Here is a 144,179-nt window from a genome sequence, read left to right on the forward strand (position 1 = left end):
ACTAAAGTTCCCACTGTTTCCTTAAGCTGTCTTAAGATCTACGCCATAATGCTCTGGGAGGAGATTTTTTCATTTTTGAAGATTCTATAGTACCTTTCTTTCCAAACATTCCATATAATGAAGCTTGGAGTTAAAGCCCATGCTGTGCGAAGAATTTCATAATCAAAGAAGTTTCCTCTCCAGTTATTAAGGGTATTGATAATGCTTCCTTTGTCCCTCTCTGTCTGTTAGAAAATTGTGTCAAAAGTATCCCACAACCTGGAGGTGAAAATGCAGTTATTGAGAAGGTGCTCCATCATTTCCTCTTGAGACTCACAAAGCTGGCACCTGAATGGTCCCAGGACACCTCTCTTCCGAATGTTTTCCCAAGTCATAATTTTCTTATGATGTACCAGCCACATGAAAAGTTTGATTTTCATCCATCCTTGATGCCTCCATAGGTTCTGCCAAACCATGTCTGGTACATTAGAATCAAGCTCTAGGATTATGTGCTTTGCCTCCTTAAGATTGAGGTTGCCTTCATTATTGTTGCCCCATCTAAGTTGGTCATGCCCCTCTGATACCATAATTTTCCTTTGGTCCAACATTGTTAGAAGTGCATCAGCTTTTACTTTCAAAGGGCTATCATCCCTATATTCCATATTCTTCCAAGTTTGCCATTTTCCTTCACTATTGGTTTGATCCCAAAAATATTTTACCCTAAGTAACCCTTTAGTATCAGTTTCATTCTTGAGGTCCACAAAGTCCTCTCTTAGCAGTGTAGGTTCTTGTTGCCATTTATCCTCCCAAAACAAAGCAAGATCTCCCTCTCTGATTTCCCAGAAACTATTTCTTTTCACTAAGCCTCTATTCTCCCGGGCTTTATTCCAGATGTAGGAGACTTTTATGATGCCATTCATCCTTATGTGATCATTGTCTTGCCAATTGCTGGCATATTTTTCTTTCCAAATACGAGCCCACTGAGCCTTTGGATCTTTTAGCCAACGCCAACATAATTTTACCCCTAAAACTTTGCTTAGCACTTCCGGATCATCCAGTCCAAGACCTCCGTGATTTTTAGGTTTGCAAATCTTATCCCAAGCTACCAAGGCCCATTTCTTTCTCTCCTCCCCCTTACCCCAAATAAAGTCCCTTTGAATGGTTCTAAATTGTTGCAAGACTCATTTTCGAGTTGGAAGGGTAGAAAGCATGAAGACGGGGATTGATTGAAGTACAGCTTTTGTAAGCACAAACCTGCGTGCCAAATTCAAAGATCTAATAGTCAATTTCCGAGTTTTGTCCTACTTCTTGTTAATCACCGGTTCCCAAATACTCTTGTGCAAAGATTTATCAGTTAGAGGAAATCCCAAGTATTTGGAAGGAAGGATATCCCTTTGAAAGCCCAGAATTTTGGAGATATTCCTCTGAATAGAAATATTAGTGTTAAAGAAGAAAATCTTTGATTTGGAGAGATTTACCTCTGTACCCGTAGCAATGGCAAAGTCACTCAGGATTTGTTTATAAGCAAGCACTTCTTTGACCGTGGGGACGCCCTGCAGCATGGTGTCATCAACAAATTGTTGATGGGTCAAAGCCTGTCCATTCTCAGAGAGTTGGAGACCCTTGATGTTACCCACTTCTTTAGTATGCTTGATAGTTCGACCAAGTCCTTCCATCATGAGGATAAAGAGAAAGGGGGGGAGCGGATCTCCCTGCCTGAGGCCTCTTGTAGGAGTAAAAAACTTGGATGGAAAGCAATTAACCAGAATTGAAAAGCTAGATGAGGTCAACAGGGCCATGACCCGTCTAACCCAGTTATGGTCAAGTCCAAAGGCTAGAAGGACCTTCCTGATATAGGTCCAATTCAACTTGTCATAAGCTTTGGCTAGGTACAATTGCATAATCATTCCCGCCTTCCTATTGCTTATCAATGAATGAACCACCTCATGCGCTTGAATGATGTTATTGAGAATTTGTCTACCCTCCACATATCCTGTTTGTTCCACAGAAACTAGAGTAGGAAGAAGGGGTTTGAGCCTATTGGCAATAACCTTGGATATTATCTTGTACACCACATTGCACAAAGCTATTGGTATGAATCTTTCTGGAGTCTGAGCAATGTCCTGTTTGGCGATCAAAGAGATGAAGGATGTATTGAGCACCTTCAAAATGGTTCTATTCATCCGGGAGTCCTCCACAACATTCAGAATATCTTGCTTGACAATGTTCCAGCAAGCTTTAAAGAAATCGACATTGAAGCCATCAGGGCCTGACGCTTTACCATTCTGCATTTCTTTGATGAACTCACTAGCCTTGTCACACGGAATGAGTCGATATTGCGGACAAGATAGACCTTCCTAGAATCTTACGATATCTAGTGACAAGCAAGCCAATCAAAAACTATCTTTCTCTAAGTATGCAATTATAAACAAAGGCAAACAAGTGTTTTAGGCCTACCTTGGGTCCAATGCAAGTTTGTGGAAGCCTCGCTCCTTTGATCCAAATGAGCTCCCTTGTAGCGAATCTGCAAACACAAACAAGCAAACAAATTAAATAACACCTGAAAAAACCAATATCATAAAGCATACCTATCATGATGATCAAGGAATTCATGAAACAAATGACATAAGACAATTTGTTGAGAAAAATGAATCTGATTGTATTAATTCAAATGAAGAAGAACTTTACAACCTGTGCCTTGATGCTGTATAAGCTCCTCCCAGGGTCCAACAAGAAGTCTCCTCTACTTTGACAAGTTTCACTCTCTTTCCAATGAAGCCAAAAAAGGTATGTGATCTCTCCTCTTAAGCTTAACTAGGAAGTCTCAATTCCACCAGCATTTACCCTCAAAATGTTCAGCTTCTAACCTTCCTAGCAACCAACCCAATGCCTTAATTTATAGTGCAATGGAGGGAAGTTACTAGGTCCTCCTTCAAAGGGATAAAGGCCTCCTTCAAAGGGATAGCTCCTCTCATCAAGGGATTAGCTCCTTCTCTTTTGGGATGCATGAACCACCTAGGAGCGTTCAATCCACGTCAAAATTCCTTCTAGAATCATCTAGAATTAACCCAAAGTGAGTTTTTTAGAATAAACTTGCGCCTTTTTTACTTTCACAAGGGTCCGCACCCACTCCTTTAGAGACAGAGCGGGCAGGTCCACAGGTAACATGAACAAAGGGTGCGGGACCGTAGGTAACAGTGAGAGAAAGTGCAGAACCAGAGCTTTATTGATTTTTAATGTCTTTCTCTCATTTTCAAAGCTTGACTTAAAGAGTTGAGGTCTGAGACTTGCTTAGGAGGACAGTATAAGTGTTGATAGACCCATACTGACTGCAGATAGTCATGGTGACGATATTTTTGTGTAACAGATTGCCCCCTAAAGTGCGAAGTCTGTAGTAGATGAGGATTTCATTTATCATATAGGAAGAGTGAAGTACTTTATCATTTCGAGGATCATCTTGTGGAGAGCCCGGTTGGAACCTATAAAAACATTCAATGCAAAATATATATATGAGATCATATCATCGCTGAGGTAGGCATTCTCATACTCAGATCAAAACTAACTAGAAAACTATCTACTTTTCTGATATAGGAATGATCTTGTAATACATCACAAGTATAGACACATGTAGACACAGTATGGACGCAGCCATCTATTTATGAATAGTCCACAATGTAATGAATACAAAATTCCTCGCAGCCTGGATGGCGGAAACTAGATCCAGGGTCTTCATTTCTACTTCCTGAAATAGTACGATTCTATCCATGTGAATGAATGTGTCGAAGTCGAACATGGTAGAAACCACTTGATTACCAGTCAATTATGTAAACTGTTAACACGTGTGAGAGAAACCACCATTAATGCCAATGGCTCTCAAAGTACTCAGTACAATCCATGAGATGTGAATAGATGTGTTGATGTCGAACATATCACGGAATCCTTTGATCGAAGGTCAATGATGCAACCTGTCGTCGAAGGCGAGAAACCTGCCATTGAGGCATGCAGATCCCAAGGTACTGACGATTTCTAGATCATCTTTCTAGATAATGAGCTGAAGTCAATAGAAAGTGATCCGCCGTAGGCAAGCCCACAACATGAAATCATAGATCAAGCTTGAAGAAATTTAGTTGCAAGGACTGCTCAGGGACGGTCAAGATGGATGACAGATATTTTGTAGATGAATGGCTTATTCGCACAGACCTCTTGAACACATAACGACACAACATATGGTTTGGTGACAATTGAGCCAAAGTTAATACCCAGAAACCGGCTGAAGACTTTCAATGTGGTTTGATCAACTATTAGGCAAAGGATTTCCCAACCCAGGTGAATGAAAGTGTCGTGTTCAAGAGTGGTTACAAAGTATGACAAACAGGCTCATTTTTCTCTCTTTTCCCCCACCATTTTGGCAAGTACCTCTTTATTTTTTACAATCTTGAGGAGGATAACATTTGTTTGATTATAAGCTCATCCTTCGGATGAGTCCAACTTAGTTTAGATTCGAACCCTAAGAAGGAGTGGCCCGTTCCTGTTTTTAATTGAACAGGTCCTTTACTATGAAATTTTAGCGAGTCCAGTATAGGAGAAACTCGGCGTTTTTCAATTTTAGAGAGTCTAAAAAAACTTAAGAAGACTCCAGGGTTGACCTTTTTCGTAAATTTGTGTCTCCCAAGCCCGAAAAAGTATAAAATAATACTTGAGAGACCCACTTGATCATTACGACCAAGGACTACTTTTCGTAATTAGTGCCTCTGATCTGAAAAAGTAAAAAAGCGATCAATGACACGTCATTTTATAACCAATATCGAATTTGAAACGACAAAACTCCGGCAATCTTTTAATGTTTTTACGGTCAGAAAAAGAGCTGTAAGTGGACCGTCTTTTTAGTTCCATTTTAACGAGTTTAAAAAGAAAAACTCAGTGATCTTTTCATGTTTTAGGAGTCAGAAAAGAGCTTAAAGGTGACTCTAATATTTTTTCGTTGAAAATGAAAGATTTCACCTGAAAAATCCATTATCCTGCACAAAAACTCAAACATTACTCATACCTGTTTAAAATGGATAAAAATGCTGCAAAAGTTACCTTTCTAAAGTGAAACATAAACAAATTTACAATTCATTTATTCAAAAAACTTATAAAAAGGACTTTCGTCAATTCATTTTTACCGTTTGAGATTTGGACGAGAAAATAGAGCTTTTGGTCAGAAACTTCCCGTGAAGATTGCGGAAAATCCATCCGTCGGAATCGAGCGTCGTCTCCTCCAGGTAATCCACATCATCCTACTCTTTAATTTTATCCGTTTCAAATTGTTTTTTAGGCTTTAATTTCATTTTTTGGGAGTTTATAGGTTTAGAAACCCGCGCGCAGGGGTCCGCAGGTGTAACACAGGGGACCCGCGGACCTCGACTTTTTCGCAATGGGGAAAAAGTCAGGGGTCCGCACCTGCCGTGAAGGCAAGGTGCGGACCCACGCACTGTCTCTAAAAGAGAGGGTGCGTACCCCGCGCAACGGTTTTTAAAACCTAATAAACTCAAAATTGACCCCAAAAATTTGCTTTTAGATATTCTAACTTGCCTTTTTACTTGATGCAGGGTATACATCATGCTTGATTGGCGTGAAAGGGAGCATGAGGACGTAGATCTTGCCGCGATAAATCACCAACCTTCGATCGATGCATTGAAGGCATGCGGCTTGTACAAATTCTGGGCCATACCTGGCATGAGGGCCCAGGTGGACTTTCTGTAGTGGCTGGTAGACAGGTGGAGCATACAGGACCAGTGCTTCTTCATTGGTGGCCACCAGCTCAAAATAGAGCCCGCAGACATATACTTTTTGACTGGTTTTCCTAAGGGAGGTGAACACTTGACTCTATTCGGGACTAGGCCAGGTGGCCAGTCTGTCGATAGCCTCTGGCTAGAGTTTTGCAACAACCAGACTAGAGACAAAGGGATAGACATCAAAACCATATCCCTTCCTGAACTCATGGTGATAGCGTTTACTATTACCAAACTTTGCCGGAGTGTCGCACTACATGTAACCACTGGATCCCAGATGCGGATGGCAGTTGACTCCTTTCGAGGCACCATCTTCAACTGGTGCGATGCTGTGTTGGCTAATGTAAAAGGCCAACTGACCAGAGCCAAAAATGGACAACTGAAGACTTTTGGATATGGTGCTTTAGTTGTGAATTTTGGTCTGGAGAGGGTCCCAATGTTGGTCTAGCAGCACCTCATTGTTGGAGCTAGACTTCCTTGAGAGCCCAAGCTGATGCGATGGGTAGCAGTTATGGCCCGTCATCCTGATGAGGGGACAGAGGTCGTTCAATTCAAACCTCAGTATTTCCATTGGTTGGAAAACCAGGTTTTTGCTATTCAGGACTTTCCTTATGCTGGGGTAGATTTTCGCGGTGACCCAGACATGGCTCTTCCACCAGGAGAGCAATGGGATGACTCAGGTAAAATCATTTTCAACATTTTGCTAATTTAATTTTTTTTTATTTTTATCTCGTCCCAAAATTGATAGTTAAAGTTTCAAATGTAGATGTGGGCCCACAGCGACCAGCCGCTCTCCGGCCTTACGAGAGGAAACAACCAGCTGCAGCGGCACCAGCCCCACAGGACGAATCAGCAGAGATCTTGGTCGAGTTGGAGAGCCATCTAGAGCGATTGACAAGAGACATTCCCGAGACTGGCATAGATGACATTCCTCGTCGACTTCAACGCTATGTGATTGGGGTCCTAGGACCTTTTAGGAGGTTCCTTTGTAAGGTGGCCCATACAGTGGTTTCTTATCGAGATCATCACCAGTGATAGGATGATCGCCTATTGTAGACACATTTGACATTTTTGCTTTTTGTACTATCATTTTTGCCGATCATAAGGTGTTTTTCAACCTATGATCGAGGACGATGTATATTTTGACACACTCCTATATTATATCACTATTACCGGCTTATCTTGTTAAACATGTTATGAAATGTTTTTAAATTTACATGTATGATTATTGCAAATGTCTACTTAACATTCGAGAAGCAATTGCATCTGCTAATGTATTTAAAGATCTTGGAATATGCTGATATTCAATATAATCAAACTCACGTTCCAAGAGACGCAGTCTCAAAAATAATCTCAATAACACTGGATTCCTAATGGCATATACTCTATTAAGCTGTAATACAACGAGTTCAGAAGCTAACCTCACTATCAAACTCTGAATCCCAAATGAAATAGATTCAGATAATAACTCAATCACTGCACTATACTCGGCAATGTTGTTCGTTGTTTGACCGGGGCTTACCCCATGCATAGATACCAACTCGTCAGAGGGCGAATAAATAACCCAAGTTGCGGAAGAAATGTTCCGTGTATTACGACAAGCACCATCAGCAAATCCAATGTATGTTTGGAGAGGCATTGACATCTACAATATCAAGAGTAAAACCAAGATAAGCAGGAATAATGACGAAAAACACTCTCTAAGCTAAGAACACTTTTTTAAACTAAAACACATCAGCTATAAAGAAAAACTAACCTAACTAAAAATCTCCACACCCAAATTTTAAGCATAATACCTCTTCAAGTAAAGACCATTACTGGGTTTACCTAAAGAGTCCCTGTCAAAGTTTACCAATTCATAGGCCCCTTTTGCTAGCTTTCGCTTGACAAAATAGGGACCATGCCACATAGGAACGAATTTTTCGGCGCCTAATTTATCATTAGCTTGATCGTACAATAACACTACGTCTCCTTCCGAAAATTTTCGAGGGGTCATATTTCGATCATACTGAGCTTTCATACGTTTTGCATGAGTTTCGATCGCTAATGCAGCATCACGTCGATTCTCATCTAATTGAGCCAAGTATAACAAACGTATTTCCTCTTCGGAAGTGGCTGGAAGTAACTCGATGGCCATTTGCAGTGACGGGATTTCGCATTCAATGGGTAACACAGCTTCCAGACCATAAACTAGTTGGAAAGGAGTGAACCATGTTGATGTTTTCACTGAGGTTCGATAGGCCCAAAGTGCTGAAAATAGCATGTTGTGCCAATTCGACCGATGAATCCCAATGATTCGTCGGATCATGACGACTAGAACTTTGTTTATGGACTCAACCAGACCATTAGCTTGTGGATAATAAGGAGTTGAACTATCGTGACGCAAGCCAAGCTGGCCTGTAAGTTCTGTCATCATAACGTTTCGAAAATGGTGCCCATGATCAGTGATAATAATTTGTGGAACACCAAACCTAGCAATTATATGATTGAACAGGAAAATTGCAGCTGTTTTGCCGTCTACCTCAAATGTAGGCATCGCCTCGGCCCACTTGGTAAAATAATCTACCGCAAGGATGATATATGCATGCCCCCCAGCCGAGTGAGGGTTACATGTAATAAAATCGATACCCCATTTTGCAAATGGACCGACGGCAATTATAGGGTGGAGAGGAGCAGGTGGAGCACGCATCTTTCGATCAAAAATCTGGCAGTTGTGGCATTTTCGGACCGCGTTAATACAATCTTTAAACAAAGACAGCCAGAAGTAGCCAGCGCCCAATATCTTTTGGGCTGTGGCATACCCAGACATATGACTGCCACACGCTCCAGAGTGACAGTCATTGAGAACCCTTTCAGCTTCCTCATGAGTTAAGCAACGTCGAAAAACAGAGTCCGCCCCACGACGATAAAGAGTATCTCCAATAATTCTGAATTGTTGGGACTGGAATCGTATTTTTCGACGTGCTGACCTTGAAATTTCTGGCCAAAAGGATTGGGTCTGGAGATAGATGATGATATCCCCATACCACGGATCTAAAGTGCTGATTAGAAACAAGGATTCGTCCGCAATGGGCTCCTCCACCACAGTTTCCGTGTCAACACGCGGGAAGTCACACATTAACTCCGCAAAAACTAAATATTTCTTCGATTTAGACTTCTCAAATTCCAAATCGAACTCTTGCAGGATCACGATCCATTTGGAGTACTTTCCCCCTAGAAATTGCTTAGTCAAAATATAGATCATAGGGTTTCAATCAGAAATTACTGTAGTTTTACGTAGTAAAATGTAGTGACGAAAACGTTGAACAGCTTGAACAGCTGCCAATGCCAATTTCTACACATGTGAGTATTTTAGCTCAGTTGGATTTAAAGTTCGACTAAGGTAATATATCACATGTTCACTTTTGAATTCATCTTCCTGAACTAACACCATTCTGATGGTGGAATGTGAAGCTGCGAGATATAAGAAGTAGTCCTGGTTGTAGTTGGGAGGATGCAATAACGGTGCATGGGTCAACGCGTGTTTTAGTGCATCAAAAGATTTCTCAGCTATCTCATCCCAGAAGAATGGAGTATTCTGTTTCAACAACCGGGTAAAACCCTTAGTGATCTCAGCGTAGTTAGGAATTAATTGACGTAAAAAGTTTGCTTTCCCTTGCAAACTTTGGAGTTGGCAAAGACTCGAAGGAGGAGGCAATTTGAAAATAGCTTCAACCTTCGAGGGATCGACGAGAATGCCGGCTTTCAAAACAATAAACCCTAGTAACCGACCCGTTTCTATACAGAAAACACACTTGTGTGGATTCAACCTAATCCGATAATGCCTACACCTCATAAAGATTGCTCGTAAATGGATGAGATGATCAGCTTGATGTAATGAATGAGCAGGCAAATCATCGAGATAGGGTTGCACAATGTGCTTGATGTCATGAAACGCATAAGACATCGCCCTTTGAAAAGTTGCCCCGGCGTTCTTGAGCCCAAAAGGTAATTTGCAATAAGCAAATGTCCCCCATGGACAAATGAAAGTCGTTTTTGGTTGATCGGCAGGTAGAATATTGATTTGATTGTATCCGGAAAAACCATCCATGAAGGAAAATATTTCGCTACCGGCACAATCATCAATGATTTGATCGATATAGGGAGTTGGGTAATTGTCCTTTGGACAGGCTCGATTAATGTCCCTATAATCGATACATATTCTTATTGTCCCTTGCTTTTTATTAACAGGAACAATATTCGATACCCAATCCGTTAACGGGATCAGATAAATGAAACCTGCTTTGAGTAATTTTTCAACTTCTGCTTTAATGGTAGTAGCTTTTCTCGGTTGAATCTGACGCAAACGTTGCCGGACGGGTTTAGCATCCGGGTAAGTTTTTATTTCATGAACAAAAATTGCGGGGTCAATTCCTGGCATTTCCTCATATGACCAGGCAAACACGTCGCGAAATTCTTGAAATAGGGCCTTGTATATTTGAAATTCATCTTCTGTACAAGAGGCACCTATATGAATGTTCTCAAAAATTCCAGGCTTAACCGAAGTATCAATAGAAATAGTTCGAGAAATGTTTCCCAAATTTAACTATGAATCAGGATTTTTCATTGGATTCTGAGGTTCCTTGACATATTCAGTCGTAAAAATTGATGAAAAATCATTTTCAAAACGATCACTCTCGGGTAAAAACGAAGATCTATGATGGAGATCTTCCCATGGTAAGTCATCGACACATAGGATTTCACGAATTTGCTCATCAGTTTGAACAAGTTCGGAAAACGTCGTTGAATCCGAGTTTGATGTGAAAAGTGATTCCTCATGGACCACATTCATTAAGTCAATTTTGGTTGAAGACAGGTCGGTAAACAACTGCATGGCCTGATACACAATTTCATATGGACTCAAAGGCATAGCATCACCAAATGAGTCTATCTCAGATTCGGAAGGTACGATCCAAGGATCATCATAAACAATGGTGTCTAACGTAATCAAATGAATGGTTGCAGTAGAAGACAGTGCTTTGATAGGAGGAAAAGGAAAAGTTCCCAGTAAACCGGCATCTTTAACTAGTCCTACTCCAACATCCTTATACGGGATAGTCGTTTTGCCGACATGCTGAATGCTTTCAGCAGGGGCTGGGTCGGACGAAAAGTAAGTCAGCTGATCTATTGTTACGATCTTTCCATTATGAGGGAACTTTATAAGCCGAAAGACCGATGAGATGACAGCTGTCATAGCATAAGACCAACTACGACCCAAGAGAAGGTTGTAATCTAGAGGGGCATCAACCACCTCCACATCTAGATTAACAGTTTTTCCTTCAACCCCTATAGGTAGATCCTATAGAATGCCAAAAGGATGAAACCCACGACCATCAAATGCCTTTAGAATCGTCGGGGATTGATTTAGCGAAGGAGAACTGAGCGATCTCCAACATTGTATCGACATAATACACGTTGAGGCTCCCTCATCAATCACAGTCCTATGAACAGGTCTGTTTTTGACTAACACTAGGATTTGGAAAGCCATTTGATGAGGTAAGCGTGGTGTACTATTTTCTAGATCGAAAATTATAAGGTTCGAGTCCTGAATTTCAACATCTCCTATAGCCGACAAAAGTAATTTACGCAGTGTTGGGCATGATTGCAGCACTTCCAAAGTCGACATTGCTGAAGGTGAAACAGCTAAATCTTCAACAATGTTATAGTTCTGAGCCGCTCTCGCATGTGGATTGAAAGTTGACTTTCGAAGTATACCCTTGGCGGGCGGTTTGATTACTAAGTCTGGGTTAGGTTTCTCGATCTGTAGTGGATCGGAACCAGGAGCTGAGGTTGATGGGTTCGAATGAGAAGATTCTGCTTCCTTCCCATCAACAGGACTTTTACTACCATAATCATGCGATCGAGTCGCAATCCTAACATGGGACATCATCATTATGGGTTCCTCAGAGGCATTTGAGGAAGAACCTATCATCTTACTGTCTTGACTTGGAAAAGGATCCTTCAAAACAGCAGGAGTTTGGGAACCTTTGACAATCTTCGCAACCTCTGCACAATGAGGGCAGTCTCTTGTAAAATGCTCTTCATCACAAATGAGACAAGGATAACGAGGTTTGCGTTTCTCATCATTTGATTCCACTTTTTCTGGTTTCTCTTTCGAATTTTTGTCTGTTTTATTTTTCTTCTTCCCTTTCTTCTTACCACCGGATTTTGATTTGGCTGTAGATGACTCTACAACATGAATATCGGCGGAAATTTCTGCGGAAGAATCTCCTGTCAGGGAATCTGGCAAGGTTATGATAGGAGAAGAATTCTTGGAATACTTCTTACTTTTGGTATTAACCGTACCAATCATACCGTCAGCGGCATGAGACCCTGAAGGAGCTGCAGCGATTTAATTTTGCTTGGGAAGATCGGGGATTTTCTCGTGTAACGTACCTGACTGAGTATAAACTAATTCAAGGTACTGTGCTTGAGCAATTACTTGCTCCTCAGTAACGACTCCGGCCTTAGCTACATACTCAGTGATCTTTGGCAATAAATATTTTACAAACCATTCGGCTAAGATCTGATCTGGATATAAACTTTCACTAAACGTCGACGACGTCTCCATTCATGAATGTGATCTGAAATGTAAGTGGACGTCGACAGCTTTAATGAAGTTACTAGTTCCGTGCCATTGTCATATCTGACTGGCAACTGAAAATGAGTTAAAAGTGAAGTAGCTAGCTGACTAAAATTATAAAAAGCGCCTCGCAGTAACTCAACGTACCACTTGGCCGCAAGACCAATTAGAGTGCGCTGGAAAAGCCTTAAACGGATTGAATCATATGAAATGGAATTAGATGCACACCAGAGGTGATAAGTCATCACATGGTTCGATGGGTCCTCTCCTGATTTGCCTTCAAACTTAGGAATATCACTAGGAAACTTATTTGGCATTGGCGGCCAAAACGGAAGATAGTTAATGGGATCGTTCGTAAGGCGCGACAAGTTAGGCAAGTCCAAAGTTGCGATAAATGGTAACTTACGATTAGGGTCCCTGAAACCCTGGGTCATGAGACCAGCCCCAGGAGGAGGATATCCAGGAAAACTAGGAATCGGAATTGCATTTGGGATATTATATCCTCCCGGAAAACCAGGATTAACCGGACCATACTGGGGTTGTTGAGGTTGTTGATATGTATACCCAGGGTACGGTTGATACTGATAGACTGGCTGCTGCACAGCAGGACCGAATTGGTACTGTCCCTGGTATGGTTGATAAGTAAATTGAGGTTGACTAGTGACAACCGTACTTGGACCAGGTTGTCCTACAGGCATCTGAACCGAAGTTTGAATTGTGGGTCCAGACTGAGGTAAAGATGCCTGAGGAGCTGATACAGGAACAGTAGAAACCGGAGCTATCAATACTCCAGAAGTAGGTGTGGTAGATTGAACAGATGCTGCAATAGTTGCAGCCGCCATTTGAGGTGGAGTACGAGGCGTACTAGGCCGAGGCTGAGAAACTACAGAAGGTGCAGAAGTTTGAATAGTAGACTGGATGGGTTGCTGGGGTGAACCAGAAACCAAGGGTTGTCCAGTTTGAGATGACAACTGCACATTCGGTTGCAAGACCTGTTGAGATTGAGATGGATCCCACACTAAGTTCATTCCGGGGTATGGACCCATAGCAGGTTGAGGATATGGAGTACCATAACCGGATTGAGGGTAGGGTTGATAATTCAAAGGTACATTTCCCATTCCTTGAACGAATGACTGACCGGAAGGTGGTTGGTAACCTTAGGTCGAGTACTGACCTTGAGGTTGATAACCTTGAGGCATGCACTGATACTGGGGCTGACCTTGAGGTACATATTGATACTGGGGTTGACCTTGAGATACATATTGAGGCTGGGGTTGACCTTGAGGAACGTACTGACCCGTAGGTATGTACTGTCCTTGAGGTTGCCCCCCAGACGCAATTTGGGTACCTTGTGTTGGCATTATGATTCTGGTATGGCTATATGATACATATGTTGTACTTGATGGCAACCCACTCATCTCAGATGATAAATTATAGTGCAGAAAAGTTCACGCACTTATATGCAGAGAAAAGCTTATTCTATGTAGAGAAAAGTTCACGCACTTATATGCAGAGAAAAGTTTATTTCATGTAGAGAAACGTTCACGCACTTTTATGCAGAGAAAAGTTTATTTCATGTAGAGAAAAGTTTATTTCATGTAGAGAAAAAGTTCACGCACTTTCATGTTGGAGAACTTACCTTTGGTCCATGGTAGTTAGTCCTTGGTATTTGAACCTAAGGTTTTGGACCATGGTACCTCGTCAAAAGTGTGTATATGTTGGAGAACTTACCTTTGGTCCATGGTGGTTAGTCCTTGGTATTATTGAGCCCCATGTTTTTGGGCCCCTTGTATTGGTTATCCATGGTATTGATCCATGATTTTAGGAAGAAGCTTGCCTATATAAAGCAAAGGAGATCACTTGGCTAATTTATTCTTGCAAATCGAATATCTTAAGATCTAAAATATTGGGTTATTGTTTTAAAAGTTTGATCTATGAAAGGGAAGTTGAAAGCGAATCTGTGAAGGGTGATCTCTCGAGCGCTGCAGCTGCGGAAGTGCGGAGGTGCCACAGAAGGCGCAGTGCGGAGGCACCACAGAAGGCGCAGTGCGGAGACGCCACAGAGGCGCCACAGAAGGCGTAGTGCGGAGATGCCACAGAGGCGCCACAGAAGGTGCAGTGCGGAGGCGCCACAGAAGGCGCAGTGCGGAGACGCCACAGAGGCGCCACAGAAGGCGCAGTGTGGAGGCGCCACAGAAGGCGCAGTGCGGAGGCGCCACAGAAGGCGCAGTGCGGAGACGCCACAGAGGCGCCACAGAAGGCACAGTGCGGAGGCGCAGTGCGGAGACGCCACAAAGGCACCACAGAAGGCGCAGTGCGGAGGCGCCACAGAAGGCACAGTGCAGAGGCGCCACAGAAGGCGCAGTGCGGAGGCGCCACAGAAGGCGCAGGTGCGGTGGTCGCGGCGCCACAGAAGGCGCAGGTGCAGAGGGTTTTGGGTGCATAACTGATGTTTGGTTACTGGTATTGAGTTCAGATAACAGCATGATTAATGACTTATATTTATGTACTAGATCTGGTTGATAACTCTCATAATATCATTGTATATGTATGGATCTGGTGATTGGGTGATTCAGAAGGTTGTTTGATTATGAGCTTCAATGTTGTTGTTGGATCCAGTTTGAAAATTTATGAAAAGTGGTCCTTGAAAGAAAAGAAGTAGGGGGTTGTAGCTCCCTTCCAGAAGAGACTGGAAAACGAGAGAGAGTTGTAGCTCTCTACAGGTTGTAGCCTTCGTACTGGTAAAGGACTGCACCAATACAAAATCATTGTAACAGGAGTTTCTAATTTGAAAGAAGATAGAGACATATTGCAGCAGGTGGTTTTCACCCACATTGGGTTTCCACCTTATATCTGGTGTTCTTTGGTGTGACTATCTGTTTTTCTTGCTCATGCTCATTATTTTATGGTACTGATATGCAAAAATAATTCAAAGTGTAAATAAGGAAGATTTGTTAAAAGAACTTGATAATACTGATTCACCCCCCCTCTCAGCATTATTTTCAACAATTGGTATCAGAGCAGGTCCTTCGGAGAAGCTTGATCGCTTGAAGGAAGATCATTCATCATGAGCAACTACGAGAGGGAAGCATCAATCAGGCCACCAATTTTTGATGGGACAAACTTCAATTATTGGAAGGTAAGAGTTACTGCCTATCTTCAATCTCTTGTTACAGAATTTTGGGATATCATAGATACAGGCTACACTTTTCCTTCAACTACTCCTACAGATGCAGCCGAAAAGAAGAAATATGAAACAAATGCTAAAGCAGTCAATACTTTGCTGGGATGCTTATCTCAAACAGAATTTGTAAAGGTTATGCAATATAAATCCACAAAAGAAATATGGGACAAGATTGTCTTGAGCTACGAAGGAGATGAATAGGTAAAGCGTGCTAAACTTCAAACTCTCAGGATTCAGTATGAGAATCTCAGGATGTATAATGATGAAAGTGTGGCTAACTATTTTCTTTGGGTAGATGAGATTGTTAATTGCATGAAAAATTTGGGTGAAGAAATAAAAGAGGCTATTGTGGTTGAAAAGGTTCTAAGATCATTGTCCCCCAAGTTTGAATCTAAAGTGTCTGCAATAGAAGAAAAGGAAAATCTATGAATTCTTACTATGTCTCAGCTACACGGGATTCTAACTGCTTATGAAATGAGAAAGGGAGGTCCATCAGACAGAAGAGAAGCTTCTTTCAAGGCTTCAAGCAAAGGAGACTATTATGAAGCAAGTCACGTGCCAGAAGAAGAAGAAGAAGAATCAAATTTTGTCAGAAATCTTCAAAGGGGTTCTGGAAGGTTCAGAGGTAAGTTACCTTTTAAATGCTTTGCTTGTGGAAGAGTACGTCATTATGCTGCAAAATGTCCTTATAAGGAAAAAGGAAAGGAACCTGCTAGATGGAACAAGAAACAGGGTGAAAATAAGAAAAGCTACTACACTCATGAAGATAGTGATGGTCTATCAAATAGTGATGAAGATGAACAAGGTAATGAATATAAACTATTAATGGCATTTGAAGATGATGATTATATGGATGCTATAGATGTGGATAACCTTTTTGAAGAAATTACTAGACTCAAGAGATGTATAGAAGAAAAGAATATGATCATTGATACTCTACAATTTCAAATTGATGAAAAGGAAAAACATCTTGAAAAATTAGAAGGTGAAATTGTTGCTCTTAGAAAAGAGATTGAGAAAACAAAAGCTATTAATCTTAAGTTTGTCAAAGGATCTGAAACTCTGGATGAGATTATCAATGTACAACGTTCTCCTCTAAACAAGACAGGTCTGGGCTATAATGGAGAAACTTCTCAAGCATCCACTTCAAAAAGTTATCTTGATGCAGCAAAAAGGAATGAGCAAAAGCACAATGGAGACTATCAGGTAAAGCAGGGACGAATTGCAAACAAAGACTATCAGGGGCAATCCGTCTTAAGAGTGAACAAAAGCTACAACCATCCACAGGTAAAATCTTCTCAATTTGGTTCAAGAATGAATGACAATAGAGATTACAATCACTTGGCCGGTAGATTTGATAATCGCAGAAGTTTCTTCAATGGGCAATGTTTCTCTTGTCATAACTTTGGTCACAAAGCAGCTCAATGTGTTGCATATAAAACAATCATGACTAGAGAAGCTCAAAAACAAAGAAGTATGACCGGGATTACAAAAAGGACCTATAACAACTTTTCGGCTCTTGAAAATGAAGTTGAATGTTCTATTTGCAATAACTTTGGTCATGAAGATTCTGAATGCAGGAGCAGGTTTCAGCAGAAAAAGGAACAAGCCTCAAGCACCAAAACATGGAGAATAAAGGAACCACAAACAAAAAGATGTGAGATAGCATTTTATGCAGAGGGACAAGAAAATCTATGGTACGTTGACAGTGGATGTTCGAAGCATATGACAGGTGATAAAGAAAAACTTGAGTCATATTCTGCTTTAGAAAAGGGAAAGAAAGTTTCTTTTGGAAATGATACTCCTGCAACAATAAAAGGAAAAGGCATTGCTCAGTTAAAAGAAAAGGTCAAGGCTGGAAATTTTTTGTATGTTGATGGATTGAAGCATAATCTTCTAAGTGTCAGCCAGATGTGTGATCAAAGAACCGAGGTGATATTCAGATCAAATGGATGTCTTGTTCGTGATCTTGATACAGGTAAAACAGTGATGAAAGGCAAAAGAACTCCAAATAATCTGTACATATTTGAAGAAGGACAACATTGCTATCTGAGCAAGGATGATGAGCACTGGCTATGGCATCGGAGGTTGGGGCATCTAAGCTTTTCACAAATAAGGAAAGCATGCAAATATTAGGCAGTTCGCGATCTTCCAGATATCAAAATTCCAGACAACACCATATGCAAATCATGTCAGTTTGGAAAGCAAACCAGAACTAATTTTCCAGAGAAGGAAGGATCATCTAGCATGCCTCTTGAGCTAGTACATACAGATACATGTGGTCCATTCAGAAAAAGAACACCTTGAGGAGAAGAATACTTGATATTATTCATTGACGATTTCTCCAGGTTTGTCTGGTTAGGACTTATGAAGCACAAAGATGAAGCATTCGAAAAATTCAAATCCTTCAAAGCCTTGGTTGAAAATGAATCAGGTCACAAAATTAAGTGCCTCAGATCCGACAGAGGTGGGGAGTTTACCTCAAATGAATTTTTCGATTTCTGTGAAGAACATGGGATAAGAAGAGAATTCTCTACAGCTAGAACTCCTCAGCAAAATGGAGTTGTGGAAAGAATGAACAGAATAGTCCAACAAATGGCTCGTGCTATGCTTGATGAGTCAGGAACTCCCGCAACTTTCTGGGGTGAAGCTGCACATGCTGCGGTTGTTATTCTCAACAAAAAAAATGTCCGGGTGAACAGCACTCAAACTCCTCATGAGCTTTGGAGTGGTAAGACTCCTTCGGTAAAGCACTTAAAAATCTTTGGGAGCAAATGCTATATTAAGAATACTGATGAGCAGCTTGGCAAACTTGAACCTAGAGCAGATGAAGGCATTCTTCTTGGTTACTCTCCACATAGCAAAGCATACAAGTGCTACAATAAAAGACTTGGCAGAATTGTTGACAGCATTGATGTAGTGGTTGATGAGAAGGGATACATTCCTAGGCAAGTACATCATGAAGACATCGAAGAAGATGAAGGCTACCCTCAAAGACAGAATGATGAAGAAGAAGAACCTCAAGAAGAACCAGAGGAGCAGACAAGAATAGAAGAGAAGACTCCATCCAGATATGTTCAGAAGAATCATCCAGAATCTCAGATTGTGGGGCAGAAAGAAGCAGGTGTACAAATAAGAAGAACAATTGCAGAAGCTTCAAGCTATTTGGAATTACTCTCTTCCACTGAACCACAAAATGTGAAAGAGGCATGCAAAGATGAATGTTGGGTCAAAGCAATGGATGAAGAACTTGAGCAGATCGAAAAGAACAACACTTGGGAGTTGGTTCCTAGACCAAAAGATAAGAATGTTATAGGAACAAAATGGGTCTTCAAAAATAAATTGAATGAAAATGGAGAAGTAATTAGAAACAAGGCCAGACTTGTTTGTAAAGGGTATGCGCAGCAAGAAGGAATAGATTTTGAAGAAACCTTTGCTCCTGTTGCAATACTTGAGGCCATCCGAATGTTCCTTGCTCTCTCAAGCTTTCAAAACTTCAAAGTATTCCAAATGGACGTGAAATCAGCCTTTCTGAATGGAGACTTAGAAGAAGAAGTATATATTGAGCAGCCAGATGGTTTCATTCTTGGAAATGATCCAAATCTTGTATGCAGATTGAAAAAGGCTCTCTATGGTCTCAAACAAGCTCCCAGGGCTTGGTACTATCGTTTGGACAAATATCTTCATCAACAAGGTTTTTCAAAAGGATCAGCAGATAGCAATCTTTATATAAAAGTTGAAAATGAAAAATTTCTAATACTTGTTGTGTATGTAGATGACATTATTTTTGGCAGCAATGAAGAAGCTATGAGTCAAAGCTTTGCCTTGGTCATGCAGAAAGAATTTGAAATGTCCTTGCTGGGAGAACTAACATATTTCCTTGGTTTGCAAATCCAACAAAAAGAAGGAGGAATCTTTTTATCTCAAACAGATTTTGAAGAAATATGGCATGGAAGATGCAAAACCAGTATGTACACCCATGGTCACAGGATGTAGCCTCAGTGAAAATGATGAATCTGCAGCAGTACATCAACCAACCTACAGATCTATGATTGGAAGTCTACTTTATCTGATAGGTACCCGACCGGACATCATGCATGCAATTGGAATAGTTGGAAGATTTCAGGAAAATCCGAAGGAGACTCATCTTCAGGCAGTGAAGAGAATTTTCAAATATCTTCAAGGGACTCAAAATTATGGTTTATGGTATCCTAGAGATACAAATCTCACACTTCATGCTTATACAGATGCCGATTGGGCCGGAAGCGTGGATGACAGGAAGAGCACAAGTGGTGGCGCATTCTTTATGGGTTCCAGACTAGTATCTTGGTTCAACAAGAAACAGAGTTCGATTTCCTTATCTACAGCTGAAGCAGAATATGTTGTTGCTGCATCTTGCTGCACTCAACTCCTTTGGATGATGCATACCTTGCAGGATTTTCAAATCAATTGTACACCACCTATCTCCATCTTATGTGATAACACAAGTGCAATCAGCATCTCAAAGAACCCAGTCATGCATTCAAAAACCAAGCACATACCAATCAAGTATCATTTTCTTCGGGAACAAGTGCTTGAACAGAAGGTCAAGTTGGATTATGTTCCTTCTAAGGAACAAGTTGCTGATATACTCACCAAACCATTGCCCAGGGAGACTTTTGAATACCTCAGGCAAAAGCTGGGGGTTGTTGATGCATCATCTTGTTGTTGAATCTCTTCTGATTGTTGGTTGTACGGGAATATGCGTACATGTGCTGGGTTGCGGATTGGTTGAAGATCAAATAGCACTGGTTCAGGGGGAGCTTATAATGCATTGTTGGCATTATGGAGGATGTACAGAAGGCGATCATGGATGCTGATCTGAATATTACTGCAATATGTCTCTATCTCTTTCATGGTCATTTATGGTGTTTGGTGGATTATGTTTCTTCTTTACAGATCTGGTTCATATTCAGGGGTAGCATGCTCTTAGGGGGAGCATAACCCTTTGCCCTTGATGTCAAAGGGGGAGAATGAGCTGAAGGTTTTGAGGTTGCCATCAAGTCCAAAGGGGGAGATTTTTGGCATTATGATTCTGGTATGGCTTTATGATACATATGTTGTACTTGATGGCAACCCACTCATCTCAGATGATAAATTATAGTGCAGAAAAGTTCACGCACTTACATGCAGAGAAAAGCTTATTCTATGTAGAGAAAAGTTCACGCACTTATATGCAGAGAAAAGTTTATTTCATGTAGAGAAAAGTTCACGCACTTTTATGCAGAGAAAAGTTTATTTCATGTAGAGAAAAGTTTATTTCATGTAGAGAAAAAGTTCACGCACTTTCATGTTGGAGAACTTACCTTTGGTCCATGGTAGTTAGTCCTTGGTATTTGAACCTATGGTTTTGGACCATGGTACCTCGTCAAAAGTGTGTATATGTTGGAGAACTTACCTTTGGTCCATGGTGGTTAGTCCTTGGTATTATTGAGCCCCATGTTTTTGGGCCCCTTGTATTGGTTATCTATGGTATTGATCCATGATTTTAGGAAGAAGCTTGCCTATATAAAGCAAAGGAGATCACTTGGGTAATTTATTCTTGCAAATCGAATATCTTAAGATCTGAAATATTGGGTTATTGTTTTAAAAGTTTGATCTATGAAAGGGAAGTTGAAAGCGAATCTGTGAAGGGTGATCTCTCGAGCGCTGCAGCTGCGGAAGTGCGGAGGCGCCACAGAAGGCGCAGTGCGGAGGCGCCATAGAAGGCACAGTGCGGAGACGCCACAGAAGGCGCAGTGCGGAGACGCCACAGAGGTGCCACAGAAGGCGCAGTGCGGAGGCGCCACAGAAGGCGCAGTGCGGAGGCGCCACAGAAGGCGCAGTGCGGAGACGCCACAGAGGCGCCACAGAAGGCGCAGTGCGGAGGCGCCACAGAAGGCGCAGTGTGGAGGTGCCACAGAAGGCGCAGTGCGGAGACGCCACGGAGGCGCCACAGAAGGCGCAGTGCGGAGGCGCCACAGAAGGTGCAGTGCGGAGACGCCACAGAAGGCGCAGTGCGGAGGCACTACAGAAGGCGCAGTGCAGAGGTGCCACAGAAGGCGCAGTGCGGAGGCGCCACAAAAGGCACAGGTGCGGTGGTCGCGGCGCCACAGAAGGCGCAGGTGCGGAGGGTTTTGGGTGCATAACTGATGTTTGGTTACTGGTATTGAGTTCAGAAAACAGCATGATTAATGACTTATCTTTATGTACTATATCTGGTTGATAACTCTCATAATATCATTGTATATGTATGGATCTGGTGATTGGGTGATTCAGAAGGTTGTTTGATTATGAGCTTCAATGTTGTTGTTGGATCCAGTTTGAAAATTTATGAAAAGTGGTCCTTTAAAGAAAAGAAGTAGGGGGTTGTAGCTCCCTTCCAGGAGAGACTGGAAAACGAGAGAGAGTTGTAGCTCTCTGCAGGTTGCAGCCTGCGTACTGGTAAAGGACTGCACCAATACAAAATCATTGTAAGAGGAGTCTCTAATTTGAAAGAAGATAGAGACATATTGCAGCAAGTGGTTTTCACCCACATTGGGTTTCCACCTTATATCTGGTGTTCTTTGGTGTGACTATCTGTTTTTCTTGTTCATGCTCATTATTTTATGGTACTGATATGCAAAAATAATTCAAAGTGTAAATAAGGAAGATTTGTTAAAATAACTTGATAATACTGATTCACCCCCCCTCTCAGTATTATTTTCAACACCTTGAGGTTGCCCCCCAGGCGATATTTGAGGACCTTGAGGCTGCCCCCAGGCAGGAATTGGCCACCTTGGGGTTGCAGATTGGGAATAGCACCTGACATCATTAGAATATCTTCTACACTCAACGGCTTATTACCATTATTTCCAGTTAATAACCCTTGTTCAATGGGTTGATGAGATGCTCCCGAAAAAGTACCAGTTAATGACTGATACCCGGAGGGAACAGAAGGACAGCCGTACAAAAAGGTTTCTGGAGATTGAGAAAATATGGACGACTGGTTCGACATATTTAATGGATGATAGTAACCTCTAGGTGTTGGGTGAAAAGGAATACGAGGTGGTGAAAAACTTAGTCCTGGGTTTTCCAAAAAATTAGTCAATGAAAGATACCAAGAACTGCTCCTAGGCAGACTGTAAACGATCGATTCACGCTCCCTAAGCTCTATAGCTGGTTGATTCTCAAGGATAGGGATACCTTCTTTCGGAGTAGCAAGTTCTTCAATAGCTATAAGTCTAGAAGGAAGATTTTGGGTAATTACTCTTTCTACTCTTGGTAAACTAGGACCACTAGAAAATGGAGAGGAAAACCCCGATGTTGGAGTAGCAACAAATTCAGTTTCAGGTTCAGATATCTCAGGTTCCTCACCTATATCACTAGTAGATGAAAAACTACCAGTAAGTTCAGAAATTGAAATAGATTGCGGATTATAATCTGTTACTAGAGCTTGATAATCAGGATGTACAACCAATGAAGACTCTCCTTCTTCAGGTGACCCAACTCTACTATCACTAGGAGTGACAAGGGCTCGTAGCCCTTCAGGTCGGCTTGGTGAAAACTCAGGAGGTTCACCCCGAAGTCTACGAGACTTCCTCGGTAATTCAGCCACGATTAAATACTTTAATTACTTCACACGCAAACAAAGTAAAATCTCAATGAAAACCACCTAAAGCCTCTAAAGAACCAAAAAAAATTGAATCACACACCTAAAGAATCTAGGAGATCAAAACACACACAAACAGTAACTTTCTGTACTGAAAACACTAGTTGGTGATGAAATCCAACGTCGCAGAGTTCAATACAGAAATGGCGGTTGGAACAGTTACCCCGGCAACCTGCTTAATGAATAGACTGGCACAAGTTCCTCCACTAAACTGTCTCGAGTGAAGAGAACCCCCAGAAAATCCAAGTGAGTCTAGCCGACGTCTGCTCTAGGTACAGTGGGATCTTCCCACCACTGTCACCTTAGGAAGAATCCTATATAATATGGTCACCATGGTTACCAACAGAAACAAATATACCTGGGGGAATAGTCTACGATCCGATACGCACACAAGGGCAGAGACAAGCTCAATCCCCTTGAAGTCTCCTTGACATAATCCAAGGTTTACCAACAAGTGACCCCAGGCTCCTCGACAATGGTTAATCCGAGGTTTACCATTTTTAATACGTGAATATCTGGCGTCGTTCCTAATGAGGAAGGATTGATTCCCACACTGGTTCGGACACGATCTCGTGCTTCTCCTTTAAGAGGAGCTTTCCCAGAGCATAGATGCAACAATTGGATTTTCTCCTACCACAAGATACAACTACTTGTTTGTTTTACTACCTTGGAGAGTTAATTACTCCCTACTCCAAGACACTAGCCTAAGCTATGTTGGTGTATCAGAGCCCTAGAAATAAAATGATTACTAGATAGATTTTACTTTAAGCGTTATTTTTATTGGTTTTTGTTTAAGTCAAGAGGTGGCGGAGATGAAACTTATGGTGTAAAGACTCGACTCAAATTCACTAAAAAATGCACTTATGATGATTAAGCAATTTTTTCCCTTCAATGAACTTCTAGCTAGGAAAGAGTTTGAGAATGCAAATACTTGTAAACACAAATCTTTCTTAACCAACAAATCAAAAGAAGAGCCTTTTGTCCTTTTCAATGCACTCAAAATGAGACAACTAGTTATTTTCACAAAAACTTCCTTTTTCTTTCAAGCACTCAAATACTACAAAAACAAACTTTTTCCCAAAAGAGAGATTTTTTATATTTTTCATAAAACACTCAAAACTATGAAAATATCTAATCTTGAGATCTACAAACTATAAAACACTATTTGAAGTAAAAGCTTACAAGATGTCTTTTCAAGGATGTTTTACTTAGTTATATGTAAACTAAGGACTAATTTGACCAGAATCACAAATCAGTCAAAAAACATCCAATTTTTGTTTTCTTTTCTAAAAATGAAATCCAAACTTTTAACACAAGCCTTTTCAAAGTTTTGAAAGGAGAAACACAAGATGGATTCTTCAACAAAGGTAGATTTTGCAAATGGTCAGACTCCTAAGAAGGCCAGTAAAAACCAAGGGGATCTGAGGCTTCTACAGCTTCTAAGCTCAGAGCTACTACAAGACCAAAATGAAAATCAAGCCCGACAACCAAAACTTCTAGGAATTTCACCTAAAACCCTAACACCAATGGATTTAACCTAAGGAAAGCTTCTGACAGGTCACATGCAGGTCTAGGTAGTGGAAAACAATATCTAAATAAAAACTAAACTGATTAAAAGAGAAAATCTTAAGTTTTTCAAAATTTTAGCAGGGTCCGCAGGCCCATAGTTCACACAGGTGCGGTACCGCTCTGTGCGAAAAGAAAAAGTGCGGACAGGTCCGTGCTGTGTTGCAAGACTAGGGTGCGGTCCTCTCCCAAAAGTATGAAAAACGAAAAATAAACCGAGATCTACTAAATCCACCCAATTCCACACACAACAAGCCAAAAATAGAAACAAAAAACACAGTTTCTCAGGTCAAAGTAAAACAAAGGAAAAAATCAAGTCCCCAATGGAGTCGCCATTTTGTCACACGGAATGAGTCGATATTGCGGACAAGATAGACCTTCCTAGAATCTTACGATATCTAGTGACAAGAAAGCCAATCAAAAACTCTCTTTCTCTAAGTATGCAATTATAAACAAAGGAAAACAGGTGTGTTAGGCCTACCTTGGGTCCAATGCAAGTTTGTGGAAGCCTCACTCCTTTGATCCAAATGAGCTCCCTTGTAGCGAATCTGCAAACACAAACAAGAAAACAAATTAAATAGCACCTGAAAAAACCAATATCATAAAGCATACCTATCATGATGATCAAGGAATTCATGAAACAAATGACATAAGACAATTGGTTGAGAAAAATGAATCTGATTGTATTAATTCAAATGAAGAAGAACTTTACAACCTGTGCCTTGATGCTGTACAAGCTCCTCCCAGGGTCCAACAAGAAGTCTCCTCTACTTTGACAAGTTTCACTCTCTTCCCAATGAAGCCAAAAAAGGTATGTGATCTCTCCTCTTAAGCTTAACTAGGAAGTCTCAATTCCACCAGCATTTACCCTCAAAATGTTCAGCTTCTAACCTTCCTAGCAACCAGCCCAATGCCTTAATTTATAGTGCAATGGAGGGAAGTTACTAGGTCCTCCTTCAAAGGGATAAAGACCTCCTTCAAAGGGATAGCTCCTCTCATCAAGGGATTAGCTCCTTCTCTTTTGGGATGCATGAACCACCTAGGAGCGTTCAATCCACGTCAAAATTCCTTCTAGAATCATCTAGAATTAATCCAAAGTGAGTTTTTTAGAATAAACTTGCGCATTTTTGACTTTCACAGGGGTCCGAACCCACTCCTTTAGAGACAGATCGGGCAGGTCCGCAGGTAACACGAACAAAGGGTGCGAGACCGCAGGTAAGAGTGAGAGAAAGTGCGGAACCAGAGCTTTATTGATTTTTAATGTCTTTCTCTCATTTTCAAAGCTTGACTTAAAGATCTGAGGTCTGATACTTGCTTAGGAGGATAGTATAAGTGTTGATAGACCCATACTGACTGCAGATAGTCATGGTGACAATATTTTTGTGTAACAAGCCTCCTCTTCAGTCACTGGCCTATTGCGTTTGAAATTGTCCTCTCTTGTTACTAGCTTAGGTATGTGCTTTGTTAAGTCCCTGATAAAATGAACTCTGTCTAAGCTAGTCTCCTCTACGATACTTCGAAAGTGTTGAACCAGCACAGCGTCTATATCTTCATGGGTATTGAGTAGTTGACCTCTGGAGTCCTTGATCGATGAGATCATGTTCTGAGCCCTGTTCGCCATGGTGGATCTGTGGAAAAACCTAGTGTTTCTTTCCCCTTCTTTTAGCCATTGAACTCTCGATTTTTGTCTCCAAAATATCTCCTCTTGTTTACATAAGTTCTCCCAATCTTGATGATGCTTGGTGACTTGATCATTTCTGACTCTATCAAAGCCATCCGTGATAAGGGCTTGATTGAGTTCCTGCATTTTACCTTCAACAGCTTTTTTTACTTCAAAAATATTACCAAATTCATTCTTGTTCCAATCTTTGAGTCTGAGCTTGATGTGTTTCAGTCTTTTGTGTAGAAGAAACATTCTCGTACCTTGAATATGCAGATCTTTTGTCCACCATTTTGCAATGTTGCTGATAAAATCTGGGTGGGTGAGCCAGATATTCTCAAATCTAAAAGGTCTGTTCTTGGGGGTGCCAATGCCCTGAACCTCAAGTTGTACAAGCCAATGGTCCGAGCCTCCAAAGGGGAGAATTCTCACTGTCATTTCCCTGTCTGTGAGCATAAGGTCCTCTGAGATTATGAATCTAACTTAGAGGCTACTTGAGACTCTCCTCCTCTCCTATTGTTCCATGTATAGAGGCCATTACTCATATCAATGTCAACTAGCTTCATGTTATCTATAAAATTCTGAAATACTATAGAGTCTTTGCTTAAAGTTCTGGTCCCACCTTTTTTCTCCAACAGTGATTTGCTCATGTTAAAGTCCCCACCCATAATCCATGGTACCCCTGCATGTCTATCTCTTAGTTCCACAAGGGAATCTAGAAGCCTAAGTTTATCATCTGATCTTTGGGGGCCATAGACATTTGTAATTAAATAAATCTCCCTGTCTCCCACAGGCTGAATAACCACTGATAAATAATTCCTAGATGCCTCAGCATCTATTATGCCAATCTTTTGGGGGTTCCAAAGAGTAAGTATACCTCTTGCTGTTTTATCTACTTTGACTTCTAGAAACTCATATTTATGGAGCCATTTACTGTGTATTTCTCTTATTTTTTGAATGGAACATTTAGTTTCCTGAATAAATATCATATCTGGAGCTTCTTGTTTCATTCTATTGCTAAGCATCCTTTGTTTTATTTTACTTCCTAGACCTCTGATATTCCAAGATGTGAACTTCATTATGAAAGATTTGTAAAGGAGTAGCTAGTTAGTTCTTTCATCTTACCTGAATCTATCATTAGCTTTCCACATTCCATCAATAATTCATTCTGCTTTTTTCTGCCACTTTTCCTTCATGGATTTCTGAGAGTTAATCCTGGTGTGGTTTTCATAGTTTTCACACCTTTGTCGCCCGGATTTTCATTGTTTCTTTTCCTTTCTAGCCCTTTAGCCTGAGTTCTCCATAGAAAAAGTTGTTGTACTCTATTAAACTCTTCTTCAGGTAGTGAGTCTACCCCTCCTATGGTCCCCTGTTTCAAGAACCCTTCCAGATCTAGGTGTTCTCTATCAATAATATCCTGCAGTTTATGATCCTCCATTTCCATCTCACTCTGGGTCATTTCTTGGTCCATTTCCAGTTCCCCATTGCTCGGCGTAGTCTCTTTCTGTTTATTAATATCCTGTGTTTGCCCACTATTTTCTTCCTTCTCCTTCTCCCCTAGGTTGTCTTCCATTACCTGATCTACCTTTTTTGTCTCTTCCTCTTCTTCTAGAACTTGGAACCTATTAAGACTGGCTTGTTGCCCTTCTGTTTGATGTTTCTTTGGCCCCTTTTGCCCCGCTTTCCTATGTCCCACTTTGTGAAAGTTTTTAGTGTCTTTCATTGTGGTAGCTTTACTTTTGTTATCTATTTTACTAAGAGGGCAATCTCTAAATAGGTGCCCATGTTCATGGCACCTATGACATCTAAAAGGAATATGTTCATAATCAACTGTTTGCACCCATTCTTCATAAAAAACTTCCAAGATGACCTCATCCGGTAGAGCTCCAAAGAGATCCATCTCCACACATATTCATGCAAAGGAAATGTATTTTCCCTTCTAGTGGCCTCAGATGATTTAACAAAACGCCCTAATTTATTTCCTATGGTAGATAAAGATTCAGTTTTCCAGTAATCTAGAGGTAGGGAATATAGTCTTACCCAGACCGAGACTGAAGTGAAAGTCTCTCGCTCCAAGACAAAATTCATCATCCAAGTTCGCATGTAGAAGCCTGCAGCAGCATAGAAGTAGGACCCTCATTCAAACACCCTGTCTTTGTCCTCGATATTTGTAAAGACCACAGTGAAGAAACCTTTTGACCCAAGATGTAGGTCTATGCCTCCTTTCGGTTTCCAATGGTATTTAATCCACACTTGTAGCACCTTTTCTGTGGGCCATAATCCCATGAATTTACAAATGATAGCATAGGTCCGCATGTGGTCCCTGTGCGCCTGCAGAGCAGGATCATTTAAAACTACTCTGGGTGTGACCTCAGCCTTAGGTTTACATGGACCCTTTGGCGTTTTGTGTTCTGCTTCCTGTTTCTTGTCTTCTTCCTCATTTTCTTTTGTTCTATTGTCCTCCCTTGTATTGGTCAAATCTTGTTCCTCTTCAATGTTCCTTTTCCCTTCTCCTGAAGGACCTCTGGTAGTTTCTATCGGTTTCTTACCTCGGCTGGCTACTGCCTGACTATAGGAGGGAGTGGAGCTCCCCCCTTTGCACCCCTCCATGGAGTTCAACGCTTGCAGAATCTTGAAACCCTTGCTCTTACCAGTCGTCGTTTACTAATGGAAGTTCTCTCTCTCTCTCTCCAATTTCCTTTCTCTCTTCAAAAAAATATCACAAAACTCAATGAATCTCATTCATCGAATAAATCACAATTTTTTGTACACGAAGATGTATTGTCTTTATGACATGAAGAATCAAGTAGGGACTGAGTACACCTCCTAGGACATTGGGAAAGGCATGTACTACACCAGTAACCTGGTTTGAACCAAACAAACTATTTCCAAGTTTAACTCCCTCTTAAGTCAAGTAAACATTTTATTATTATTACCATTTATGAGATGTAAGTGGAAAAAATATTGAGCAAAACATAACAATATTATATATGTTTTCGACAATATTTCCTCTCACCATGAGGAGTTGAGGCAATATTATGTGAAACATATACACTGTTATATTTGTTTTTCTTAATCTTTCCCCTAGTTTCCGTAAATATTGGGAAAATCATATATAATATTTTATATATGTTTTGCCCAATATGTCTCCCCACCACCAACTTCCCATTAGGGTGTGGGTGGCCAAACATATTGAACAAAAAAATATATAATTTCCCCATCCTCATGTTGTGGTGGGGCTAGGGTGAAATATTGAGCAAAACATATATCTTATGGGTACTCAGAAATATTTGGCAAAACATATATCATATTATATGTGTTTTACACGATATTTCCCCTAATCTCACCACACTAAAACATATATAATTCCCGCCATCTTCATGGCGTGGTGAAGCCGGGGCTAAATATTGGGATAATTATATATAATATTATACATATTTCTAAGCTTTGTCTAATATTCTCCATCCACTTGTGGTGTGAAATATTGAGCAAAACATGTATAATACTAGCAATTGTCCCTAAAGATACAAAGGTACATCGTAGGAATATCAAATTTTGGATCATCTTGAAAAACCAAATCACTAAATATAAGAACTCTTATTTTTAATAGAATAAATATTATAGAAAAATATGAAAAAAAAAATAGAAATATATAAAATCATATGACTGGAGGTACATTTGACAATTCAACTTAATGTAATATGTATTGTATTGAGATAAAGTGGATTAAATGAATGACACATATTTCTAACAAATAATGCTAACCTTATTGCAAGGTAGACTCTAAAGAATCAACTAAGCGTCACATATGTGTAGCTAGCAAAAACTTATGTTATTTGCAATTTTTCCTTTTCAAATATCACTCGTCATAGTTACATTAAACTTAGAGGCTTTGCCATCTCTTTCCAAAAGGAGTTTGGTTGTTGAACTTAATGGAGAGATAGATGCCTTACCTCCGTCTCTAATTAAACGTATAATGTTTTCAAAACATATGTTTAAAATCTTTAAAAGTACTCAAATTACAAGTTTATCTCATGTAATTGTGTTGAATTTGAAATGAATGACATTTTACATCAAATCACTACTAAAACACTTTTTTTCTTAATACTTTAGGTAAAAGAATTGATTGAGTTTTGTTGTGTTTTGTTAACAACAACATTATATATATATAAAAGGGTTGTTCAGTGGGAAAATCCCCTCGTGATAGGTGAAGTACTTAGCGAACAGGAACTCGACCTGAATTATCTCTTGGAACTTTATATATATATATATATATATAGATAGATAGATAGATAGATAGATATATATATATATATATATATATATATATATATATATAAAGCTAAAAAAATGGAAGAAAAAAACAATTCAGCCAAACAAAAAAAAAACTATATTCATTTGTCTTTTTAATTTCCTAACTTACATGCTAAGTTGGAAAACCTCTTTTTGATGGTAAAACCAATTTTTTTTGGTGATATTCAAATCACAAAATAAAATACCATGGTGAGTGAAAATGCTGCCTAAATTACTTCATAGAAGTAGGTTCCAGTTGTGAGTAGATGTGATATCCCCCGTAAATGTGAATTTTCTTTTATTTACTGCATATTAAAACAAACTAGAAAACTTATTTAAAGTTTTGGTTAATGAATAGAATTTCTATTTTGAAATTATCAAAAGAAATGTAGTGCTTGAATTTTGACAAGAAAGTGATTTAATATAATTTCTTGAGAAGACATCTATGAAAAGGTGATGGGTGTAATTCTCAAGAGATAGTTAGGTTGCGCAGTTCTCAACCCTAACTACTCCTAAGAAATGTTTTTATCCCAAAAAGATCAAGAGAATGGGGACTCTGAGATCAGGGAGGGAGAAAACCTATGAAGGAAAGAAAAGAACTGTGTTGTAAGGTTAGGACCGAATAACTATTACATATCAAGATTTAGCTTCTTTAAAGGAAGACCCAAAAAAGGGCAGCTCGGGGGAGACAGAGGCCTTGTGGCACAAGTATCAAGGGTTGGGAGGCAATACGAGTTAACAAAAGGTTGGGAGGCAATACTAGTTAATGATTACATATCAAGATCTAGCTTCTTGAAAGGAAGACCCAAGTTGGGAGGCAATGCGAGTTAACAACTACATATCAAGATCTAGCTTCTTGAAAGGAAGACCCAAAAAAGTGCAGCGACCCAAAAAAGGTCAGCTTGGGGGGAGACAGAGGCGTTATGGCGCAAGTCTCAAGGTTGGGAGGCAATACGAGTTAACAAAAGGTTGGGAAGCAATACGAGTTAACAATTCTGATTGTTCAAGATAACTAGATAAGTACTAATCTGGTACTAATCTGGAAGAATATCTTGTTAAGTTGTTATTAGAATTATATAAGAGAGTAATTTGTTTAGCAGTTGACAAAGTTAATTAAGGCTAAAGACAGAATTTAGTTTAATTACTCTATGTATGTTTAGGTACATGTTTCCAATATATTAATCTTTAAGTACCTATACATCTAAATTCTAACAAAAGGAAGAACTAAGAATAAGAATAACTCTGCTACATTTGAAAACGGTATAGAAACAACCAGAATGTTTATAATATAATAAGCTTTAAAGTACCTGTACATGTAAATTCTAGTGAAAGGAAAATAAATCTGGGAGTAACTCTGTTACGTTTGAAACAGTATAGAAATAACCATTATTGAGTGGAATTAACCATAAAGGGAAAAGTACACAGTTCGGACTCTAAACATAGCAGGTAAATAACTAAGACTTGGTTTTTTAGGTAACAAGTAAAATTCACCATCGAAGGAGTTTGAGACAGAAGTGAAAACCACAAGGTACATTAACGAAATTAAAAAAAAAAAAAAAAAAAAATCACAGAAAGTTTACAATGCTATTTACAAGCCTTAAAGATGTATATGGCTCTCTAAACACGTATCTTTTAAACAAAAAAATAAAAGCACAACTCGACTATACCATAAATAAAGAATAACCACTATTTTAGGAAATCGAAATATTGTCTTCCTGATAATGCATAAGAACTCTCGGTATATCCACTCAATGATATTACAACAATAAACCATGGAAACAATTGTGAATACAGTAGGAAATTTTCCATAAAATACATAGGGAGAAATCTTGCATAATGTATTGTAGCTATAAAAAATATACAACTAGAAATTAACCTTCACCAAAACCCCGACCATCTAATTCTGGAGATGGCCGAACAAGCACAAAAGACCCTAGGATTTAGACTTATTTATAAACAATTAAGATTGGATGAAGACTTTCCAATGCCTAACCCTAGCCAGATTTAACACGGTTGATAGACTCAGAGTCTCATCCAAGAGGGTTTTACATAAAATCAAAGAAAAATCGAGTTCGGCCTCTCCATGAAAATTTGCATAACCAAACAAGTAAAAGTTGAGACCAAGACTCATGTCGAATTCAAAGCTTCAAATCCTGGAGCCGTGTTCATTGTTTCATAACGCCCCTACACCTGCGGTAGTCTTCCAACCGCTTATAGCGAGGTGCGGCACCACCGAACACTTTCTTTTCATCAATACTAATGTTCATGGACTATGTCTAATTCACTTTTCCTTACTTAGTTTGTGTTTGGCAACCAAACAATATTATGTTTATCCTTTATACTAATGAACACCCATACTCATTCATTATCATCAGCAATTATAAAAGAGAACAACAATTGCACAGTATAAAGGGAGAGGCAACTCCCTGAACAATGAGTCTGCCCAATAATATATTAAGAATATCAGTTCACAATACACAAGTATGTCTTGGCAAGACCAAGTCTCATACTTAGCCAATTTTACAATAGAGGAAAACCTGCCTTTTACAACCTTTGTGCACACCTTGCACGATGGGCGGGTGCTCACCTGAGCCGCCAAGACACCCTCGTCAAGTCTTGACACAAATCTGCGCTTTATAACAACCCCGGGCACACCTTGCCCAACCTTCGACCAATTCCAAGAATGCTAGCCAAGTGAGCGACCTCCTATGAGAAGTGCGCATGAGCTATGCGCCTTTCCTTCTCTTTTCTGCGCACTTGTCTTCTCCTTAAACTCTTGCGAAGATGCTTGTCCAATGCGTTGATGCCAAATGAACCTCCAAACGCATCATTATATATGCCTGTTTGGAGTGGGTGGTGGCATGCCCAGCCAACCCCCAAATACAAGTTTACACACCCCTCAAGCGCTTTGCACATGTCGGCCAGCCCTCTAACATGAGTCGACCTCCATCTATTTCACTCACGCTTCATTTGGGTATAAACTTCCAAGTGTCGTAAATTGGTGTTCAGACTTTCGTCACATATAGCTCGCCCAAACATCGCTTTTCCGTGTGTGCGCGCCCGCCCGTGCACCCACGCGCCCGCCCGTTCACCGCGCGCCCGCTCGTGCACTAAGCGCATGCCTGTCCAACCATGTGCCCGCCCGCTTGTGCGCCTGCGCGCCCGCGTGCCCGCGCTTTCACCCATCATGCGACCCGGCTCGCCCGCGCCCAACCGCACCCGCTCGCCCAACCGCGCCCGGCTAAACTCGAGGACCTTACATCCTCCTTCACCTGAAATCATTGTCATCCTCGACAACATACCATCTCGGCAGGCATCGACCAAGATCATCACTATCCATGATGCCAACTCCTCCACATAAGGAAAACATCCCTGCAACATATGTAGAACTCCATCTCCATCATGTCTCTCCTTAGCAACCAGCTGTCACCAAGATAACCATACCAAGGTATACACCTCAACGGTATGTCCTCCATCATCAGATATCATCTCGATCCATGATCATCGACCCCTCTGCCACAATCTCCACTGCAACATCCGTGTCGACCCCATCATGTGTCACCATGTGAACCTCTACCATGATACTCCAACAAAATGCTAACATATCTCTGCAGACTTCGCGACCCCATGTCTGAACTAGTTGGGTAGCTAATCCAACTGTGACGCTCAAACCATGAGAGTGAACATCCTCATGCCATCATCAGTTGTTCCTCAAAACATCCTGCCACATTCTTGACTCATCAAGAATCTATCTCCATAAGTGCAATCCATGCTCAGGTCCATGGAAACTCCATCCATCTCATCTGCAACATGTCATGATGCTTGATGCCAAGCCATCCCTGCACCATCAATCATACCTGCTCAACATGTTTAGGGACTCACTGCCATGAGCAGCTAACAATGAGCCCCATCTTCTCATCCATCTAAGAAGATGTAGAGGGAGTAGAGCCTGAAGGCTCTCCCTCACTAATCAACTCGATCCATCTATCAGGATCCTCAATCTCCATCCTTTGTAGATAAGCAACCCGGTCTTCCTTCTGGACATCCGGCCTCACATACACCTCCTCCTCATCATCATCATCCTCAACCAACTCTAGCCTTCTTGACAAATCCAAGATGTTATCTGAAAGTGACCTGATGACCAATGACTGCTCGGTAAGCTTTGCCTCAACAGTAGACAACCGCTTACTCATGTCTCCCATTCTCTTCTCATCCTCCATTTGCATCACTCCCAATTTACAATCAGGCCTTGTCACTCCAATGGTTGGCACACCAATGGGTACATCTTCCCTTCCATCATAAATATATAGCTTCTTCAAATGTGGAACAATCATAGCATCAAATTGTTTCATGAATTCCATCCCCAATACAACCTCATAGTCATCAATCCGCACTATAGTGAAATCAACCTTCCCTGTCCGTTCACCAAGTGTAGTGTCCACCTTCTTAGCTATACCAAGAATCTCAATAGGAGGAGAATTCATTGTCTTCATTTGTGCCTTTGCCGGTACAAATTTCAACCCAATTCTTCTCGCAGTATCTTCACCTATGAAGTTGTGAGAAGCCCCACTATCCACCATAGTGAGTACATCAGCACCTCCAACCTTCATTCGAACATACTCCAATCTGTTCCTCTCAGGATCCCTCCTAGAGACCACCTCCGTAGTAGCATAAGCACCAAGTATCTGCATCATCCCCATAGAAGCACCTTCATTCTTCGCATCAGATTGTGCAATAGCAGCCACCTTTGGTTTAGAAGGACAATTCTTCACCGTATGTGGTCCAACACATATCCAACACTTCAAGGCTTTCTTCGTCTTCGAACTATCATCTGATTTCAAAGCATCATCCTTCTTCTTATCCTTCGGCTTATCGGACTTCTTCTTCTTATCATCAGAAGTTTCATCATAATGCTCCACCACCCTATCAACAGCAGCAAAAGCTTCCTCAAGTGTCCTAATATTCTGCCTCTTCACTTCATTGCGTGCCCAAGGCTTCAACCCAATAATGAAGTTGAACACCTTGTCCCTCTCCGCCATGTCAGGAAGTTCCAGAGCTGCACTTGCAAACTCCCGCTAATATGCTTGTAGGTTCCCGATCTGTTTTATGTACTTAATCTTTGTCCTTGCTTGTTTCATCCTGAGGACTAAAATGGGCCTGCAAAGCCTTCTTCATGTCATCCCACGAAGTAATGTCATCAGCACTGCCATTGGCAATCTGGTCCATCCTCCTTCGCCACCACATCTTAGCATCCTTTGTTAAGAACTGAGCAGCTACCTTGATCTTTGTCTCATCATCAGATAGACCCAACCGTTCCAAGTATTGCTCCATGTCCCATAGAAAGTTGCCAAGAGTCTTTGCATTCCTTGTGCCATCATAAGATTCTGGTTCCTTGGCTTTCACATGAGGCACTCCTCCACCTAAGTTATGCCTCACGGCCTTCTTCAACACCGCGATCTCATCCTTGGCTTCGTCAAGAGTTTTCTTCAAGTTCACGATCTCTGCAAGACCCTAATCCCTTGCTTCTTCAACCTCCTTGACCCTTATTTCAAGTTGTGTACACATAAGGTCAGTGTACTCATTCTGTGTCCGGAGTTCATCAAACTCTTCCTTCATCTTCGAGTTGGCCTCTTGTTCCCTAGCGAACAAGTCCATCTTCTTCTCCCAGGAAGTTTCCATAACCTCCATCCTCAACAGCATCTTTTCCATAAGTGCTAAAGTAGCATCTTGTCCATGACTAGACCCAGCCTGAGATTCAGCCGCCATCTCTAACAGCTTCTTCTTCTTTTGTAATCTAGTTTCAACCCTCCAACAACTTCACCAAATCACCTGCAACCTGAACCAACCCTTATTCCACTTGTGTGAAACGGCTTCCTTCACCTGCAAGTACCCTTTTCACTGTCACGAGCAACCCTGCTCACCTGCTTCAAACCGAAGCTCTGATACCACCTGTCACGAAGTGCAGGTGTGTATCAGCTTCAACGCTTCAACACCAGCACCAGCTCCTCGGCACTAGCTCCGATACCACCTGTCATGCCCCTACACCTGCGGTAGTCTTCCAACTGCTTATAGCGAGGTGCGGCACCACCGAACACTTTCTTTTCACCAATACTAATGTTCATGGACTACGCCTAATTCACTTTTCCTTACTTAGTTTGTGTTTCGCAACCAAGAAATATTATGTTTATCCTTTATACTAATGAACACCCATACTCATTCATTATCATCAGCAATTATAAAAGAGAACAACAATTGCACAGTATAAAGGGAGGGGCAACTCCCTGAACAATGAGTCTGCCCAATAATATATTAAGAATATCAGTTCACAATACACAAGTATGTCTTGGCAAGACCAAGTCTCATACTTAGCCAATTTTACAATAGAGGCAAACCTGCCTTTTACAACCTTTGTGCACACCTTGCACGATGGGCGGGTGCTCACCTGAGCCACCAAGACACCCTCGTCAAGTCTTGACACAAATCTGCGCTTTAGAACAACCCCGGGCACACCTTGCCCAACCTTCGACCAATTCCAAGAACGCTAGCCAAGTGAGCGACCTCCTATGAGAAGTGCGCATGAGCTATGCGCATTCCCTTCTCTTTTCTGTGCACTTGTCTTCTCCTTGAACTCTTGCGAAGATGCTTGTCCAATGCGTTGATGCCAAATGAACCTCCAAACGCATCAGTATATATGCCTGTTTGGAGTGGGTGGTGGCGTGCCCAGCCGACCCCCAAATACAAGTTTACACACCCCTCAAGTGCTTTGCACATGTCGGCCAGCCCTCTAACATGAGTCGGCCTCCATCTATTTCACCCACGCTTCATTTGGGTATAAACTTCCAAGTGTCGTAAATTGGCGTTCAGACTTTCGTCGCATATAGCTCGCCCAAACGTCGCTTTTCCGTGTGCGCGCGCCCGCCCGTGCACCCGCGCGCCCGCCCGTTCACCGCATGCCCGCCCGTGCACCAAGCGCCCGCCTGTTCAACCGCGCGCCCGCGTGCCCGCGCTTTCGCCCGTTGTGCGGCCCGGCTCGCCCGCACCCCACCGCACCCGCTCGCCCAATCACGCCCGGCTAAACTCGAGGACCTTACAATCTAATTCTGGAGATGGCCGAACAAGCACAGAAGACCCTAGGATTTAGACTTATTTATAAACAATTAAGATTGGATGAAGACTTTCCAATGCTTAACCCTAGCCAGATTTAACACGGTTGATAGACTCAGAGTCTCATCAAAGAGGGTTTTACATAAAATCAATGAAAAATCGAGTTCGGCCTCTCCACGAAAATTTGCATAACCAAACAAGTAAAAGTCGAGACCAAGACTCATGTCGAATTCAAAGCTTCAAATCCTGGAGCCGTGTTCATTGTTTCTCATACCCGGTTAAAGCCGAAGGATAATATTGGAGAGCGACAGCCGGGAGGAAACCACCAGGATCAAAGTCTGTGGATCCTGGCAAAAACAAAAGAAGACAGATGTTAGGATTTCATAAATAATACGAACAGAAAACCAAAATGAAACATAAATCAAAACTATTGTCTCTTACCTGGGCAGATGTCGGGCACCTCGGGCTTGTCGAGAAACTTCCCCAGCACAACCTGTCCAGTTTAGGCCATGGCAGTATCTGTTGGAAAACAACAAACAGTGAGAACGACAAGGCTTCACTAGCATAGACAAACCCTCAGAGATCCAACGGAGATGAAAGAGCTGAGGACACTCACTAAGAAACCCTCTACTAGAAGATGGAGCCAAAACCCTCACTAAGAAACCCTCTGCCAGAAGATGGAGCCGAAACCCTCCACAGCAAAAATGACAACAGTAAACCCCATTCCGCACTTGACACCGGATTAAGGTCCCTCGATTCTTCCTCCACCATTGGATGACTCGCTACAAAGAGAACCGTCAATGGGGCGCGGTCAACCACGCAGAGGACGACCTGCTGTAGCCCTTATCGAAGACTCAAAGGAACGGCCTCGTATCCCTAGGCAGGTGGTCAGACCATCATAAATGACTACCATAAAGGAGATTCTTAAAGGGTTTATGATATAGTTAAACAAAATATCATTGGCAATCAATTATGTAATAACATAGTGAGGCAACCATTGCAATATACACAGCAATCTATGTAGCGTTGGCCTTTATAATGGTAAGGTCAATACAAATACTTATCCGCATGCAATAAAAACTCTAAAGTTAAATCCATCTATGTGTTTCAACAGTAATAATGTCTTTTTAAGAGTAATGATTTAGACCTTGGTAATTTAAATATATATATATATATATATATAATATATATATATATATATATATATATATATATATATATATATATATATGGTTCTTTCTTATGGGTTTGTGATAGTAGACTCTCAAAGCGTACCGTTAAACCTTCGATGAATACTTTTGAAATATCGTGTATATATATATATATATATGAATAACTGAAAAACCGAACCATATTTGAAGCATTCAACAGGTTTGGAACCACATGGCAACTATATAAGAAATTAAGCTATAATAATACTTGTAAGTTCAATAAAATTTGTATGCTTTATTTCAAAATTGAATAGACGGATAAAAGAAACCCTAACCTAACAAGAATAAGACCAGAGTTATGTAAATGTGAGCCCCTGCATATCAAATCCAAGCAAAGGGTTAGCCCTGTAATCTCCTTCCTTTTAATTCAAGATAAATACACAAATTAAATTATATTTTCGGCTTGTCTAAGTCCGGGCAAATCAAAGAGATAGTCTCCGTCCAAATGTTTTGGTTGCAAGATGCGAAGTTGCCAGCAAGTTTGAACTCAATCAAACCATATCAAAGAGATCTTCTCCTTCTTTTAATTACGCCAATCAAATTATATTTTTCAGTAAATGAAAAATTATTTTTTATAAAATTAAAATTAAATTTAATATCTAAATTTTACAAGAGAAATAAATTTAAAAAATGTATTTTTTTTACCATTTTCATTTAATAGGACACGTTTCCAAAGATTTGAAGAGAAATAAATAAATAAAAATATAAATTTTCACAATTTTCACTTAATAAAATATGTTTCTGAAAATTTGAACTTGCCAGTATCAAAAATATAATATGTTTAAGTATTAAGGGGTTTAGGCAGTGCATTATATTAGAGATCATTTTTGGGATTTAACTGGGTTAAGTCAGTGATTCACGTATGACCATTTCCATGAGAGGTAGTCGTAACTAACTAATCTCTCATGATTTTTGAATAGTTTGCTTAGCACTCATTGCATCAAGTGATGCTCAGAGGGGTGAACAAGTGGGATTGAAACTAGTGAAATGAATCACATAGCGTCAATCATCTGGGATGGGTGACCTCCTGGGAAGTCCTGGTTACCAGGTGCAAGCCTCATAAGTGATGATTGACGCTATGTGATTCATTTCACTAGTTTCAGTCCCACTTCTTCACCCCTGTCAGCGTCACCCGATGCAATGAGTGCTAAGTGAACTATTCAAAAATCATTCATTTCACTAGTTGTGAACTATTCAAAAATCATTCATTTCACTAGTTTCAATCCCAGGATGCAATGAATGCTAAGTGAACTATTCAAAAATCATGAGAAATTAGTCATTTACAACTACTTCTCATGGAAATAGTCATAGGTGAATGCCTTACTTAATGGAATTGAATCCCAAAAATGATATCTAAAATATAATATGTTATTCAACAACTTAAACTCAACTCCTTGTTTAATTAAAATAAAATAATATTATTTATATTATATACTTTCTTTTTATCATATGAATTTTTTATATTATTTTAATTAATTTATTAACAAAACTCAAATTTCAAATTTCAAATTAATTATTTTATATTTATAATTTCAAAAAAATTATATACAAAAATTTTAAAAACCCTTTACCAATATTAAATATAAGTATGGGGGATTTACGCAGTGCATTATATTAGATATCATTTTTGGGATTCAACTGCGTTAAGTAAGTCATTCAAAGTATGACCATTTCCATGAGAGGTAGTCGTAAAGTGACTAATATCTCATGATTTTTGAATAGTTCACTTAGCACTCATTGCATCGGGTGATGCTCACAGGGGTGAAGAAGTGGGATTGAAACTAGTGAAATGTGGAGAACGAATCACATAGCATCAATCATCACTTCCGGGGCTTGCACCCGGTAATATTAAATATGTTTTTTTTAGTGGTTTAGATATGATTTTTTTCTTTTATAATTTTTTTTAAACTTTAACGAAAAATAAATAATTTATAATTAAAATAATAATGAAAAGAAAAATAATTAATAACATAAAATTTTGAAAAATAAAAACTATAATCAATGAATAAATATAATATTATAAGATAAAAAATTTATAATATAAAATAAAGATTATAATTTATTTTTTTATAAAAAATTTTAAAAAATAATAATAATGATATGTATAAACAAAACCATAATATATTACCTATAAAATTAGTTTAGGTAAAAGGTATAGATAGGTAAAAGTGTAAGACTCTATCATGAACAACTGTTTTGATATTATAATGATGTTTTTTAATTTTATTTAAAATTTTAGTATACTCTATTTAAATATGGAATATCTAATTTTATGAATACTAATGTAATTAATATACAAATTTTCAAACAAATATGATTTAAAATCAATTAAATATTTCATTCACAATAAAAAATTATTATTATTATAATTATTCCTTATTATAGGAGAGTAAAAAATATTGATCTTGATATTAATTTCAAATTTACCAAAAATTAAATGATTTGATCTAATGTTTATTTTTGAAATTTTTTATTTTTTTTTTTTTAAATCTAATTTGTCGACATTGATTGCTTAGAGTCTTATTCTGTAATGATAATATGTACTTTGACATATTAATAACAGTCTACAGCAACCAACTTAATTAAATTTAATTACTGTGGGAAAAGACACCACAAATAGACTCTAAATCTCGAAAATTTGTCCAGCAAAAATATCAAACCATCTGACTACTATCGGCATTCCTGAAGCGATCTTTGCCGGTATTTTTCATGTCCATATCAAAGCCTTTCGTGGAATGCACAATACCAATATTAAATAGAGCCTTAAGATCTCTGACATTAATAATAACCACAAAAAAGTACACCCCATTTCTGTCCCCTTTTAGGGTATCAAATGGTACCACCCTCAAAGGAATCAAGGGACAACCTATCCCACAAAAATGATTTGGATCAAAAGACAACGCATCTCACAAGGATGGGTTGAAGTGATCAAATTTGAAGGGCTGGTCTTAATTTTATTTGGAAGGGCATATATTTATCTAACCCTTCAAAGATGAAAAGTTATAAAAAAAAATATACTTCTATTAACAAGTGTATATTAAATAAACTCTTTATAAAAAAAATGCCAAAATGAAATGGTGTCCTGAATCTTTAAAATTTAAAAAGTGGCTACATTAAAACACTATAAAATCTTAATAGAATTTAGTAAATAGGCAAACATTTTTCTCAAATTCTATTGAAAAAAGGTAACCATATGTTTCTTCTATTCATTAGATAATCTTCAAAAATATTTGAATTTACATCATTGAAAATATAAATCTATTTGCACAATGGAAAAAGTTTTTTTAGTTTCATTTGTTTCTAATTTATACTATATGTTTTGTTTAGCTTGAAACAATTTAAAGCAAACCAAAAAAATAAATATATACCTTCAACAACCAAGGGAATTGAACTTTTCTCTTAACATTGCTCAATCAAAGAACACTATCAATAGACTTTCATCTCCATTAAAAACTTCAAGCTTTATAGATTCAAAAAATTATGTAATTAAAAGGAAAGTTTTCCACATCTAATAGGGAAATATTGTAATATGTAATACACATCTGCAGTGTTGTTGTTGTATGGCTTGGTTGGTCATTTTTGTTGTTGTTTAAGAATGGTTTTCAAATTTGGTCCTTACAATGAATTCAAGTTTTGTTGATATCTTTATCTAATAATGTAGTTTCTTTTCGTTGATGTCTTTTTCTAATAATATGGTTTCTTTTCATTAACAATGTCATTTAGTTTTTCTATGATTTCAACATCAACTTAAAAACCCTTCATAGCAGCAGCTACATGGACACCCACACACAAAACTTATTTCCTAGATGTCGAATGGAGAAAATGAAGCGGGAGACACAATAGTAGTTGTATCGATAACTATTAGCATTCTATATCTTTTGGGAAGACCAACCTGAAAAAGAAAATTAAGTTGTAGCCGTGTAGGCACCCCAATCTTATGTTGTGTGGTTATTAAATAGCCCTGGAGTTTCATTTTAATACTTCTCCCTGGTTCAAAACTCTACATAATTTTATGGGAAGCACATTTATTATTTCTCAAAAAAATTTTATAGCATTAATTTCTATGTTTTCAAAAACTAGAGAGTTAGTAAAGAAAAAGGATTTTTAAGAAAAGAGAAGAAATACACGGTTTTAAATGAAGTTTGATTTCACAAATGCTAGGATTAATAGTAAGCTTTATTACAGTCAGTTTAAATGGAAGAAATGCTAGGCTTTTGTAAGCATTATAGTTGTCAGTCACGGAATCATCTAAAAAAAAATGGTAGTAGTTATTTACAAGAATATAAAAAAACGTTTGAATCACTAAGTGTAGTTACCACCATCTAATGGGGTAATTTCTTAATTGAACAATCTTGTCTGAGTGGTTGTCAAAATTGAACAATCTTGTCTTAATGGTTGCTTCACAAGAAAGAAAGAAAATGTTGCAAATTAGTAAAGAAAATGAAGATACAATAGAAAATGTGGTTATGATGTAAAAATGTCAATATTATCACTTTAATCTATTTTTAAACACAATAAAATTACATCTTTAACTAATTTATTTCATTTATTACTATAAAATAAAATAAAAATTCATTTATTACTATAAAATGAGAATGTATTCATTTATTACTATAAAATAAGAACTCAAATTAATAAACAGATTACTTTGTCTATATATCGATTTTCGCTAAAAAGAAACTGTAAATAAAGAACCCTATCGGTCTTATTCTGCTATCTCAAGATTTCCTTGTCGAACATCAGAGTTTCAAAGTAATGATGTCTTCATGGAAAGTGTAACGAACCCTATCGGCCTTATTATATTATGTCAAGATATCTATGTGGAACAATAAAGTAATGTCATGAATATGTCCTCATAAAGGTAGGATGGAAGTGGTTTTCATAGCGGTAGGATGATCAGTACTCGAATATATTCAGCATGATCAATACTCGAATATATTTGACATCCTGGAAGATGTAGTAGATGGTAGTAGTTATTTACAAGAAAGAATAAAATTGAACAATCTTGTGTTAATGGTGAGTTGACAAGAAAGAATAAAATTTTACAAATTAAAGAAAACGAAGATACCAAAAAAAATGTAGTATGTGGTTATGACATAAAAATGTCAATACTGTCACTTTAATCTATTTCTAAGCACTAGACAAGTATGAAAAATATCATTTCAAATGTTGAATTGCATACTTGTTGAAGGCCATTGATTGGGACCGTGAAATCGCTTACCTTTATCGACGCTTCAGAAGCTTCATAACTCACCTTCCAATCCCTGGAAAAACGAATATATGAAAAAATATGAAGTGAAATACTTCAATGGATTGATTTTTCAGAGTTGAGCAGAGCAAGATGTAATTACAAGCAGGAGTAAATATAAGGAGATAGAAATCCACATCAAATCTTCGAGTTGAATGGAATGATTAAGAGATTCTTCTTGATACGGAGTATAACCTTGATGGTTCTCATTCTGCAACAATTTCATCTTTTCCTCCTGAGGAAGGTGTTACAGGGAAAAGTGTCTATGCAGAACTGCTAATCCCACTAAGGCTGGTAGCTACCTTAGAAACAAACAAAGTAAAACTACTTTCGTTTTCCTTTATGAAAGATAGATGAGAGAAGAATAAAGGAGACCAACCTCTGTCTTGCGCTTGGTTCCTTGCTCGATTCCTCTCTCTTCTAATAGTCCTTTGCTACTTGCTTTCTCGTATACTCAGCTTCACAGAGTACCTGTAGAATCAAAGCAGCATAACACAATACAAGAACATGGATCTATTATCATAAACAACCTAGGATCATATGTAAATTGACCATACAAATGCATGAAACATAAATTACACAAGAGTATGGAGGAAAACTTGAATAGCTTTATTGATAATCAAGAAAGAGCCAAGAGAGTTACAACCAGTTGTTCTGACCCAGCATCATCCTCTCAGCAAGTAAGCCCTTCTTCACCTCATAGAAAGCTTAGATCACCGAACACTATGATGTTGCCTCAAGAAACCAACAACAATTCCTTACAAGATGCGAAATTCCAGCCTCTGGATCTCTGGGATGAGGGATCCATATATAGATGTCTGTAAGGGAGATGAGTCAGCTTGTGATTTGATTAGTGTCTTCCCTCTGATAGTTCTTGCTTTCACTTGGAGATTGATGATCTCTTACTCATCCCTCGTCAAATTTCAGAGAGGCAAGTGTCACAGGAGAAGTTTCTGGAAGATTCCATGCTTCTCCACCTCACAGATTGACACTGCCATTTGTCTCTTCTCGCCCATCGCACCCCATAGAAGGGATTTTTGAAATGCAACGCACCTACTGTGTGTATTTAGGTGAGATGCAACGCACTTTGCCTATGGAGCAGGTGAAATGATCCAGTTTTGACCAGTTCTTAGTAGTTTTTCATGGAGAACTTCTGGGAGAAGCTGTAATCAGTTGACCTTGTTCTTTTAGGAGTTGGAACAACACTTTTAGGGACTTAGGAGCCCTTGGTTTATGGACATTTTATGCTTGGGGTTGCAGTGCCCAAAAATGTCTATAACAGTTGCCCCCTAAAGCATGAGGTCGTTAATCTTTTTGATGTCGGGTGAAATGCTTTATCATGAGGATCCGAAGTTCTTTCAAGCTGGAAGGAGACCTGTAATAAGATACAATACAATACATTATCTTCATAATATTTTCATGATCTAGCTGAGGCGGGCATTCCCATGCTCAGCTTTATAAATTCATTTTCATGTACATAGGACAGACAATCGTCTGAGTGTAGACTGATGATTCTGGTAGAGCCATCATCCCTTAGATTGGATGATTATCTGTGCAGCAACGATGTACATTTGATGTCTTTATTTCCTGAATATATATCGTAGCCCGGATGGATGAAACTAGATCCGAGGTCTTCAATCTCGTTCGATCTTCACTCAAAGTACAAGTCGATCCATGTGAGAGATGTTCTAGAGTCGAACATGGAAAGACATCGCCTGATTACTAGCCAATTATGTAAGCTGTTAACAGGCGCGAGAGGAATCACCGATAATGATAATGATCCTCAAGGTACTGCAGTACAATTCACGTGGTGTGAATAAGGGACTTGGCGTCGAACACCACGCAAAATCTTTCGGTCGAAGGCCATTGATATAAACCTGTCGCTGGAAGTGAGAAACTTGCCATTGAGGCATGCAAGCTTCAAAGTACTGAAATGGGTGTTCCTAGATCGACTTCTTGGATAATGAGCTGATGTCGACAAGAAGCGATCCGTCATAGAAGGGCCTTAATGAATCCCACATCAATGACACGGAACGGAGCAAATGATTTTAATGGAGGTGAAAACGGTCTGGTGATATAAGGTTCAGGGTGGCGGTCATGAAAGAATGGAGTGTAAATGTATTGCAGCGGGTGAGACACAGGTGAATTCTCTGAGTGACTTCTCTTGAACATATCGGCGACACTGACATGATGGATTGGTAGCATTAACCCCAAATGTGGATGGTGTGATGTGACCATGGTGATGTGACCGGTGAATGAAACAACCCATCCCGACTTGGATGCGGATTGAAAGTTTCCTGTTCAAGAGCGACTTGCTACCAACAAAGTTTCTTCAAGTTTTCTTCCCAATTTTTCCCCAGTCATTGCTGACCAGTACCTCTTTATTTTTGTCAAGCTTGAGGAGGATAACATATGCTTGTTCTATAATTTTCCCTTCAGGCAAACCCATCGCTATGTTTTAACGAGCCTAGCGATAGTGAAACTCGTTCTTGTCATCTATGGACAAGTTTGTCGCTATCAGGTTTTAACAAGTTTAACGACAAAGATAACTCGGTCCTTTTCAATTTTAGAGAGTCTGAAAAGGGACGTAAAGGAAACTCCAAAAATTCTTTTTCGTCATCTAATCCCTTAAGTCCGAAAAAGTATAAAACAATACAGAAGGGATGAATTTTCGATACTTTTAACGAGCCGAACAAAACAAGCGCTTGATCTTTTTGTGTAATAATCCTTCTGGTCCAAAAAGATTAAAATCTAAAGGAGGGATAGCACTTCCGGTCACTTTAACGAGATGGAAAGGCCAATGGCTCGGCAATCTTTTCATATTTTATGAGTCAATTGAAAAGAGCTTAAAGGAGACTCGTCTTTGAGGAACGAGTGATAAATTTGGGTAGCAGCTGATTCCAGGTAAGGTTTGGAATTTCCCAATCATGGCAGTGTTACAAGGATGGCTAACAAGATCACTCTTCGCAACTGTTCCTCAAAAGGGGTAAACAATCAAATGGAGGTGAATGATCGGCTAATACAGAGTGGAGGTGATGATGAGAACACGACCAAGGCTTTAAAGGCTGAACTACTACATTCACGACGGTTATTTACCGGAAATTGGTTCATTTTTTATTGAGCTTAAATGCTGGGGGAAACATTTGCTCATTGCTTATGTTTATTTTTTAACAAGCATGAAGTCCGCGTTAAAACTGCTCGATTAATCCAATCGTATAATAAGAATGTCTCATATATAAAAACGACAAATTTTCAAATCTTTGCCCCACATCCTTTCTTTATGCAAGTTAGGAAACGACCAATCCTACGAGTTTAAAGGGTTAGAGGACCTACAAATTTAAAAAATAAATGGTCGCTCTTCACTTGCACGCCAAAAGGTTTGCATGCCCCCAGGTATAAAATAGAGTTTCAAGGTCACCTCTCAATCTACCGATAAAACATTTGTTTTATCGGGAAAGGTTTACCTCTTTCAGGTTACCAAAGATTGTTTTATCTGCACCACAAACAAAACACTTCTTCGGCGATGCCTACCGAAATAGACAAAGGTGAGTGGCGCAAACGCCTCTACCCACATAACTTTGACAAGGGAATCTTATTCCAGTCTAACCCCCTTTTCCAATCATGGATGGGAGTGTCAGACTAGTCATATATCTCTCGCGGAAACCTACCCTATACCTGAAGTTTTCCTGCCGAAGCAGACCAGGGTGCATGCCCCCTGGGTTTCAGTCATGTCCCCCGAATCACTCGCGCTCATCAGGTGGACGGACTGGGGATTGATGAGACATTCCTTGTGTGAAAAGACCATTCAGGGATGGTATATGACTATTTGCCATGTGTGAACTGGGAAATGAAAGTTGGTCTACGAGCTTGACCACTCTTCCTTCGTGCGGAAAACACATTACTCTAAAGAGTGATGAGACAATGGCTCCCATGCAATAAATATAGTCTCGTCCAAGGAGTACATTATAATCCAGGGGTCCTTGGACTACCGTTACGTTCATTTGAACGGTTTTCCCTCTCAATGTTATGGGCACATTGGGAAGGATCCCTAACGGTCGACTGGTTCCTTTGTCACAGCCTGTTAGATTTCTCATCTCAGGCAAAAGCGATGGAGAACCAAGCGCTTTCCAAGCAGTCGAGGAAAGGATACTCATAGAATCCCCTTCATCTATGATGGTACCGGCCATAACCATTCTATATACTTGAGCAATGATTCGGAATGGTACACTAGCCGATAAACGGGGTCTGCCTAGTAGATTCCAGTCAAAGGAAACAACTAGGTTGCTTGGAGGTGGGACCGAATAGACGGCCGGGTACGACTCTGACGAACTTCCTTCCTGCGGTAAAGGAATGGGTAAATTGCCCCCATGTTCATCGGAGTCTGTGTTTACGAAAAGAATTTGGACGGTGTCATCCTTGTTCTCTTCGGTGACTGTATCATCTGAAGATGGAACCTCTGAAGGCAAGACCGGGTCAACTGCCGCCTCGACCTTTTGACTTTCGTCTGGTATGGGTTCAGATGGTTTATCTTCAATGATAGACGCTTCGGCCGACCACCTGGGTGGGTCAGCCGGATTTTCAACTAGTGATGGACTCGGTAAGAGTTTCTTATATCCAGGAGGAAGTCGTAACGGTGAAACCGGACGATCGTCCAAAACTCTTTTAGCCTCGTCTAAGAAGGGACAATAGTGGATGGCGTGATCGCCTTCACACAGTTTACAAGGAAATTTGCTTTTTCCTTTTTGTCCAGGGGCTTCACTTTCACTAGTCGACGGTGTGTTTTCAACATGATCATCAGAGGTTGACGACACCGGGTTGTGAAAACGAGGAGACCAGTCCCTTAAGATCCGTGGGATGCAAGGACAATCTCTATGATAGTGGTCTCCTTTGCAAATGAAACATGGCGATTTAGGCTTGGTCGGTGCAGTGTGTGGATTTTCGCTAGACGACGCTTGGTTGCCCCTTTTCGCCTTTGGCTCCTTCTTCTTCTTCTCTTTCTTCTTCTTTTCCTTCTTCTTCTCAGGTACTTGATTTTTGGCTTTACCAGCCTCATCAACTGAAGAGGAAGGAGGAGAGGAAGAATTGGACAAAGTAGAGGGTTGTGGGATAACTCTAGAATTGTCTAGTTGCTGACTCGATTGTTCAGGAATTGTGGCGTTCTGAAGGACGGAGGTTGAGAAAAGCCATACGTGTAAGCCGATTGTCAATCCTGGAAGCGACAATGTGGCCATATGGAGTGCACCAACATCTCCCCAAGAGGAGAAGGGACTAGGATTTCCTCCAAGGGGAACTCCTTGGTTGGCGAACTCCATTTTCTCAACCTAAGACCAATGTAGGAAAGGTGATGATTATTCCGTTTAAAATAAATTTTAGACGCTTTGACACAACTTGTTTTTTCAATTTTAAAGAGTCGAGAAAAAACAAAAGATGACTCTAGTCGCCTTCGATTTTTAATGAGCCTGAAGTGATAAGTGCTCAGATGGACCTTTTCCGTTAAGGAGTCTGAAAATGAACAAAAGGGACTGCTCTGGAAATCTAGGCAGAGGGATTACCAAACCAATCGCAAAACTACAGAATACTTTTTACGGTACGGCAGTCAATCTTCCCGAATGATGTGTTCAGTGCATTGCGATCGATAGGGCGGCAGACACAGCTTCCTATGGATAAAGGATTAAGCCTATTGTGGTCTCCCAAAATATACTCGACAGTATGTGGGAGCACAAGTCCGTACTGGAACTTATCGTCTCAAAGTGGAGGAATCACCCAACCAACAGTGAGAACAACAGTTACCAGGCTTTATGACGCCGGAATACGTCTCTAGCCTAGACTTCTAGATGTTGTGCGTTAGGTTCCAAAGCGTTGTTAGATTCATTAAATTTATTTTATAGTTGATCTTGCTTAAGAAATTTGCCTTTCAGGTTCACCGCATGATGTAGATGTACAATTCCTAAAATGCAATCTAAGATGATAAACAGTCGTTTTATCTTCTTTGTGCAATGAAAATCCTAGCTACTAAGGAAAGAGAGATAGTATTCTTTCAACAAAGAGCAAAGAGAACACACTATATGCACCGTCCTAAATCAAACCAATCAAACAGTCTAAATGCAAATGCACATGCATGTATTTGTTTTCAGCCTTCTTAATATGTGAATGATAAAAAGAAAGCTAATATGCAAATCTGAATTATTTTTCAAAGCGACAATTGCTAACAAGTCTCTTTTCAAAATCAAAATGAAGACAGTGACAACACTTTGCGATTTGGAAATGAAAACTTGCTTTCGACACTAGAAAAACTACTAACTCAGATCAAATACAATAGTAACAGGGTAATCGACTATCAAGAACAATCATATTCTCTTCTATGACTGAAAACGACACTTGCGACACTTTCAAATGAAGAAACGACAGTACAATTACGTTACTTTTTTGTAAAGGAGAACTGAAAATGACTCAACAAATACATAAACACATTTACAGTTCTTTGCAAAATGGAGGCGAATAACAGCAAGGAAAGGGGTTTCAAACAGAGGTGTACTGACTACAGGCAACAAAACTCCTGAATAGATCTGAAAAGAGTGAACACAGAAACCAAAATTTAGGAACAATGCCTAGTCTGATCAGCGCACCTGTAACACAGTGAATTTGAAATGCAGCGCACCTACTACACTCGGGAAGTGCGCTGAATTTGAGATTCATAGAATAGACAGTGCGCTAGACCAGGGACGAGACTTTGATTGGGTTCCGGGTCACAGTTTGCAGTTCAGTTCAGGGATTTTGGCCGAGCAAGTGGTAATCAGTAAATCAATCACAGGGGTAGATCTAAGGAGGTTACTAGAGCCACCACAAGGGCAATTAGAAAGCTTGTAAATCAATTGTTTAATTCATAAACAAAACCCGGAGATTGACTGAAGCGGCATTTATCTACTTTGCATTTGCATAGCAAATGCAGTTCAAAGGCTACCTCGCTCGGCTTCAGGCTCCGTCTGTAAGTTTATAAAGTAAACAAATGTAGATAAACAAACAACCTAGTCACTCCCCATTGGAGTCGCCATTTTGTTCGATGTAAAGGTCATTTCTTGACTTTACCGTAAATAGCTTTGTTCCTTCAATGATTGTACTGCATGCTCGATAGCTTCATCAAACTAGTTAGAAATGAACAATATATGTTTGAAAAACGAGTTAAGACACTAATATTTTACTCGAATTACGTAAAAAGTAATTTAAAAGTGCTTTTACCTCTCATTTTACCATTTCATTTGAACTTTGGCTTGTTGGAGCTTTGGAGGTGCTTTCCCCCCTTGATTTTCATCAGCTGATTCCGGGAGATTCTGTGGACGATTTTCGGCGCCGTCTAGACCAAGTAGGAGCTAAACCTAAGCTCTTTCATTTCATCCTTTCCATTTTGCATTCTGAGCCTGATTTCTGGTTTTTCTGAGCCTCTGGGGTTTGAAAAACTCGCCCTGGCTCCATCGCACCCTTTATGCATCGAAAGGTGCGTTGGATGTTAGCCTGTCCACTGGCCAATTGACATGCAACGCACCCAGAACACTACTGTAGGTGCGATGAGCGCAAGGAAGGAAATTTATGCACAGTTTTCAATGGAAATTCTTGCTTGTTTCTCACCAAATGAGGATCTAACTCTTCTCTTGTTTGTTTTCAGAGATTTATTGGAGCAAAATGACCATTACATGGCGAGAACGTGAGCATGAAGAAGATGACATGCTTTCTTTACATGATCCGGTTACAGTAAATGCATTACGGAACTGTGGCCTGTTGAAGTTTTTCCGCATTTCTAGCATGAGACAACAAATCAACTTGCTGCAATATTTGCTTGATGCTTGGGATCCTACCAGCCAGGTGTTCTAGATTAGGGGCAAATCCATCCCCTTGACCGTAGTGGACATTTATTTTTTGACCGGCTTATCGAGGCGGGGTGCCCCCATCTCTTTATCAGGTTCGGCCCGTGGAGGTGAATCTGTGAGAGATTATGTTCACAGGTATTGCAAAGAGGGATCTCAGCTGAGTAAAGACGGCAAGATCATCATCCGAGATGTCACTGACAGGTCTTTGAGGACCATTCTGTTCACTTTTGGTAGTATGGCTGGTGGTGCGGCTCTTCATGTGGCCAACCGATCATATATGCAGTACGCCTTGGAATGTCTCGAACCGAAGGTGTTCAACTGGTGTGACGCAGTACTCCTTGTGATGAAAGAACAGTTGACCAAGGTGAAAGGTGAGAGATTGAAGAACTTTGGATACGGTTCTATTTTGACCGCCTTCGCCTTGGAAAAGATACCGCTGATGCAGCCGCAGTATATTTCACTTGGTTTACCTCCACCGACTGAACCACGTATGCAGAGATGGGTCGACAATATGTCTAGGCATGCTGGTCAGTCTCAGATTTCCTTTTCTGATACCTTCTTCGGGTGGTTCGATCGTCAGGAGATGGCTTATTCCTAGTATCCATATGCTGGTATGGACTTCCGGGGTGACTCGGATTTGGTACTGCCGGCTGGCGAACCGTGGGGTGCCATTGGTAAATTCTTGACCATATTTTTGTTTATCGTTTTTCCTAGCAAATGCAGTTTGAAGGCTACCTGGCTCGGCTTCAGGCTCCATCTGTAAGTTTATAAAGTAAAAAAATGTAGACAAACAAACAACCTAGTCGCTCCCCAACGGAGTCGCCATTTTGTTACAGGGAAAAGTGTCTATGCAGAACTGCTAAACCCACTAAGGCTAGTAGCTACCTTAGAAACAAACAAATTAAAACTACTTTCGTTTTCCTTTATGAAAGATAGATGAGAGAAGAATAAAGGAGACCAACCTCTGTCTTGCGGTTGGTTCCTTGCTCGATTCCTCTCTCTTCTAATAGTCCTTTGCTACTTGCTTTCTCGTATACCCAGCTTCACAGAGTACCTGTAGAATCAAAGCAGCATAACACTATACAAGAACATGGATCTATTATCATAAACAATCTAGGATCAGATGTAAATTGACCATACAAATGCATGAAACATAAATTACACAAGAGTATGGAGGAAAACTTGAATAGATTTATTGATAATCAAGAAAGAGCCAAGAGAGTTATAACCAGTTGTTCTGACCCAGCGTCATCCTCTCAGCAAGTAAGCCCTTGTTCACCTCATAGAAAGCTTAGATCACCCAATACTATGATGTTTCCTGAAGAAACCAACAACAGTTCCTTACAAGATGCGAAATTCCAGCCTCTGGATCTCTGGGATGAGGGATCCATATATAGATGTCTGTAAGGGAGATGAGTCAGCTTGTGATTTGATTAATGTCTTCCCTCTGATAGTTCTTGCTTCCGCTTGGAGATTGATGATCTCTTACTCATCCCTGGTCGAATTTCAGAGAGGCAAGTGTCACAGGAGAAGTTTCTGGAAGATTCCATGCTTCTCCACCTCGCGGATTGACACTGCCATTTGTCTCTTCTCGCCCATCGAACACCATAGAAGGGCTTTTTGAAATGCAACACACCTACTGTGTGTATTTAGGTGAGATGCAACGCACTTTGCCTATGGAGCAGGTGAAATGATCCAATTTTGACTAGTTCTGAGTAGCTTTTCATGGAGAACTTCTGGGAGAAGTTGTAATCAGTTGACCTTGTTCTTTTAGGGGTTGGAACAACACTTTTAGGGACTTAGGAGCCCTTCTTTTATGGACATTTTATGCTTGGGGTTGTAGTGCCCAAAAATGTCTATAACAGAAGGGCAAAAAGCCGTCGACTTTGCTCAAAGACTTAGTCCAAAAAATCTTCATCGATGACATGATGGATGATATAAAAAAAATACAGAATCTACATATGACTATATAAATATAAATCAACCATTCCATACATAATAATTTTAATTGGTTCCACCTAAACCAATGCACTAAATGAAAGTCCAGGGAAATGAAAGTTGAAAATTAAAACTGAGAGTTAAAATACCTTGCAAACTTGTTCTACACATGACTATATAAATATCAATCAACCATTCCATACATAATAATTTTAATCGGTTCTACCTAAATCAATGAACTGAATGAAAGGCCAGGGAAATGAAAGTTGAAAATTATATCTGAGAGTTAAAATACCTTGCGAACTTGTGTTGCACTCACCATAAGGTTGGGATTGGAAAAACCAATGCAGGGAAGATTCGCAGGCTCAGAATAATCTACCTCACTCATCGTTAATTCTGTCTGTTGTCATTTGTTTCTTTTAAATCTCTGATACCTTCAAAATATGCATGTACACGAATACCAATACATAGCTACTTCTCATATGCTATCAATGAATGCGAAAAGAAACCTCTGTTATCAACGAATGCAAACATAAACCTCATATCATGACTGCTAACTCTATCATTGCTGCCATTATGACTATGGCCTGGGAATGGATGAACAACCTCCATTACATCCCATTGCACTTTCTTGAGTGTTGTCAGAACCTCCTGCAGACTTTAGAGTGTCACATCAGTCAGAGAACTAGTATTTTTTGAAATGTTCTATGGACATGCAGCCCTTCATTGGGCATTTTATAATATTATTTTAATTTTTTTTCAAACTTGTAAAAATCAAAATTTAAATTTCTTTTGATTGGTAAATTTTGCTGAACACTTCTTTGACGTGCTAGAAGGCTTTGGAAGGACTATGATGTGTTCAAATTTAAACACTGATGGGTTATCCCTTGATCCTTTGGGGGTGGTACTGTTTAGTACCCTAAAGGAGGACAGAAATGGGGGTGTACTTTAATAATAACCGCACCATAGAATTAGTGCTCCCACACAACACAGAGATTAGTGCTCCGTTGTAAATGTAATTGGACCAACGATTCTAACCGTAGCGAAGAACCAGTGGACGATCTCCATGTATTGGTCAGTTTCGAACCAGAGACCGAGGCTGCCGACCCTGGGAGATGTTTGATGTTTGAGGTCTATTTCCTACGGGATTGCGTGAAACTTGAAAGTACATGGGCATCTTCACAACTGACGCGATTCGATTAGGATACCTCCATAATTTACTGGTAATTACTTTTAGCAAACAAATTTGCGCGATTCGATTAGGTTACCTCTAGAATTTACTAGTAATTACTTTTAGCAAACAAATTTCGGCATTGAGTACATTTTTCTTCCGCCGAACGTATCTTTTCAAGTGGATTCAAGAGAACATCGTTATCAGGAACCTTTAACATTTTTCTCAAAAGGAAGGTTATTGGTTAGATATAATCAAATTTTTTGTTAGTTAATGATAATCAATATACAATAATAACATCATTTTAATTATCAAATTATACAATATTCATGGAATTCTGATGATGCCAAAACGAAAAAATGTTGTTATCAACGTTAATATTAAATTTAAAATTTTGTTTAAATTTTGAAGTAATAGTTTATTATTTTTATAAAAAATATAAAAATCTACGTTTAATTTAAAAATTTGTTCAAATTTCGAATGGATGGTTTATAATTTTTATAAAGAAAATACAAAAATATATTTGCAATAAAATAGGGTTAATTGTTTTATTTTATTCTATTTATATTGATGATGTATTTATTTTGGAATAAGGTTTTCAAATTTTTAATTTAATTATCAAATATTTATTCAATGAATAATAAAAATTTTACTTTTAGATAATATTCTATAATATTTTTATAAATAAACACAGATTGAGATATATTTGTAAAGTAGTTACGTCTTTTTTGTTTTTTTAATTAAATTTATTAATTAAAAAATATATATTATATGAATATGTGTTATGGTTTTTGGGATATGTAATATAAGTAAGCCATGTTATTGGCCCATAATATTATCACATAGTCTATTATAGGTTAAGAATCTCCATGATAAAGTGAGAGTAAATCTCAATGATAAGAATCAAGTTACATTTTTTTTTTGAAAGATATATGTTTAACCTATGTATTGATTCTTTTTATAATTAATAATAAAATTATAATTTAAAATAAAATTATAATTTAGTTGGTTTTAATGATTTCTTTGAATCTTTGTAATGTGATATCTATCATGAGATAAGTGTTTTGATGCCTATCAATATTTACCAATTAACTATTTCATTTATAAAAATCTCCTCATATCAACATTAATACACTTCAATTTCTAAATATTGTAAACTAGCATTTGCACCAAATGTTGCAAAAGAAACACCGTAAGGCATAAATGTAAATGGTCATTGAAAATAAGAATTAATAAAGAAAATTGCATGCAAAGGTAGAAGATAAACACTATATACTAATAACAAAAATCTATTGTCAATGCACTACATTGAATGGTCATATCCTTTGTCTATTTAAAATATTGATGAAACTATTTCACCCGATTCCATGGCCTTGTCCACAAGTAATCTGTTCAATGTTAAGATTGGAAGTGCCTTCCAAAATACGAATACAATCATCTCATGCACAACCAAAGTTAAAGCTATTATCTTTAATACAATAGTTCTCATTTCTCCAACAATTTTAGAATGTTGTTGGAAAATATAATCCACCTGAATGTTGTTGGAAAATATAATCCACCTGAACTTGCACTGCTTTATTATTCTCGAAAACTATTTCACTGGAGAAATGCCCCTCTCATATATATAATCTAAATAGTTAGTAGTAACGCTTGCCAAATATTAACACTTCAGAGTCGATAGCAACATTCTCAGAGGTAGAAGGTCAAGGTATCTGGGGTCTACCTAATGTCAATGTTGTTGATCTAAGCTTCAACATTGTTAGACTCTCTCATAAAACAATAATAAATCCAAAAATAAATAAATTAATTAAATATTCCAAGTTAGGAATTTGTGCCTAACTCTTGGGTTGTTCCTCTAAGATAGGAGTTAGTTTAGGTAACTCCTATATTGGTGTGTGTCTGGTGAGAAATTATCTCAACCAAAGGAGAAATTATCTCAACCAAAAGTGTCTAAGAGTTTAGATTCTATCATAGAACCGTTTGAAGCTTTCAAACAAAGGACTTCCATTTCTGCCATTAATGTGGTATCAGAGCTTGTAGTAGCCTGGTCTAATTTGTGTGCGAGGGGTGTAATGATAGAGATCGATGAAGAATTACGGTGCTTTAATGATTTCCCGTGGGCTTAGTACGTATGGTTCCATCTTATTTTCGTTGGCACAAATGAATAAGTGTGTTCTTCTCTGGTGATCTGCACGAGCTGGAGCATGGGTATTGATCCCATGCCTACCAAATCTCGTTGAAAAAAAAAAACTAAGTTTCAGACATATAAGTGTAGACTCCAGAGTATGACTGTATGTACAAATGGCAGAGTATGATTCAGTGTGTGATACATTACATTGGTGCGATGAAAAGTGGAATTGAAGGTCGTGTTTCATCTGATGCAAAGTCGTCGTGTGCTACCAGACCGAGGGAGAGTAGCAGTTGTCGGACAGCTTTCGGATGCGGTCCAGGCAGAGATCTACAATTTCTTTTCCAACGGTATAATGGCCTCGGGCAAAGTTGTTGGCAGCGTCTTCTTTGCCACTGATAAGCTGCTCGGGATGGAAGAGTTGCCTGTAGATTCCAGTTCTGACTTCGTCGATCACAGTGGGCTCTAAATCCAGAAATATAGCACGAGGGACATGCTTTCTTGCTCCTGTCTCGCTGAAGAACGTGTTGAATGCATCGTCTCCCCCTCCCGCTGATTTGTCACTTGGCATTTGCCCATCAGGCTGGATACCGTGCTCAAGGCAGTAAAATAGACCTTGCTTGATTGCGGATCATCAACAGAGACAGAGGTAACTTTGGCCCAGATTACAACTTTAGTTTTCATCTTAATACATTTCGTAGCATATCTTAAGACAGAAGAATCCTTAAAGCCTACCTCACAGATAGATGGAATAAATACTGTGAGCTTGCCTGTCTCTTCATCAAATTCATAATTTGTAGCATTTTGGGGAAATAGACCTTTAGGTAGATGATACTCCTGTAAGAGATCAGGTAGTGGCTTTTGCATCGATCCTTTCAGTTTGTTGATCAGCCATTTTGTTCCTCCTTCAACACTGTTTGAAAAAGAATTGATATCGTCCCCGAAAGATGAGATCTCCTTGTTAGCACGACGACTAAACCAGAAAGACCCAGCTTTTTCCATAAATGCATCCATTCTGTGCCCTCGATGTGGTCGGATGATCCTCCCTGGTCTGTTTGACAAATATCAAAGCCAATATTGATATTTGTTGTGTTTAAAATGCATTTTGGCGTTGGAGCAGACCGCTTCAATGTTTTGTTTTCGGAGTATTATTTCCAGTTTATAGTCTGAACAGGAGTGTTGGCATAATTTTGTAGAACCTCGTAGTTTGCTGATGTTTGTTTCCAGATCAGAGATGCTTGTTTCCGGATTAAAGTTGCTCACGCTGATCTGGATCACCAATGCGCTGGAGTAAAGCGCCAACAGTGATTGGCCCTACGTTTCTTGTGTGTTGAAGTTGTTGATGAGTCGAAGGCCATGTCTAGCGCGATCTTTGTGAGCTTTCACGCAGGGCAGTCCACAGCCGAAGCCGAAGCCAGCTAAGCCAACCTGCCAGCGGAAGCCAGCCAAGCCAGTCAAAGCCAGTAAAACTAGCGGAAGCCGGCGTGAAAACCAACGACAGTTAGTCAGCAACCCACGTGAAAGTTGCCAGCCTAAAAATTGAATGAAAAAAAGTGAATGAATGTGTTTAAGATTTTCACAAAGTTCTTTTAAATGAATGAGTTTAAAAGCAATTAAAAAAGAAATAAGAAGTGTTTTGATTTGTATTTGGAGCGATAAGGTGCATTACATTTTTGTAAATTTGAAGACTATTTTGTGGAGATATAAGTGATTTTGTTTTTGGAGTGATAAGTGGTGGATAATTTTGGGAGATATAAGGAGTGAATAGGAAAGAGGATTATTGCATAAGGCTGCTTTATTTTTTGAAATCTTTGAAGTGATAGATTTTTCAAAGGAGAGCTCATTGATATCGGAGGTTGAGTCAGGTTTTTGAAAGCAATTTCTTCCAAAATTTGTGAGTGTCAAATTTTCACTGTTTGAGAAAGCTTACATGGCGATGTTGTAAAGATAAAGTACTGATGTGATTAATGCTTAATAAAGACATTTTTTTGTGTTGATTGTGTCCTAGATCCGCCCGAAATTGAATAAGGGGATCTTAGGTACACGAAGAGTGAGTTGATGATGGTGCATGCTTCATGTTTTTTTGCTTATGATTTATGTCTAGTTTTGACACATAAATGATCTCATTTCATGCACACATAAAATACAATGCCAACAAGCACAACACCTATATCGAAATAGTTGCAAGGAAGGATAATTAAGCTCCACACATACAACAACTCATCAAAGTTTTCAACATCGACATTCTACTTCAACAAGCAAATTCAATCAAGTGAATGAATTTGTAAACTTCATTGTTTCAAAGCAAAGTCTACATCAACATTCTTGCAAACAAATTTAAGAACTTGTGAATCAAATTCCAATTGAATTGTACGGGTGCATTGTCGGTTGAAACCGACACCCACGTTTTTATTTGATCATAAGTCAAGCACGTTCATTCCCTTCAACTTAGTCAAATTAAGACAAGTGAATTCATTGTTTTATGTGAGTCATTAAAACCATTGTAAGCTTTTTTGGGTGCATTTTCGACAGTGTTCGACACCCTTCCTTTAAGCAGACTCTATTGAATGCATGAATTTTCATTCTAAAGAAAATAAGAAACAAGTTCACATCTCCTGCAAGCAAGCGTGAATTCCAGAAAGTTCTAGCAAGTGTTCTCAGCAGGTACAATAAGCAACAACTCAAGCGAGCGTGCCATTCAAGTCCCATAGCAAGCGAGCCTGTCATCCAAGTAACAAAATCAAGTGCAACAGTTCAAAGCACGACATCTTCGACAAGAGAGCCTGACTTCAAGTGAGCAAGTTCAGATGGCACAACATATTCAGTTGTTAAACATTCTTCACAGTTTGCTCATCTCCAGTGATGAAGACATGGTGCACATCAGCAAAGAAACTCTTGCTGATATTTCACGTCATCTACAACAAACACATGAAACCATTGAGTTTCTTCAACTTGAGTCCCAACTTCAAAGGAATGAATTGCAAGAAAAGAGTGATACTTTCAAGTCTTTGCACCATCCAGATGATAAGTCATTCATCCCAACAACTTCAAGTGTCAAAGTTGTTCATGATCAAATTCCAATTTCTTCCAAACCCCTCATCGAGCCCTGGGAAGAAATTCAAAATAACAAGAATAGACGAGGCTTAGGATATGTCACTGATGACACCAACTTACATATCCCAGATTATTCCAAGCCAATTAAATTCGTGAGTGCAGGATTTCTTGAACAACACACCTCAGTAGGTTCTGAAAAAGTTGTAGACAAACAGAATTGCACGCAATCTGAAGTTGAAGTCCAACCGAAGTGTTCTCATTGTCAAAGAACCGGTCATATGGAAGATCAGTGTTTTGATCTCCATCCTTGTCACCATTGTGGCAAGCAGAATCATTCCTCAGAAAGATGTCGCAATCAACAAAAATCAGCCAGATTGAAGATACATTATCAATGGATCGACCCTTGGGAATGGTCATCCACAGTCAAACGATTGTCTCAGTTCTACAACCGACTACAATCACACATAGTGCAGCCAGCAGTGAACAGATGATGGTACTCTCATGCAGTTGAATGAGGGAGTACAACAGTGAAACTCTCCTACACCTGAAGGGGGGGAGTTCAAATATATTTTGGAGAAGATTGTCTCTCCTTTCAGCTGACAAAGGGGGGAAAATGTCAATGAAATTGACAAGTGGTTGTCAGACTGAAAGTCTCGACAACATCAGTGAAGCAGCCAGTGGGCATCTTCATCAGCCAGTGGGCATTTGTCATCAGCAGTGAGCATCAGCAAATTCGCCAGTGGGCGATCGACAGCCAAAGCAGCAGTGAGCAGCTTTCATCATAGCAAAAGAAACATTGAGTTGTTTTTCGACATCTTCAGCCAGTGGGCAATCATCATCAGAAAACTCGCCAGTGGGCGTTCATCAAATTGTGTCAGTGGACACCGGATGCTGTTTTCAAACAAAGGACAGTTGAATCCTTTTGCGGCTTGGCATGTGATGGCATTGTCAAGCAAAATTCAGAGATGAATCAAGCATGCAGCTGATTCATGTTCTCTTCAGATTTGAGTTTTTTCCAGCATCCAGTTTTGGCGGTTTTTTCAGGCAATGTTTTTGAGGATCAACATGAGAACTTGGAAGATGGTTCTCATTCTTATTTTTGGATTTATCATTGAGGGGGGCAATGTTAGACTCTCTCATAAAACAATAATAAATCCAAAAATAAATAAATTAATTAAATATTCCAAGTTAGGAATTTGTGCCTAACTCTTGGGTTGTTCCTCTAAGATAGGAGTTAGTTTAGGTAACTCCTATATTGGTGTGTGTCTGGTGAGAAATTATCTCAACCAAAGGAGAAATTATCTCAACCAAAAGTGTCTAAGAGTTTAGATTCTATCATAGAACCGTTTGAAGCTTTCAAACAAAGGACTTCCATTTCTGCCATTAAACATTTTTGTGGGTGAAATCATCAATGAGATCAGAAAACGAATTTGTAATGGTTGGCCACTCAAAACAACCAATTTTCCGACAGCTTGGTGCTAGTGACATAACTTCTTGTTCTAGGAAGAAAATAAGGGACACCAATCATATTACCATTGATTTAATCAAAAGTGCTTAAATTATGTATATTATGTTAACTTGTCTTTAATTATACAATACATTTTCACTTATAAATTAAAAATCTAATATAACATTCTCCCGGATCCGGGTGTCAGACGGTAGTACAGGTACGTGGATTGCTGTTTGGATGGGCGCGTGGTTGATCTACACCACCACTCAGCCTCTCACAGCTCCGGTCATAACTTCCCTTGTGCTCAAGATTAATGATGCTTTAATGCTACCAGTACCTCCTCTTTTTCCAGTTAATTTCTTGATCATGGCGCTATCAACTTGCCACAATCACATTTCTCCATTTCGCTTTGGTCCCTCCTTTGCAGATGCAGCGGTTTGCTCTCGAACATTCTCAGGAATACACTGGGCTCTGGTTCGTTGGATGAAATTCTGGCTATGCCTTCAAGCTACCCTCTGTCTCCCCTGCTTTTTCGCTAGCCACTCGTTTGCTGCTCTCCCTTTCGGCCTTTTGAGCGCTAAAGCCAAGTTTGTTTTCATCCCTATCCGCTTCCATAGTTTATCAAGTAGCCCGGATCACCCTGCTCCTCCAGTTATGCCAAAACTTCGACAGAGGATGAGTTGCAGAAGAGGCAGCTCCCGAGGGCAAATTGGACGCCAGGCCTTCTCTTCCACGTCGGACTCCTCAACTTTTTGCTCAGACTTCCGCATAGATAGGTACCTGTCTACTCGGAGTGGACGAGGTAGGGGCAGAGGATTGCACAATATAGCACCAAGCTCCTTCCAATCCTCAACTAACTCCGCTCGATTACAATTCCCCTGTAGTCGTGGCACTTTCTCCTTTATGGCCATGGTCACCATAGAGCTTAGCGAGCTCAATTCAGGTCAAGAGGTTGGTTCCCTTAGGGCGACTACGGATAGGCCGGTGGAAGACAAACCAGGCTCCATCCAGACAAACTTCGAACAGAGCAAGGCTACAGGCTCTAGCAAAAGCAAGGCTTCTCAAAGCATGAAGAATCAGGCGGGCTCCTCTGATGACAACGATGATTACAAGTATGGATGCCGCATCATCGAGGAGTCGCCTGATCCCTCTCCTAATGTGTAAACAGGTTGGTACTTTTTAGTTTTTTTGGAATTCAGCAAGCTCGAGAAGGTTCACTTATCACCTTCCTAGATATCATGATAAGTGCACTAGCTCAAATTGCCAGTTTCTCATGCGAAAGGGGCATTCTGCTAGCCTTCATTTTTCAGTTTCGGTTGCAGTCACAGCTACTTCTGTATTCAGTATTGGGTTGTCGCTTAGTTGGTCACAACTACTTGGTCTAGTTTTACTGTTTTGGTTGTCGCATAGCCCTGGTTTAATTCTCAGTTCCTTGTACAACTATGGGGTTTTCTGGATTTTTGCTTTAGTCATGATCAGGTTCTCTACAGTTCTTGAGGGCAATACTCAGCTGGGTTTTTGCATGTTGATCTGCTATTCTTGTAATCATGCAGCATCTTTGGGCTACCTTTACGAGGCCATGGCCTCGGTGTAAATTTATTTTGTATTAATATAGAAGTAGCCATATTCAGGAGAAAAAAAAAAAAAAGATATATATATATATATATATATATATTGTTGGAAATCTTATTAATAACCGAAAATAATGATGCAAAAATGCCCCTCATATGTATAATCTAAATAGAATCGATAGCAACATTCTCAAAGGTGGAAGGTCAAGGTATCTGGGGTCTACCTAATGTCAATGTTGTTGATCTAAGCTTCAACATTTTTGTGGGTGAAATCATCATTGAGATCAGAAAAAGAATCTGTAGTGGTTGGCCACTCAAAAGAACCAATTTTCTAACAACATGGTGCTAGTGACATACCTTCTTGTTCCATGAAGAAAATTTTGGTTTATAGGAGTTTGAAACCTCTTAGAGTCAGTGGGAATTCAATTGGATCATCTCCCTCCTTTCTAATATTCCTTAGATGCTCCTAGTCACCTTTTACCTACTAGACAAGAGCTAAACAAGATCATCAGGGAGGACATCTACAAGCAGTTCGTCCAGGTCACCTGGGTCAATCCTCTAGGAGGGTTGCGCCCAAAGATGGCCTTCTACGCTGAGCACTTCTTAGAGTTGAGAGACAGGCTCATTGTTCTACCCCAGTATACGTTTCACCACTGGATGCATGCTCTTCGCATTCCTCTAGGCCAGTTCAGAGTAGGTTCTCATAGACTTCAGGTAGAGATAGACCACCAGGTGGATAGACTAGACAGACTCTGCCAGGTATGGAATTTACAAGAAGTGGAGATCGAGGTGCACTTCATCCTTGGATGCCCTGTCTACTACGAGATCTGAAGAAGGTTTCATTGCTTGTTAAGAGATTCTCTGACCCTCGCCAACCTTTTCAAGTACCCCGATCAGAAATTTTTGGCCCTATATATGCAGGAGGCTCTTAGGTTTCGAGTGCATATTCTTCAACCTCCCATTAGACCATACCCCACACAGAGGATCCAACATTTTTCAGGGTACTACCTTCAGACAGGGGCACCAAGAGATCAATTGATACAAGTACGTATCCAGACTGCAGATCAATGAGGATCTGTGGGACCTCACCCTGCCACACAATATCTCAGCAGAAGTTCTATCTCAGATCCGTTCCTGGGAGACAGACTAGGTCCTCCAACATTCAGCAGCGTGTGAACCCCACCATGATACGATTTAGTGGACAGTCTGCACTTGCCATTGGCTCTTCATCAGGCCAACAGACTTTATTGAGTTTCTTCAGTGTTATTCATTCAGCCTCAGATGTTAGTAGAGATGGGTTTGATCCTAAGACCTATTAGCTCCTAGATCTTCTCCGCTAGGGCGAGATGTTGATTTACTTCATGCATTGTATCTTTGATTTACTTCATGCATTATATCTTTAATAGGAGGCCGTTTGGTTCTCCCACTTTGTATATACATCAGTGTACTCAACAGTCCCTTTGACGTACTTTGTGGTCATTAGTTGGACATAAATATAATTATCTTATCTTATCTTATGTTATCGAGATCCCTATCTAGGTTTTTAGAGCCAATTATAGTCTTTAAGCACTACATGTACAAGTTTATCCACAAATTTATTCATGAGGCCATCCTGTATCATTGAAACAAAGAATATACCGTCACATGAGAAAATTTGATGAGTGGAGCTCGAGCAGATCAATGAGGACTGAAATTTAGTAGCTATCATATGATGTCCAATTTACTTTAAAATTGTTATTACTTTTCTTTATTTAATTATTGCAGCGAGGAATAACATAGTATAATACTAGATAACATTTTATACCACGAAACATAATCTCATTTAACCTGTATTTATATGTTTCTTAAATTTCATGAAACTCATTATAATTTAGTTGTCAAATTAGTAGTGCAGATAGTTATTATTGGCTACTATTGACTAATGCAGGGTGACTCATCATTTTTATTTAAGAAGAACCATGCTACTTGGAATTACTCCTTTGGGTCATGAGCCATTAACATGTTTCCTTAAGTCCAAGGAAAATAAACTTTTAGCAAAACAAAATTAGTTTTAGAGCATATTACAAATCCATAACCCTCAATACTTAAAGTTACAATGTAATTTCTCTTTTTACACAAACACAATTAAATTCCTTAAACCATAATGCAAAGACATTTAGATTATTAAATGATTTTGTAAAAATGATTAAATTTAATTATTTTTAGTTTATATTATTAAAAAAAATGAAAATAAATTATTTAAAATAAAAGAAATATATGCTTTGAAACTTTCAAACATATTTGAAATGATAATTTAAAGTTTCGAATTTATATAACACAATCTCAATTTTTTTTTTTTTTTTTTTTTTATCTTCAATATTCAACAATCTCAAAACTCTCCTTTTTTATCTTCAATATTCAACAATATTTTACATAAAATCGCAGTCATATAAATAGGATGTGTTTTTACGCCTTGTATTTTAATAACAAGTTTGCAATATGATTGCATTATGGATGGAAAGAACACATGTAACCTAAGATGAAAGGATTCTCTAACCTTCCAATTTGGTGGGTAACTAATAAATTCATTATAATGAATCTATGTTAGGAATATTTTAATTGAAAACGAGGGTCGTCTCTTTTTATCCCCGCTAATAGCGATAATCGAAAAACCAAAGAAAGGGTTCTTTGCAAATTGCAATCCTAGTAGTAATAGATAAAACGAACATTTATCTTTGCAATGTCTACATCGAGTGAATAATATGCAATTTTTTTATTTTTATTATTACAGAAATGAATATTTCATAAAATTTAAAAAATAATGTATAAAAAGAGAATGATTTTTTTTTAATTAATTAATTTAATTTTTTTTAGAAATGAATATTTTATATTTTTTAAGGCTTTTAGAGATATAATTATAAATTATTTTTTTTATATTAATCCATAAACATGAATTCATTTTTTTATCAACCTTTCATGGCATTAGTTTAATATAACACAAAATAAATAAGGGAATTTAAAAAGCAACCTTTAACTTTTCAGGCCACTATTTTAGTTTGTATTTATATAATTAAAGCCTTTAAATGAAGAAAAGCACAAGCCATAAAACTGAACATAATTAACACAGTCCAGAGCGAGGGTTGGTTCTCGAACCTTCCTGCCCCACCCTCCAGATGTACCTACGGGCAGCTTGCCACATGGGTTTGCCTCCGCGGTTGATCTACGCCAAGCTTATCTGACGACTCAGGATTGTTGAGGCGTGGTAAGGGTAACGACCCCAAGGGAAGCAAGGAAAACATCGCCATTTGCTTCATGATTCGACTAAGAGAATAGCTCTGCAACCAGTTCACCATTGGGGTTACAGAGGCAGGTTCCCGGATAGTTTTCTACTGTCGCCAAGCACAGTAATACCTCTGCTCATGATTCTGAGTCTTAACATTTTTGTTTCCTCCGTCTTTCAAGCAGTAACCCTGTCATACTTTTTCTATTGTAGCAGCGGGGAAGTTTGCTTTTTCTATTGCAGCAGCGGGGAGGTTTGCTTTTTCTATTGCAGCAACGAGGATTCTTCAGATCTGCAGGGGCTCTGCTATATACAATTGGGTCCGTGACTATTTTCGATCGGACGACCGTTGTTTGATATATTGCATGATTTGGGTAGCCACGTTTTGAAGATAAGTGCTTTTATTTCTTGAGACCCATTTGAATTTTGAGGGATTTAGGATGAATTTGTGATGGCCCTGTGCTTTCATTTGGAAATACTCATAGTTACTTGCATAGAACGTAATGAGTTTGAAACTGCACGAACTGGAAATTCCTGAAATGAAACTCGAGGAGATCCATACGGCAGACGGGTCATCTAGAAACTCCCGAAATGAAACTCGAGGAGATCCATACGGCAGACGGGTCATCTAGAAACTCCCGAAATGAAACGGGAAAAGGGTCAACAAGGATAGGACCTGCGATCGAAATGTTTCGGCCCCGAAAGCTCCTTGCCAGATACAAGTTGCGGACTTCAAATAAGAATGAAATGTGGCCGAATGTCTCAACAAATCGCAGAGTGGAAAGTCCTTTCCTAGAGGAGCTTCGACCTAGAGACGAAGGATGCCTAAATAGACACTGGATGATTCCGACGAAAAACGGACAATTCCGGAGTTTCATGGTATTGATGGTAGACTGGTTCAGCAAGCTAGGTTTATCACGGACATCAGAGAGCAACTTAAATCAGCAAATGAGGATAGGGAGAGTCCAATTGCTAGCGTGTCCAACCGTTCTAGCAGTATTGATGGTAGTCGGGTTTAGCATGAAAGGTCTATGACGGATGCCGATCAACAACTTAAACCATCAAACGAGGATAGGAGGAACCCAATTGCTAGTGTATCTATCAGAAATGCGGGTCTATCCATGACACACGGTGTTCGTCGTCTGGAGGTGACAGGTTCCGCCACCTCGGTCGACTGGGTTGAGACCTCTTTCATGAGGGTTCAGATTCACAAGGGATACTCTGCATTCCTCTGCAGACAGAGGTATGTACCTAGGCTTAGCTTTTCCTCTTAAAGAGTTTGGAAACCCTAATTCAATTTTCTCTTTCCTGTAGGACTTCGGCAACTCACTCTCCAAATGGGTGGTTCGAAAGGGACGCAATGCCTCTGCCATCTTCAAGCATAGGTTGGCATTCTGAGGCTAGATATAACCTCTGTATGTTGGTTAGGAAAAACTTACAGTTCTGGGTATTATTTTGAAACCCTTGCAGGGGTTTTGTTTGAGTTCAGTTTTTACAGCAGAATATGTAATAGACTACTTGTTATGATTTAGCCGTCGAGGCCACAGCTTCTTAGCGTTGCCATTTAATTTTACTTCTAAATTTTAATCTGAATCTAGTGTAATTTAATTATGAATTGTGCATGAATGTATTTTTCTGTCTTGAACATTTAAATCTCAGTTAATCTCCACTAAAAAGGTAGATTTCAACCCTCTTTACCAGCACGTTAATTAACTTTGTTTTCATCATATTATCTATGTTTTCATTTCTATAGTGTATTCGCAATACATACTTCAGCCTGAAGTCGGCCTATATGATTAGTTGTTTCATTGCATAATATTTTCATTTTCAGATCGGTGGCTAGGTAACAGAGGTTTCAGTCCTCATTCTTCTCTCTTTTTTTTTTTGAAATTTTAATCCCTTATGTTAAAGGAATTATGTCTAGTAAAGTCCAGAACAATTTAAGTTTTTAACTGGCCTGTCTCTAAAAACGTTTTCCTTCACTTTGATTGTACCATAGTCTCCAACCGAACAACAGACCTTGGCTCTTTGGTCTGCAGATTTCCCAGGGTTTGGAAGTCTTTCGCTACCTGTTAACAGTACCCTCTTACAGGTTTAAAGTTTCCAGAATGAACAATTAATTGAACAACCTGTGGGTTGCCATGGACCCTTACCCTCGATAAGGGTAGCATTTTTTTTTACAACGGCTTGTTAGATGGGTTCTTAAACAACTATTTCAATAGGCCTGGAACGGTCCAGAACCGCCTTCCAGTTGTACTGCTACTACAACAAGTTTAATGTAAATTCCCTCTACGTTTTCCATTTCAGTTTACAATTAAGACACATTTGTACAATATTATAACTATGTAAGCAATATTCATCAAGGAATTACACATTACTTTTCATAAACAGAATTATTTACATGCGTTGTAATTACCCAAAGGTAACAACTATCTGCTAAGAAATTTAATCTAGTAATATATATCCATACTTATCTACAGAATTTTGTTATACCAATATAAGAGGGTTTAACACATTCCTTTAGCATGAACAAACTTCTCATTATATTTTGCATAAACAAAACTTCTATTAAATTAAGTTCTACATATATTGTTCAACACTACTGTTTAGCAACTAATTGATTCAATAAATATTATACTTATTTGTAGAGGTCTCTGTCAAACCAGAAGAAAGATAGGTCGCCACCGCAGCCCTGGGTGAGTTTGAGCTCCGGGACGACTTCGTCAGCGCTGCCATCAACGCCTCAGCGCCGCCATCAATGCCTCCATCGATGGTGAGATCAATGTTGGGGTTATCATCAAGCTCCTAGAGTGGGATGCTCAAAGATGTGGCCTGCTCAGCAACATTTTCTGCAATTCTGTGCAGTAGGAAAAAAACTGTGCGGAAAAGAACATAAAAAACTAACCTAAACTAACTAACTATTAACCTAAACTAACTATTAGGTTTTTTCTTATCTTAACTATTCATCCAATGGTTGGGAACTTTTCAATCGTCTAACATCTAATCGAACGGTTCAGAAAAGTACACGGTGACAATTGGGGAGTTGATTTCAGAGGGGAACGCCTTACGGCGTAATTATATAAAAATAAACATTTTTTTTAAACTAAAGCACTTGTATTACCAAAATAACTCAAAATTTCATAGTTGTTCACCAGACCACCAAGGAGATTTTTGTTGACTCCTCGCGATACAAGAGGATTCATACTTCTCTACTAATCCTATAATACAAAAGATATCAACTAGCTAATTCGAAAATACAAAAACCTCACATATTAGCCACCCATTACAAAGCGTAACAAAATACCAAATATACTATCAGACATAAACACCATTAAGAAATGGGAGTAGCGAAATTGGCACTCAATCCTCCATGAGCATCAATGTCTGTATCGCAATGTAGTTGTCCTTCCACATCAACCAATCTTGAGTCAAGCTTGTTATTTCCTATTACAACAAATAACGTATTCAAAAAATATTAATGTTCACATTAATTTTAAATTTACCAAAAATTAAATGATATTATCTAATGTTTACTTTTGAAAAAATTTTAATATATTTTTTTATTTTTTAAATCTAATTTTTCTACATTCTAATATGTTAGAATCTTATTCTAATATTCTGTAATGATGATATGTAGATATGTACTTTGATATTCTGTAATGATGATATGTACATATGTACTTTGACATATTAATAACAGTGTACAATAACCAACTTAGTTAAATTTAATTAATGTGAGAAAAGACACCACATTAATTCTTTTTTAAGTTTTTAATATCCAATTTTTTTGGGTTAAGTTTTTAATATCCCTTCATCCGCCCGTCATTACATGCAAAATTACGCTTTATTCATTAAAAGGTTCTAAAATAGACTACCTTATAACTACCATTTCCATCAAATTTAAGGGCGGCCAGCCATGCCTATGTTTACTTCTTTATTTATTTATGTTTGGGTATACGTACGGTAAAGTTTCAATTCAACCACCGAAAAAACCTAAATAGATTTAAGCTCATTTATGAAACAAATTTAACTGCAATATGCTCAACTATTAAACGATTAATAGGGTCACAGTTGCAAGAGGCGAGAGGTGTGTGGAGTCATACTTTGCGGGCAGTTTTCACTTTTTATGGTTATTTTTTAATATTAAATTAATATTTTTTTGAAAATATTTTCAAATAAATTAGAATTATGATAGATGTTCTTATTTAAAACATAAAATTATAGATAAATTAAGCATATTTTAAATTAAATAATATTTTTTTACTTATTATTCCCACCATATTAATGTAATAACATATTCAAAAACATTGAAGTTGACATTCATATTGGATTTGGTGAATTTTATCTATTGTCAAGTAAAAGTTTCCAACTAAAAGTAAAAGTTAAAAGTGCAATGGGCTTAAGTGTCTCCCCAAATTCATGTTAAATATTTTGGAAATTATTTTTTTTAACTGACAATTTTAATATGCCCTATATTTTAGTTTTTGTTGTATTTAATTATTTTGTATCTTTGAATCTTTATTTAATTGTTTTGCATTTTAAATTTTATATTAGATTTCAATTTCTAAAATAATACAATTATAAAATTTTCATATATACTATCAAATAACATATTACATCATATAAAATAACAAATTACATCATATAAAAAATAAATTATCAAATAATAAATAATACATTTCATTTTGAGAAATATAGAAATTATTAAAAAATGTAATAGTTAGTTAAATTATTATTTTACAGTGCTTAGATTACATAACTTTTAATCTATTGGTTCTTGAAATACACCTTGAAATACCCATTTTTCACGGAGAAAGATTTTAATCATATTTATTTTGAAAGTCTTTGATATAATGGTTAGTTAAATTATAATTTTATATTGTTGAAATGTAATGTCAGTTTTGCCAAATACTTTATTCATTTTGAAATGTCATAAGGTAATTAATGCAAATGTAATTTTTTTATATTTTTTACAATAAATTGGAATCTAGTTATGTAAGTCATGGTCAAATTGAAATTATTATGCCTTCAAAAACACATTATATATATATATATATATATATATATATATATATATATATATATCATAATTTTGTTAAAAATTATATCACCTAAAACTAATAAGGTAATTGTGTCTTTATTACATAAAACATTACAAGGTCAATATATTCTTAATTTATTAATTCGTTTATTGTGTTTGATAAAACTCTCTAATTGAGTGTTCAATTCACTTCTGTAGAACATATACTTTTTGTTCATATTTAGTATATTCATATATATTTGTGATGTTTATCTTGAGCATATTCATATGTATTTGAACAAATGTAATATTGTGTAAACATAGAACCTGATAAGAGGTTATATATATGTATATGTGACCAGTTTTAGTTAGCAGATTTCCAGTGCAAGATAACAATATATTTTTTACTACTGTTCGAAGAAACATTTTTGGTTTGGAAGTATGTGTGATGACCCCGGAGAATGTAAATATTTGAGTTTTCACTGTGGTAAAAGACAGAATTAAGTATGACATTGAAAGATTGTTTTAAAATTTAATAGTATTTTTATTTATCAATATGTGCTTTAAAATATATTAAGTAGGAAATACTTCTTGAAATGCTGGCAACTTCTGAGAGGGAAGTTGGAAAAGAAAACAGTTGTTGAAACTGCACTCAAACTACCTTCCCTAACTGGAAAGGCTTCCAGAGAAAAGGGGAAGGGGGAGGCAAAAATCTGCGCTGTAAGGACAGGCAGGAAAAAGAGAGGAAAAGGAATTGGCTAAGTCTGGTAAGGACCAGATAGCCAGGCACAAGTTGCGTGCATCTTGTTGAGGGCTGTGGGCCTACAAAATAGCTAGGGGGGAGATCCCGGTCCTGACGACGGATCTCATGGTTGGGTGGTCAAGAGAAAGCAAAGGTTACAGGTGAAATTCTGTAGCGCAACTACAAACTCAGGCGGACCAGGTAAGTAAAAGCTTCTGGTGAAATCCGTCTCATTAGTTGATATGCGTTCCATAGTATTAATTGTCAACTGAAAAATTACAGTAACCAAAATTACATTAGAGAAACAGTGGATGTTTATTAAGGTTACTCGATCTTCTTATCGTTATTATGCATACTGTGTTGTTAATTGCTTCAAAACAAATATTACAGAGGTGACCAGTAAATGACTGTCAAGGAGGGTTTGGCCCTATCACAGTTCTCTGTGCTTAGAAATTTAGAAACCAAACACCACTATGTAGTATATTAGTGTTTTATTAAATACATATAAAAAAACAAATAAATAAATTTCGATGAAGGATAGGTCTGTTAACCGCAACAGAGGGTTAAGGTAGCAATCATTAGTCTGGTGTTTCCCCAAAACCAGAAGAGAACTCTTCAGGTCTGTTAATCCCTATCGGCCGTAGAATAGATGATCATAAATTAAGAGATAGTGGAACTATCCGGATTCAGAATAAGTATGGGATTATTTTCTGGAAGGCGCAGACAGTAGCATATGAAAAACGCATACAGCTAGACAAAAGTTATCAGGAAGACAGTGAAGGGATGAGCAACCCTGAGTCTTCAGTTGCATTTATAACAAAAGGGAGAAACTTGAAATTCATAGACTAAAACACTAGTTGTGATATCATATAAATCAACGTTGGGGCTGCAAACTGTAAATTATTTTCATAAGTTACAACATGAAAGTGTACGACAGCTGTATTGATACTTTAATTTCTGAGAATTAATAGAAAACAGATGAATAGCCATTTCCTATATCGTAACCAAAATATTTCAAACATTAAGAACTCTAAGAAGTTCAAGAGATGTATAATCGCAAACAGAACAGAATGTTTACATTCCGAAACAATGGGGCAGTTCCGCCATAACAAGTAGGAACAACCAAGTGTAATGAAACATAGTGACAGTAATATAATTAAATACGCAACAACTTGCAGAAAGACGGACTTGCAAAATTCCGTGAAAATGGAGCCAAGGCTCTCAATAGAAAGACTTAACCTGTTAAAAAAAACTTTCCTCATGAACCGAAAACTTACATATACAGAGTTAAATATCAGCATCCAAAGAGTTGCGATTCAAAACAAACAATACCATTATACTGGAAGTAACCAGAGAGGGGCCGTAAAGATCTCGGCCCTATTCCGTGTTAAGTAGTCAATCACTACTTTGAGTTCCAAGACCCCTTACATTAACACAAACAAATAAATTATATTCGAGACACAGAAGGAGGAAAAGAAACCCAGTCTACTTGGGTACTGCTGTGGACATTTCCCGAATCAACAAGAACTGACTACTTTCATTATAATCCAAACGGGACAGGCCGAAGGCATTGAAGCCTGAGGGCATAATGAACCTTGTTAATCTCTGAGAAAATCCCCAAGGACCCTGTCCTGGGCACTCCTGCCAATCCCTTGAATCTGAAAGCAAGCAAAAATATGTATGTATAAACCCTGTAGCGGCAACTGCCAAGCATGAAAACCCTTGACCATCACCCAGAAAACATTCACGCATGGTTTGGAGGCCTACCTGGTGAGCGGCGTGGGATGCCAGAGTGCTGAAGACTTTGCCATTCTCCGTAGCAGAGGGCCCCTCGTCTGTAGCGTCCTCCTTCACACATATGAAAGCAACAAAATACATTAACATTCATGAACTCATCTGTGTGACCCTGTGAGGAAGAGAGTATATATGTTAAAAGAAAATAGCGCAAAATGTCTGCAAATGAATACCATCACCTGCATAAGCAATTTCCGGAAGAACTGGTTGACTAGCTCCTGGACAACGAACAGGTTCTCGGTTGAACAGCTAATGGGTGAACCCCAGTGCGCAGAGAGACGAAGCCAAAATCTGGAAGCGGCGCCAAAACCAAATGGGTAGTATGAGGATTCGGGACGACTTAACATTGTACCCAAAACCCTCCGATAAGTCTCCACCCTCGGATCCAGATCTGATGATCCGCACCGTTGAAGGAGAGCGGGAACCGAGGAGCGCAGAGGACGAGGGTACGATGCCATGCCTGTTCACATGACTGAGCAGAGGGAGTATACGGAGCAAGCCAGGTGTTCTGCGTAGGAGAAAACAACTAGCCAGTAATTTAATGCAGACCAACAACCAGTACGCCGGAATATAACTCCGGTCATCCGAGTATTACATCCAGCGCATGTAACCGGAAAGGTTTACACGCGGGTAAACTCATGATGTGGCATTATGTGGTGCTGAGTAGACACGTATATGGTAAAAATAATAATTTTTTTTTTATATTTCTGTGGTGGAGTCGTGACAAATTAGTGTGAGAGCAGAGGATCAATGTTGTGACCTCTAGGATAACACGAGAAGAAATTTAACAAAATTGAATGAAAATAAACAAGCATTGTGCAGTTACAATCTTATTATATTTGTAAGAAGACAGTTAATATTGCTAACTCCTCTTCTGGTTCCATTTCTTAGGTTGAGACAAAGGAAAACAACAGTGAGACAATAGACAGTGACAGTGAGTATGCAGAGAGCTGGCAGCGCTCCGCACAGATCGATAGCGGGTTAGGGACCTGCAATAAACCCTGGGGATAACCCAGAGCTATGGGTACAACTCGGCGAGGAGACACGTAGCACGAACCTTGCAATATTAGAGATGGTACAGGAGCTAAAGAATGAGATGGCTCGATTACGAGAGGATAATGCACGACTGACGGTGGAGCAAGAAAGGATTTTAAAGAGTTTGTCTGACAGATAGAACCCACCACTAGCTAATCCCAATACAGAACAGTAGAGGATGTCAGAAGAGCAAAACCATCGAATAGAGCCTGAAAGGTCAGAAGAGGGGGAGGACCATTTTGACAATGCATCTGAACAGCAGACTTCAAAACGTCAAAGGGTGGAGTTGCAGGGAGAATTTCGAAAGATTAAACCCCCACACTTTGATGGGGAACAGGAGGAAGCGGCTGAAGCATGGATAATTAACATGAACAAATATTTTCAGTTGTATGAATATGACCATGACCTGAAGGCACGACTGGCCATTTTTTAGTTAGAAGGGAAAGCGACTCTGTGGTGGGAAGAAGTTAAGATCGTCAAGGGGGTAAGTGAACGGACCATAACGTGGGAGAAGTTTCAGAAGTAATTCAAAGAAAGATATCTAACTAAGCGCTTCTACGACGAAAAGGCAAGGGAATTCCATGACTTGCGGTTGGGACAGCAGACTATGGACGAGTTTATAAACCGTTTCACTTCCCTACTTCGCTATGTGCCCTACATTAAAGAAGAAAAAGCTAAGGTGCAAAGATTTGTGAGTAGTTTACCCCTATATATACGAGAAAGGATTGAGTTTGAAAATCCTAGGACAATGGATGAAGCTATCTGCAAAGCCAGAATCTGCTACCAGCAGAATAAACAGAAAGGAGACGCTCCAAATAAAAGATGGAATGAGAAAAGGGGTAGTAAGACAGCTGGGAACAATAAAGGAAGTCGCAGCGGTGGAGGTAAGGGAATTAGCAAGGGACAGAATAGCAGGACTGTACAAAGAGGCCCATTCAGATCCAAGCCAATCAGTGAATCCAGAGTGAGTGAACAGCCTGCCAGATTGGAGGGTGAAGGGGTAGCCAGACCCCCAGTTCAATGTTGGGGTTGTGGAGGACCACACTACGTCAAAAATTGTCCGCAGCGGAAGGGAACCGAACAGATATCCCAAATCCATGAGGCATCGACCGTCAGTGATGTGGGACGTAGCATGCTAAGGATTAATGCAGCCCTAGACAATCGTCAGGCGGAGTACCAGCCGACCATGGTGGATTTCGAAGGTAAAATTTCAGACCTTTCTGTAGCTGTTTTAATTGATCCAGGAGCCACTCTAAGTTATGTTAGCCCAAAGGTAGTAGAGCTTTGTAAGCTACAAGCTGTAAAATTCAAGAATCCATGGCTAGTACAGTTAGCTACGGGGGCCAAGAGACGAGTGCTGGCAAAAAATTAATAACTGCCCTTTAACAATAGCAGGGTAGCCAGTAGTAGCAGATTTAAATGTGCTCCCTCTTGGTTCATATGATGTTCTGATTGGAATGGACTGGCTAGAAAAGCACTGGTCACTAGTGAACTGCAAGACAAAAACCATTTATTACAAAGATGACTTTGGAGAGAAGCAAGAGGTGCAAGGGATTAAGCGACCAGTGCAGGTCTGGCCAATCACTGCATCCCAGTTAGCAAAATGCGTCAAAAAGGGGTGTCAAATTTATGCCATTCAGGTAAGCTATGCAGATTCAAAAGATAAAATAGCCACGTTGGATAACATCCCTGTAATACAAGAATTTGCGGATGTATTTCTAGAGGAGATACTCGTGCTGCCACCTAAAAGGGATATAGACTTTACCATCGAATTGATACCAGGGGCAACACCAGTATCGCGAGCACCTTATAGAATGAGTGTACCTGAGTTAACAGAATTAAAGATGCAGCTAGAAGAACTGTTAGACAAAAATTATATTCGCCCTAGTGTATCTCCGTGGGGAGCCCCAGTGTTATTTGTCAAGAAAAAAGACGGAACTCTTTGAATGTGTATAGATTATCGTCAGCTGAACAAGCTCACAATCAAAAATAAATATCCTTTACCTCGGATCAATGAACTTTTCGATCAAGTGAAGGGTGCAACAGTGTTCTCCAAGATCGATTTGCGATCAGGTTACCACCAGATTAGGATTAAGGAGGAAGACATCAATAAAATAGCTTTCAGAACAAGGTATGGGCATTATGAGTTTGTGGTGCTACCTTTTGGTTTAACCAATTCCCCCGCCACTTTTATGTGTTTAATGAACAACATGTTTCATCAATTTTTGGACAAATTTGTGCTGATATTCATCGATGATATCCTGATATACTCCCGTTCTAGGGAGGAGCACAAGGAGCACCTCAGATTAGTGCTACAAACCCTCCGAGAACACCAGCTGTATGCTAAGTTCAGCAAGTGCGATTTCTTCAAAGAAGAAATACAGTATTTAGGCCATATAATCACAAAAGAAGGGATCGCGGTGGACCCTGAGAAGATAAGGACCATAATGGAATGGTCCGTACCAAAGGATGTGGCAGACATTAGGTCCTTTATGGGGTTAGCCGGATATTACAGACGATTCGTGGAAGGTTTTTCAAGGGTAGCGTACCCTATCACCTCCTTACCGAAAAAAGGAAGGGCATTCAAATGGACTCCAGAGTGTCAGAAAAGCTTTGAGCAACTTAAGCATCTGCTCACCACAGCACCCATCTTGAGTATAACTGATCCTAATAAGGACTACGTGGTGTGTACTGATGCAAGTAAGGAGGGTGTGGGAGGCGTGTTGATGCAAGAAGGAAAAGTGATTACTTAAGAATCAAGAAAGCTAAAAGAGCATGAGTAGAAATATTCTGCTTACGACTTAAAGTTAGCAGCCGTCATACACGCATTGAAGATGTGGCGGCATTATCTCATGGGGAGGAAATTTCTATTACTAACAGACCACCACAGTCTGACAAATTATTTCAGCCAGCCTACCTTAAATGCGAGACAAGCACGCTGGGCAGATTTCCTAAGCAGGTTTGATTTTGATATTAAGCACTTGAAAGGGAGGGAAAACCGAGTGGCCGACGCTTTAAGTCGGAAGGTGCAATGTTTGTATGAAATTTCCTCCAGTAAATGGAAGAATCCCTTAAAGGAAATGATAAAAACAGCAGCAGATCAAGATGCTGAATACCAGCAAATAAAACAGCAGGTACAACAATTTTCCAGCGAGAAAAATCAACAGGGATATGAAATAGATGATGCTGGAATGCTGCATTATAAAAAGAGGTTGTACGTACCTAGTCAAAACAGTCTTAAAAATCTGATTTTGGATGAATTTCACATCAGCCACTATGCTGGACATCCAGGGTACCAAAAAATGATCACCGCACTTCGAAAAGAATACCACTGGCCAGGGATGAAAAAGAATGTAGCTGAGTATTTAGCGCGGTGTTTGGAATGTCAACAGATTAAAGCAGAGCATCAGCACCCAGCAGGGTTATTACAACCCTTACCCATTCCAGAATGGAAATGGGAAACTATTTCTATGGATTTCATAACAGGGCTGCCTCGGACAAAGAAGAACAATGATTCTATTATGGTGGTGGTAGACAAACTGAGTAAGGCGGCACATTTTATACCTGTGCAATCCACCTACAGGGCTGTGAAAATTGCCCACATTTTCATGCAGAATGTGTTTAAACTACATGGACTTCCGAAGACAATAATATCTGACCATGATGTAAAATTCACGTCAACCTTTTGGAGGGAATTATTTACAGAATTGGGAACACAGCTGAATTTCAGTACAGTTTATCATCCCCAGATCGATGGTCAAACAGAGCGAGTGAACCAGGTGGTAGAAGACATGTTACGAGGTTACGTAATGCAGAAACCAACACAGTGGGAGGAGTATTTACACCTGGTTGAATTTGCATATAATAATGGGTATCACACATCATTACAAATGAGCCCCTTTGAGGTCCTATATGGGCGGAAATGCCGCACACCCTCAAGCTGGGGTGGACCTGAAGACAAATTAAGATTGGGCCCGGAGATGCTCAAGGAAATGGAGGATATGGTGAAAAGAGTGCACTAATTTAAAGGCTGCTCAGGATAGACAAAAGAGCTTTGCTGACCGGAAAAGAAGGTTCAAAGAATACCAAGTCGGTGACCATGTTTATGTGAGGATCCAAGCCAAAAAGAGTACCCTGCAATGGAGCGGTTGTGCCAAGTTGGCACCCCGTTATTTTGGACCATTCCAGGTCTTGGCAAGAGTTGGGCCAGTGGCTTACCAGCTCGCCCTGCCAAGCCACATTCGGATCCACAATGTCTTCCATGTCTCTATACTGAAAAAATACATTTACGACCCTAAACATGTGATCAAATGGCAGGACATACAGGTGAGGATAAATTCTGGTAGATCCGATTAAAAGTTTATTTTAGAAGAAACTGATTGGTAATGTTGTTGCTTGCAGGTCGAACCGGAAGGAGAGGTCCTGGTCGAGCCGCTGAGCATCCTCGACCGGAGAGAAGTACAGCTGCGGAAGCGAGCTATTACCCAAGTTAAGGTGCAGTGGCAGCACTATGGGCCTGATGAGGCCACTTGGGAAGATGAAGAGCTCATAAAAAAAGCTTACCCAGAGTTGTTTGTGAACATCAGACATCGGGACGATGTCCAATCTCAGGAGGGGGAGATGTGATGACCCCGGAGAATGTAAATATTTGAGTTTTCACTGTGGTAAAAGACAGAATTAAGTATGACATTGAAAGACTGTTTTAAAATTTAATAGTATTTTTATTTATCAATATGTGCTTTAAAATATATTAAGTAGGAAATACTTCTTGACATGCTGGCAACTTCTGAGAGGGAAGTTGGAAAAGAAAACAATTGTTGAAACTGCACTCAAGCTACCTTCCCTAACTGGAAAGGCTTCCAGAGAAAAGGGGAAGGGAGAGGCAAAAATCTGCGCTGTAAGGACAGGCAGGAAAAAGAGAGGAAAAGGAATTAGCTAAGTCTGGTAAGGACCAGATAGCCAGGCACAAGTTGCGTGCATCTTGTTGAGGGTTGTGGGCCTGCAAGATAGCTAGGGGGGAGATCTCGATCCTGACGACGGATCTCATGGTTGGGTGGTCAAGAGAAAGCAAAGGTTACAGGTGAAATTCTGTAGCGCAACTACAAACTCAGGCGGACCAGGTAAGTAAAAGCTTCTGGTGAAATCCATCTCATTAGTTGATATGTGTTCCATATTATTAATTGTCAACTGAAAAATTACAATAACCGAAATTACAGTAGAGAAACAGTGGATGTTTATTAAGGTTACTCGATCTTCTTATCGTTATTATGCATACTGTGTTGTTAATTGCTTCAAAACAAATATTACAGAGGTGACCAGTAAATGACTGTCAAGGAGGGTTTGGCCCTGTCACAGTTCTCTGTGCTTTGAAATTTAGAAACCAAACACCACTGTGTAGTATATTAGTGTTTTATTAAATACATATAAAAAAACAAATAAATAAATTTCGATGAAGGATAGGTCTGTTAACCGCAATAGAGGGTTAAGGTAGCAATCATTAGTCTGGTGTTTCCCCAAAACCAGAAGAGAACTCTTCAGGTCTGTTAATCCCTACCGGCCGTAGAATAGATGATCATAAATTAAGAGATAGTGGAACTATCCAGATTCAGAATAAGTATGGGATTATTTTATGGAAGGAGCAGACAGTAGCATATGAAAAACACATACAGCTAGACATAAGTTATCAGGAAGACAGTGAAGGGATGAGCAACCCTGAGTCTTCAGTTGCATTATAACAAAAGGGAGAAACTCGAAATTCATAGACTAAAACACTAGTTGTGACATCATATAAATCAACGTTGGGGCTGCAAACTGTAAATTATTTTCATAAATTACAACATGAAAGTGTACGACAGCTGTATTGATACTTTAATTTCTGAGAATTAATAGAAAACAAATGAATAACCATTTCCTATACCGTAACAAAAATATTTCAAACATTAAGAACTCTAAGAAGTTCGAGAGATGTATAATCGCAAACAGAACAGAATGTTTACATTCCGAAACAATGGGGCAGTTCCGCCATAACAAGTAGAAACAACCATAGAGCAACGAACATAGTGACAGTAATATAATTAAATACGCAATAACTTGCAGAAAGACGGACTTGCAAAATTCCGTGAAAATGGAGCCAAGGCTCTCAATAGCAAGACTTAACCTGTTAAAAAAAACTTTCCTCATGAACCGAAAACTTACATATATGGAGTTAAATATCAGCATCCAAAGAGTTGCAATTCAAAACAAACAATACCATTATACTGGAAGTAACCAGAGAGGGGCCGTAAAGATCTCGGCCCTATTCCGTGTTAAGTAGTCAATCACTACTTTGAGTTCCAAGACCCCTTACACTAACACAAACAAATAAATTATATTCGAGACACAGAAGGAGGAAAAGAAACCCAGTCTACTTGGGTACTGCTGTGTACATTTCCCGAATCAACAAGAACTGACTACTTTCATTATAATCCAAACGGGACAGGCCGAAGGCATTGAAGCCTGAGGGCATAATGAAGCTTGTTAATCTCTGAGAAAATCCCCAAGGACCCTGTCTTGGGCACTCCTGCCAATCCCTTGAATCTGAAAGCAAGCAAAAATATGTATGTATAAACCCTGTAGCGGAAACTGCCAAGCACAAAAACCCTTGACCATCACCCAGAAAACATTCACGCATGGTTTGGAGGCCTACCTGGTGAGCGGCGTGGGATGCCAGAGTGCTGAAGACTTTGCCATTCTCCGTAGCAGAGGGCCCCTCGTCTGTAGCATCCTCCTTCACACATATGAAAGCAACAAAATACATTAACATTCATGAACTCATCTGTGTGACCCTGTGAGGAAGAGAGTATATATGTTAAAAGAAAATAGTGCAAATGTCTGCAAACGAATACCATCACCTGCATAAAGCAAATTCCGGAAGAACTGGTTGACTAGCTCCTGGACAGCGAACAGGTTCTCGGTTGAACAGCTAACGGGTGAACCCCAGTGCGCAGAGAGACGAAGCCAAAATATGGAAGCAGCGCCAAAACCAAATGGGTAGTATGAGGATTCGGGACGACTTAACATTGTACCCAAAACCCTCCGATAAGTCTCCGCCCTCGGATGCAGATCTGATGATCCGCACCGTTGAAGGAGAGCGGGGACTGAGGAGCGTAGAGGACGAGGGTACGATGCCATGCCTGTTCACATGACTGAGCAGAGGGAGTATACGGAGCAAGCCAGGTGTTCTGCGTAGGAGAAAACAACTAGCCAGTAATTTAATGTAGACCAACAACCAGTACGCCGGAATATAACTCCGGTCACCTGAGTATTACATCCAGCGCATGTAACCGGAAAGGTTTACACGTGGGTAAACTCATGATGTGGCATTATGTGGTGCTGAGTAGACGCATATATGGTAAAAATAATAATTTTTTTTTTATATTGTTGTGGTGGAGTCGTGACAGTATGGTTCTAGAATTTTGGTTTCAATGTTCATATCAATATATTTTTTACCACTTTTGGTAAAAACATTTTTTTGGAAATACGGTTTTAGATTTATTTTTTTACGACTTTTGGTAGAAACATTTTTTTGTTTGGAAGTATGGTCCTAGAATTTTGGTTTCATTGTTCAAGTACTAAGTCTCAAGTCATTAGCAGTATTTAATGGCTACTAAAAACACTTTATTCATTCATTCATGTATGTCTTATTTGTTTCTTACTCTAATTTAAAGATATCTATATAAGCAAGAATATCTACAAAGTAACTCTTGTTCAAATACAATAGTTAGTTTATACATTTCAAAATTCAATAATTGAACTAAGTGGCAAGGAAACACTAACTATGCGGCCTTGTTATTATTAATTTTATATCTCTATATAATTTTAACAAATTAAAAAAAATACAGAAAAAATATGTTGAGTAATTATACATTTACCTAGTAATTATATTTTTTTTATTACTTCACACGAACTGTGTCACTCGCCCTCAATTAACGTGAAGTGACTCCTTGAGACAACGATTGATTACAAAGTCTAATTAGGATGAATATCTTTTTTTCCAAAGGATACTGAGGGCCAACTTGATGTCTGAGATAATTGGATTTAGTTATGGCCAAATAGCACTAGTTACTATATATTTTACGACTCAATCTCAGATTACTCCACTCGTGAATTTATCCATTCAGTGAAGTAAAGAAGCGATAAATATCTTATCCATATTTTGCTGAATTGTTTGTGGCTGCCATAAGATGAGGACTCTGGCATCTTCAATAGCCTTATGAAGAACATGCAAACAACATCCCCTGCAGCAACTGCTGCAAGAAAATATGGATGTTAATTTCCATAGCTTAAGAAAATACAGCCATGGGGAATGGAATTTTATCTACTTTTCAAATTCAATATAAGGTAATTTCGTTGGTTTATCCCTCCTCAATTTTCTGAATCATATATAAACATCACAATTTTCTATTTCTTATTTCCTAATAGTACGAGAAAAGGTGGTCCCAGCAAAAGGTCACTTGGTCGAGTTCCAGAAGCGTCCGTAGGCTAAAGAATTTTAATTTATTATTATTATTATTTATTTATTTATTATTATTATTATTTTTTTCTTTCAGTACGAAAAAAAGTTTGATTTATATTCATATGAAAGATATTTACATAAGAGAGGATTCTGTAAAGAGCTGTAACATATATATGCAGCTCGAATGTTTTACTGAAGATATTAGCTGTGGACAGGGTCAACATGGAACCATAGAAACAAAATTCTATGGAACAAGATAAAAATCAGAAAGATAAACAGATAGTGAGGAGCCATTCACATTTATATATGCTGGTCCCATCACACATAAAGGTCAGGGGAAAAACAACGTACCATTATGTGAAAGAAGAAGGCGATGATTCAAAGGAAAGCAAAAAAACCAGTTGGAAAACTAGGTACCCAGAAGGGAGAAATCTTCTATCAGATATATTGAATCTTGTATTTGAACCTCCAATTTCCATGAACTAGGTTCTATTGCAAGGCCCCTCTTTGGCAAGATGTCTGCATGAGAATTCAGAGACCTGTCCACATGGCTGATTGTGTAAACCAGATTGCTGATCCATAACATTTTTATCCTATTAATCCATCCAGTTAACATGGGATTCTTGTTTATTAACTTCCCTGAAGCCAGTTCTATTATGTTTTTGGAATCCCCATATATCTGCAGCATTTGTATATTCAGGAAAGAGCTGAACTGAAGAAGGCCCACCAATGCCATTGCCTCGGCCTTATTGTTTGAACCACAACCACCATTCCAATAGATGGAGAAATGAAGATCTTCAGACATCGATATAAAAACACCACATGCACACGTGCCTCTTTGTGCAGCTCTGTCAAAAAAAGCCCTTGGATAACCCATCAAATTCATTTTATGGTTCCCTGGAATTCTAGTTTTTCCTATAGACAACTTTTTGGGAATGGAATAGAACATCGTAGTGATCTGCTCAAGCAAAGGAAATTGTATATCTTTCCCATCTCGGAATATAGCATTGTTCCTTCTCTTCCAAACTGTCCATAAGAGGAAAAGGGGAATTGATCTATGAGAAACATTCTGCGAGCTCCACCAGCTTAAAGCCACTTGAACATCTGTGTGATCCACCAGACAAATACCAAAGAAATCTGCAAGATCCCTCCATAACTGATAAGTATAGCTACAAGTGAGAAAAATATGATTGCTGCTATCTTCCCCATTTTTGCATAATAGGCATATACTAGGACCTGACCAGTTCCTTTTTTGTAGATTTTCCCAGGTTAGGATCTTGTTGTGAAACACGAGCCAGGAGAAATGAATGATTTTGTTTGGCACCCCAGTTTTCCACAATGACATGGGAAAGATGTGCTGAAAAGGGAGCAGGATTGTCTTTGCCAGAACTAAATAGATATCTTTGACTTTTAAATCATCCCACCTCTTTATACCTCTCCATGTAAGATAATCCCTCCCTTCAGATCTGCATATGCCAGAGCCCCTCATAGATATCATAATACTGGCCCACTGCTGGGCATAATCTTCACTAAGGCCCAGAGATTGAAAATTCTTCCATATAGGAATGCCCCCTGCCAATCTTCAATTAGTTGACTCCAGGAAAAAATCCCGGATCTATGCAGAGCCATTATGATAGAATGTGGAATGAAAAAATCCTCCCCCAGTCCAATGATATGATCATAACCTATAAACACATCTTTCCCATTTTGGACATTCCAGAATAAATTCTTAAGGAAGAAGGATTCTATTCTACGAAAGCTTTTCCAGATTGTCGATCCCTGTGATTTTCCAATTGTGCCTTCTCTATACCAGAATATTAGGTCTTTATTCTTCATGTACTTCTTTCTGATAGTGGCGCTCCAAAAACTGTCCCTGTTAATCTTCCTCCAAATGGATTTACATAAAAGGGCTTTACCAAAGTTCCTAATATTCATGATACCCCATCCTCCCAAAACCTTAGGAAGGGAGATTTTCGAAACACTGGTCAGATGAAATTTGCTTTTATGCTTTCCTCCCCCCCATATAAAATTTTCCATAATCCTATTCAGAATAGCAATGATACCAGAGGGAAAATAGAATAAGCGGGCCCAATAAACAGTAATCTGGGCCAGGACAGATTGGGCCAGAACCGCTCTGCCTACTATGGAGAGGCACTTGAACTCCCAACCTTCAATTCTTTTATAAAAATGATTCGATAACCACATCCAGTCAGCATTTTTGTATCCTGCAGGTCTGATATGAAAACCCAAGTATTTGATGCCATCCTTTATAGGCTTAATTCCAATATTAAACAGAGCAGACAGAAAGTCCAATGATTCCCTATCTTCAACATCAGAAAAAAATGAAGATTTTCCTTCATTAATAAAGATTCCTGAAGCTTTTTGAAAATTTCTAAGAATGCCATGAATGCACTGCCAAGAAAGTCTACATATCATACCAAAAATCATGATATCATCAAAAAATAAGTTGTGGGAAATAAAGGATCCACGACATATCTTTATTGGTCTGTGTTTATTTTCTTTGACAGCACAACTGATATGTAGACTTAGTGAATCCATTACAAGGATAAAAAGAAGTGGAGACAAGGAACATCCCTATTGAAGACCCTTGGTAGCTGTAAAAAAGGTTGTAGGTAGACCATTTATAAGGACATCAAAATTGACATTCTCCACACAGGCCATGATCCATCCAATGCATTCATTTTTTAGGCTTATCTTGCAAAGAATGCATCTTAGAAAGTCCCAATCTAGGCTATCATATGCTTTCTTCAAATCCAATTGAAGGATGGCTGCATCAAGCTTTTTGGAATGTAAAGAATGTAAACACTCTTGTGTATTGGCTACAGCCTCAATGATATTCCTATTCTTAAGAAAGCCATGATGTTCTAAAGAAATGTAATTTGACAGGATGCCTCAGATTCTATTAGCAATTATTTTAGAGGAAATTTTGTAGATTGCATTACAAAGGGAAATTGGTCTAAAGTCTGAGAATGCAGTGGCTTTCTTCTTTTTGGGAATGAGGGCAATATAGGTAGACATGATATGGGGATGGAAAGACCCCCTCATCCGCGATTCTTCCACCATTGCCAGGATGTCTTTCTTGAGAAGATCAAAGAAATGGATATAAAATTCAATAGTCCAGCCATCAGGGCCAAGACTTTTATCTCTTTTGAAGGATTTCATTACTTCAAAAAGTTCATTCTCAGATACAGGCTAGAAAAAGGTATTGTTTTGTTCATCCTCAAACATGGTAGGGAAAGGAGCAATTCCCCATAAGATGTCCTCGTTATTACAATTATCATCCCTTTTGTAGAAATTTCCAAAATATGACACTGCTTCCTTTGAAATTTCCTCTTGTGAGTAAAGCTTGATTCCGCTATCAGACTGGATTTCCCAAATAGAGTTGATTTCCCTCCTATTATTCGCGAATCTATGGAAAAACTTTGTGTTCCTGTCACCCTCTTTCAGCCATAACGCCCTACTCTTCAACCTCCAAGTGGCTTCCTCAATTGCAAGTAATTTGTGCCTTTTCTTTTCCAATTCATGTATGCTATTACGGACCGAAAAAGAGATATTTCCTTCTTTCAGTTTTCCAGCTAAAACATCCAAATTCGCTTGAATCTCTTTCAAAGAATCTCTATTAGATTTTAGCTTTTTTCTCTGCCATGCCTTAACCTTCACCTTTAGTTCACGCAGATTGTCCAGGAGGTGTTGGGAAGGAGAAATAATCTCCTTCGAACAGCTAGCAGACCAAATTTTTTTTACAAGGTCATTGAATTCCTCGTCCTCCAGCCAAACTCTGTTGAATTTATATGGAAGACCCTTCTTATAGCATCTTTTACCCCATTGTAAGGATATTGGTCTATGATCAGATATAAAGCTGTTAATAATATTGGATATTGGCCTACCCATACGAACCATCAGATTGTCAGATATCAAAAACTTGTCCAGTCTTTTAGCCAGATAGGAAGCACCAAGTCTTCCGTTGTCCCATGTGGGACCCATTGATTGGGGAGAGATATCTATCATATTGTGTTGAAGAATGGCCTCCTTAATGTAACCAGCTAATGGGTCCACCTTCCTGCCCCCTCCCCAGACTTCGTCACCACACAAAGTGCAGTTTAAGTCACCACCAATAAGAAGATAGTCTAGTTCCAAAAACTCCGAGGACAAAAACCTATTCCAGAAGGGACGTCGATCCTTATATGGGGCATATATATTTAAGACATGTATGGAGCCAGAAAGACCTTGGATGTTTGCAAGCAAAAGAATTCCGGCAAAACATTTGTATGCCTTCGCCGCTATCCATGAAGGATTCCATAGGATAACAAGACCCCCCGATAGACCATTGGCATCAGTAGCCACTATATGCCATTGAGAAAACATACGACGAAAATATCTGATAGAGTCTTCAGCAGAATGCATTGTTTCTTGTATTAGGATGGTTGGTTGAAAGAATCTCCTTTAGGGCAAGGAATTTCTGGTCCGCCCCCAGACCCCTTATATTCATTGAGATAATGTGAGTCATGGCTGACGATCACTGGCCATTCTTGCTCCAAGGGGCCCATTTTCTGAGAGGTCAATTATAGGAATATCTATCAAGGTATGGTCCAAGTTCCTAGAAGAAGCTTCTATTCTATCCCGAAAGTGTCTTGTGCCTCTGTTGTGTTTTCTTCTGAAAATAATGTTCCGAGCAGAATTTGGACTAATATGAGGTGAAGAGACTGATCCGGGTTTATGAATAGTGAGAGGACATAGAGCAAGTGATTTCTTCTTAAGAAGCATGTCCAAATCACTTCCTACAGAATTTGTAGGAGAAGTAATCGGGGAGTTTGGAGGGGTTACAGAAAAGCATGGAAGTTTCCCTTTAGAATTCTGAGGGTTCCCAACAGGACTAATACCCTTCCCAGAAGTAGATGGCGGAGACTTATCAGAACAAATCCCCTTCCCTTTTGTGAGAGAGGAAGATTTTTTAGGGGAGGGGGAGGATGATGGGACATATGTAATATGAGATATAGGTGGCAAATTTGTTTCAGGATGAGGAATTTGTGGAGGCAAAGGAACTTCTCTACAGGGAAAAGGTTCAGGGGGAAAAGATGAAATCGGGGGGTCAGATTCAAAACCATGTGAAGAAAACTTTTTAGGCGAAAAGGATGCAGATCGATGACTCTTCCTAGGGAAAACACATACCTTTGATTGAGGAGATAGAAAGGCAGATAAAGATTTAGCCATACCTCGAGAAGGAGACCTACTATAAGATGAATTCCAACCTCCTGCCGAGTCCCTCTGCTTTAATTCTGGAGATTTATGATGATTACTCCTTTCAAATTTTCTCTCCCTTCGATGAAAGTGACAGTTTTCCTTCAGGTGGCTAGTTCTATGACATGTAGAACATCAGAATGGGACCCCCAAAAATCCAGTCTCTGGCGTAGATTTAATTCCCCCCATAAAAGCTCGATATGATCAGGAAAACCCCCACGGTATTCCTTTTCTATCAGAATCCAAGCAACTCTCTTATCTTTGGCGCCCAAACACTTAGGATCAACATAAACGAATTTCCCGATTGCATTCCCTATATCAGATAAAGTCTCTCGGGTCCATAATTCAATAGGGAGGCCAGGAAGTTTAACCCAGATGAGGTTATTTGAAGGAGTATTTTTTAGCGGGTTATATCCAATGTACCATTTATGAAGAGCTAGAAAGCTCTTCTCATGAACCCATGGGATAGAAAGAATTTTCTTCAAATCTTTCTCATCTAAAAAATGAAAACTGTACCAGTCCTTCATTAATCTCACAATTGTTGGAATATATCCCAGCAAACGATTCCATCGTTTTCCAAGCCATAAACGCATCTGGGAGTCCCCCATGTCCAGGAAATGCCAACGGCCGACCAGTGCTCTCTTCTGAAGGCTTGTAATTCTATCGGCAAGGAAGGCACTGTCGAGATTACATGCGGAGGGTGGTGGAATGGTCTTCAAAGGATGTTGTTTCTTTCTACGTCACGGGAAATCATCCCCGCCACCTTCTATATCACGTGCCGTCATGGAAGATGGAGGTATAATTATATTTGCCACCTCAGATTGCCAATCCTTTTGGTATGACACGCCACCGAAAGCCTTTTCAGCCTCGATAGTGGCCCGCACTAAGGCTGACGAGGCGGACACATCGGAGAGGATCTCCATATGCACCACGAGGAAAATGAATATAGCATCAGCGCAACAACTATACGACAGAATTCCAATAAGGCAAGACTCAATTGGGCGCAAAAAGCAAGGAGCTACAGAGATCTAGTACTTGTTAACAAAGGTAAAAATAGAATGGAGTACGGAAAGGATATATGATATGGGAAATGTAGATAGGATCTGATTCACCTAATGGGAAATTCTTATTGAAAAGAAAAAGTCTTTGGTGCAATACATACGGGCTGATGAGATATCATGCAAAACATTAATATGAGGATAATGTTGTGGGGTAATATTCAAATCATAAAGATATTCAACAGCTTATGGATTTATCCTCTGCGATTCATCCGTTCCATCAACGGTCTTCTAGCACATTCCTCTTCGTAGATCCTCAGAGCAAAGGATCGGAAAAAAAGGAACACGACACCGGAAATACCAGGCCATCCGACCGACCTATAGAGCCAAGACCAAGAACCAGAACCCTAAGGACTATCCATGAAACCATATACAGTCAATGGCTAAAGAAAATCTAGGAAACCATCGACATGATTATGGAAAAAGATAACCGGGGCTACCATAGCATTATAACAGAGAAATTTAAGAAAAATCAGGACAACAACAGATACAACCATAACACTTACACCAACAGTTTCCTAATCTACAGCGAAAATCTACGCAGGGACGGGAGATTATACAAAAATTTGTAAAATTTGTGCACAGATATTTCAAAGAAAAAACCTCCTTAATTAACAGAATAGAACCCTGTAAGAATAAATCTAGTCGAACAAATGACATTTCTTTTCTACCAAGGAAATATGCGTATCAGAAGAAAATAAAGATTCAGAAACAAGCACCCATTGAAAGATTCTGTAACAGAAAAACTGCATACAATTCTAGGCCAGGGGGATAGAGGACTTACCTCAGCGCTCCGCGCGAGGCCCTCATTGAGATTAAGAAGCCTGAACCATCGTTCCTCCAGACATATGCACCTTAACCAATAACCAGTATACTGTCAACATGACTCAGGGAAAGGTTCTATGACATATCATAAAGGATAGTGGCCGAGAGACAAATGTAGAGAGAACAGGGGAAAAATCTGGTAGTTGAAAATAGTCTCAGAGCGAAGACAATGAAAACTACCTTCAGACAACAGAATACACTCAAACTCTCAGACTGCCAAGGATACTCATTACACTCAGATAGAGGATGCTCATACAGAGGACACTCTTACTCTCAGACTACACTCGGAGAAAGCTGAAACAGTAGGAAAGGTTCCTGCCCTCCCTGAAAGGGAGCTCGAGGAAGAAAACCTCATGAAAATGAAAGAAACACAGATTAAAACCGATAAACGACTTCATACAATCTTGACCCGTGCCCCGAAAGGCCAGGACACGTGGAAGAAAAAACAGGTAGCAGAGAGTGGGACAGGTTCATCTGGTTCGAGGTTAAAAACGTGGCTAATCTAAGCAGGATTCTAAAATCGTGTTCTAATCTTAACCATTAGCAAAACTGAGGCGGGGACCATGAACAGTAATACAGCACCATATGTTCATTAATGAGACAAGAACATCTCACCTGCGAAGCTTTTGCTGTAGGCACACGCAGATCAGCATACCATTGGTGGAGGCCACGTGCAAAAACATGGTTCATGGTTGAGGGCCATGCGCAGAGCTCCCAAGCTACAGGGAGCAAACAAAAATTGGGTTGTGATTATTAAAACCTCTCCGTAATTTGACAACCATTCATACATTCATACATCAACACCAGTCTTCATCATAAAGAATATAAAGAAAAAGAAAAAGTGTAGTGTAAAAAATTTACAAATTAGTTTTAAAAATAATGGAAATTTAGTAAGATTATGACAAAAATTGACAAATTTTTTTGAAAATTTGGGTTACAGTTGCCGAACTTCAAGATTTCGGGTGCTCTAGGAATTCTTGATGGTGTTGAATCCATTTCCACCATAAAAAAGGAAAAAAAAAAACTATTAGGCAAACTATTGGGCAAAACATATAAGATATTATACATGTTTTCGCCAATATTTCTTCCCATTCCCAATATATATTCTTCCCAATGTGGTGCAAGAAAATATTAACCAAAATATGTATAATAATATATATATGTTTTCCAATATATCTTCCACCACCATTGTATGGTGAGGGATATACTAATGTGATATGCATATTATGATTTCTTTCTTAAAAAAATGTTTGTAATTTTATTAACGAAAATAAATTACATTATAATATAATATAATAAATTGAATTAAATTGAATATAATATAATATAATATTTATTATTATTATTATTTTATTTATTATTATGGACACTCTATCATTTTTCATGTAATATATTGAGGAGACATTTAAATGTCTAGGTTCATTCATAACCATTAGCTTTAATAAAAATAAAAACATCTGAAATTAAAAATAAATTTCTTGTATTCCAAGAGCTTTAATAAAAATTAAAAATAAAAATATATGAAATTTATATAAATATATTTAATATTATCAGTAAAAAATGGAGATGAATTCATCTGATTTTATTAATTATGAAAATGAACGGAATATTCTGATGCATAAACCTTTCTTCAAATTTTACATTTAAAAAGTGATTTGCATAATATCTCTAAACATTTAATAAATCCAAAATAAACCTATACTAGTTTTAACATTTCACTTTATAAATTTCTAATAAACAATTTCATCTTCAAAATGTTCAACATCATGATCTGTTTTTGGATGAATGGTTGTAACAAAAGTGAAACCAAATCAATACCCAAGACCAATAAATAGATATATTGGTATACTCCAGTAAAACCTAGCTACAATATGGTTGGCAAAGCCATGAACTCTATCCCAAATCAAGACATTCATACTCTGAAATACCTAAAGTAAGGAAATCAAAGGAAGAAAAGGCATATAATATATAACGTCCTGGATACGTAAGCCTGAAAACATGCGATCAAAGTGAACAATGCACAACAAATTCAAGGATTGTTACAGTTGGATTTAAAAAAGAAATGTCGAAGATTTGTAATTTGGACACGGAGCGAAGGGAAAGTAATCTTTTAGTATCCTACGAAAATATTAAAAGTTAGACCAGTTGAAGACACATGGAAGCGATAGGCAATAAATATTGTTGCTGGCCTCATCTTGTTGTTAATGATATATATTCATCTTTATTGGGCAGGCTGAGGTGGTATGTGCTACATTATTTGTGGATTTTTCTCCATTCGGCATTGTCATGGGTGAGGCTTTCACTATGGAGTACTGAGCTTGGGTTGTATTTTATAGGTAGAATACCTTTTTATGTTTCTACTATGTTACTCCTACTTGGCTTCATAAGTTTTAGCTATGGAACACCCTCCTTCTGGTGAAGAAGTGAATTACCTCATAATAATACAAATCTTTGTATTTATTATTATGCCCATTTTTCTGTCCTACACTATGATATCTCTCCTGGCCATATGAACTCTTTCAATTGCAGGGGTTCCATACTATATATACTTCTTTTTTGAAGATTTGGAGTCATGGTTAATTGTTCTAGTTGTTCGTCTGTGTCGACCCCTACCCCCCAAATATATGTTGATACGGAACCGTCTAAACAACTCTTTTTCTTTCGGCTTTGTCCTGAGGTCCTGGGGTCTGGGTTTCTTTGTTTGTAGTGACGGTGTGGATTGTGGTACATGTTGTGGCTATGCGGATGGCAAATTGCAGCTTCACAAATGGTATATTGGCTTTAATCCTCTACACGATACTCTGAAGAATGATATGGTACGGGTGAAATTGGTGGGCATGCACCTTGAATTTTGGACGAGACAAGCTTCGACATGATTGGGAATTACATTGGTAGATTTATCTACTTGGACCTGGGATGTATGGGTGCAAGGGATAAGCATGTGGTGTGGATTTTGGTAGAAGTACATTTCTCGAGTGGTCTCCCCGGAAATGTAGATTTGGAATGGGGACCGATTCAACTCTGACAAAGAGTGGACCACTGGGGGATCCCCTTCAGATGCTTAAATTGCCACCACATGGGACATCTTCTAAGGTGATGCCCCTGCATAAGGAAGTTGTATAAGTTACATTCTCACAATTGGCTGGGACGTGGCCCGATATATCGACATTCTTCTGAATTACAACCACAGCCTCCATATCAAGGTATTTCTCCTCCCCCGCCTATGCATATTGTCTCTTCCTCCTCTCCTTATCACTCTTCCCCATCCCCTTTCTCTCATGTTTCCTCTGATGATCCTATCAATGTCATGATTGCCCCTCCCCTCGAAGTCGTTGATAAATCTCTTTTCCATTTGAATCTGATGGAAGCCCCTTCTCCCCCTAAGGAATTTCCCTCTCTTTCAGATTTTTCTCCCTTGGAGGGTTCCACTTTATTGACCAAGAATAGTTTTTCCCCTCAAATTTCGAATGGGCTGGCTCTCTCTCCCTCTATGCCCCCTCTTGAACTGGCCAATACTCCTCCTCCTTCGATGCCTTGACGAACCTGCTCCTGTATTTTCTCCACACAATTCGGTGGGAAATGACATTATTTTCCTTTTATTAAACCCTGCAATGGACTTGGCAGCCTTGACTATCCATAGGGGATGTATCACCCCCCTTCCGCAGTGATTAGTCCCTCTTCTGCTATTAATATCACTGTCCGCATGAAGGGGAGAAAAGGAAGTTGATACTTTCTAGGTCGTCATACTGCACATACTTTACATCTTGAGGACTCTGCTGGATTAAGAGATATCCCCATTATTTCTACTACTAACTCTCGAGCCCTTAGTACACATGTGCCCATCAATGGTGTCTCATGATGAATATACTCTCTCTTAATATCTGTGGTCTACATGACCACACTAAACTTTTAGGTCTTTGTCATCTATTTTTTTGTATTCATCCCTATATCATTCTCATTCAAGAAACCCTGTCGACTTCTACACGAGCAATTTCATATTTTCACATTATTTTCCCTGACTCGAAAATTATGGGGGTGAATTATTCTCCTATGTCTGCTGTTCTAATTGCCATGTGGGATCCCAAGTAGGAAAATATGCAAGCATTTCATTTTTTTGTTGGAATTCTACTAACTGCCCATTTCAGGGGGATTCCCAGTCATATCCACTTACTTAACTTATATGTGCCATGTAGAGAACACTCCTCTTTCCCAGATCGTATGAAATCATGTGATCTGCTTAAAATTGGTGATCTAATCATGGCAGGGTATTTTAATGCTACTATATCACCTCGTGAATTTTGGGGGATACACAGTCGATTGGACCCCTTGGCTAACCGGTTATATAAACATTTTGCAAATCACCACCTCGTCGATATTTGCCCTAGCCCACTATCTCCCACTTGGCGTAATCATAGGTATGGTGATGAACATATTGGGAAGCGCTTAAATCACTTCCTTGTCCATGAAAAATTGGTTGAGACGCTGGGTAATTTGAATTCGACTATATACAAGTCATATCTTTATTTTCATTTCCTGGTTATTTTACAATGGAGGACGAAGAATATTCGTCGGGTGATCCCTTTTAAATTCAACAGGGTCTGGTTGGATGATCATGATTTTAATGAGATGGTTACCTATACATGGACCTAGGTTACACATCCACATGGAGAATCTACCATGTTGGACATTAGTCATATACTTCATACATTAAAGAGAAGGACTAGAACTTGGGAGTAGGAGAAAAACAGGATGATCATGGAACTACAACAGATTACCAGTGATATTTCCAATTTCGGCAAGTCCTTGGAAATGGAAAACCCTTCCCCATAGGAGTTGAAATTCTTAATAGCCCTTGAATATAGAAATAATGAGATTATGAAGATACAGGAAATTACATGGAGACTCAAGAGCAAGGCCATTTGTCTGAGACAGGGGGACCATAATACTTGATTTTTCATCATTATGCTAACCAAAGAAAAAATATGAACTCTATATGGCACATTGAAGCCACTGATGGAGAGCTTAAATATACCACTCTAGAGATTCAAAGAGAAGTTGTTGGACATTTTGAAGCCTTTTATAAACACAGATATGGAGTAGACTTCATGGATTAAATATGGGCCTTGGACATACACCCTACAATGTTCAATGTGGTAGCAAATGAAGGCATGTATTGTCTTGTACTTCTGGAAGAGATTTTATAGGTACTTAAATATTTTTCCAAAGACAAATGTCTGAGCCTAGATGGTTGGAATGTGGATCTATTCATACATTTCTTTGATTTAATGGGACAAAGTCTACTTGAAGTTGTAGAAGAATCCAGGACTTCTGAACAGATCACTGGTATTATTAACTCCACTTTTTTAGCTCTTATTCCGAAGTCTTCTTCCCCTCGCACTTTTGAGGATTTCAGGCCTATCTCCCTTTGTAATATTACTTACAAATTGATTTCCAAATTAATTGCAAGGCATATGACTAATGTCCTCTCTGAATATATTTTCCTGGAGCAATTGGTTTTTTGAACAATAGACTGATACATGTTGCAATTGCTATTGCGTAAGAATGCATACATTCTATACATACTAAGAAGTTGGAGACTTGTTATGAAAGTCGACTTACAAAAGGCCTGTGACTGTGTGGACTGGTCATACATTCGCCTCATTCTAAATAAGATTGGTCTATTCCCACACAATGTTGAGTGGATAATGGCGTGCGTTTCTTCGGTATGTTATGTTGTTTTGATTAATGGCTTCCCCTCAAGTTTCTTCTAGGCGAGAAGAGGACTTCATCGGGGATGTTCCCTTTCCCCTTTATATTTTATTCTGGTCATGGATGGACATATTTTGAAGATGAGTGATGCTCGGTCTAGGGCTCTCTCTATTTCTCCACAAGTGGTTATCACTCATTTATTTTTTAATGATGGCATTCTTACTTTTGGTATTGTTTCTAAAGCACAATGGTCTGTCTTACACTATATCTTTTTGTGCTATGGTGTTGTCTCTGGTCTGATGGATAATGGTAACAAATCTATACTACTCTCTTCATATGGTGACATGTAGGACATTGAGATCATAGAAGGCTTATTTGGAGTAAGAATTTCTACCCTCATTGATGGATTCACCTATATGGGATTTAGACTCAAGTCTAATAACTACAAGAACTCAGACTGGGCTTGGATTTTGGACAAGTATAAAAAGAGATTAAATTTTTGGACCCACATATGGCTTACCATGAGAGGCTGATATATTCTAAAACATGGTTTTTTACAACATATTACCATATATTGGGCTCACTTACTTATGATGCCATCAATGATTATAACCAAAACCAGTTCCATCATTCGTAATTTCTTATGGTCTGGAATTGAAGAGGACAAAAAATTTCATCTCTGTAAGTGGGAAACATTGACTAAGCCAAAGGAATATGGCAAGTGGGGATTTTTGGATAATAAGGATTTTGGCAAGACCTTATTGATCAAATATATCTAGAGAGCATTGACAGAACAGGGGATTTGGCATGACATTATCAAATATAAATATCTAAAAGGTTCTAAACTTGATACTTTGTATAGGGACATCACCTGATGATGATCAAGGGTTCATACATTTGGAGGAGTTTCACAAAAGTTATGATTTAGCTCAAAATAAGAATGAAATGGGCATTTGGCAACATTCATAAGATTCTCGTTGGTTTGGACAATATACATGGTACACATGAGGATGCACTATTAAACGAACAGACACTAGAGATCATTCATTCTAGAGGTTTTTTCTATTTGTATCAAATCATCAGCGGATGGAAATCAAGTTTCCCAATCTACAAAGATGTTGAACATATGAGACTACAAGGTTAAAGGGAAGTATACTGGAATGATTATATAAACCTACTTCACATGGCTGGCCTTAGTCAAAACATATCACTAGTACAAAATGGCTAATCAATTACTTAAAAAAGGACTAAAATTTGCATATAAACGACCATTTTTCAGTCGGTGACTAGTAGTAGCTAATTTACAGTATCTTATAACGCGACCAACTTTTAGTCGTTTTTAGCTTAGTCATTAATTGGTCGTTTAAATTTTATCATCTAGTAGTATATTTAGTCATAAATTTAGTCATTAATTGCCACAATTAATAACTAAATATACAACAAAATATATTACTATATGATCACCCGAGCAAACCAATTAATGACCAAAATGTTAGTCGTGTTATAAGATACTGTAAATTAGCTACTAATAGTCATATATATGCAAATTTTTTTCATCTTTTGAAACCAATTAATGACTAGAGAAATATGACTAAATTTTCGTCATGTTATAAGATACTGTAAATTAGCTACTAATAGTCATATATATGCAAAATTTAGTCATCATTTGTAATAGTCATTTATATTTTTTTGGTAGTTTCATATTCATTATATAAACGACTAATTTAGTAGTTTATATTCATTTCATTTACTTTCATTAATAATCATTATAAATGACTAATTTAGTTGTATATTCATTTTATTTGTGTTCATCATTAATCAATATAGCCTACTAATTAGTAGTTTTAGATTGATTTTATGTGTTCATTATTAATCAACATAAATTAATTAATATGATTTTGCGAATAAATTAAAAAAATGTCATACACTGTGCACGTTCATCTAATATAAAAACGCACAGTTGCATATGTTAATTACAATACTAAACAATATCAAGTGAAACTATAAATAATTTCAACCACATAAATTATATTATATGAAATTTTAAAGTATTACAATATGAGTTTCCAACTTAATATAGGTTGGACTACAATTTACACATGAAATGATGTTTCATCACTTCAAAACATTATCATTGTGTTGCCAAGGCATTGCAGGTGAATTCACCAACTTTGAAGACTTGACCATTAGTCTCTATGTGTGTGTCTTGTGTGGGATATTGACTCTAAGGGTATCACTAGACCGGCTCTCTTGTCTCTCTTTTTTTGCATTTTTCGCTCCAGTGTTATTGCTCTCAGCCTCTTTCTTCAATTCATGCTTCTTACCATCAATACTGAGTTTCTTTTCTGAAAACAAAATAATATACAATGCATAGTGTAAGACATGAAATACAATGAACACTAGAATATAAACTAAAATAGACTATAAAGAGTTTATACGACATATACCTCAACATCAGCAATGTCAAAGCCATTTTCCCCCACACAAGCAAGAAACTCGAACAAGTTTTCTTCAGTTGGGTGATAGTGGCCACTATAATGTGGCTAGATGACTTGTATAAACAAAGAAAATAAAATGTCACCATATAAAATAACACCTTAGTAACTTAGTATTCAACCTTCAAGGAAAGCTTAGGCACAATCATGCCAACTAAGTTACATGCTAAAAAGCTAAAGTTGTAGATAACTTGTGAAAACAAATAATCTGAGGTGTGATGTTTAATTATTGTCATTTATTCACAACAACATTTCATTTTCTAATGCATGAACTTGGTCAAGTATATAAACAACATGTGCTCAAATAACAACATGAAAGTAAACTTTTTGATAGTCATGATTTTTTTAACACAAAATAGCTATAAGAATTCCAATCAATATCGTGTAATACTAATTTCATCTTCAAGCTTTGATTGTTGTTAAATGGACATGATACAAAGTATTTTCTATTTCATAGTTAAAAGAAAACAAAATCAAAAGAAACATTCAAAATACAATCAAACAATAAAGAGAGGATATCATGGAATGGAGATTGCAATTATAAAAAAAAAAAATTTACCTGTCTACTGATGTCTTGCTTGACATTCCTCGAACATTTGCTCGCCCAAAATAACCATGAGGTGAAAGAATCACAACATTAAAAACCATAGGAATTCCTACTAGAAACATTTCCGAAGTCAATGGCTCAGGTGCCTGAAGGATCTCTAACAACAAATGAATCATATCTAAGACATGCTCTGCATTGTTTCCCCATCCTTTTTCCAATCACATTTCCTATAACCCGCCCACAACAAAGTCAAGTTACAATCAAACGAATGCATTAAGATTTGTTTTTATCTTTTATATCTATAAAATTTGAATCTGATTTGTTTCAAGAACATATTAATTCATATTCAAAGTCTTCCTCACATATGAGAAGGTATCAATCAAGCATGACATCAGAAAAACCAACCTCAATGAGGTCCTCAAACAATTTCTACAATATCAATATTTTTCTTGCTATGATATAAGTAACAATCAAATGAAGGCATTAACATTTGTTTTTATCTTTTATATCTATAAAATTTGAATCTGATTTGTTTCAGGAACATATTAATTCATATTTAAAGTCTTCTTGACATATGAGAAGGTATCAATCCAGCATGACATCAGAAAAATCGACCTCAATGAGGTCCTCAAACAATTTCTACGATATCAATATTTTTCTTGCTATGATATCTTGGGTAGAAAAAAGAACATATCTGCAAAAGAACAATCCATATATTTCTTATGTTCAAACTCTATATATGGTGTATTCTTAGGCATCTTTTTAAGATGTTCCTCCGCCTTTACCAAAGTGAACTCTAGCTTGGTTAAACTTCATTCAGCATCAATTTATGCAAGATAAATGTCACACATTATTCTTTCCCATTTCTCAACATGCTACATATGATAAATTGAAAGTCACATAAAACCAAGAGCAAACCCTTTTCTAACCAAAACAAACAAACAAACAGTGTCTCTAATAAAACTTCATTCTAATATCACTAGATGAAAAGAGAGTGGACCATTTTTGCTGCTTGACTTTGCCTGTTTTTGTTATGAAAGTGCTTGAGCTTCAGAAACCAACAAATGTGAGGGAAGTTGTAAATGTGAAAAAAATTATGTTGACCTTTGTAGACTTCTTCAAAATGATGTGAATGATGCCATTTCCGGATGTGGTAAATCTCATAATAAGGAATGGCCACATTGGATGCAAAGATTAAATATATAAACTTGTGGACATGGCATGTATTCTAATAAATTGCATTGCAATGACTGCCATGGGCCTCCACGGGTCCCAGGTCCTCAGTATGTTAGTCTTGATGATGAAAGAGAGATGGAAATGATAAGTATGGGTGGTCCTAGTTTGTATGGTGGATATCTTCAAACCAAGGTCATCGTCTTAATGAACCTAAGTTCTAACATGGTAAACCTGGATCTGGTCCTCACCCAGTTTCATTCCATCATACTTTCTCAAGACTCAAGAGGACATAATGGTCCTTTAGCTTATAATAGGGTTCCTTTTGAGGTTATAGATAAAGCTTATCCAAAGAAAATTGATTTTTGGGCTCCAAGAGATATGGATCATTTAAATGATAAAAATCATATGTTTTTCTCCCAAGATTCAAATTTAGGGATACATTTTGCTGATTTTACTTATCCATTGGTGTTTTGTCTAGCATTACTAAAACATTTGCTTGCCCAAAATAACCATGAGGTGAAATAATCACAACATTAAAAACCATAGGAATCCCTACTAGAAACATTTCCAAAGTCTATGGCTCAAATTCCTCAACTCCTCTTGTATTGGCAAGCCATATAATGTAAAAAGTGAACTTCCATATGTTATTTTGTCTAGCAAATCCTTCATAGTTGAACTTGGAGGTAGTTCTTGCAAAATCATCTATTTAAGAACAATAAGCAATCCTTTATTCATGAAATTGATATGATGGTATAAATTTCAAAAATCATACATAAAAAATTGTGTAAAACATTAGTAAATGAATTTCAAAACAAGAAGATCACAAAGAAACTACATCATAATATGTTGTTTTTAAGAATACAATACTCACTTTATCATCTTCCAACATAATTAGAAGGACACTATCATTTGTGCCACATGTTGGGCTCTAGAATTTATCTATACGTGGGCACCAATCTTTATGGGAAGTGAAAATAACACCCATAAATCCATTTGGATGCATTGGATTATAGGTGAGGAAATCATAGCATGGTAGCAGTTTCATATTTACAAAACAACCAACATGTTGAGCATTGACAAGCATATTAATAACAAGAAAATGTGTCTTATGACCAATGGCTATATAAACATTACTAAATCCCATGATTCTAAAGCTTTAAGAAGTCAAGACATCATCTTATGAAAAAAATATTATTACATCTTTCACAAATGGTTGTCTCAAGATAAATAAGAGGATATTTTTGTAAGTATAGTGTACACCACCCTTTCCATGACACCAGAGAAAATTCAATAAGCTTTAACTACATGTTCACCTGTAATAAGAGGAAAAACTTAAGGAATACCCAAGATTACACGAATGGTCATTGTGGACTCCCACGCAACAGAGTAAGTGGGAAGCATGGGGTTATGGTTGAGGCTTGAGTGTCACTAGTTAAAAAACACACTAACAACAATAATACCTTTCATTGTCATGTCCACATTAATTTTTTCCATGGCTAGCTTTGCCTTCAACGTGAGCAGAGATGTTCACTGCATGGCACAAAAAATATGAACATTTTTTTTAACAAACCAAATTCTAAAACACACTTTGCCGACCATGCTTAAATTCATATGTCTACAAATGTGGTTGGATAGAAACAAAATTATCATCCATCAATAAAACAATATGTCAAAAAAGTAGCAGCCAAAGTTTAAGGATGTTGATGGAAACAATACAGGCTAATGGAATGAAGAGGAATAATATCCAAATACTAAGCAAAAGGAAAAGAGTTGTATCAAAGATCTATTGCCAGGAGGAATGGCACATCCAAAATGTATCCTCGAAAAACCTAGATCAGTGGAGATGTGGAAAACTTGAATGGATGAGGATGAATCCCAAAAATGGCAGATCTCAGAAAAAATACTCTTTCTCAACAGACTCAAAGGGTAATCCACTGGCCGGTGTGGGGGTGGGGATGTGCTTGATCCTGAGGGGGGAAATAGAAACAGTTGTGGGTGGGGTCTAGGGAGGCATCAAATAATTCATCAACTAATATTCATAGGAGATTCTTCTCTTATTATGACATACATGCCAAATTTATCCAGTCCAGTGGTTCTTAATCATGCAAGAATAATCTCAAGAATCAAACGATAGGAAAAGAAGGTTTGATTTCATTGATTTATACAATGTGCTAAGAGGACTAAACCAAAAGTTCGATCACTCAAAAAATGAAACATCTTTCCTACAAGACAAAAAACTAGTTACAAATGGAAAGAACATCCCTCATCATTGTCCCTATACCATGAGCTATAATTATGATTTATTCAAAGTTTAATGTGCAAGATAGAAAATCAATATCACAATTCATATGTCAAGACAAGAAGAGGCATGCAAGCTTGTGGCAAGGGTGGGCATCAATATTCCTATATAAAAAAGGGCTTGACCATCAAATACTGGAGAAGATTGTTTTTTGCATGTCAGTTAGATCCATAATAACAAATGTAGATGGGATTGACCTATTAAATGGGTTTTTGTATTGTAATTTCTAAATATTTTGCAACTCTTCTTGCTATAAACTATATGGAATGAAGTATGTCAGATCCTTATCCTTCCTTCTCTAGGGATTGGTGTCAAGCATCAAGAAAGTATATTCACAAGGCAATGACCGCTCTATATTTTAATGGATGAAAGATAAATCATAAGAAATAAGGCAACTCATCAAGATCCAATCCTCCAGCTTCAAAATGACAAGCCAATTGATCTTACAAGAGGAGACTCAATGCTCGGTACATTGAGATGTTAGAAATAGTAAACTTACAAAAAGATCAAAATGCTCAGCTACACACAGATTGTGCAAGGACTCAATGTTCCGATCAACCATGAAGAAATATCTTATATGGGATTGTTATGACGAAATATTGCTATTGTCACATAAGTAACCAGTTCCTCTTTTTAGTAAAATATAAATCCAACACAAGGGAGGATTCCCTTGTAGCCTCAAGGAATCCTTAGGTAAGACAAAATCAAGTCTAGGGCCTTCTATACTAACTACTTATTACTACAACTTAAACCTAACATTCAAGGTAAGAAATAAAATGGTTTGTGAGGGGATTTTGCATATTTTAGCATATAAACCTTATAAGACCATTTTGGGATGTTTATCAAGTTAGCATAAGTCAAAGAGTAAACCACAAACACTACAAATGAAGAAAAAGTTATGGTTATTGCGAAAATTGCAATTAAGATAGTATATTTCATAACACAAGTTATCACAACACCAAATAAATTAGCCCTTGAACTTAAATCCCAATGAAAACTAGTGTTGGAAAGAAAAAATATACTATCTTTTAATTAACATACAAATTCTGAAATTAAAAGGGCATATAAAAGCCCTAAATACAAACTGTCCAGCCCTACGAAGGCTCTAAAATAAATCAGCAATACAATATATGATGAATGTGTCTATTTTCAACCATACAACTACTCAAGTATGATAGCAATATTAAACAGTTCAGAGAATATTATGGGTCAATTATTGGATATGTTGTAAGTTCTTTTCAACTCAAAGCAAGTTAGCACAAATTACATGCATGAAGAGATATACCTTTGACTTGGATTTGGATACTGTGTTCTGCCTTGTTCAAGATGAACTGTTATGGGCAGCAACATGGCTTCATGAAGCAACAGAAGACCAATACTACTTGAACTAGACGATTGACAATGCAGGTCCACTTAGTGGGAAAATGTAGGACATGAATGAATTTAGTTTGGATAATAAATATGCGGGGCTCCAGGTGCTTACATCTAAAGTCATAGTGCAATATCAATAAATAAGCCAATTTTCTAATGGTTTTTAATCTAGTTATAAGTAGTATTTTCCATTAGCTTACATTGCAGCCTTCATACCAATGGCTAGATTAGGCTTCTCATAAACTCAATCATTTTGGATCGAAATTGAATGGACAATTGGCATTGTCTCTCATCTTTGTCATCATCTTCATCATGAGAGAAACCAACATCTTCATCATGGGCTTCCTAAATTTCAAAAATAGACTTGTCGAGAAACAATTGGAAGATTTTCAAGGAAGTTTTGGAAATATTTGTTTAGAAACAATGACTACCTGAATTTGGAAAAATTGTCATCAATTAATGAGGCATCAACATTGAAGTTCATTCCACCTTTGCATAAATAGAAGAATAGCCAGTAATATTTGTACATCTTCATGGAACTAACAAAGTCATGGAAGTTTTGAGATATTTCAATTACTTAAGAACGAAGAGGAAAATAATATCCATGTTCTAAAATCCCAACCAATGAAAAAATCCTCATTTTGTAGATTTGTTAGTGGTCAACAATGTGGGGTCAGTTTCAAACCTATGACTTTGTCATGGCCCACTCAAAGTTGGTTGAGATAGGAGGCCCAAGGGTATAGTTGTTCACATCACAAGGTTGAATATATTGTCAAATACTTCACATGTGCTCGACATGACAAAATGTGCTCGACATGACAAAGGTTGAGATGGACCCTATAACATGGATGTTTGTAAAATTTAGGCATATGACATGCTAAGGGGATTTCATGGGGATGGTCAGACATATTGGGAACACATACAATGTGACAAGTCAAGAGTAGGGCTTGGGTGCACACACAATGTAACAAACTAAAAAAAGGATTGTGGATGAACATATCAAGTTGTGTATGAATATTAGTTTTAGGCCCATACATTGTGTGATAGACCTATATAAGGCTCATCAACACAAATTGTGTGGTAGGAAAAGGAATGACCATAATCAAGTAACCAACATGTTCTTAAACAAATGGTAAAAACAACTATGGACTAGGTGGATGAGTGCACTTGATACATGATGAAGCAATAGATATGTAATGTGAAAGGATAGAATATTAGGTGTATGAAGTTCCAATGGGGCCATATGGAGGTTGATTAGACAAGTTATGTTTACAGTCTAGTTGTTGTGCAGAGCACATGATGTTGGTGGATGGTAGAATGACTTATATGACAAACTAGGTGGTATTGCAATGAAGCAAGTGACACATATTTTGACATCAATTTGAAATGATATGCATGTGTCAACATGATGTGTGTAGGAGGATGCACAAGACAACTCACTAAGTTGTGGACCACACAGAAGTTGGGTCAACTTGACTTCACATGTGGATGAGTATTGCAATGTGACATGATTGGCCTATGCCATATGGAACATTGCAACATTCAAAATTATGGAACAATCTCATATATATGCATGATATTTTGTGATATGTGAGATAAGTGATGGAAATATTATAGGAGACATGACTCTAGCAGGAATGGGGCATCATCTTGATGACATAAAATGACAAGTAGATAAAGAAGTAGTGGACCAAAGACTAAGGAGGATGGTTGATATCATCGTGTGATAGATGTCATGGGTGAGTTAACTAAAATATTTTGTTGTTAACATTGAAGCTTACCTACAATAATTGCTGGTCTTGGACATAATCAAGATAGGATATGGCCAAACTAATACCCTTTCCATCTTGGAATGACCTTGTTTAGTTGAGAAAGTTGATGAATCCATTAGATGTTGTCTATGCTAAGGAGAACACTTTGTAGAATAATATGCAAACAAGGTGACTTGATTGAATGAGTTGGTGAATCCTACCAAGGTTGGGTCGAATGTTTTACAAAGTAAGACGCAAGACCTGCATTCACCACAAGCTTTGCAGATGGTTGGATCATGCCAAGATTTTTTTATGAGTGAAGCCAAGGATGGATATGCAAAACACATTAAGAATAACACATAGAATGACCAGCAATAGGTTGCGACAATAATGGAGTGATCCAACATGCTTACAAGGAGAGGTAAATTGATCAAGGGCTTCTATTTCTCACAAAATCATTATGTGAAGCACTATCGATAGTCAGGAAAGATGGCATGATTTATGGAATCAATGGAGGAACAAGAAACACCAAGCAAGGAAGCCAAGGTCTTGGATGAGACAGTTTAATATTGGTGATTAGAGGATAGTGTGATTAGGAGAGAGGGTGCTCAACTCTGCTCAAATGGAACTATTGCAAAAATAACATAGCCAAAGAAAAGAAACAAAGATGTTGTGTGTTTCCTTTGAAATCAAAACCTCTTGGCTAAAAACTACTCATGGGAAGACAATTTAGCGTGATTGGTTGAAAAAAATGAGATATGACCCATATTAAGTGAGAAGAAACCTGCAACTTCAAGGGAGATGGTTATGGTCCAACGATTCTCATAGGAAGTTTCCAAAGCATTGAAAACATTGGAGGGTGTTTTGCATAAGGATGAGGCTGAATAACCTTGGAAAAATGAGGATGTGCCATGGGTTTGCTTCATAGATGAAATGAATTGAAATGGATTGTTAAAAATTTAGAACAATGGATTAGTATTTGGTGTCACAAATTTCTCTCTCATAGAGGTAGGTTGGTTTTGGTCAAGTCCATTCTACAAACTATCCTTATTTTTTTAACACTCTTTCCTCAATCCCAAAAAGTGTGGTAGGAAAAATATCATAAATTGTTGTAACAATTTCCTATTGAAAGGGTGATTAAACTTTAAGAGGTATCATTGGGATGGCTAGGAAAGGATAAAAAAACCTAAGGCTAGGGGAGATTGGCAATTGAAGGATATTTTACCTTTGGGTGTTCATTAATGGCCAAATCTATTCATTTTCTCTAAAATACTTTGGAAACGATTCTTGTGCAAAATTATATTGCTCTTGGTTCAATCATTGACTGGATCCACTAGGTTCTAAAATGATTTTAGCGAGGTTCTAATAATTGGAAATATTTTTCATTAGTGTTCCCTCTTGCAAAGAAATTTCTAGCCTGGAGGGTTGGGAATGGTTCAAAATTAGCTTGGGAAAATATACTATTGTGTTAGAGTCAATACATACTTTTGTTACAGAACTTGATTTGTCACCTACATGAATACAATTCTTTCACATTAAATCAAATCAACAAACTAAAGTCTACAAGTCGATAGTCACAAGGGTGGCTCTTTACTAAATATTAGGCCTGATTGGGGATTTTATTCCTACTTTGCATACATTTATATGTGAGTTAGAAATGGATCGGTTTATATTAATACAATACTACAATTCTTTAATCTAGAGTTTGAATGAAGTTAGAGGGGTTTTCACAATAGAGTTAGGATATAAATAAGCTTTAAATTTGGAAGTAAATGCTAAGTGGCGTTGGTCCAATATTTATAAGACAATTGAACCATCTAAAACTAAAATATTGATGTGGCATACTCTTATGGGTAAAATCCTTACTTGCAGTCAATTTATGAAAGTGGAAATAAGGCATGGAATATGTCTCATTTGTAGATCTAGAGAGGGAACTAGTAAGAACTTATTTCTCCATTCTTTTTACTCCATTCAGGTCTTAGTAAAATCTGTGCTACAAAACATTTGTCAAATGGTTGTCTATAGCTAAAATCCATATTTCTATTATAAATAATCTCAGGAAAAAAATATTTAGCTTCCTATGGAGGAATGGTAAAATAGTAAGAAACGTATTCACCTATCCTATTGGGAGTCCCTATCTAAAATAAAAGTCTCGGTGGGTGGGGATTTAAAAATCGACATTGGTTTGGTAAATATTTTTCCCTAAAAATTATGTGGAGAGGCCTATTTAGTGTGGGACTTTGGGGCCAATTTTTAAAGGAAAAGCATCTGAAAATAATGTTGGGAATTTTTTAGAGGAGAAGCAAACAAACTTGTTAAGAGGAGATCCATTGTTTGGAAGACCCTTATTGACTCTCTCCCATTCCTTTTTAATTAGCTTTCCTAGAAATTTGGGGATGGTAAGAAAGTGATATTAAGAAAGGAACATTTTATAGGTGGTTCTTGTGTCTTCAAATTATCTTCTGATCTGATCCAATGCCTAAATGAAAAATGCCTCTTCTCCCTCCATAATGCTAAAGAATGGTCTTTGCTCTATCTTCTAAGAACTACTGGTTGAGTTATGCTAAATTGGGACTGGATGGTTCTTTGGCAGAGGAGTGGAACTCTTTCATTAAGGAGATAAATTATCAATGGGGTATATTTAAGTAACTCCAAGGACTTCCAAGTTTGGAGTTGTATTCCTCCTTAGGTAAGGAAATGGTTGGTCTTGCTTAATATGATGTAATAGCCCATTCTACAGTGGTCCAAGATTCCAATTGGTGGAACAAATTTATTTGGAAATGGAATATTCCCAAAAACCTAAAATGATTCACCTTGCTTGTTCTTCAAGACAAAGTTCTAACCTAGGAGAACCTGCAAAAAAGATGCCTCACTAGACCAAACTATTGTTTCCTCTAAAAATAGTTTGATGAATCTATTGATCATCTTTTTATTTGTTGTCCTACAGATAAGAAAATTTGGCATGCAGCTCTTCTGGTGTTGGGAATTAGGGAGGATCTAGATCATATCTCCTTTGAGTTCCTTCTTTTTCACTGGGGGAGAAGTGTAAAACATTTTTCACTCTGCCTGTTTCTGTTGCCTGGGGTATCTTGTTGCTTAAGAACATGGTAATCTTCCAAAATGTGAGTATTTTCATTCTTCTTAAATATTCTAAGATTGCTTCTCTCTATAGCGAATATTTCTCTCTTCAAACTAGAAAAATTCCGAGAAGGATTGAATTTCCTGGAATATCACATGACCCTCCTGACTGGGTTATTTGATGGAGATTCTCAAGGAAACATCCGTGGAGAGAAGGGGGTAGGATTATTCTGTCAAGGAACATTTTTATCCATTTCATAATTTTCGTAGGATATGCATCCAATACCAAAGTAGTAGAAACAAAACAACAAAATGTAGAAGTTTTGGGTGGAATCCTAGTTGAAAAGACCCATGTGCTAGAAAGAGAACAATTAACTCCCACTAAACAAAAATGTACAAAGTTGCATCAACCAAAATTAGGATTTCCCAAGAAACACAATATGGAAACTGACGTGAATAATGTAAATGGTATTGGCTCAGAGCTTGAGAAAGAGATTCTTGTGGTAAAGAATGCCTCTGATGTCATTAAGCTAAAGAAGAATCTATAGATAAATAAAAACCTCCATAGTGGAAATAATGAGGAAGGTCTAAATAAGGATTTTCTCAAGCGTGCCTCAAAACTTGAGAAGAACAAATTAGCAACAACAACATTGTCCATTGAAACCTTTACTGGTCTGCAATGAAAAAAACAACACTATTCTGTGAAGGATGCCTTGGTGTTTTTTAGCAAAGGTTGGTGCGGGATTTGTAAATATAACCTGGTTGTTTATAAATTACACTGTTGTTTTGAACACTGCAGAAATTCAACGTATGTTGAAAGAAAATTTACAGTGGATGAGGGTGATCATTTGAAGTATGAACCAACCAACAGATCTCCTTTAGTTTTCCAAAGAGACTGTACCCTAAATAATTGTATTCCACTCTTGAAATATTTAAATAAAAAAAAGGGAGTTATATCTAGCATTACTATTATTCCCAGCTGAAAGGGTAGATGACCCTATTTCTAGTGAAGGGAACATATCAGTTGAATTTTTAGCATTATATGGAAGTGCTTCTAATCATCTTCACGACCTAGGAGGTGTTCTTTGAAATGAGATGCAACAGAGTAGAGCAAGCCTTAATACATATGCACCTTGGACATTGTCTTCTATTCCCATTCAAATTGAAGCTCTTCTCCGCATGCATAGAAAAGGCCCTGAGAAATTGTGGTCTATATGTGGATAGTATGGAATCAATTAATTTCAAGAGGAGAATAACATAAATCTTAGTTTGCAAAAGGAACCCCAAAAGCTCACTGTTGAATTAATACTCATGGCCTCTGAAATATTCCATGGTGTATATACCTTCGAGAATTTCATTATCATAAAGGCAAACTTTTATGAGTACTTTCAAGACAAGCCTCCTCCATTAGGTGATCTTTCTAAAACACATATGCAACTATAATCACTTTTAAGACCCATAATTATTTGATTCGACAGGCCAGTTATTTTAAAAGATAATCATTTCTTGAGTTTGACATGTGTTTATAATCTTGAAGGCTTTATTGAAGTACTTTCTGGTTATGAATCTAGTGGGGGACTGCAGCAAGAGGAGCCTATGAAAGCATTGCAATTTTTCAGGGGAAATAGCACCCTTGTTAAGAGTGAAATGAGAAAGGATACGATTTTCATTGTTGTGGCTGATGATACTTGTGAAGAGCATAAGGTCAGAAGGAACAAATTTGTTAGATAACATATTAAAATAATATTAGTGGATGCAGTGCAGGCTCATGAACACTACTATGTTAGGAATGGGAAGCATGTGTATATTTTGCCTATGTATGAACCTGTTATTCTTATGTTGCATACAAAGAGTCCATCTAGTAACCTTGAACAGACACTAGCAATTGTTTCTTCTGTTAGAGACCAATAATATCTGTTGGCAAGAAAAATTAATGGTGTCCTTACAACTTTACCTCATATGCCTAATATGGCTCCTTGGGAGGAAACTGATAATAATTGCAAATTGGATGATTGTTTAAGGAAAGACGATGAGAAAATGGGACAAAGTCACCTATGTGCTACAATGAATCCAAGCATAACAACAATTAAGTGCTGAGTAATCTCAAACCCAACACATCTTTCAACTCCTTCGCAGCGCATGTGTATGTTAGTGTCATAAAAAAAATATGACAATTACAAAAGAATCAAACAAAAGGGATAATACAAAAGTGAAGAAGATAGAACTTTACACTAAAGTAGAAACTATAACTAGCTTGAATCTACTGCAGAAATCATCTTCCATAAAGGAAGAAGTCCTATGAAGGCTTGAATTTCCACTTATGGTACCAGAAAAAGAAAATGAATAGAAGCTTCTTACTGCATTTAGAATATCTATGGATGCAAAAGAGGGTACAACTACTGAGGTATCAACAACAGACAAGGCGAAGATAATTTTGGCCCTCACATCTCCATATTCTAAACCTGGTGATACCTGGTCATATCTTCCATCTAAAATATAGAGAAGGGGGTGTCCTACAGAGATCTAGTCATACAGAATCATCTGCAAATCTGCCAACATTAGCAAGATTAAATCCTATTGCAGTTCTTTATGAGATAGTTGATGATGATGGTTCAATGGCTCGCTTACCAAGGTTGCAAAAATTTGCAAAGGAGCATAATTTACCACTTATATCTATTACAAATCTTGTTAGGTATAGGAAGAAATGGGAAAATTTGGCTGAACTAAGTGCTATTGTTAGGTTTCCTGCAGTGTCAGGACAATTTCAAGCATATTTCTACCGTTCAAAGTTGGAAGGCATGGAACATATTTCCATGGTTAAGAGTAACATGGGTGATGGACTAGATGTATTGGTGAGGGTTCATTCTGAATGTCTCATGGGAGATATCTTTGGGCTGGCTAGGTGTGACTATGAAAACCAACTGGAACTAACTATGCAACAAATTGAGCTAGCTAGGAGAGGAGTGTTGGTTTTACCTGTGTCATGAGGATAGTGGTATTGGTTTGGGGCAAAAAATGTCAGCTTACAATCTTCACGATGAAATCCAAATATTGGTGAAGTTAATGTGGCGCTTGTTGGGTGATTGTTGACTCCCATGAATAACAGTGCTAAGGAATCTAAAAAGAAACCCAACCTTCACATGTTTCTTAGCAGATTGAACAAGAGGAGCAACAAATGTTTTTAAAAATGCAGCCTCTATTAGTGCTTTTGATATGGAATCCTCCACAACTGCTTGAGATGGCTGGTCATCATATAGGAACAAGGTATTCATGATTATATCAAATAATAGTCTATTGGTAGCTACTAGGAACCCTGGACTCTATTGCTAGCTTTTTCCTTGTCATAATATTTATAAATATGAGGCCTTCATTACATGTGGCAAAGTTTATATTGATATTGGCATGGGAAAGAGATTTACAAGTGTGATTCACTTGAGACATGTACTAATTTGTACAAATAGACTCTAAGCACTAGTGACATAATAAAATAGTTTGAAGTAATTCGAAGGGAATTAAAGAAAATATCCAAATAATTCAAGACGAGGAGACAAAATGGGAAGTGAAAAACATAGAGAGGAGGAAAAAAAAAGGAAAGAAGAATGCAAAAACATTTAACCTTGAAAATACTACTTTTTTCCACTGAAAGTCAAACAACCGAAGAAATAAAAAAATACTCCTTCCAAAAAGGAAAGGGACAGTAAGGATATCAATATACATGATAATATCTAGCAGTAAGTTGTGGCTTCACCAAGAGTATGAGGATGATGTCAAGCATAATGCTAATAGATTGTGTAGAAAAATAGACAAATGTGATATGTCCAACAGTGTGTTGTGTATGAGCATCGAAACTAGGTGCAAATCATGGGTGATTTTGAAAGGGTAAATACACTTCAACTGCTGTAACTTAGCCAAACGGAAGGACTATTGTAATCGATTTTGTACACTACCCATAATTATGTGCCTTACACTTCCTGTACAAACACCCCTAACGATTGCCAAGGGTGAATATCCCTTTGCACAATAATTTTCTAAATGCCCTGTTTCAGAGAAGATATTACAATTCAAAGGGACGTTTTCATATTCAAATATGTTTCTCCCACAAATAGTCCTTTAGCTTCAAGTGGAGTTAAAGTCTGTAAAGGTTAAGTCCGGCTTAAAATCCATACCCAATATTGTTTATAATAGATTGGTTCGTTCTATTGTGAGCTTTGCTAGCATCAAATAAGAACCCAGCGTTTTGCACCCAAGAAAATACACATTCATGCCAAGGCTCTAGCAGTAGGCTGGGGAGGCTAACCCACACTATGACAGAAGATGACAACTCTTCAAAGTGATAAAATATCAAGCTCTATATTTTCATAAACAAATAAACCTAATTAACTATTCCTATCATCCGTGGATGCTCTTTAAATGGTAAGCCTCTGTCTGTAAGGTTTGAGAATAAAACAAGAAATATTCCATTAGGATAACTGTTACTACTACACAGTGTTTATAGGGTTTTTCATTAAATTTGATCCATTTAGACACTATGAACAAATTGTTGGATTAACTACCACATATTTGGAAATTGATCCCATAGACTAATTGTTATCCTAGGAACATGGGATTAACTATTCCTACAAGATGACATTACTGATTTATCATGCATACATGAGAATGGAATATATCATTTATTAGTGACAAAAATAAAACACATAAAATCATAAAATTATTCCATCTAACACGATTATGTATGAAGACTTGAGTCTTAGACTCTTACAGAAAATGTCACATGTCATTTCTGATGTATGTATGAGTAATTGTCAGGTTAGGTGTCCCCATGTGTGGGTGCACATCTCACTTTTTTGGTAGGGGAATGACAACATAAACTCCCAGGTTGGTGGGCATCCCCAAAAAATAAATAAAAATGCATGATTGGTGGGCCCTGTTACCCATCATATGGCATGAGAATTAATCTAGTTGAAGACCCCAACCAAGCAGGATGCACTTGGAGAATTGTGGCTCTCTGGTTTATTACTTGTCATGTTATATGAGGCCTACACTTGTGAATATTTCCACTACGCTTGTCATTTCCATCACAAGGGGAGGTTTACAGGTTTACCTTTAGATGTCCCTAGAGTTTTGATTGAATTTGATGAGGTTTTGGTGATGGCCTCATCCCAATAGCTAACAAGCATTTATGTTTTGTTCAATTCCCTCACAATCTATCAGAATTGCTACCCAAAATGCTACAACTTCTGGTGCCTCTAAGCTGGTTCTTGTGTCAGAGAAACCTCCAGAAAGTGCACCAGCAGATAAAATGTCCAAAAAATTATTATTACAAGAAAAACATGACCAAAAACCTACAAAAGACGTACAATCAAATGAGAAGAATGATAAAATACCACTAAATAATATACAACCAATACCATCTACTATTGTCAGAACTATAGAAGTAACGGGCATATAGAAATTTCTTAGAATTATAGGTTAATGATTTATCATAAGAAATCAAAAAAATTGTATTCACACAATTAAGAAGGACAAAGGAATAAAATGCTAAGCAAATGAGTTCACTTTCCAATAGCATGTAGAGTGCTAAAATATTTGTTGGATAAGCTTAAGGAATTTAGGCAACTCCATTGGGATAAACTAAAATACAACGACTTCCAACATTTCAATATAAATGATCATGTGGCAAGAAAAATTGCTTAACAAATGTCAAATAGCTCACCAAAGTAGTAAGTGTGCTTAAGTAACAACTCCTATATACCTAGGAGATCACAAAATGTTGCAATAACCTAAGACTTTGTTGAAGGTTTTTAAGAATTGCTTCAGAAAGAACATATATTTCCTTGAGATAAATATTAGGAAAGTGACTTGAAATGATTAGCTTCTGCAATTTGGACAATATTTTGATTATCATCTAATAAAGTATTGTGAGATTCCCAACAATCCTCTATAGCATGGGGTCTTTAATATTAAGCAAGGTGACTCTAGAGAATGGGTCTTCATTATTAAGCATGGTGACTAGTAGAAGAATATAGTCTTGAACTCTATATTTTGTTGCCAATATTTTTTATTTACTGATAGCTCTAATAGTAACACCACTTCTTTCTTGCCTTCCTCTATATCCCATGCTAGTGCACCCAAGGGAATGCTAGATTTGTTATCACTTTTCATCAAGCACACTTAAGAGGAACTAGTTTTGATAGGTGAAAACCAAACATTCCTAAGACAGTTGAGGGACATCTGCCCATCCTTAGGGACATTTACATCACCAATTTTCTAGGACATGGGTAACTTCCCAAAAGAAAATGAGATGTCCCTAATAGTTTCCTTGTACCTTATGGACATGGAATCACTAAAGTCTAAGCCAACCCACTTTTATTTTGCATCTGATGGTGGCTGAATCCATTCAAGGTGGGTTGACAATGAGCATAGTTCCACTAATTGATCCATCAGTGGCTGCATCCCTTAGGGGTGGGACACTTCTTTATTACAACTAGGTCCCATTCAAGATAAAAGAGACAAGGATAAAAAAAAATCTCATGCATACATGAGTATGGACTATATCATTTATTAATGACATAAATAGACTAAAAGTATTTCATCTAACACAGTTATGTATGAAGACTTGAGTCTTAGACTCTTACAGAAATTGTCACATGTCATTTCTGATGTACGTATGAGTAATCGTCAAGGTAGGTGTCCCCAAGTGTGGGTGCACCTCTCACATATTTGTTAGGGGAATGAAAATATATCTTCCCAAGTTGGTGGGCATCCCCAACCAATAAATAAATGCATGATTGGTGGGCCTTGTTACCCATCATATGGCATGAGAATTAATCCAATTGAAGACCCAACCCAAGCAGGATGCACTTGGAGAATTGTGGCTCTCTGGTTTATTACTTGTCATGTTATATGAGGCCTACACTTGTGAATATTTTCACTACTCTTGTAATTTCCATCACAAAAGGGAGGTTTATAGGTTGACCTTTAGATGGCCCTAGAGTCTTGATTTCATTTGATGAAGGTTTGGTGATGGCCTCATCCCAATAGCCAACAAGAACGTTTGTCTAGTTCAATTCCCTCACAATCTACCAGAACTGCTACCCAAAATGCTACAACTTTTGGTGCCTATAATATGGTTCCAGTGTCAAAGAAACCTCCAGAAAATGCACGAGGAGACAAAATGTCCAAAAACATATTATTACAAGAAAAACATGGCCGACAACCTACAAAAGACATACAATCAAATGAGAATAATGATAAAAGACAACTAAACAATACGCAAACAATGCCATCTACTACTATCATCATTATAGAAGTAATGGACATATACTAATTTTTTAGATTTATAGGTTAATGATTGATCATAAGACACCGAACAAATTATATTCACACAAATGAGAAGGAAAATGGAATCAACTGCTAAGAAAATGACATCACTTTCTAATAGGATGTAGAGTGCTAAAATATTTGTTGGATTAGTTTAAGGAATTTAGGAAACTCCATTGGGATAAACTAAAATACAACAGCTTCCAACATTTCAAGATAAATGATAATGTGTCAAGAAAAATTGCTTAATAAATGTCAAATAGCTGACCAAAGTAGTAAGTATTCTTAAGTAACAACTCCTATATACCTAGGAGGTAACAAAATTTTGCAATAACCTGAGACTTTGTTGAAGGTTTTTAAGAATTCCTTCAGAAAGAGCATATATTGCCTTCACACAAATATTAGGAAAGTGACTTGAAATTATTATCTTTTGAAATTTGGACATTATTTCTATTACCATCTAATAAAGTATTGTGAGATTCTCAACAATCCTCTACATCATGGGGTCTTTACTATTAAGCAAGGAGACTCTAGAGAATGGGTCTCATTATTAAGCATGGTGACTAGTAGAAGAATACAGTCTTGAACTCTATATTTTGTTTCCAATATTTTTTATTTACTGATAGCTCTAATAGTAACATCATTGCTTGCTTGCCTTTTTCTGTATCCCATGTTATGCACCCAAGGGAATTCTAGATTTGTTTTCACTTTTCATCAAGCGCACTTAAGAGGAACTAGTTTTGACAGGTGGAAATCAAACATTCCTAAGACAATTGAGGGACATTTTCCCATCCTCAGGGACATTTACATCACCAATTTTTTGGGATGTGGGTAACATCCCAAAAGGAAAAGAGATGTCCCCAATAGTTGCCTTGTACCTCATGGATAGGGAAACAATAAAGTCTAAGCCAATCCACTTTCATTTTGCATTTGATGGTGGCTGGATCCATTCAGGGTGGGTTGACAACAAGCATAGATCCACTGATTGCTCCATCAGTGGATGCATCCCTTATAGGTGGGACACATCCTTAATGCAACTAGGTCCCATCCAAGATAAAAGAGACAAGGATAAAAAAAAATCTCATGCATACATGAGAATGGACTATATCATTTATCAGTGAAAGAAATAGAACACATAAAATCATAAAAGTAGTTCATCTAGAACATTTATGTATGAAGACTTGAGTCTTAGACTCTTACAAAAATTGTCACATGTCACTTTTGATGTATGTATGAGTAATATTCAGGGTAAGTGTCCCCATGTGTGGGTGAACATCTCACATATTTGGTAGGGGAATGATAACATATCCTCCCAAGATGGTGGACATCCCTAACCAATAAATAAATGCATGATTAGTGAGCCCTGTTACCCATCATATGGCATGAGAATTAATCCAATTGAAGACCCCACCCAAGCAGGCTGCACTTGGAGAATTTGGCTCTCTGGCTTGTTACCTATCATGTTATATGAGCCCAACACTTGTGAATGTTTTCACTACTCTTGTCATTACCATCACAAAGGGAGGTTTATAGGTTGACCTTTAGATGGCCCTAGAGTTATGATTGCATGTAATGAGGTTATTTATGTAGTAAGCATAAATGGCTTGATGATGTTGATGTTTGGGTTGCCTTGATGATGATTGTTTTCTTTTCATACTAGTTGACTTAGTTGTGAAGCCCCTATGATCATTAGATGGTTAATGATACATGTTGATGTATGAATCACTTGATGAAATTCCATATCATTTTTGGCCTGAACAAAATCGTTTTCGCATAATCATTTCAATAGTTTCATGATGGTGTACAACACTCTAGAATTCTCCTCCTGTTATCACTTGAATTGAAATTATTCTTGGGATGATTGAATATGCTCTAGCATGGTTTTATGCTCATGAGGTAAGCACCCTTGTCCATATTTAAGGATTAAAAACATATTATGGTATTCCATGGTATAGACTACAACCATTGCCCGCTTTACAATTATATCTATGTAGATCCACTACATATGGGATTGGTTGGCATGATTTGAGGAATGCCCCACATATTATTGGCACACATGTTGAGGTCACCCTTTGAGGAGTTTTCATAAAAACTATTTGACCATTGCTTTCCCACTTAAATATGAGATTTACTTAAGGAGGAGTGTGATAAGTTTATTGGAGGGGCATCCTAGCCCTTAAGCATACACCTTTTGACAAGTTCCCAAATTGTTGTCAAATGAGTGCCAATAAATGAAAAATTGTTGCAGAATTTTAAAATTAGGGTCATAATAGAAATTTTGACAAATCTTGCTGGGAGCTATGGTGGCTACAAATCCATCACCTTAAAACCCTCACCACATTTTGATCAATGTTTTGATAAATTCCAACCTTTGTTGCTTGATCATTTTGGTTATTTAGGAAGATTGTGATTATAGAATGCACATGATGGAGAACAAATTGCACATAGGGAACAACTTTACGTGTTATGAGGCCATCATCAAAGGGCATGTCAAAGGAGAAGAGAATAAGTAGCATGAGGTGTTTACTTGCTTGGTTAAAGATGTTTCATTGAAGGAGTTGTTTTGCTTGAAAAGAGTCATGTGGCATCCCCTTCACCATTGTTACTCTACGTTGGTTATTTTTGTCTTGGAGAGCCCTATGGTGTATTATTATAGTGTTTTTCTTGGAGAAATATGTGAATTTAGAAATATTTTGTTGTTATCATTTGGAGAGATTTGTGGATCTAAATTCCACTAAATGATAAGGAGATGGAGCTCAAACCAATTTAAGGATTCACTCCCTCCATTATTTATTCACGGTTGAATTCATAGTGAAAACCCCTCTAAGCCTACTTGAATATAACATCGGAGGCAGAAGTGAAGGTTCAACATGCAAGGCTCTGTTTATTGATCTTTTGTCTCTTGGATTATTATGGTATGTTAGCTGCAAATGGGTGTATAACTATAAAATCAAGTGCAGAGAAGAATGGACACTTAAAAAAACATGAGGCAAGAAAGGTTCCAAAGGGCTTTGCACAAAAGGGAGTAATTGATTATGAAAATAACCTTCAACATCAAGGATGAGCACAACCATTTGGTTTTATCCATGGAAACAGAATTTAGCTGGAATCTATACCAACTAGATGTGAAGAGTGCCATCCTCAATGGAGATTTGGAAGAAGTATACATGTTGATATAACCAACCACTAGATTTTCAAATTTTAGGGAAATAATCTTGTCTGTCAACTGAAATAATCTCTCTATGCACTACAACATGCAACTACAACATAGTACATCAAAATTGACAAATATTTGGGTGAACTATAATTCCATAAAATCCCTCCAAATCCCAATATTTACATTAAAATTATTCAATATTATGTAATTATTCCAATGATATATGCATATGACATCATCATCAGAAGAAGCTAGGAAAGGATATGCAACTTTTCACATCACTAACTCAGGCCTCCTACATTACTACTTAGTTGTAGAATTTTGGAAAATAGATAAACATAATTTCATTCACAGAATGTAGGCCACAAGTTTCTGAGATGGGTTTCAACATGATATATTTCAAAATATATCTACACTTTTTGAGAAAGGCTTGAATCCTTTAGCCAAGAATGATTCTAACGCAGTTAATGAATCAATGTTCAAGTAATTAGGGGGAAGCCTCATCTATATTGCTATACATTAGACATAACTTGAGTTATGGAATCAATTACATCTCCACTTCAAAAGTAGAAGTTTAGGACACTGGACAACAACAAAAAGAGTGTGAGGATAGAAGGAAAATTATAGTTTCACATTCTATATGGAAAAATAAAGAACCTCAATTATGTTATTATTGAGATTTATACTAGGTATAATCAATGGAGGACAGGAAATCCATGTCAAGTAATGTTTTCAATGAAGGTATTGAAGCAATTACATGGACCAACAAGAAGCAAGATTGGGTTTCCATTTCTTTAACTCTGAAATGAGTACAAAGATTAAAACCTAAACATACAAGTGTGAATGCAAACAAACAGTGGATTTTAAACTAGAGACGTGAGGTGTGTGTAATCCTCTCTGTGTGGAAGACTAAATGTGGGTGGAAATGCATTGAAGCTAAAAATGAAATATACCTTGGCAATGTCAATGGAATGGAAATCCGATGGTGGCATTTGATATTGGGTTTTGCTACTACTAAAACGCTATTTACGAGCTCTCTTGAATTTTGTTTTAGCTCCCGCCTCGTGAAAAGTGAAAAAATAACAAGTTCTGGTTTTCGCTCCCACCTTGTGAATAGAGAACCAATACAAAGTTCTGGTTTTCGTTGTCACCTTGTGAAAAGTGAGAAAACACGAAGTTCTAGTTTTAGCAACTCTCTAAAATTTGGTTTTAGCTCCTCCCTTGTGAAAAGTGAACAAAAATGAAGTTTTGGTTTTCTATCCCGCCTTGTGAAAAGTAAACCAATACTAATTTTTGGTGAACCAATACTAAGTTCTAGTGAACCAATACTAAGTTCTTGTTTTTGCTTCTGCTTGAGAGAAAATACGAAGTTCTGGTTTTCGCTCCCCTTTTTGAAAAGTGAACAAATACAATTTTTTTTGCTCCTGCCTTGTGAAAAGTCAGCAAATATGAAGCCTTGGTTTGGAGGGATTTTGTAAAAAAAAGTTAAATATTATTTTTTTATTAAATCTAAATTTTTCACAAAATTTTCCATCGCAAGAACAATAGATTTCATATTTTATTTTTACTTAACATCAAATTTGTTGTATTGGAGAAACTAACGACATCTTATATGTTTTGATTGTGCGTGAAAAAAATTACTTCATATTAGGTGGTATTTATAATAATAATAATAATAATAATAATAGTATGATTTTAAGATAATGATTTCTATGTAATGATATTGTTGTTAAAGTTTATGGAGGTAGAATTTGAGATGTTTGAAAGAAACAAGTGGTATTAATTTGGTTTTATTAAAAATATTTATGTGTTCTCATATGTTAGATGGGAGAAAACAAAATTCAGTATAGAGTATGTGGATTTAATAATTAAAAATTAGTGTTAATTTCTTAAAAGTCATATGTCAAATTTGGAAGGAGTAGGGTGCATATCTTTTTTTAGGTTAAATATATTCAAATTGTTGCGTGAATGGGGTTGTGAGATGGTATGTTTTTATCTTGAGAAAATGGAGTCCTCTCCTAGTCATTCACATAGTTTAGGTTGTCATAAGAAAAGTAGGTGCTTTTCCTTGAGATGTGAACATTTCATTTTAACTAGTGTGATAATGTGGTTTCAATGAGGCATTAAAAGAGGGAACACACATGCACATTTGGGATGCTAGTGTTATGTTATGTTTGAGGCATGAGTGCATGTCCAAGAAGACTCTAACAAGGATTGAAGAGGTTGAAAAGTTAAAAATTTTGAGGGGTTTTAATCTCACCTAGAGGTCTAGACAAGTAATTTAAGCACCATGAGAAGTTGTGAAGCAAAATTAAGACATTTGACAAGTTGTACGAATTAGAAAACATGGTAGTGGTACTAAGTGAAAAATATTCATTGATTGAAATTGACACCGTCTCCTTGTCACTACCACTTTGCAAGATGAAGAAGACATGTGAAATAGATGTGAAACCCACTAAAGAAGTTGGAAAGTTGTTGCAACATATATAGGTGGTTATGTCATGTTGCAAAAAGAGGTGTCGGTCCACTCCCATTTTCGATAATTTTTCAGCCTCTAAATTTAATTCTCTGTGATTGCGATCAAAGGATATAACCTTGAAGATTCTAATCAAATCCATAACTCTAATCATCCACTGATCCAATAAAGAAGTGTTTAAGAAAGTATAATTTTTTTTATCAATCTATAACAACCTTTTGATCCCCTATCACTTGTAATTAGTTTAGATTGTTGGAGTGACATAATTAAAATAACTAACATAAAAGACTGATTCATATTATTGTACTACTTGTTAGGTAGTCGTATTTTTGTTCTTAGACTAAATTAGTCATTCACATTAGTCATTTTTAGTTGTATTACTTATTAGCTAGTCATATATTTTACCCCACGACTAAATTAGTCATTTATGTTAGTCGTTTTTAGTTGTGTCACTTAAGATTGCTCATTTTTGGTAGTATTTCACTTTGAAAAGCTACAGTGACTAAATTTTTTAGTCACTTAGTCACTAATTTCCCCATTTTCTACTAGTCTATAGGGGGATCATATCACTTGGAGTGAATGAATTCACAGCAGTCGGTGGTGGTGGCAGACTCATACCGATATTATATGGTACAATCATATGATTTACAGGCCCCTTCGTGGTATCAACACATTTGGAAATGGAACATTCCCCTCAATATTATCTTGTTCACTTGTCTGGTATGGAAGAACAAAATCCTTACATGGGATAACCTCTTCAAAATAGGATACTTGGGACCTGGACACTACACACTATGCAGAAATGATTTGGAATCTTGCTTTCATATTTTTCTTTTTTGTCTCATCACTAGGGATGTTTGGAGGTACACCACACAGACTCTGCGCATAATGGATAGACAGGAACGAAACATTGAATAGTGCATCACAAAGTGGGATGTGGGAGATAACAAGTACAAAGAGCTTCCTTTTTATATTTTCTAGGAGATTTGGAATGCCATAAATCACTATCTATTCAAAGGAGTGCCCATAAAAACCAACAGGATATGCCACCGTATTATCTCCTGGTTATCTACTCCTCCCAGATTTGAAGGTTCTAGTAAATATTTATCTTACTGCAACATTCCACTAAAAATATTTTTTCCTGCAAGTCTTTTCGATGGAGCAACACAACATGGAAGTTGTGGCTATGGTGCATGGCTCAAAATCAATGAAAGGCAACACTACAAACTCCATTGGAACGACAACCCAGGTACCAACACAAAGGCAATAGTATTGGCTTTATGGGGATTAAACTGCTTTGCTAAAAATATGCAGGTAAATTCTTTACATGTCTGTGGATATTCAAGAAATCTCATTGAGGGGATCAATGGACACACAACTTTTGATTCTCCTATCTTATCTAGATGGATTGACCATCTCAAACAAATCATGGGGACTCTTCCAGGAATTTTTGTTCAACACATCTACCATGAATAAACATGGTAGCATACTCACTCTCAAAAGAGGGTCTCAGTGATGCCTTTAGGGTCATCATGTACAAGTATATAGTAGATAACCACACACGAGAGGAGGGAGTGCTCCATCTCTCATAACATATGATATCTCCCTTGTAATTCTTCTTTTGATCTTTTTACTGTAATCGTGCTTGGACTTTTTTCTATAATGTGGAAAAACACTATGTATGTGGGATTTTTTATGACATTTTTTGTGACATGAGTCAGAGTTGTAAAACAACTCAATATAAGAGTTTATGTTTTAGTATGACAACATGTACTGGATCTTAAGCTTTAATATAAAATCCAATAGTTGTTTCCTTTGAAAAAAAAGGATTGTTAGCACAATTTACATGATATGTCCACCCCCATAAAAAGCAATTCATTTAGGACTAGTGTACAACATATAAATAAGATCATCCCCTTTTATTAATTTAATAGACGAAGGCTTGAAGCAAACCCCAAAAGGTATGAGGAAATTGAATAATTTGAGAATCGAAGTGCTTCTCCTACTGACCTTGTAAGGTTCACTGATTTTCCATGCATAGTTTATTAAGTGGCAAATTTGTATGGATGGCCAAAAATTATTGGAATTTGGTAGAAAAGAATTTTAAAAATAACTATAATCTAGTTAAAAAAAATTAAAAAATAGTTGGAATCCATTAGTAGGAGTGTTTGAAATGTGTTTTTTTATAGTGAAAATGGATTCAAAACCATCTAAATTTTGTAGGCACCCAAAATATTGAAATTTGACAACTATAACCTAGATTTACAAAAACAACTATCATATTTTATTAAAATCTTGCTGCAATTTCCATGATTTTAGAGGAAAGTTTGAAACCTGGTTAGACTACGGTGATTTTCCATCGTAGTCAGAGCATCATTACTTTATGTACAAAGACATGTATGAAAGGCAACTGCCATCATCATCAGAGAATCATTGCTTTATGTACGAAGGCATGTATGAAAGGCGACTGTCAGGGTCTGAGATTCATTGACCCGAGACACAAAAAATCTGAAACGTCGTACATGCATTTAATTTTTACCCTTCTTAACATGTAAACAATGTAGATATTTTTAAACTTGGATGGAAAGTCGGTGTAGGGTTGAAATTTTGATTCCTCTTTACCTCAGACAATTTTCTTTTGAAGTTTTGGGTTTTTATACTTTTCCTTAAAGAACATTATGTTTAAAATTTTTCTCTTCAAAAATAATGTTTTCATAATAATAGAACTCTTCACCAATACAAGTTTGACTAAAACATTAACCTTCAATAACCTAAAAAAAAAAAAAATCTCAAAATTAGTTGAGAGTTAAAGTTAAAACGGTCAAATTTGATAATTTTAACATTTTTAAAAAAGATTGGTGATTGTGATTTGACTATTTTATAGGAAAATCAATGAACAAGTTTCCAATCCAAATCCATCCCTTCTAGAGATTTATAATGATTTAAAAAAATAGATAATGTTAATACACTTGTTTGCGCCTACCAATAGATCATAGCATGGTTGGAAGATGGACAGTTAAATGTGTTGATTTTATTAAACATTACTTTCTTATGTATAATTTGGTAATCAAATTCCATAGTTTGGATTATCTAATCAATTAGATCACTGACGTGAGAAATTATTATTTAATTTAACAATATAGATATAATGTGGAAATTGAAAATAACAATATAAATATAATTTGGGTATATTGGAAGTTTGTATATAGGGTTTGTATTTGTGTATATTGGAAGTTTGTATATAATGTTTATAATTCCTAGCGTGTATTCTATAACATATATGATCTGATTTTTCTCTTTTACATTATAAAAAAATTATAAATTATTTTACAAATTAATTATATAAAAAAATAGATTCCCTAATTTACTGGAATCCCCAAATTTTTCTTGGGGAATGCATATAGAACTACCTCAATCATAGCAAAATCCCATTTATTGTGTTTAACCATAAAAGCCAAAATAGATCATATTACTGAAAAGAAATCTCTTCCAATTGTGTTGAAGCCTCGAAAATTGTTGCTTCAACATGGGGGAAAACCACCCGGTCCAGACCTTGGTTGGCAGCTCCTTTTCCATTTGGTGTAGTGGCTCCAACTGGGGATAATGGGACCAGTTTCCCAATCTAATTTATGATAGTGTTGATGGGGTGATATGTGATATTTTGGAGTAATGTTTAAGCTAAAAGTAATCTAATCTAAACTAATAATCACATGCATTTATCCTAATTTAAACACTATCTAATTATGGCTATACCCGAGAATAAATTTGAAGTATAAGATTTACAATAATGTCCAAAAGAAATTGGTAATAAAGATCATTCAACTGCAATAAGAAATGAAATCATTTAACAATAATCATTTCGTATAAAAAGTTAGTCGAAACGATTGTGAAAAATATATCGCATAAGAAATTATTCATGTATTCAACATAAAATTTAGGCCATCATCATACAGAAGTGCAATAATGCTAACCAAGATTCAAACTTTCATACATAAACAACTTGAAGAGAAATTATTGCTTAATACATAAGTAAAAGAGAATTACGAGATAAAAGTACCATTTGTAATAAGTCCTACTCATGTGCTTCAGCAATATTGATCTACTTCCAATCCATCCAACACCATCTAAGAGTACAAAAGTGCAATTTCAGTAGAAGATGCCAGATAAGATAAAAATAAATCCTATTCCATTCATTTCACCAGAACTTCCTCAAAGGGACAAAAGTGCATGTTTTGAAGATTGTTTCTGATAAAAATTTTGGACCCCTCTCTAAATGCATGAGAGGGGTTTAAATACTAAACTATAAAACTAAAAATAGATTAATACAAAAATAGTTTAGGAGGTTTAAATGACCTTCCTCAAATTATGCAAAATAAAACGAAAATAGAAATGAACATGGTGACTAACTGTTCTGCATTTTATCTTTTAGATCGAAAATGTCCGTCATGGGCTTGAGTTGTGTCGGTTGGCCAATTTCAACTTTCAACTACCCAGTGAATACGATGTCAGTTAGTGCTGGCACCATTTTCTCCGTAGAAGTGGTTAGGCATTGCAGGGTCATCCACTGGCTATGAGGTTTCACTAAATGTCACCAATATGCTTCCCAGTTTAACCTGGTCGTTTGCCTAATTGCTTCTACTTTTTCTTCTGTTGCCTGCCTCCACTATAGTTTAAGATGTTTTACATTAGGAAGAAAACCCGGAATGGAATCTGCTACCAAGTTGGTGCTATGTAAATTTTCATTAATATTCTCGATAACACTGTTTGTTGCTGCTATCGCATCTACTATTGCCTTTTCTGTCTCTCTAAGCTGAGAATCCCAGTTTGCAAATAAGATTTCTTTGTGTGACTCCTCCAGTTTAGGTAAGTCGGCCTTTCTCCCATCTTTTGAATTCTGCCAGGTGATGAAGTTGGAGACTTTTTTCAAGATTTCTTCATATTCAAGTCTCATTTCAATGACTTGACTCATCAATTTGTCACTTGTTTCGCAATAAGAATTCCATTGTGAAATCTTCTGGCATAATATTCATTTTGGCACATCAGCTGGGAGTTAAGGCCAATTAAGTGCTTCAGTAATAAACTGATCAATTTTTGGATCATCCTTATGAAGATCAGTTATTTCTTGTAACTCCGCTTCCTTTTCTGTTAAGTTGGCTTGATCTCTTATTTGTATCTACTTGAACTCTTGTTGGAGCTTAGCTAACTGTGTTTTAGCTTGCTAGTTGGATTTTTCATACTGTAATTGTTGTTCAAGCGACATAATTTTATTTTCTTTTTCCTTAAGAAAAATTTGCACCTTTGTTGCTTTGTCGATAGTTATTGTAGCATAGGCACCTGCAAACTATGACAGTCTAGTAAGATTTTCAGATGGATCGATGGGTGAGTCTTTCTAGACAACATCCAACGGTTCATTATCAAGGGTAGTAATAGTTATAGAATCCAATTTCCTTTTCTTCCTATGTCTTTTAACAACTGCTTTGAGTTGTGGGCTATAGAACACATATAGAGGGGGAATCTCCTCAATTCTAAAAAAAAATTCAGAGGTGGGAGTGACAGAAATGTGCTTTACCTCTTGAGTATTTACATTCTCCTCTACTGTAATTCCTTGAGTTGCTTTCTGTTGTGGAGTTTGCAACTCTGGCATTTGTTCCTCTGTATGGATCTCTTTATTAAAGTTCTCCCATTCTTCCTCTAAATCAGTCACTAGGGGTTTTATTAGCTGGGTGGAGGTGGAATGGATTTCAGCCTGTTTGCTAGCTGAAGTTTTCTCAGATGTCTTTTGTGTAGATTTGGATGTATCTTTTTCTGACTGCCTGCTTCTACTTTTCCCATTTTGTCATTGTTTCTCTGACTTCTCTAACTCCCTCGTAGACTTCTCTTGGGATTCTACTCCAGAATCAGTTTTAGAATTTTCTTTAGAATCTCCTTCTAGACTTACACTAGGAGTTGGCTCCCTTATTGGTTCAATCAATAATTGGTGCAATGGGACCTTTGTTAGCCTCCTTTCTTTGTACTCGTAAAACGCTTCAAGATCTTCACGGTCAAAAAGTAATTGTGCCATATGCTTCACCTCTGTGAATGTGTTCTTCTGTAAAAAGATTTCATCAAATTCATCTTCCTCATTACTGAATAATTTCACTTTTACCATGGTGGTAAAGTCTTTGATAGTGCCAAATGGATCATATTGCCTTCATGGGAATTTAGGTAATTGCGTAGATAACATGATCTCTACTTCTTTTAATGCATGCCCTAGGTTGTGCAATGAAAATTCTCCACACTGTAAAGGGAATGTGGGCCAAATGTCCTTCTTTGAATCCTTTAATGTTTTGCTCATCCCACCCTCACTAGCTGTTTGATAGGCTATCTCTCTAGCCATCAATTTGTCTGGAACATAGTATGGGAGGACATGGGGGAAGGCAATGCTGCCAAATACCCTGATATACATGAATTTTTCCTCCCCAAACCATCTGGCCACTGTGAGGATATATACCTCGGCTTCCTTGCAAAACTTGGGAGCATCTCCGTTGTAAAGCTATTTTTGGATAGGGAGCATGACTCCATGACAAATTTTGAAAAAATGTGGTTGAAACTGAGATTCCCACATGTTTTTATGGTATATGTGAATGGGAAGCAGATCTTGGATAGTCCACTTCCATCCCATGATAGGAAATTTTGAACCAAAACAAATTGCATCCATTACATAGGCACTCATAAAAAATGGAGGGTAAACCCTCGAGGCAACACTTCTTTTCCTTCTATACTCCATTATCGTTCTTGCTAAATTATCAGAAAAAGTTTGTGCACAATTCATTATAGTTGCATTTATGGCTGCATCTATCAATGATAGCCATTATGGGGAAAATTTAGTGCTATCGGTTTTGCCAAATAGTCTAAATAGCATGGCTACTACAAAACTATGAGGGGGACAAATAGACATAGTAGAGTACATACCATTCTTGTCTTTTTTTATTTTGCCCTCATTATTTGACCAGGTCTGGGTGTAGTCTGCTAGGTCCTCGTTCTCTTTGGCAAACTTCTCGATGAACTATTTCTTGTATATGAGTTGTGGCTTTGGTAGGTGGTACATAAGCCACAGGTTGTCTGGCGTAAAAGATCCCATAACCTCTTGCCTTCTGGTCCTGAATTCTCTATCTGAGATGTCGACTTCGTCAATAACCCATTTAAACATGTCTATATAAGGGATTATCTTTGGACGCGCAGCTATATGATGCAAAAATGAGCATGATATCTCAAACATGGAGGCATCTGAGGAATAAAGACTATCAACTGTGACCTTCATTTCTAGAATCCTTGGTTGCTCTTCTTCTAGTATATTATACATGGCTTCCCATGTAGAGGTTCCTCCCTTTCTGTTGCATGTAGTATCTGTAAATAGAGGAGTCATTTCTGATTTCTCAGACACAACTTCCTTGCCTTTCTTCACCATTTCTCCCAACGATTTGCTTTGTGGAGTTTTCCTGAAAGTTAAGAACAACAACTATCGGATATACAAAGATAACAATGAACATGAAATGGAATAATGTGGATAGCTTTGAAAAGGTGATAAGAAAGGAGTTTTATTTGAACGCAAGTGAGAAGATATCATATCACGTTAAATGTCTCTTCATACATAAATGTAGTTAACTCTTACTAAATGCCCACTAATGCTTAGTTATCTCTTAGCTTTAATTCTCATAAATTTCTGCATCGTAAGTCGGGAAGAAAGCTTCTAGGGTGGCAAGCCTTTGAATTACGATAATGTTGATTTCGCAATTTGCAAAGCAATATCGCAGATTGCAATATCGCATTATGCCTTTTCGTTTTTCTTACCTTCCCTTACGTTTTTGCGAAATGCGAGATGCGATCCACTCATTTATTGCCTCAAAACATAACTACTTGTCAGGTTTTTCTATGTAAAGACTTTTTTAATAAGTGGCAGACCTAAACATTTGTTCGTAATGTATCCAAGGAGTGGGTCCGGGTATTGATCGAATTTCACAATATCAACTGATGGCAAGTTTTCGGTGCTCTTTTAAATGCTCGAAATGCGATGCGGTAAAGGTCACGATGCCATCACAGTTTTGCATTTTGCTTTTTTTGAGGTAACCTTTTAAGGCGGGCCATTTATAATTAGCGATATGCGATGCGAGACTCGGTTTTGATGAGAAATGCTTTAGGACCTAGTTTATATCAAAATATGATAGTTTCGAGGTATAAAGTGTGGAGTCTTCTTTTAATCGTTTTTCACTAGATTTGGTGGGTTAGCAAGGTTTTTGATGATGCTTAATCATGCGATATGTGGGAAGGCAAGAATTTAGTAGTTCTTTTGAAAAAGGGGTTTGATTAACATCTTGCTTTATTCCAAAATTAAATAAGAAAAATGCCTAAATGCTATGTTTATTGTTGGAAGGATTTTTTAAAGGGTCCCCATTTATTAATGTAACATTAACTACTATTATTAATATATGCGGGGGTGTTGAATAGCACAACAATTAGTGATTCACTTGGAAGAACCAGTTATCTCTGAGAGTTTTTTGAAATTTCTAAAAACTTCCAAAATAAAAAGAGTTTTGAAAATAAAAAGTACATGGAATATAAGGTAAGTAATACTGCTCATTAATAATAAAACAACATCTACTTAACTATCATTCTTTTGATTATCCTTTTCTCATAAGAAAGTCACTTTGTCTACATCAGTCATTACTTGGTTTTAAGGATAAAAATAGGGAGGCTCTTTTCATATCAGTTTTGGTATACTCAGTTGTCATAGGTAGAGCCTCTGCTGCCAGTAGGCGTTCATAGCCTCGACAGGGTTACCTTTTAACCAATAATGATTCAATATCCCACCTAGGTCAGAATGCAATTTTAAAGATAAGCTCGTTTGTATACTTATTGCCCTCTTTATTTTCTGAAGTAATTCTTTCTTCCTTCAAATTTTCATCTTTTATCTCTTAAAGGACAATGTCTTGGTTTGGTGACCAAAATTGACAATTCCATTCACTTGATTTATAACTTAACTGAACAAGTTGGCTCTTGATGAGACCCCTTGTCTTTTGATTAATATAATCTCAAGCCATTACCTTGTTTTGATATGCAGTATTGGTAATGTCAGTCAGTTATAATCTTATGATCATGGTAAGTTGGCTCTTGATGAGACCTCTTATCCTTTAAGTTTAAGTATATTTTAAAATTACACTCTAAAAATGAAAGTTGATTAGGTGGGGAGAATCATTGGCTCCTTAAGAGCTTCTGGATGACAATTGTAGAGTTTAAAGACGCTTTTCTGTAGAGAGACTTTGCTTTGTTATTGATACTTTTCTTGACTAATGTAAAGGAAAGATTTCTTTTCTAAAGCTAAGTTTCATCAAAGATCAAATAATTTTTAGCAGAGAACAAGCAAATCTGGAGCAATAGAACTCAACTATATATTTCATATGTGAAGACTACTTTTATAACAATCTTTACTTATATAAGCGAAAAGTCAAAATTAAAAAGAGACTATCATTTGTAAAGCCAAAAGTAAATGTTTTTCAACTTGTATTATTCTTTCTAAAAAAGAAATAAAATAAAGGCAGTAATATACAGTGAACAAAACATATCATCTTCTATTGAAAGTATTCCTTTAGAATATGCCCATTAACAGGTAGAGATTCTTTCTTACCTGATAAATATTGTAATAGAAAAGTTGATGGGCCTATTTGATCCAAAATTTGAAACAGGCCAAGCCAAATTTGTTGGAACTTGGTATTCTTACCTTTTTCTTCATGGGCTTTATCCCATTTCAATACTAGGTCTCCGATTTTAAAAGATTTTGAACTTACAAAATTTGAATCAAAGGAAGCTTTGACTAACTGCTAATGATGTGCATGTGTGATCCTGGCCTTTTCTCTTTCCTCTTCAAGCTTAAGGATTTGTAACTGTCTAACTTGCATAGATGAGGAAGGAGTTTCTTCAATGAACTGAACTAAGGCTAAAGAGGGAATAACTACATTTGTAGGTAAGACAACTTCTTTCCCATAGACCAAATTAAAAGGAGAAGTGCCAATGGAGGCTTTCTAAGTTATTCGATCTGCCCATAGAGCAAACATCAAAGACTTATGCCAGTTCTTCTGGCTTTGGTCAACAATTTGTTTAATAATCCTAATGAGATTCTTGTTTGTGGATTTAGCTAACCCATTTCCTTGTAGATAATAATTAGCAGAGTACTTAAGCTTAAAACCTCTTTTAAGAGCAAATTCTATCATAGAATTGCCTGAAAAATAAGATGCATTATCAAACATCAAGGCAGATGGCAAGCCAAATCTGGTAATGATAAATTGATCTATGAATTCAATAATGTTTTCAGAATTGGCTACCTTGAGTGGAATTACTTCCACCCATTTGGTGAAATAATTAGTTGTTGTAAGGATATATCTATGTTGCTTAGAAGAATGAGGAACAATCTCACCTATTATGTCCAATCCCCATTGCTTGAATGGTTGGTCAATGTTGACTGGCTGTAATGGTAATGTGGGTTTCCTTTGTCTTCCTGTAGCTGTCTGACAAATTTTGCATCTTCTTACATAACTGTATGCATCTTTGAATAACGTCGACCAATAATATCCGGCATGTAGGATTTTATGTGCGGTGGTATATCCTCCAAAGTGACCACTAGCTGTTCCATCATGAAGTTCCTGCAACACCTTCTCTGCCTTAGATTTTTCAAGACATCTAAGTAAAACAGAATCATAATTTATTCTAAACAGCACATCATTGACAATTTGATATTGTCTAGATTTGAATCTCAAGGCCCTTTTCTTTGTGTAATTTAATTGTGTTGTGGCATATCGAATTCTTAAGTAAAATATGATATTAGCATATCTTGACTCAGTGTCATTAAGGCTTACCTCATAGACTTGTACATCGTCACCTGAGTGTTGTAATGTTGATAGATTAGATGCTCCTGCCAACATCCTACAAAAACCTTTACCTTTTACAATTTTTGCCAGTCTGATTTCGATGTCATATTCTTGTAGAGTTGTAACCCAATTCACTCTTTTCTCACCTACATCCCTTTGTATTAACATATTTCTCACTATTGAGAATGGTACTATTACTTTGGTGTGGGTTTTGAGGAGAAAAGGTCTGAAGTGGTTTATCGATTTGAAAACAACAAAATCTTGTTTTTCAACGTCTAAGTAATTCAATTCATCTCCCTACAAATTAGAGCTAAAGAAAGAGATTGAGGCTTCAGCTTTTTCTTCATTGACTTGTGTCAATCTCGCTGCATATGATTTCTCGAAAGTGAAAGTATATAAAATGAAATGATTTGGAAAATTTGGCATCGCTAAAGATGGGGCGTTTATGATTTCTTGTTTGATCAAGTTAAAGGCTCCATGTTCTGAGTGTCCCAATTTAAACAGAGAATTTTTTTTTATAATGGATTAAAGGGGTAAAATAATTCATGAGAAGTTAGGGACAAATCTTTTAACAAAATTTATCTGACCTAGGAAAGATTGCATTTATTTTTTATTATTTGGTAAAGGTATTTCATAGATTTCTCTAATTATGTCAGGGTCAATATGAATCCCTACTTTGGACACAACGAATCAAAGGAGATTTCCTCCACTTAACGTGAAAAAATACTTCTTGGGATTAAGAGAGATCCCATACATTTGGCAACTTTCAAAGATTTGCTTTAAATCCCTTAGATGATTACTGCGTTTTCTGGAATATACAGTTATATCATCTAAGTAGATTACTACTGATTTTTTTACTAAACCTTTGAAGGCTATGTCCATGGCTCTCTGGAAAGTGGCACCAACAGTAATCAGTCCAAATGGCATCTTTTGATAAGAATAAATGCCCTATTTTGTCCTGAATGTAGTTTTCAACTGGTCATCTGGATGTACTAAGATCTGATTATAACCTAAGAATCCATCCAGGAAAGACATTAGTTCTGAGCCTGCAACTGATTGCAATATCTATTCCATAGGAGGTAATGGGAAATGGTCCTTTTGGCAAGCTTTGTTTTGGTTGTGGAAGTCTACATATCCAAATATCGCCGTTCTTTTTTCAAAATGGGACAAGATTGGAGACCCACCGGGAATGTCTGACAGGAAAAATAATCTTGGCTTTCAGCAGTTTATTCAATTCATATTTAATCTAATTTTCTAAATTATGATGGATCTTCCTTAATTTATGCTGAACGGTCTTTCATCAGATGTCATGGCAATAGTATGTTGAATAATAGAGGTGTCATATGTCTTAAGATCTTCATAGTTCCATGCGAAGACATTCTTGTACCTCTTCAATAAACATATAAAGGCTAATTTTTCATCTGATGTAAGTCCAAGGCCTAGATTAATATTTTGAGGTTTTAGGTCAGTTCTAAGATTAATCAATTCAAACCTCAGACTTGAACTATGAAGTTTTAAATTGGTGGGTCATTTAAATCTGTCTTTGAGGTCATATAAATCTTCCAACTTAACTACAGACTTTGGTATAGCGTTATCCACTATTTCTTGTTTAAGTTGGTTATCATGATGGTCTTCATAAACTATATGGTCATCATAAGAGCCTTATGAGGTTAGGAAGCTTATGATCTCCAGATCATTATTAAAGACTCTCTAGTTGGTGATATTATCGGGAATAGAAGGCCTGAAAATCAATTCAATGGAAAATCAATCAGGGCTATAATCCTCTGGTGGAATAAGCTTGGAAGCAACATTAGCTAGAAGATCGACACTAGTGTTTTGGAGTCTTGGAATAGGGGAAATATTAAACGTTGTAAAGTGAGAGTTCAGGTCTTGGAATAATTACTGATAGTGTTTCAAATGTCCTAACAAACAGTGTATATTATTTCTCACCTATTGTATCACAATTTCTGAATCTCCAAATACTTGGAGGTTTTTGATATTAAGGCCAATTGCCTTATACAAACCTTGAACTAGTGATTCATATTCAGTAGTGTTGTTTGTGCAATCAAATTCAAGTCTTCATGCTAACATAGTCATCTCCCCTCTGGGCTAACTAATATGCATCCTACTTCTGCTCCATCATTGGATTTAGATCCATGAAAAAATAATTTCCAAAATAAAGAGCTCACTACAGGTTTATCTACAAAATTTACGCATTTAGAAGTGTCTGTTTGGGAAATTTTTTTGACTTGAGATATAACATAAGAAAGGTGAAGTGTAAGCATTGAAATTTCCTAGAAATGATTCTACTGAGTAGTTACTGATGATATTGTTACTATACGCAGCTAGTTCATTTTCTCCTTCTAGCTCTGTGACCATGTACTTTTGATATTTCTTGCGATCAACCCTTATTTGATTTGGCTTGCCATTATAGGGAAGCCACATGTGAGACTAGTCAGTTGCAAAAGAACCATGAAGTTTTTGTGACCAGTCTCAACTAAGGATTAAGCCATAGACCTCAGGAATATCAGCCACAAGTATGTCAATGACTTGAAAAACTTTAGGATTTAATGAAAGTCTGATGGTTACTTGATTAAGTTCCCAAACAAATTCGACTTGAGATCGATCTAATTGTACTATATGTACAACAGATTTTTGAGGCTAAACATTCAACTTTGCACAAACTATTCTAGGTAAGGTGTTAGATGAAGCTCCCGAATCAACTAAACAACTGTGTAAGTTCTTATTAAAGATTTCAAAAGTAAGGAGAAATGGAGGAGTATGAGATTTATATCTTCCTCCAATTAGAGCGATGTCGGTTGGATCAATCTTGTTTAAAGAGGTGCTAGGGGGCCTTCCCATTTCTTGGGCGGCTTGTGAGACCATGGCAGCAGGAAGCGGTGATGTAGGTACTGCTTTGAGTTCCTTGAGGAGAAGCTTCTGCTGATGTTTCAATTTTCTAAGCTCATGAAAGGTGATGTTTTCCCTAGTCTTCTTCATATCATCAACAATATTATATTCCATTTCATCAGAAACTATCAGAGTTTTAGCCGAAGATGAAGAATCTAATTGAGAAGGAGTGGTTTGAGTGGATTTTGGTGAAGACTTATTACATGTTGTTTTGTCTCTGGGAGGTGGCATTGTAGCCTTCTGCTTTGTATTTATTTGTGACAAATCAATAGGAATTTTACTTCGAGTGGCAACAAAAAGGGCTTCTTGAGTCTCTTCGTTTGGAAGAATAAAATCCCACATTCCTTTTAACTCTGTGACTTCTTCATCATCTGTTTGTTCTTCGTTTGTTGAAAATTCATCCTCCTCTCCATCTGATTCGACATTTGATATAGGATTTGGAGGTTTAGGACCAGCAAGGGTTCCTCTTAAATGGTCTAAAAGATTTTTTAGAGGAGGTATCTGCTACCTGTTTTTTGATATCAACCATTTCGTTAGACATGGTCTTGAGGAATTTATGTAACCCTTCAAGATCAAATGGATTTTTAGGTGGTTTCTTCTTGGAGTCATCCCTAAAAGTCTCTTTCTTAGATTTTCATTCTTCTAATGCATTTTTCTTTTCTACAGCTAGAATTCGTTTTTCTAAAGCTATTGCCTCTTTCATATTTTCTACCAAAGTCGGTTTGGCAGCTCTATCAATGAAAATAACTGCGTTTGAAGGTAGAGCAAAAATATACCACTCATTTTGGACCTTATCGTTGGTCTTAGACACCGTTGGTATTTTGTTCAATAATTTATTGAAGCGAGAGTTGATGTCTTTAATGGGTTCTTTTGGTTCGGCTTTCAAACTAGAGAGATGATTGATTGAGGTAGCCGTGGATCTATCATCTCCAAATTTAGTTAAGAATTGTTCTTGAAAAGCTTCCCAACTATTGATCGAACTTGATGGTAATGAGAATACCATGATCCTGCTGCTCCTTGTAAAGTATAGGGAAATAATCTTACAACTGCGTCTTCTTCCACTACTTTGTTCAAGTTAATGGACAACATGAAATTGTTTATATGTTCCACAGCAAGTAGGCCATTATCAGGATTGAATTTGGGTAACCGTTTCTCTGGATGAGCTGGAAATTGATGTAAAGGCCCAACCATCCTAACAAATCCTGGGTTTGTCCATGGCCTTAGAGGATTCTGTGCCATTGCTGGTATGTGAGTAGGAGAAGGTGTCACAGTGGTTGAAGGTGATTGGGTAGAGGAGGATGTAGTTCCTGTACCTATGTGAATCATGATTTGGAGTGGCGAGGCAGATGATTGATATTGTGATGGTATAGATGGAATGAATGAAGATGAAGATTGAGCTGATGAAAGAACCTCACTGTGAGATTTGGATGGTGTTTTCTTAGCTTTATTACGACTTGGTAGAGGGAATTTGAATAGGGAGATTCCAAGTTTTTCACTCTGTGCTCTAGTTAACCATTGAGATGGGGTAAAATGAGAGGTAACACTATCTTGGGATAACTCAGATTCTTCTTGAGATAAAAAAAACCCCTGGAATTTATGAATCAAAGAATAGACTTCAAGGGCTTCAGTAGAAGAAGAATAATCTGGCTTCTTTGGGATTTCAGTAGTGGGTTCTATAATTTTCTTTACAACTTCTCGCTTAGGATTAGGGGATTTGGAATGCGATTGAGAAGTTGGAGGAGATGGTGAGGGACTTTTACTCTTATAATGGCCTGTTGATTTGGATTTACTTGCCATTCACAGTCATGCCCTCCTCCTAGTGCCAAAATGTTGAAGCCTAAAAAATCGTTGCTTCAACATGGGGGAAAACCACACAGTCTAGACCTTGGTTGGTAGCTCCTTTTCTGTTTGGTGTAGTAGCTCTGACTGGGGATAATGAGACCAGTTTCCAAATATAATTTATGCTAGTGATGATGTGGTGATATGTGATATTTTGGAGGAATGTTTAAGCTAAAAGTAATCTAATCTAAACTAATAATCACATGCATTTATCCTAATTTAAACACTATATAATTATGACTATACCCGGGAATAAATTCGAAGTATGCGATCTACAATAATGTCCAAAAGCAATTGGTAATAAAGATCATTCAATTGAAATAAGAAACGAAATTGTTTAACAATAATCATTTCTTATAAAAAGTTAGCCGAAATGTTTGTGAAAAATATATCGCATAAGAAATTATTTATGTATTTAGCATAAAATTTAGGCCATCATCATACATAACTGCAATAATGCTAACCAAGATTCAAACTTTCATACATAAACAACTTGAAGAGAAATTGTTTCTTAATGCATAAGTAAAAGAGAATTACAATATAAATGTACCATTTGTAATAAGTCCTACTCATGTGCTTCAACAATATTGATCTACTTCCAATTCTTCCAACACCATCTAAGACTACAAAAGTGCAATTTTAGTAGAAGATGCCAGATAAGATAAAAATAAATAATGTTCCATTCATTTCACCAGAACTTCCTCAAAGGGACAAAAGTGCATGTTTTGAATATTATTTCTGATAAAATTTCTGGACCCCTCTCTAAATGGATGAGGGGTTTAAATACTAAACTATAAAACTAAAAATAGATTATTACAAAAATATTTGAGAAGGTTTAAACGACCTTCCTCAAATTATGAAAAATAAAACAAAAATAGAAATGAACATGGTGACTAATTGTTCTGCATTTGATCTTTTAGATCACAAATGTCTGTCATGGGCTTGAGCTGTGTTGGTTGGCCGATTTCAGCTTTCAACTGCCCAGTGAATACGACGTCAGTCAATGTTGGCACCATTTTCTCCATAGAAGTGGTTAGGTATCGCAGGGTCATCCACTGACTGTGAGGTTTCACTTGTAGGTTTTAACCCCGTATAGAAATTACCTACATACGAATTCTAAGAACAAAAAATAAACAATGCGAGAGCATAACACATAAAACACATATACATAGAGATTTTTCCCTGGATCCCAAAACTGGGACTACCAACGTGATTTTTCGTTATGTTCCTTTCAATGTTACAATACATATTTGTACATGCCGAAGCATCCAATACCATTGACTGAAAACCATCGCATCCAAAACCATGGACCAAAAACAATCGCGTCCAAAACCATGTACGAAAACCATGCACAAAACCATAGGTAGATCTGCCCAACCTAATATAAGGGAGCTAGTCGTGGAAAGAATATAACACAACCCAATATTCTCCCACTTGTTGTTTTCTTTCCACAGGGGGCAAAAAGAGAGCTTAGTCATTTATCCAACCCTGCAACACCCATTGTTTCTCTACACCAAGAGAACTTCTCAAAGCTCACAAATTTTGTCAATGCATCTGCAGTATTCTTCAAAGTGTCCACCTTTACTAGCAACACCTTTTTGTCTTCTATCATATCTCTCACAAAGTGATACTGAACATTAATGTGCTTTATCTTTGAATGATAAATAGGGTTCTTTGCCAAGAAAATTGCACTTTGGCTATCACAGTCTATCCTTATAGCTCCCTATACTAACCCCATACTTGAACACAATCTCTGCAACCAACCTGCTTCCTTTCTTCAATGAGTGGCTGCCATGTATTCTGCCTCTGTAGTTGACAGTGCCACTATAGATTGTTTCTTACTCATCCAACTGACTGCACCTCCAAATAGGTTAAACACATAACCACTTGTAGATATTCTTTGATCCAGATCTCCAACCATGTCTACATCAGCAAAGCCACGAATATCCAAAACTCTATCCAATCCTGGTCTTCCTTGATAGCACAAACCATAATCACTAGTGCCATGCAAATACTGAAAACCTACTTCATTGTTGTTCAATGCTCGTTTCCTGGTTTTGACATAAACCTACTCAATACTCCCACTTCATGTGCAATATTTGGTCTAGTACAGACCATCGCATACATCAAGCTACTGACTGCACTTGCATATGGAACACGGGACATGTCCTCTTCCTCTTCTTGTGTCTTGGGACACTATTCAGTAGATAACTGTACACCAACAAGAATAGGAACCTTCACCGGTTTACTATCTTGCCTATTAAACCTCTATAGTATTGTTTCAACATACTTCCTCTAGTTTAACCAGAGCTTCCTCTTTGCCCGATCTCTTTTAATTTCCATGCCCAAAATAGAGTTTGCAGCACCAAGATCTTTCATGTCAAATTTGGAGGACAATTGGCTCTTTAAATCCTGGATAATTTCTTTGTCATTTCCAACCAGCAACATATCATCCACATACAAGACCGGATAAATAACACGGTCACCAATTAATTTAAAATACACACAGTGATCTGCTTTGCTTTTGGTGAAACCAAGTCCCCGTATAATTGTATCAAATTTCAGATACCACATCCTTGTTGACCATTTTAACCCATAAGGAGATTTCTTTAACTTGCATACCAGTTCTTTCTTACCCTTCACCGCAAATCCTTCAGGTTGCTTCATGTAGATCTCTTCTTCCAAATCCCCGTGAAGAAATGTTGTCTTCACATCCATTTGTTCTACCTCAAAATCAAAAGCAGCAACAACAGATAAAAGTAATCTAATAGAAGCTACCTTGGCAACAGGAGAAAAAATATCACCAAAATCAATTCTCGGCACCTGGGAATAACATTTTTCTACCAACTGAGCTTTGTATTTCTCCACCTTTCCTTCTGCATTCATCTTCTTCTTGAACACCCATTTGCTGCCAATGGGTTTCCTTCCAGCCAACAACTTCACCAGATCCCATGCCTCATTTTTGTGCAAAGATGCCATTTCATCAACCATGGCCTCTTTCTAGAGTTTTCCATCCTCAGAATCTACTGCTTCCTTCACAGTTCTTGGATCATCATCAGTAATAGATAAAGAAAAATTTGAACAGAAAGAAGATGGACTATACCTTTCTGTCCGCCTTCTTTCTCGAACTGATCTTCTCACAACCGGAGTTTGTGGCTCTTTCATATTCTGATTCCTCTTCTGCTGTAGAGTTTGATTCTTCCTCCTTTAGCTCAAACTCTATCTTATTAGGTTCCTTTGATTTCACTTCATGTTTAATAACATCTTTCACCTCTCTGAACACCACATCTTGGCTGTACACAACCTTCCTTGTTACTGGGTTCCATCTTGCAGGTGTCTTTCTCGAACACTATTTTTACACCTGCATCATCCAGCTTGCTTACAGAAATAAGATTTTTGGCCAATGCAGGAATATGAAAAACACCCAAAAGTGTTCTAATCCTTCCACCTTGCAACTTCAACTTCAATTTTCCGTGACCAACGATTCTAGCCTTCCTGTCACCCCCCAAGAAGACATCACCACCAGCATATTTCTCATACTCGTAGAACCACTTCTATGGGGAGTGAAGAGAAAGGATAAACCTGAGTCAATCAACCATGCCTCATGATCTACATGTGTACTTGAAGAAGCTAAGTACACATCCCCACCTTCATCTGAGGTGGTTTTTGCCTCTGCAAAATCAGATCCCTTTCCTTTCTCGAGAGCTTAAGATTTATAGTACCTTTTGTAGTGCCCTTCCTTTCCGCATTTCTAGCACACCACCTTTATAGGTTTTCCTGGAGATTTAGATCTCCCTCTATATTTAGATCTCCCACTTGATGACTTATTTTTGTTTCTGTTCTGGGACCGTCCTCGTACAAACAAGGCATCACCATTTTGGCTCTCCATATTTTTCCGTCTCATCTCCTCTGTTAGCAAGGATGAGACTATTTCATCGAACTGCAAGGCAGTTGCATTGTTACGTATTGCAATAAATAGACTATCCCACGAATCTGGTAGAGAACACAAAAAAATAATGCACTTATCTTCATCTGAAATTTTAATACCAACAGATAATAACTAACTTACCAAAATATTAAATGCATTCAAATGCTTTGTCACAGAGTCTCCATCTTTCATCCTCAGGTTATACAACTTTTTTTGCAGGAACAGTTTATTGACCAAAGACTTAGATTGGTACAAAGTCCCTAACTTGTCCCAAAAAGCCTTCGCAGTAGCTTCCCCTGATACATTTAGCAATACTGAATCTGAGACACACAATCGTATTGTGCTCTTTGCCTTCTGATCCAAATTATTCTATTCTTCATCAGATACTCCTATTCGTTTACTACCTGGTTCTACTGCGATCCACCGATCTTTATCCACCAATATATCCTCCATCTTGAGTTTCTACAACTCAAAACTCTAACCACTAAATTTCTCAATCTCTATCTTTCCACTGCTCGCCATCTTCTTTCACCACTAGAATCGATCCCGCAGATCTCCCACTAAACAGGGTCTACCATAGGCCTGAGCAAAACCCCTCAGCAACAAAGGCATCCCCTTGAAGCCAAAACATCTCTGATACCAAATGTAGGTTTTAACCCCATACAGAAATTACCAGCATATGAATTCTAAGAACAAAAAATAAACAATGTGAAAGCATAACACATAAAACACATACACACAGATATTTTCCCCTAGATCCCACAACCGTGACTACCAACTTGATTTTTCATTATGTTCCTTTCAATGTTACAATACATATTTATACATGCTGAAGCATCCAATACCATGGATTGCAAACCATCACATCCAAAACCATGTGCGAAAACCATGCACAAAACCATAGGTAGGTCCGCCCAACCTAATACATGGTCCAAAAAAAAATTCCTCGGGGCCCAGCTTTGGACCTCGTAGGGGGGGCTACCCACCCCCCTCAAACACCCTGTGACCCCCCCATTGTGCAATCGGTGCAACGAAGGGGGGGCTCTGTCCCCCCTCTAACCCCCCGATTAACTAGGGGAGCTAGTCGTGGAAAGAATATAACACAACCCAACATCACTAAATGTCGCCAATATGCTTCACAATTTAACCTGGTCGTTTGCATAATTGCTTCTGCTTTTTCTTCTGTTTCCTACCTCCACTGTAGTTCAAGCTATTTTACATTAGTAAGAAAACCTGGAATGGACTCTGCTACTGGGTTGGCACTATGTAAAATTTTGTTAATATTCTCGATAACACTATTTGTTGCTACTGTCGCATCTATTGTTTCCTCTTTTGCTTCTCTAAGCCGAGAATCCCAGTTTGCAGTTAAGATTTCTTTGTGTGACTCCTCCAGTTTAGGTAAGTTGGCCTTTCTCCCATCTTCTGAATTCTTCCAAGTGATGAAGTTGGAGACTTTTTTCAAGATTTCATCATATTCAAGTCTCATTTCAATGACTTGACTCATCAATTTGTCGCTTGTTTTGCAATAAGAATTCCATTGCGAAATCTTCTGGCATAATAATTCCTTTTGGTGCATCATCTGGGAGTTAAGGCCAAGCACTTCAGTAATAAAATGGTCAATTTTTGGATCGTCCTTATGAAGATCAGTTATTTCTTGTAACTGTGCTTCCTTTTCTGCTAAGCTGGCTTGATGTCTTATTTGTATCTACTTGAACTCTTGTTGGAGCTTAACTAACCGTGTTTCGGCTCGCTGGTTGGATTTTTCTTGCTGTAATTGTAATTCAAGCGACAAAATTTTATTTTCTTTTTCCTTAAGCAAAATTTGCACCACTGTTTCTTTGTCGATAGTTGTTGTAGCATAAGCATCTACAAACTGTGACAATCTAGTAAGATTTTCGGATGGATCGATGGGTGAGTCTTTCCAAACAACATCCATCGGTTCAATATTAGGGGTAGTAATAGCTATAGAATCCAATTTCCTTTTCTTCCTTTGTATTTTAACAACTGCTTTGTGTTGTGGGCTATATAACACATCTAGAGGAGGAATCTCCTCAATTCTCAAAACAATTTCAGAGGTGGGAGTGACAAGAATGTACTCTAGCTCTTGAGTATTTACAGTCTCCTCTGTTGTAATTTCTTGAGTTGCTATCTGTTTTGGAGTTTGCAACTCTGGCGTTTGTTCCTTTGAATGGAGCTTTTTATTAAATTTTCCCATCCTTCCTCTAAATCAATCACCAGGGGTTTTATTTTCTGGG

General features: G+C 37.7%; 1 protein-coding gene, 2 long non-coding RNA genes and 1 pseudogene across 5 annotated transcripts; 1 reads left to right on the plus strand and 3 right to left on the minus strand.

Moving 5' to 3' along the window:
* Positions 1 to 37,987: 37,987 nt before the first annotated feature.
* Positions 37,988 to 38,926, minus strand: LOC149184144 (uncharacterized). Its single transcript, XR_016257749.1, has 2 exons — positions 38,293 to 38,926; positions 37,988 to 38,198 (listed from the first exon to the last, which is right to left on the minus strand). It is a non-coding gene; the product is annotated as an uncharacterized LOC149184144 (long non-coding RNA).
* A 9,660-nt stretch (positions 38,927 to 48,586) lies between these two features.
* LOC149184145 (uncharacterized protein At5g01610 pseudogene) lies at positions 48,587 to 58,438 on the minus strand (annotated as a pseudogene).
* Positions 58,439 to 66,707: 8,269 nt separating this feature from the next.
* On the plus strand, positions 66,708 to 68,354 carry LOC149184146 (uncharacterized). The gene is made up of 2 exons (XM_089418846.1): positions 66,708 to 67,986; positions 68,058 to 68,354. The coding sequence occupies exons 1-2, from the start codon at positions 67,775 to 67,777 to the stop codon at positions 68,200 to 68,202; spliced, it is 357 nt and encodes a 118-aa protein (XP_089274972.1). The 5' UTR covers positions 66,708 to 67,774; the 3' UTR covers positions 68,203 to 68,354.
* A 974-nt stretch (positions 68,355 to 69,328) lies between these two features.
* Positions 69,329 to 91,382, minus strand: LOC149184147 (uncharacterized). Of its 3 annotated transcripts, XR_016257750.1 has the most exons (3): positions 90,930 to 91,349; positions 82,020 to 82,100; positions 81,525 to 81,910 (listed from the first exon to the last, which is right to left on the minus strand). It is a non-coding gene; the product is annotated as an uncharacterized LOC149184147 (long non-coding RNA). The 3 variants fall into 3 exon arrangements; XR_016257751.1 differs by lacking the exons at positions 81,525 to 81,910; positions 82,020 to 82,100 and adding an exon at positions 69,329 to 69,600 and having other exon boundaries at positions 90,930 to 91,382; XR_016257752.1 differs by lacking the exons at positions 81,525 to 81,910; positions 82,020 to 82,100 and adding an exon at positions 69,836 to 70,187 and having other exon boundaries at positions 90,930 to 91,382.
* Positions 91,383 to 144,179: the final 52,797 nt, after the last annotated feature.

This window comes from Pinus tabuliformis, chromosome 3_2, assembly GCF_031772625.1.
Source record: "Pinus tabuliformis cultivar Carrire ecotype Pingquan chromosome 3_2, CPIR1, whole genome shotgun sequence".
Classification (NCBI taxonomy): Eukaryota; Viridiplantae; Streptophyta; class Pinopsida; order Pinales; family Pinaceae; genus Pinus; species Pinus tabuliformis.

Bases quoted from the DNA above. Each gene is read 5' to 3' on its own strand.
- LOC149184146 (XM_089418846.1), top strand. From the start codon at position 67,775: ATGACGGATGCCGATCAACAACTTAAACCATCAAACGAGGATAGGAGG. The intron at 67,987-68,057 runs GTATGTACCTAG...TCTTTCCTGTAG, and splicing joins GCATTCCTCTGCAGACAGAG to GACTTCGGCAACTCACTCTC.